General features: G+C 43.7%; 5 protein-coding genes across 8 annotated transcripts in view; 1 reads left to right on the plus strand and 4 right to left on the minus strand.

The window, feature by feature from the left end:
- Positions 1–1,065: 1,065 nt before the first annotated feature.
- Positions 1,066–27,719, minus strand: EEF2 (eukaryotic translation elongation factor 2). Its single transcript, XM_060786172.2, has 15 exons — positions 27,569–27,719; positions 23,552–23,766; positions 23,086–23,267; positions 22,080–22,291; positions 15,039–15,217; positions 13,734–13,839; positions 11,319–11,432; positions 10,021–10,159; positions 8,920–9,115; positions 7,299–7,557; positions 6,220–6,327; positions 4,663–5,016; positions 3,102–3,284; positions 2,876–3,008; positions 1,066–1,361 (listed from the first exon to the last, which is right to left on the minus strand). Exons 1-15 carry the CDS (start codon positions 27,569–27,571, stop codon positions 1,168–1,170), a joined length of 2,577 nt encoding a protein of 858 aa, XP_060642155.1. The 5' UTR covers positions 27,572–27,719; the 3' UTR covers positions 1,066–1,167.
- Positions 27,720–31,380: 3,661 nt separating this feature from the next.
- On the minus strand, positions 31,381–58,425 carry PIAS4 (protein inhibitor of activated STAT 4). 2 transcript variants are annotated; one of them, XM_060786170.2, is made up of 11 exons: positions 58,336–58,425; positions 49,838–50,309; positions 41,349–41,433; positions 40,844–40,885; positions 40,653–40,743; positions 39,646–39,774; positions 39,139–39,244; positions 38,958–39,031; positions 36,949–37,109; positions 36,039–36,181; positions 31,381–33,973 (listed from the first exon to the last, which is right to left on the minus strand). In XM_060786170.2, exons 1-11 carry the CDS (start codon positions 58,375–58,377, stop codon positions 33,771–33,773), a joined length of 1,548 nt encoding a protein of 515 aa, XP_060642153.2. In that variant the 5' UTR covers positions 58,378–58,425; the 3' UTR covers positions 31,381–33,770. The 2 variants fall into 2 exon arrangements, with proteins under 2 accessions (XP_060642153.2, XP_060642154.2); XM_060786171.2 differs by having other exon boundaries at positions 58,332–58,387.
- Positions 58,426–63,787: 5,362 nt separating this feature from the next.
- On the plus strand, positions 63,788–72,783 carry LOC132781745 (forkhead box protein D1-like). Its single transcript, XM_060786169.2, has 3 exons — positions 63,788–64,204; positions 68,320–68,492; positions 71,580–72,783. The coding sequence occupies exons 1-3, from the start codon at positions 63,920–63,922 to the stop codon at positions 71,773–71,775; spliced, it is 654 nt and encodes a 217-aa protein (XP_060642152.1). The 5' UTR covers positions 63,788–63,919; the 3' UTR covers positions 71,776–72,783.
- Positions 72,784–75,577: 2,794 nt separating this feature from the next.
- Positions 75,578–117,349, minus strand: ZBTB7A (zinc finger and BTB domain containing 7A). Of its 3 annotated transcripts, XR_010910487.1 has the most exons (4): positions 117,138–117,349; positions 89,245–90,443; positions 77,601–86,928; positions 75,578–77,497 (listed from the first exon to the last, which is right to left on the minus strand). XR_010910487.1 is itself a non-coding variant. In XM_060786167.2 (3 exons), exons 2-3 carry the CDS (start codon positions 90,426–90,428, stop codon positions 86,469–86,471), a joined length of 1,644 nt encoding a protein of 547 aa, XP_060642150.2. In that variant the 5' UTR covers positions 90,429–90,443; positions 117,138–117,349; the 3' UTR covers positions 75,578–86,468. The 3 variants fall into 3 exon arrangements, 2 of the variants coding, with proteins under 2 accessions (XP_060642150.2, XP_060642151.2); XM_060786167.2 differs by having other exon boundaries at positions 75,578–86,928; XM_060786168.2 differs by lacking the exon at positions 117,138–117,349 and adding an exon at positions 115,314–115,672 and having other exon boundaries at positions 75,578–86,928.
- Positions 117,350–121,747: 4,398 nt separating this feature from the next.
- Positions 121,748–144,179, minus strand: part of MAP2K2 (mitogen-activated protein kinase kinase 2) — a 25,241-nt gene continuing 2,809 nt past the window's right edge. Inside the window, exons 2-11 of the mRNA XM_060786165.2 lie at positions 140,011–140,221; positions 139,364–139,510; positions 135,924–136,001; positions 135,051–135,102; positions 134,011–134,135; positions 130,040–130,253; positions 127,649–127,713; positions 127,398–127,459; positions 127,203–127,248; positions 121,748–124,286 (exon numbers count right to left, since the gene is read on the minus strand). Coding sequence (XP_060642148.1) covers positions 124,176–124,286; positions 127,203–127,248; positions 127,398–127,459; positions 127,649–127,713; positions 130,040–130,253; positions 134,011–134,135; positions 135,051–135,102; positions 135,924–136,001; positions 139,364–139,510; positions 140,011–140,221 — 1,111 coding nt within the window. The 3' untranslated portion in view covers positions 121,748–124,175. The remainder of the gene's footprint in view (positions 124,287–127,202; positions 127,249–127,397; positions 127,460–127,648; positions 127,714–130,039; positions 130,254–134,010; positions 134,136–135,050; positions 135,103–135,923; positions 136,002–139,363; positions 139,511–140,010; positions 140,222–144,179) is intronic.

Genomic DNA, 144,179 nt, shown 5'->3' on the forward strand with positions numbered 1-144,179 from the left:
CATACTTAAAGTTTTGTTTTACGTAGTTTTGAAGATCAAATTAGGTAGGTGACGTCATGCATTCTCCATACACTGAGTAAACTGATTTCTGGCGTTTGTCATGACTCTTGCCAGCATAGCAGGCATTATGTTGGCAACTTCTTCCTGGATGTTGGTCTTCAAATCTTGTAGGGTCCTTGGACGGTTCACATAAACACAGGATTTCAAAAAAACCCCATAGAAAAAAATCACAAGGGGCCAAATCTGAAGAGTGGGCCAGCCACTCCAAATCTGCTCGAAAAGTAGGCCTCAACGGCAAAAACATGCTCCTCACTGTTCCAATGCATGATGGCAACTGAACTGTGTCAGGACAAAACTTTATACTCCTGCTCTCAAACGAGACCTCTAGCGCTCCGCTACGTCTTCAACCGACAGAATGGCACGCATTTTAAAAAAGGAAGTTATGCTGCCTCTCTCCACTTGCCTCACTTCCAACAGACCTCACAACCTGAGGATGCCTGCCATAGATGTAGGTGAAACATCAGGAGAGAATGCTTCTGGAATGGCCAGACAGCCCAGAAAACTCACAGCAACCCAAATATTATTAAACACAAAGCTGACATAGAACGTATAAGAAGAGGTCTGATTTGGAAGTGGAATTCCAGAGAACTTTAGAGTTCGGCCAAAATGATAGGAAAAGACCGCCAGACCCAACGAAGGCGTGGGAATAGAAATAGCCCGCTCACTCTTCTCACTGCATTTATTATAATGATTATTATTATTTTTCCAGTGGTATCAAGCAATACAATTGGTTTCCACAACTCTCCTCCCAACTCTCCACAGCCTTGTCCCTTCCAGTTTTTAAAGCAAAACTAAACCCCTTTTTCGCCCAAGAAACTGGCCGGCTCATCAACGGCAAAGGCAACTGATTGAATGGTATGAAATGAAAAGCGGACTCAGAAAGGAAGAAGAGACAATCCCGCTGGAAAGAGAGATAGAGCCTTTCCAGTCTGCGGTCAGCTTAGAAATACACATTTCAGGATGCAAACCCCCCGCGCAAAGGGAATGTGAAGTCCCACAAATGAATTGTTTCTTTTCCAAATTTATTTCAATTTTTCCCCAAGACCTTTGTGTTGATAAAGATGATGACAATGATTATTCTTCTGTCATGTGGGTTCTGCACGTTGCCTACAGCTTGTCCAGGAAGTTGTCCAAGGCGGGGATGCCCTCCTTGAGGCCCTTGCGCTTGCGGGTCTCGGCCACCACCTGGAAGGGGCGGCTGGTGGCGTCGTAAGGGTCGCCCGGCAGAATCTGCCAGTGGTCGAAGACACACTGTGGGAAGGCTTGCCCGCCCGTGTTGGAGCGCAGGTCAGCCGTGAAGCCTGCCAGGGAGGGAGGGAAGGAGATAGGAAACACTTTATTAGTAAGGATAACCAGCAAGCTCGTTTCAGGAAAGGCAAAAGCTAAACATCACAAGTGTTGAACCTGACTCAGCACATAGAAGATGTTTTTGCAAGGCAGCAGGTTACAAGAGTAGTCTTCAAAGACCTGTCGGCAGCTTATGATACTGTAAATTATCACCTCCTCCTGAGAAAATTGTATAATATCACAAAGGACTACCACATCACCCGCTTCATAGGAAATCTGCTACAAAACAGGAGCTTTTTTGTTGAGTTCCAGGGCCACAGAAGCAGATGGCGAAAACAGAAGAACGGCCTGCCTCATGGGAGCGTGCTTGCTCCATCCATGTTTAATATTTACACAAAGGATCAGCCACTGTCAGAAGGGACAGCGCATTTCATCTATACCAACAATCGTGCCATCACCACCCAAGCAGGGAGCTTTGAAATGGTCAAATAAAAGCTCTCCGAAGCTTTAGGTGCTCTTACTGCCTATTACTGGGAAAAACAGCTGATTCCTAATCCATCTAAAATGCAGAAGTGTGCTTTCCATCTTAAGAAGAAACAAGCTCTGAGGATTACCTGGGAAGGAATCCCACTGGAGCATTGCAGCACACCAAAATACCCAGGAGTTACCCTGGACCATGTTCTGACTTACAAGAAGCACTGATTGTCTATCAATCAAAAAGTGGGTGCCAGAAATAACATCATACGCAAGCTGACTGGTACAACCTCAACCTGGGGATCACAACCAGGCACAGTGAAGACATCTGCCCTTGAACTTTGCTACTCTACTGCTGAATACACATGTCCAGTGTGGAATATGTTTCACCATGTTAAAACAGTGGATGTGACTCTTAATGAGACAAGCTGAATTATCACAAGATGTCTACACCCCACACTACTGGAGAAATTATACCATTTAGCCAGTATTACACCACCTGACATCCACCAGGAAGTAGCAGCCTGTAATGAAAAGGCATTGACATCTCCGGCCCATCCTCTCTTCAGATATCAACCAGCATGCCAATGCCTTAAAGCAAGAAATAGCTTCCTAAAATCTACAGAGATGCTCCCAGGAACACCTCAGCAAGTGAGAGCCCAAAAGTGGCAGGCTAAAACCCAGAACCTCAATTCATGGCTGAGACTGGATGAGAGACTCCCTTCCGGGAACAAACAAGACTGGGCGCTGAACAGGCTGAGCTCTGGCACCATGAGATGCAGAATCAACTTTAAGAAATGAATCCACAAAGTGGAGTCTGTGACATGTGCGCGTGGAGGACACAGGCCACTTACTACAATGCGGTCTGAGCCCTGCCACGTGCACAATGGAGGACCTTCTCATAGCCACACCAGAGGCACTCCAAGTGGTCAAAATAAATTTAGTATTTAGTTCAACCTCTCAAGTGCAAAAATATATGGAAGTGGCTATTGTTCCCTACTTGCCTCCTTGCAAAAAGACACTTGCTCAACTTCAAATAGACACGCTCCCTTACCGAAAGACTCATTAACCGGGAGGTAGGCCTTGACCACGAACATGGGGGTGCCGGCCACCTGGGACTCCTCAAAGACGTGGCCTCGCTTCCGGTTCAACACACCATAGATGCCGCCCACCACTTGTTCAGGGCACTGGAAGAGAGAGAGCAGAAGAAGGAAAGGAGTTACACTGAGCAGAAAGCAAAGAAGAAGGATGGAGGGGGGCCTCAGGGATTGTTGACTCACCTGGATCTCCACCAGATAGATGGGCTCCATGAGGCGGGGCTGGGCGGTCAGCATGCAGGCATAGAGGCAGCGCCGGGCTGTGGGAATGATCTGGCCACCACCCCGGTGGATGGCGTCGGCGTGCAGGGTCACATCGTGGACATCGAAGCGCACACCACGCAGGTTCTCCTCGCACAAGGCGCCCTGCAGGGGGAGGGAGCCCAAAAGAAATGAGTTGAACAAAATCACAAGCTCCATTGCACTGAAGAATCAAACTCAAGAACCGAACGTAGCCCTTTGTGACACAGAATCATAGTTGAAAGAGACAATAGAAGCCATCTAGTCCACCCCCTGCCATTATTATTATAATAGTACAAATACACACACACACACATATATACGAATGTATATACGGGGAGCCCCCGGTAGCGCAGTGGGTTAAAGCACTGAGCTGCTGAGCTTGTTGATCGAAAGGTCACAGGTTCGATTCCGGGGAGCGGCGTGAGCTTCCGCTGTCAGCTCTAGCTTCTGCCAACCTAGCAGTTCGAAAACATGCAAATGTGAGTAGATCAATAGGTACCGCTCCGGCGGGAAGGTAACAGCGCTCCATGCAGTCATGCCGGCCACATGAACTTGGAAGTGTCTACGGACAACGCTGGCTCTTCGGCTTAGAAATGGAGATGAGCACCACACCCCAGAGTCAGACATGACTGGACTTAATGTCAGGGGACTACCTTTACCTTTATATACGGGCAATAAAATAATATTATAATATGTATAATAAAAATGAAAATGTGTTTGTATGTCCAGACAGTCTTCAAGTTACGAATAACAGAGGTTTTGTAGGTTTGTTCTTAAGTTGAATGTGTTTATAAGTTGAGACAGGTACATTTTTGAAGTGCAATAATCCCTATAATCTTTGGATGGCCTAGGGAAGGGTGAACACTGTCAGAAAGATTAAAAATTAACTAGGTATTTTTAATTACAAAAATGCGAGTCAAGCACTGAAAGAATTAATAGGCTGAAGCCTGTTAAGAGATGGCGTGCCAAAGCTAGCATTGCACTGAGGAGAGCGAGTAAGCCAAAGCCTGTTAATGTTAGTTTGCCTCAGTGAGGGAACTGCTCAGTCTGTGTGAGGAGGCTTCTCTGTGAGGTAGGTAGGTCTCACAGTATGAGGAAAGCCTTATATGAGAAGGCCTGGTGTTGAGAAGCGTCATGTGTAAACCTCCAGTATATGTTCGTTGTGAGAGGCTCTGTGAGAGCTGTTTATCTGCATGAGGAAGAAGCCCAGAGTGGAAGCAACAAAGTACTACTTTATTTGTGCTATAGAAACCTTGTTCTTGTAAATAGTGCACCCATATTATTTTAATACAAAGAAAAGCCGTAACATTAGTGCACAACCTTGTGACATTTCCTTTGCTGCTTGTGCAAAGGAGTCGATTTCACTCCCTTCCGACAGGCAGATTTCTCTCCTAAGTAGGAGTTGCTTGCAAGTTGGGTGCTTGTAACTCAGGGACCACCTGTCTATGTGTGTGTGTAGACTTCTCTCTCTCTCGAGGCAGCAGCTGCTGCGAATGCCTACCTCTTTGGTGGCCCATTGGAAGCCAGCCACCACGCTGTCCTTGATCTCGTTGAGGTACTGGACGCCCTTGGTGATGTCAGTGAGGATGTTGGGACCAGTGCCGTCGGGGCCGAAACACCAGATCTTGCGGGCCTCTGCCACGTCCCACTCGTACTTCTCGGCCAGGTAGCGGGCCCGCTGTTTCAGCTCTTGCCGGGCCGCCACATCCCCCTTGTCGATGTCCTCGGCCAGCCCATCCGGGAAGGGTCGGGCCTTCATGTACAGCCGGTTGTGCTTGTTGGGTGACTTGGAGAGGCACAGCACGCCCGACTCTTCGCTCACCGTCTCCCGGTAGGACACCACCGGGTCCGATTTCTGAAAAAGACAAAGAACAACACGCAAGGTCGCTAAGGGATTTCCTTTTGGGGCAATTTGCAGCTGAGGACCAGCTGACTGCCTGATTCCAAGTGCTGCTTACTGTTGGAATGCAACCATGTAGAATGAATAACTTGATTCTCCGCCATAGTCTCTGTGAAATCGCACAAATGGCATCAAGATGTTTCTGATAATGTTTTGTAGATTGTTTTGCACTATGTTTTGTAAATTGCACTTGTTTTTCATGTTGTACACCGCAATGAGTCGCCCTTGGGCTGAGAATTGCGGTATATAAGCGTAGTAAATAAATAAATAAATAAATCAATCAATCAATCAACTACCATATGTGCGAATTTCGCAGATGACCACTCGAAGATACTCGAAAATACACGGTTACAGGTAAGCAACCATCATTTGCCATTGTACATCATACAATGATACCAGGACTTAAGAATAATGATAAAAATATAGATTATTGATGCAATCCCAGGCGACAGAAGTATTGATGAGAAGCAACTAGAAATGTTTACACGATATGAGGATTTGAAGATCGAACTGCAGACTCTAACACAAGCCAGTCAAGGGAGTCCATGTGGTGATCAGCACACTGGGTACAGTGCCTAAAAACAATTGGCGCTGACAAAATCACCACCTGTCAGCTGCAAAAGGCCACTCTACTCCAATCTGCACGCATTATTCGCCGATATCTCACACAGTCCTAGACACTTGGGAAGTGTGATCAAATACAAAAGCCAGCAAAGTGATCTTGTCTGCTGTGTAGTAATCTTGTGTATAAAATATTAATAGTAATAGTAATACTAATAGTAATAATAATAATAATTTTATTTCTTACCCGTCTCTCCTCATGACTCGAGGCAGATTACAAAACAATCAAAATACATAAGCATAGCACACACACACTAAAATGTTATCATCATCGTTATTAAAGGTGGGTAGTAAAATTATCATTATCATTATCATCATCACCATTAGGGTGCTGTGTGGCCAAGGTATTCTAGAATTCTAGTAGAATTTTCCTCCTGGTGTTTCGCCTGCATCTGTGGCTGGCATCTTCAGAGACGTCAGGTGAAAATGCTGCTAGAACACACTGGGTATAAAACCCAGAAACCACATAACCCCCAGTGATTCTGACCTTGAAAGCCTTCAACAATACATTATTGTCATGATGATTTTTATCCCTACCTTGATGGGAATGCAGGCGTGGTCCTCCTCGAGGTCCTTGAGGCAGATCTCCAGGTGCAGCTCCCCAGCGCCAGCAATGATGTGCTCCCCAGACTCCTCAATGATGCACTGAAAGGGAAGAAGAGCAGGTGGGTCAGGACGAGGCTGCAGCGCCACCACAAAGCCTTCTTTCCGAGGGTCACGGGCCCAGCACCAGCCCCACTTTGTGTGTGATGGATAAACATGATGTATAATTTGAATGGAATTGTGCGAAAGGAGTATGATTGGGGCCTAATTGGGCCGAAGACACAATTCTAAACTATTGAGGCATGGAAAACAACTATGCTCTGGAACTGTAATTAAAAGTTGCTGATGAGAACGGTGACAATGATTGAAAAGGAAAACCAATTCTCAGTTAAGGAAAGATAACATCTGTTCGGAACTGTGGGAATCGACAAGTTTTAGGCTAGAAGAGAGCTTCATCTATGCCGACAATCGAGCCATCACCACTCAAGCAGGGTGCTTTGAAATGGTTGAACAGAAGGTCTTCAAAGCTTTAGGTGCTCTTACTGCCTATTACAGGGAAAACCAGCTGATTCCTAATCCATCTAAAATGGAGACATGTGCTTTTCACCTTAAGAAAAGATAAGTATCGCGAGTTCTGAGGATTACCTGGGAAGGAATCCCACTGGACCATTGCAGCACACCAAAATACCTGAGAGTTATTCTGGACCATGCTCTGACTTACAAGAAGCACCGCTTGATTATCATGTAAAATGTGGGTGCTAGAAATAACATCATATGAAAGCTGACTGGCACAACCTTGGGATCAAACCAGACACAGTGAAGACATCTGCCCTTGAGCTTTGCAACTCTGCTGCTGAATATGCATGCCTAGCGTGGAACACATCTAACTACGACAGAACAGTGGATGTGGCTCTTAATGAGACAGGCCAATAATTTATTTGTGTATCCAATAGAGTTATATAGTCTGTTTTGTTTAATGTTGTTCTTTGTGTAAAAGTGTAAACATTGCTCTGATCTATCCCCTCAACCTGAAATGGCAATAGAAAGACCCTTTGTTTACAAATTCTCCTCACCTGCACCATGGGGTCAGACTTGGCCAGGCGCTTGAGGCCTTCCACCAGCTTGGGCAGGTCGGCCGGGTTCTTGGCCTCCACGGCCACCCGCACCACGGGGCTGACGCTGAACTTCATCACGCGCATGTTGTGGGCGTGCTCAAAGGTGGTGATGGTGCCTGTCTTGACCAGGAACTGGTCCACACCCACCAGGCCAACGATGTTGCCACACGGCACGTCCTCAATGGGCTCTACGTAGCGGCCCATCATCAGGATGGTCCTGCGGGAGAGACATGGGTGTCGGGAGAATTAACAAACGCATGGGCTTTCTCTCTTTTTGCTTTACCATGAGGAAATACTGTTTTAGGTCTCTACTGACACAGACAAGCCTCCACAAACAGCGATAGCTCCCACCACTCAGGAGACACCAAAGGCCCTCCCCTCCAATGACATTGCAGGTTATAGTGAGCACCATGAATAGGTTGAAGAGCCTGCCAATATCCTTCATAAAGACCACACTGCCCACCACCCATGTGAAGGCTTTAATATGGGGACAATTTCATCCTAGATTTTATGTGTTTCCTCCACCACAGACATCCCAGTGTTTTTTTCTCTCTCCACTAGAATTTGCATGACCCCGCCCACTGCCTCTCCCTCAACCCTTTCCTATTATTTTAATGGCACACAGTCAACACAGGAATGGATGATTATAATATAGTGTATATATTATATGCAAATATAATTATACTGTATATTATACACACATATATATGAATGTATATACAGGCAATAAAATAATATAACACTATAATATGTATAATAAAAGTGAAAATGTGTTTGTATGCACTGAACATACTAGAGAGGTTTGGAGTGAATTCACCATGATTTATAGGAGTTGTAGGTACTGGGATGTATAGTTCACCTGCAATCCATGGGCCTGGAAGTGACATGGCACACAGAAACCCCATGACCCAACAAAACACACTGAAGATCTTTGGATCTCCAGAGCGCACTATGAACGCAAACAATGATGGATCTGGACAAAACTTGGCATGCATACTCAATACGCCCAAATTTCAATACTGGTGGGTTTTGAGGAGATTTGGCCTGGCCATTTTGGAGTTGTAGGCACTGGGATGTATAGTTCAGCTGCAATCAGGGAGCACTCTGAACTCCACCAAAGCTGGAACTGGACAAAACTTGGCACACAGAACCCCTATGACCAGCAAAAAATAATAGAGTTGGGAAAAAATTCACCTTGATTTGGAGGGGTTGTAATTCACCTACATCGAGATAGCACTGTGATCCCAAACACCGATGGATCTGGATCAAACGTGGCACACATACCCCCATGACTAACTCAACCTACTGGAGGGGTTTGAGGAGACTGACTCACTATAGTGGGAGTTGTAGTTTACCCTACAGAGAGCACACTGAACCCCACCGATGATGCATCTACAGCAAACTTCCCCAACATGACAAATTTTAAGGACTAATGGAGTTTTTCGGTGTTCACCTGATATGCGAGTTGTAGTTCACCCACAACCTTATGCATTTTGTACAATTTTTTTAAATGACTTTTTCAAATAATCTCAGCAACGCTGAGCACTCAAACTAGTTTTTAAAAAAGGGAAAGACGCACCTCTGGATGGGCTTGAGGTAGAGGTCTTCCTTCTTGCCCGGTGTGTAGTTTGGCCCCATGATCCTGCACTTGAGGCCGGTGGAGACCACGCCGGAGAAGACGCGGCCAAAGGCGTAGAAGCGCCCTTTGTCGGTAGTGGGCACCATCTTGGAGATGTACATCATCAGGGGGCCCTTGGGGTCGCAGTTCTTGATGCCTGAGCGGGCCAAGGAGGGTTGAGGAAGGGGGAAGAGAGAAGAGATTCTTACTGAAAGAGGCAGCCAGGAAGAAAGGAGACAACCTGTCTCATAGTACAACCCTTTCTCTCTGAAGTATTTATAAGGAAAAAAGAGGGGTCTGATGGGAACTGTAGTGCAAATAACTGCAAGGAGGAGATTAGGAAGGAGGAGAGTGCTGCCAGGAGTCAGCTGTAAGGTTCAGTCACACACATCCTGAAACCTTGCCTCTTATTTTGTTGGAGGAAAGCACTGAAAAATTGTAAAGCTGCAGCAATAGTTCAGCTGCTCAAAATCTTCCTGAGGACAGCATTAGAGCAAACGAGCTTCAGCAACTAGTGGAGCAGTTGCAAAAAAGTTACAAACTACTTAGAGAAGAGTTAAAGCTTAGGTTCTTTATTATTGTTATTACTGTTGTTATTATTATATTTATTATATTTATTTACACCCCAGATTTCTCTCCATGGGTTATTATTTGAATTACAATTATTATTAATAACGTATTTATTTTTACCCCAGGTTTCTCTTCATGGGGACTCAAGCCGGCTAACAATCCACAGTAGACAAGTTTAAAAAGAGCAATACAAAAAAACAAACAAAAAACAAACAATTAATAATTATCTCTCTGGAGACATCTTGCCTCACTCCATGCCCACAGGAAAAGAAAAATGGAAGACTCCAGGGAAAGAGGCATGTCCCCGAGAAACATAAATCTTACAAACAGGAGAAAATAGAGAGGGACTGGCAGAGAGGCCAATGGAGGAAGGGCTTTTCCTGCCAACTAACTTGTCTGCCTCTCTATGTTCTCGATGAGGACTAGAAACGTGTGCAGAATGGGGTTGCGCTCCAACATTTTCCCACCCCAGTACAAACGTCAGGGCCCTACCCATGGCAGCCTCATCGTCAGGGGGTCCCTCGTAGAGCAGCTCACAGCGGTACTTCTGAGCGGTGACGGGGGAAGGCAGGTGGATGGTGATCATCTGGAGGAGTGCTTCCCCAGCTGGGAGCCAGCGTCGCATCACAGCCTGCAGCCAGAAAAAGAGACCAGAAAGCAAGTGAGCCTTTACAGGAAGGTAAATTATACTCCATGCAGTCATGCTGGCCACATGACCTAAGAGGCGCCTATAGACAAATAAACACCAAAATGTATCCAAGAGCTCTATTTATGTGAATCTTCTTCTCACCTCTTGGGGCCTTCTCCTGAGAAAAATCTATAATATCACGAAGGATTACCACCTCAACCATAGGAAATCTGCTACATTAAGTAGCTTGTTTGTTGAGTCCAATGGTCAGAGAAGCAGATGGCAAAAACAGAAGAAAGGCCTGCCTCAGGGGAGCATGTTTGCTCCATCAATGTTTAACATTTACACAAATGATCAGCCACTGCCAGAAGGGACAGAGAGTTTCATCTATACCAATGATTGTGCCATCACCGCCCAAGCAAGAAACTTTGAAATGTTCGAACAGAAGCTCTCCAAATCTTTAGGTGTTCTTACTGCCTATTACAGGGAAAAACAGCTGATTCCTAATCCATCTAAAATGCAGAGATGTGCTTTCCATCTTAAGAAGAAACAAGCTCTGAGGATTACCTGGGAAGGAATCCCACTGGAGCATTGCAGCACACCAAAATACCCAGGAGTTACTCTGGACCGTGCTCTGCTACTTCTCGATATTCGTCGAGAAGTAACAGCCAATAATGAATGGACCAAGGCAGGAGCGCCTCTTTGAGAGACCTCATCTCTAATTCAATGGCCAGGTCTCAATGCTATGCGATACTGGGATTTGTAGTTTGGGGAGGCATCCACCTTCTTGGGCAGAAGAGACTCAAGGCCTTGTGCAACTGCAACTCCCACAATTCCATAGGACTGAACCAAGGCAGTTAAAAGTGGATTCATTCTACCACAAGTTTTTCTTTTCCATTGCTGCCAACTTTGGTGATCTAACACTTGTTTTTAATGTAAGAATACTAAGCAGGCAGCAACTGCAATGGCCAAATGAGAAAAAGTGCATCTTTTCGCCACTGAGCATTGCATTCAGCAGCAAATACTAGCATTTGGTTTCAGAATTTTGAAAAGGGGGGGCGCATGAAATTCAGGGGTGCATTAGGCTCTAGTCAACACAGCAAAATTCTTATAAGGCCTCCCCAAAACGCTGGGGAGCTTTGCGCTTGCTGCCCCTCCTCACCTTCAGCAAAGGCTTCCCTTCCTTGTCCTTGTCTTCCGTGTCCAGCTTGATGTCCAGTTTCTCAATCAGTTTGGCTGTTTCCTCCTTCCGGAAGTTCATGATGGCATCAAACACCTTTTGGGAAAGGATACATGCTGGGTCAGGTCCCACAAATAACCATCGCAGGCCCAATCCCACCCTCCAAAAGTGGGGCCATGAAGCCAAATCTTGTGCATTACAGTTCTGCTTATCAACGCCTAGATCAGATACCAAGCCTGTGGCCCTGCAGGTGTTTCTCATTGGGATTTGGCTCCAAGCATTCCTGGGAAACGGGCTTCTGGGAGTTAGATGGCCACATGTCTGACACCTCTGGTCATTCCCATCCATGAACAAAAAATATTGCAAATCCTCCCTTTCACATACACATACATACACAGAAGGAAAGGAGGATATCTCTGTCCCACGTGATTAATGTGCACTTTGTAGAAATGCTTTCATATATATATATTATGGAACTGCATTTTTAATATGTGTTTATAGAATTTTTATAGTATTTGTGCGTTTTTGACTACCATGACCCTCTTGAGCCATGCAGAGGCAGGTAAGAAATAAAATTATTAGTAGTTGTTGTCGCTAGTTTACTATAGGCTTTTCCTAAGGAATAACAAGAGTCAGAACCAGTTTCTTACTGTGGGGTTTCAACCTCACACTGCCCAAGTCCTCAATGAGGAACAGTTTTGTTAGCTTAGTGTATAGACTAAGGGTTTCTCTTCCCCCGTTTCTCCTGAAAGACAGTTGGGAATATATCTTTTTCTTCTCTCCTTTCTGTTTCTGCTCTCATTCTAATTGGTTGTTTAAAATTGATATAATGCAAGCCTTTTGGACTCTGACTTCTTACACTCTAGTATGGAAAATATGTGCTGTGTGCTTTGAGATCTCTATCTGCTTGTGTGTGAGGAGATATGTAGTAATTTAGTTTTTCCCTTTCTTGAAACCTTAGAAGAGATGGGTGTTAGCTCAGACTCAGTTCTTTGCCATGAAGAAATGCAGTCAAGTTTTTTTTTTATTATTGTAAATAAACCTTTTGTAATTTTAAAGATTAGACCCTGCACGTTTGCCTCCTAAGTTCTGAATTCTTTACAGCCACATCACATGGCACTTGACACACTTCTTGCTAATGAGCTGATGCTCAACTTTTGTATCCTGTTTGTTTTTGGATGCTCTGCCTTATGTTATGGTAGTTTTTCCTAACAGCTACTTCAGTAGAGCAGCTGTTAGGGGCTAGCTGGGCGTGTTATCATTAAACTGTATAAAGGAGTATACTGGACCAAACTTGGCACGCATATTGGATATGCTCAAATTTGGTTACTGGAGGAGTTTGGGGAGAATTGACTGTCCTTTCTGGGAATTGTCGTTCACCCATAACCAAAGAAACTGAAATCCACGGATGATGGACCTGGACCAAACTCAGCACACAGAATCCCCATGACTAACTCAACCTACTGGAAGGGTTTGAGGGAACTGACTCACCACAGTGGGAGTTGTAGTCTACCCTGCAGCCAGAGAGCACACTGAACCCCACCAATGATGCATCCAGAGCAAACTTGCCCAACATCACGAACTTTAACTACTGATGGAATTTCTCAGGATTAACCTGACATGAAGTGAGTTGTAGTTCACCCACAACCTTATGCATTTGTACAATTAAAAAACTGACTTTGACAAATAACCCAGGCAACACTGGGTACCCAAGCTAGTGTATCATGATTTTTGTTCCTGGGTTATGTCATTTCCTAATTGACTCTATCATAAAAAAAAACCATGGGAAAACTTTATTAAACTGCAAAAAATCTTTGTTTTTGCAGGACATCTTGCAGCACATTCTGTTCTAGTTTTTCAAATCAATGTCTCCTAGAGTCTCAACTGATTCAATCTACTTTGTGGCAGCTAGAAAAACAAAGTGTCCGGAGTAGAACTTTCAAAGCAAGGACCACATAATTAACAGGAAGTAACACAGGAGATTTTTCCAATTTTGTTCCATGTTGTTATTATTTAGAGCATGCCTTCTATCCATCACAGCTGTAGGCATAGTATGAAGACAACGACACGCAGTCAAAGCTTGCCTAACGTTTGGAAAGGAAAGCTTTTCCAAGTAAACAGTCCTGATAGTCAAATTTATATCAGGGACTGATTGCAGACTGTCTCCCAAGCAGAGTGATGCTATGATACTATAGTATCAGAGTATAGTATGATGCCATAGATCGTATCATGCCGAATGATACAGCCACCAAACTCTCTGCATCAGATCTTTTGAAAAAATTTCTTCAGGCACCAAGGCATTCAGGTCAAAGTGAAGAAATGTTTTCCATCATCATACGCAGAAAACCACCCAAAACTCTTTAAGGAAAAAATGCCAGACAGATACGGGCACCTTACCTTGAAGATGGGGTCCAGGATGAGCTGGCAGAATGTCCTGGGCAACTTCTTTCCATCTGGGCTATTGGCGGACTTGCTGAACTTGCCAGTGGCGGGGTCAAAATACCTGGAAGAAGAGAGAAGCATGGAGTTTGCACAGAGTTGGGTGAGATCCCAAAAGCCATCCGCTCCAACCCCAATCTGCCATGCAGAACAAGCACAATCAAAGTCCCCCTCCCCACAGATGGCCATCCAGCCTGTTTCAAAGCCTCCACCAGACTCCAAGGCAGATAACTCCACTGCTGAACAGTCAGGAAGTTCTTCCTAATGTTCAGTATACGTGTGTGTGTGTATATATATATTGCATGGAAAACAACTCTTGTTTCACATGTTGTTAAGTACTGGACTGTGAAGGCTCTCATCAGATTGGGGTTCCAACACAGTCTGCCTCCCGCCTGGATCCACAGCTGTTTCAATACATTGCAATGTTTTGGTGCTAAATTCATAAATACAGTAATTACTACATAACGTTACTGTGTACTGAACTGCTTTTTCTGCCGATTTGTTGTAAAATATGATGTTTTGGTGGTTAATTTGTAAAATCATAACATAATTTAACATTTAATAGGCTTTTCCTTAATTCCTCTTTATTATCCAACATTTTTGCTTTGACTCTGCCATCCTGTTTATGTTGGATAAGCAAAACTCTACTGTAATGAGAATATATTAGAGTTGGAAGGGATCCCAAAGGGTCATCCAGTCCAGTCCCTTTCTGCTAGGAAACCAATCCCTCTTGGCAGATGGCCATCCAGCCTCGGCTTTATAATAGAATCCTAGAGTTGGAAGGGACCCCTAAAGGCCACCCAGTCCAACCCCCTTCTATCAGGCAGAAAAACACAATCCAATGCCACACGACAAATTGCCAAAAGCCTCCAGAGAAGGAAGGAGACCCCATCACACTCCCAAGTATAGTGGCATGTTCCACTACAGTCAGAGCCATCTAGTTCAACCCCATTCTGCAGAAAAAGCAAAATCAAAGCCCCCCAGACAGATGACCATTCAGCCTGTTTCAAAGCCTCCAAGGAAGGAGTTTTCAACACATTCCAAGGCAGAGAGTTCCACTGCTGAACAACAATTCTCACCATCAGGACGTTCTTCCTAATGATCAGGTGGAATCTCCTTGCCTGCCATTTGGGCCCATGGTTCCATGGAGTTCTACTGTAGTCTCCATTTGAGCCCATGGAGAGCTGCAGAAAGGAAGCCTGCTCCCTCTTCCTGAATACATCCTTTCAGTAACTTAAACAAATGGCCGATAGCCAGACCCACCTGTCCCCCCACAGCTTCTTCATCATGTCCTCCACTTTCTTGGCCCGGTCGGCTGCGTTCAGCTGCCCCTCGCCTTTGGCCGTGAACTTGGCCACGTACATCTCGGCAAACTGCTTTAGGGTGAAGGCCCAGCCATGGAGGCCAGAGCCAAAGCCCACCGTCCCCAGGACTGGGTCGATCTGAAGGGAAGAAAGGGGGAGCACAGGGTTGGAGCTTTGGGTTATGCCGTGCTCTTGAGGTTTTACTCCACACAAAAGGATAACATTCATACTCCCAAGATTCCCCTTAACACAGGGCTATCATACTCATTTCCATCAAGGGCCATATCCACTTTAGGATTGCCTTCTAAGAGTAATTGATTCTATGGACAGAAAATCCACAGCCTGAGGTCAACTATATATTTTAAGCTGGTTAGTTTTTATCCAATTTGGATCCTAAAATGCGACAGAATAACAACTCCAGTCTCTTATTATTATGCAGCATGCAAATTGGGGATAATGGGGATTGCAACCCAGCTGGCCTCAACAGAAGAAACTGGAGCTGTCCAGATGGGACAGTACACCAATTTCCATCAGGTCCAGTCACAAAGAAGACAGGAGTTGTATTTATTTAATTTATTTACAATATTTATATTCTGCCCGTGTCACCCCAAAGGAGACTCAGAGAGGATCACAGAACACATATATGGCAAACATTCAACGCTGTTATACACTGACAAGACAGATAACTGTACATAGATAGAGATATATATACGTATATAGGCTCCCCCCCCCCCAGTCGTCTGCATCTTGGAGACTGCTCGGTTTCGGTCACCGGGGGGGGCGGGGGCTGTCACTCCATCTTCCCTGCTGAAGAGCTTTTGTTCATAAGCTTCCTCCTATTCAATTGAATCGCCGGCATTTTCCAGATGGGTGCTTAAATATCTCCCCACTTTTTTAAAGGCAGTGCCTATTTATCTACTCACACTTGCTGTTTTCAATCTGCTAGGTCGGCAGGAGCTGGGCTGAAGGCCAGGAGCTCACTCTGACCCTGGCTTTGAACAGCCAAGTAGCAAGATTTCAGCTAGCAAGATTTACGGCAGCTTGTAGTTAACCTGCTGTGCTAAAGCCTGGCCCTTGGAGGAGGGTTGCATAAAATAGCACGCAAACCTTGTTTGACCCATGTGCCTTAAAACATCCCTGGGCAACAGAAGTTAGCATAGTGGTTAGGCCAGAGTTAGCACAGCGGGTTAAACTACCAGCTACAGAAAATCTTGCCGACTGCAAGGTTGGCAGTTCAAGCTGCTGAGGTGATCTCCCGCAGTCAGCCCCAGCTTCTGCTCAGCTAGCAGTTCGAAAACAGCAATGTGCGAAGATAAATAGGTACTAGGCCTGGGCAATGCATTGCTCTAAATGATTCTAAAGTACTTACAAAAACTTTGGTTGCTTACCTGTAACAGTGTTTCCTCTAGTGGTACCTGTGAAATCCACATATATGAGTTTTCTGTGCCTCCGCAGACAGTTTTGGAATCTTCTGGAATTTTAAAAGATACTTTTTTGGCGGTAGCATCGCCCATTCTCTCCTGATAGTATAAATAGCCAGTAGGCAGGGCTGCCAGTCAGTTCCTCAGCCGCAGGAAAGCAGCCCAGGATACCGGAGAATGACCTCCAGCAGGGAGGATGGGCGGGTTGTGTGGATTTCACAGGTACCACTAGAGGAAACTCGATTACAGGTAAGCAAACAAAGTTTCCTCTGCGTGGTCCTGTGAAATGCGCACATATGGGTGACTAGCAAGCTACTAACCTTGGGGGTGGGCGTCATGCCACACACGAAAACAGCACTGCTCTCCCAAAGGCAGCGTCTCTTCTGGATAGGGCATCCACCTTGTAGTAGCTGACAAAGGTGGAAGGATTCACCTAGGTAGCCGCACGGCAGATGTTCTCCAGAGGCACTCCTTTGAGGAACGGCTGTGACATGGCCAAGGATCTTGTGGAGTGAGCTTTCAGGATAGGAGGGTCACGGCCTGGCAATTGATATGTCAGTTGGATGGTGGCTACAATCCACGAAGACAGCCTCTGGGGAGTAACCGGTGTACCGAGGATGTCATTCCTGTACTTGAGGAACAGTCATGGAGACTTCCTATGAGGTCAGGTTCGATCGACATAGAAGGCCAGTGCCCTCCTGACATCTAACATATGCAATGTCCTTTTAAGTGGGGTTGACAGGTTTTGGAAGAAGGCCGGCAAAACAATGTCCTGAGAAAGGTGGAACTTCGAGACCACCTTAGGTAAAAATGAGATGTCTGGAAGAACAGCTTTATCAGCATGAAAACTCAAGTAAGGTGCGTCCACTCAGAGCACAGATCTCACTCGCTCTCCTTGCAGAGGTTATAACAATGAGAAAAGCCATCTTCCATGACAGATATTGGAGATCAGTTGATGCTAAAGGCTCGAATGGTTGTTTGGAAAGCTGTGACAAGACCAGGTCCAGGCTCCATGCAGGTATCGGAGGGTGCACCGGGGGAAACATGTTGTTATGCCCCCCCAAAAACAATTTAATGAGGGGTTGCTCAAAACAAGAAGGCAAGCCTGATTTGGAATTGGGCCCACTGCGTGTTCTCTGGTGTTGCAAAGAAGTCCACCGCCAGTGTCCCCCATAGCTCGAATATGGGGCGTAGGTATTCTGGATTTACTTGCCGCTCATTGATCTGATCAGTGTGTCCGTCAGAGAATGTCCGTCCGGCACATGAAGAGCGAGGAGGTGGATGTTCTGCGGGATGCACCAGTCCCAGATGTGCAGGGTAAGGTGGATCAACTAGCAGAACTGAGTCCCGCCCTGCTTGTTGGTGTAAAATTTGGTTGTGGTGTTGTCTGTCAGGAGGCGGTCTACATGACCAGACAGAGGGAGTTCGAACGACCTGAGAGCCTTTTGAACAGCCAGCATCTCCAGGTAATTGATGCGATGTTGAGATTCCTCTGGAGACCACTTGCCCTGCACCGTCAGGTTGTCGAGATGGGCTCCCCAGCTGGACAGGGATGCATCCATGGTAAGTGTCTTGGTTGGGTGCTGCTGATGAAATGGCATCCCTTCTCTGGGTATTGTGTCTGTGCGTCCACCAGGAGAGTGATGCTTAGACATGTGGAGGAACCATCAGGAGCTTCCCCGGTGAGTCCCTTAGTACGTCGAACACTTGAAGGAACCACATCTGCAGAGGGCACATTCGAAGTCTCACGAATGGTGTCACGGCCGTGGTGGAAGCAAAGTGACCCAAAAGTGACTGTATTTGTCTGGTGCGTGCGGACGACTTGAATGAGGGACCTTAAGGCCCTGAAGTGGTCTTCTGGCACCAATAAACTCGATGGATTAGGTAGGCTCCAAATGGGATTGGTCCCAATTTACTACTAGTCCAAGATCCTGAAGAAGAGACAAAGTAGTGTTGACGTCAGTCAGAAATCACCATCGAGAGCTAGAAACAATCAGCCAATCATCAACGTAAGGGTAAATAACGCCAACCTGGCGGAGATGTGCGGCAACAACTGCCATGCATTTAGTAAAAACTCTGGGGGCAATACACAAGCCAACGGAAGTGTATTGAAACAGTAGTACTGGTGTCCAACCTGAAAACTAAGGAATCTGCGATGAGATCGTCTTATTCCGATGTGGAAGTAAGCATCTTTAAGATCCCCCGTGGCAAACCAAGCCCCTCTGCCAATTAGGGCCAAAATCATCATCAATGTAACCATTCGGAATTTGCGGAGTTTAATGTGCCAGTTCAGGCCTCGTAGATCTAGGATGGGCCGCAAGCCCCCACCCCTCTTGGGGACTAGGAAGTATCTAGAGAAAAAGCATTGATGGATTTCCCCAGGTTTCAAACGGCTTATGGCCCCTTTCTGGAGAAGAATCTGGATCTCTTCGATGGGGGGGGGGGGGTTAACCTACAGTGTCTCACCAGAGGTAAAAATGTAAACTCGATTGCAAAACCTCTCTCCACAGTGTTGAAAACCCACTAGTCCATAGCTATTTGGCACTAGGTATCGATGTAGGACGCGAGATGGTCTGTGAAGGTAGGTTGTGGTAGAGAAACATCGCAGGTTGGGGAAGTCATGGGATAATCAACTTGGACAGGTTGGAGGATAGTAGAACTTGGATGGGGATAACTGCTGTTACGTCGTGGTAGAGTGCTATACTCGGCGCCTCGGGGCATAGGGTTGTCTGCCCCTACCTTGCTGGCGGTTCCTGGTCGGAGGTGGAGGTGGTCTCCTAGTAGAAGGAGGTTGGGTAGCCAGTCTCGCACGTGGTCCTGCCGAAGTTGGATTAGGACGTCTCCGATAGTATGGAGTGAAAGTTGGCCAACGTTGTCTAGGTTGGTTAGAAAACAACGACGGAAGGCCAAACCTGTGGGCCGTCTGACACATCTTGTGCGTGCGTTCCAGGTTGGTATCGGTATCAGGGTTAAACAACCCCGCCTCATGCATTGGGAGGTCTTCTATTGTCGCTTGTGTAGACTGGGATAAGCCTGAAGAGCGTAGCCATGAGTAATGGTGAGGGCTACTGCAGCAGCAAACAGCTTGCCTGATGTATTGGCAGTGTGTTTAGCCAGATCTTTCTGCAGGCCTGCCAATTGCATAGCCTTTTGCTTGTAGGTTTTAGCCAGTCTGAGCTCCTCAGAAGGAAGGTGATAGAGTAGTGGGGCAATTTTGTCCCAGATGAAGCAGTGATAACCTCCCATGTAGGCACCATAGTGTGCCATCCTTGCAAAAAGTCCAGCAGCAGTGTATATTTTGCGACCCATGCCATCCAATTTCTTGCCCTCTTTGTCTGCTGGGGTGTTGTGAGAGTGCTGTGCTGGGCGTGGTTGGGAGACGTCCACAACCACTGAATTCGGCTTAGGGTGTTTACCTAGCCACTTTGCTGAAGTCATATCCAGCCGGTAGAGATTTTTGGCCTTTCTGCTGGTGGGTGGGACCGAAGAGGGAGCCACTCCAGGTGCCTTAATTAGCTGAAGTAGGTAAGGTAAAAGAGGCAGCGGGGCCGCTGCTGGTGACTGTTGCTGGTCATGAGAGAAAACAGGATCATCCACAGGTGTCACCACTTGTGGAGTTTGAAGTTTCAGCTCCTTCGCCAAGCGATTAATGAGGGAGAAGGTACTCAACTCCTCAGGAGAAGTAGGGTCATCCTCAACTGTCCCTTCAGGGAGGGGAGCAACCATAGCATTGCCATCTGAATCCGAGCCGGCCTCGGTACCAAGGGTAATGGTTTGAGCCCTGCTGAACTGGTGTTTTCTCTGGGAGGGGCTCCGTCCCTTGAGCAGCCATGGTAGGGGGCTGCGTTGGAACCGAGGCGACCGGGTGCAGCTGAGGCGCTGATAAGGAGGCCTGTGGCTGTTGTCGCGGCTCCTGAGGAGGAGGGGCACTCCGGTATGGAGATTGGGGGGCCCAGCCTGGGTGGTGGTGGTAATAGTATGGGCTATAATAGCCCCTGGGGGAACGGCCTTCTGTATGGAAATAATGAGGTGGTGAGCCCAGTGAATACAAGGCCTCACGCGTGCTGCTTCAGGAGCGGCTCCGCAAAAGAGCTCCAAGAGCGCAAAGAAAAGGAACAGTGCCTCGTGCTGCGTGGCGTCGTCCACGCAAGCGGCAGTGGTGTGGCTTCCAGGATCGAGAGTGTCCCCGAGATGGGGGTTTTGGGCTTCTGGGTCCAAGCTGCGTTTCAGCATTTGACCCCGTCGACAATTCAGGGGGGGGGGGGGGGGCGATGTTGAGGGCTCTTCTAGCAATCGGATCTTCTCTTGCCAGTGAAGCTTCCCTCTCCAGGGAAGGGGTAGGAGGGGTCAGCTGGTGCATGTCTTCCGCTACAAATGGAGCATGCGTGCATTGCATGGCTCTCCCCCAAGCATAGCAGGCAGACAGGGTGGGCGTCCGTGTCTGGGTATTTCCCCCCACATTGGGAACACTTTTTGAAGATGGCCGTCATTTTAGTTAGGAGAGAGAAGGCAAGTACAGGCCTGAGAGCAGTCAAAACGATCTGTAGTCAGCCAGCAGGAGCAAACAGAGTCCAAATCGGTAGGCAAGAATAGTCAAAGTCCAGTCAGGAGTAGTTAAAGTCCAGTCAAAGGTCAAATCACGTAAGAAGAAAGAACGAGCTAGTCACTGATAGAGAGGTTCTCTAACTGCTGCTTCTTGCAGCGGAAAGAAGGAACTGGCTGGCAGCCCCACCTACTGGCTATTTATACTATCAGGGGAGAATGGGCGGTGCTACCGCCAAAAAGTATCTTTTAAAATTCCAGAAGGTTCTGAAACTGTCTGCGCAGGCGCCAAAACCCATATGTGTGCATTTCACAGGACCATGCAGAGGAACTAAAGTTCTGGTGGTGAAAATTTCAGAACTCTAGCAAAACTTTCAAAATTTAATTATTATTTCATTATTGGCGATTTTTATGACAGAACCAATTAGGAACTGCCATTTATAATGAAATTTCGAGAGTTTTTTCACCACCAGAATTTTAGTTTTGTAAGTACTTTAGAACCATTTAGAACCATGCATTGCCCAGGCCTAATAGGTATCTCTGTGGCAGGGCGATAAAGGTGCCCCTGAAGACATGCCAGCAATTCAATCAGGAAGGTGTCCATGGACAAAAAGCTCCTTAGCGTGGAAAAATGGAACAACAGAACCTCCCTGTGGCTGAGTCAAGCACAGCGTCCAGATGCTGGATATGAAAAACAGGGAAGCCTTGCCTCTGTCTACATATTGTCTGTCTTTGTTAATGGTATAACAGCATTGAATGTTTGCCATATATGTATTCTGTAACCCGCCGAGTCCCCTCGGGAGATAGACCAAAATATAAAGTATATTACAATCATTTATTATATTTGGGGGGGGGGGGGGGGGGCTTACAGGAGACATCTCACCCAGAAAAAAAGATTAAGTTACTATTTCTGCTCAGGGGAATATTTCCAGATTTTTGTGGCCTCACAAATGAAAACACTTGATAAAGAGAGGCACATTCAATTATATGGGAGCCCTTTCAAGCTTCTCGGGGTCCCCGTTGGGCCTTGGCCTTACCATGATGTTGCCCATGGGCCCCGTCTCGCCCTCGCCATAAGTAGAGATGATGACGTTGACATTCTCCACGATGCGCTGGAAGGTCTGGTAGAGCTCCTCGCACTTCAGCTGCAGCTCAAGCAAGGCTCGGTCCATCTTGTTCATCATCAGGACAGGCTTGATGCGCTCGGCAATGGCCTGGCGCAGGACCGTCTCTGTCTGGACACAGACCCCTGAGAGGTAGGAAAAGGAGGAAGAGGGAGGCTTATTATTGTTATTACTGTATTTACTCCAATCTAATGCTCACGTTTTTGCTTCCAGCAATGAAAAAGAAAATCATGGGGTGCATCTATGCTGTGGTGTTTAATGAATCTACTTTTAACTGCCTTGGTTCAATGCTATGGAATCAGGAGGGCTGTACTGTCACAAGGTCTTGAGCCTTCTCTGCCAGAGTGCAGAAACCTCATTCAACTACAAATCCCAGGATTGCATAGGTATGCCTGAAGCAGCTTCCCCTTTTGGCTTTGGCTCACCACTACGATTGCCATATTATGTGAATTGAATGTGCAAGATAATTTAGACTCAAGTCAATACCATATGATTATCATCCTCATCTAGTCCTAATTGCTGTCATCTCTCACCCACGAGTACAGTGGCTAGGGATGATGGGAGCTGTGAGAATGACAATGGCCTCTTTGCAAGCATCCTCACGGTCCCTTCAGGCCTCCTGACTATGTGAGATGATGGTCACATGTTTAAGACTTGCCTAACCAATTTCTGTATTCGGTTGACACCCAACCTTTGTGCCAATAAGGCACCTTCAACACCTGCTATCATGGAAGAGTTGTTAAGAAAATAAAGCAAGGAAAAGAGAAGTACTGCAGCAAAGTAGAGGTCAAAAGCGACAAAGAGGTCATAAAAAGATGATTCAGCTGATGATTCAGGGTGGGTGAGGTGCTAAACCCTACCAGATCTCTCTCTCACGTCCACACATACATGCAGCTCCAAAATAAGGTAAACATCTCACCCGAAACGCAGTCTACAACCACCAAGGCACCATCGGTGACGCGCAGGGCGGCCGTGACCTCCGAGGAGAAGTCCACGTGGCCCGGGGAGTCAATGAGATTGATGAGGAAGCCAGTGCCATCTTTGCTTTGCTTGATGAAGGCCAAGTCGTTCTCCGAAAGCTCATAGAAGAGGGAGATTGCCCTGGAGGAGGAAAAGAGGAATCAAAGCGTAGGCCCTTAACTGCTCACCTATGGCTACTTTTAAGCAGAAATATCCTTTCTCACCCCAATCTTGGGGAAGCCTATGGGTTCTAAAACTATGACTGATGAGTTCCTCAGGGTTAACCTGGCATTAGCTTGGTCAACACAGGGCACCTAAACTAATATAACAACATATGAGTACCATCCCTCAATTTAAGGGATTCTGCCCATCTTCTGGGCTTAGGAGGAGAAACAGGGTGATCTTGAGGCCCGGGGAGGACTTACGTGGACTTGATGGTGATGCAGCGTTCCTGCTCATCTTTCCGGGTGTCGGTGAAGCGGGTTTCACCTGCCCGCGCAGAGGCAATGATGCCGGCCTTGCAAACCAGCGAGTCCGTCAGCGTAGACTTCCCGTGGTCTACGTGTGCGATCACAGACATGTTCCGGATGTTGGCCTTCTTGTCCATGATGGCCCGGATCTGGTCAACTGTGAAGTTCACCTGCCAAACGAAGCATGCAAGAGAGAAAAGGTTAATCACCAAAAGCAACAAAGCCATCAACCCCAGCACTTCCTTCATCAATGGGTGCTGGATTATGACTCTAGAGAGGAGGATTCACAACCCGCTCAGACCTCTAGTAAGGGAAGTCACACTTTCACAGCTTCAGAATAAGTCAAGATCAATCCACCTCTGAGTCACTTCTAATATAAACCGCTTTTACCCCCCTTTTTAGAAGGAAAAAGCGAGATACCCAGCCAATCTTCAAGCATGAATTTTAAATGTATGTCCTTTGTTTAAGCTGTTTTGTGTATTTTAACATGTATTTTATAGAAATATGTTTTAATATGTAACTTTTATAGATATACATTTTAATATGCATATTGTAGTATATATATTTTTTGCAATGCTTATGTGTTTAATGTATTATCGAAGGCTTTCATGGCCAGAATCACTGAGTTGTTGTGTGTTTTCCAGGCTGCATGGCCATATTCCAGAAGTATTCCCTCCTGACATTTCGCCTGCATCTATGGCAGACATCCTCAGAGGTTGTGAGGTCTGTTGTAAACTAGGAAAACATTTAAATTATTGTGTCACCCACCTTGAGCCACGAGAAGCAGGTAAGAAATAAAATTATTAATTATTATATAAGTTAACATACATAATTAACATACGGATACATTTATAGTAGTTTAAAATTAATATTATTTGTGTTAAATTTATATCCTTTTTCTCTCCACAAAGAAGACTCAAAGTAGCTTATTATTAAAAGCATTTCAATAATAATAATCTGGCCTCTCCAGTTCTTTGGGATGTTGGAAATGCTGGCTAAGAATTCTGGGAACTATAGTCCCAAACACCTGGAGGGCCTGAAAGGCTCTCTTCCCTTCAAAGAATGGAGAAGTCATTGGGAGCAAACAATGATGTGGGCAAGCAGTCCAAGACATACTTTCCACCTCATTACACTGGAGGGTCTCTATCCACTTTCAATCCAGGGGCTTCTTTCTAAAGAATGATGGGGTTTGTAGTTGAGGGAGGGGTCTTTAAATTGATCAGCCTTGTGAAAACTACAAATCCCAGCATTCTGCAAGGAGGAGGCAGCCATAAGATTAAAAGGGAATGCACACTCCAGTGGGATGAGGTCATGAAAGCCTCACAAAATAATATTCTATATACATAATAAAAGTGAAAATATGTATGTGTGTGGCTGGGGTGCCCACTTTCACAAACAGCTAAACTATGATCCCCACCAATGAGTACCCACTACAGGCCTTCCCTCCAATGACATTGCAGGTTATAGCGAGCGCCGTGAACATTTACAACACATGCCAATGTCTTCACAAACTCAAGACTGCCCACCACCCAAGTGAAGGCTTTCATACAGGGACAATATCATCCTTGCTTTTATATGTTTCCTCCACCACAGACATCCCAGTGTTTCTGACTCTTTCCATTGGTGCAGAATTTGCATGATCTTTCATAACCCTTTCCTACTCTTTTCTATGGCGCACAGCAAACAGAGGAATTGATCGGCAACTAAAAATACCGGAGGGGGTTGGGGGACTGACTTAACATGATGGAAGTTGTAATTCACTATGATCCTGAACAATGATGGATCTGGAACTGGGAGGAATTGGCCTGGACTTTTGGGAGTTGTAGGTAATGGGATTTATAGTTCACCTGCAATCAATGAGCCCTCTGAACTCCACCAAAGATGGTATTGGACCAAACTTGGCTCATAGAGCCCCCATGACCAGCAAAAAATACTGGAGATCTTTGGGGAAAATTCAAGTTGATTTGGGAGAGTTGTAGTTCACCTACATCCAGAGAGCACTGTGAACACAAACACCGATGGATATGGATCAAACTAAGCACACATACCTGATATGCCAAAATTTAATTAGTGGAGGGGTTTCGGGGGAACTGACCTTCCTTTCTGGGAGTTGTAGTTCACCCACAACCAGTGACCTCCACCGATGGACCTGGACCAAACTTGGCACACAGAACACCCATGACTAACTCAATCTACTGGAGGGGTTTGAGGGAACTGACTCACCATAGTGGAAGTTTACCCCACAGCTAGAGAGCACATTGAACCCCACCCATGATGCATATAGAGAAAACTTGCCAACATCACAAACTTTAAGTACTAATGGAGTTTCTCAGGGTTAACCTGGCATGATGCGAGTTGAAGTTAATCCACAACCTTATGCATTTTGTACAAAAAAAGTTTTTTTTCAAATAACCCAGGCAACACCAGGCACCCAAGCTAGTAATAATATGACATTATAATTCTTTTTAAACTAATTCTCTTCTTGAAGAAAATAATATGTATAAAAGGCATATGCAGAATTATATGGGATTATGATTTTTGGTATCAGAAAACACAAAATGCCACACTCAGATACTAGTAACAATACTCCCCTCTTTCACCTCTGAATGGAAGCCTAAGCCTGTTTCCTTTATGGATAAAGAGTTGTTCTTAGGCCACCAGGTTGGCAAACAACCCAATTTTTTTGGGCATAAAAAGGGTGGACCACAAGAGCGAAGGTCACACCAAGCTGCGATGCGGCAAGACTGCAGGGTTACATAAGGCGCCTCTCAGAAGGCACAGCTCCCTTTGGACAAGAGAAAGCTGGCACAGCTCCCCTCCCTCTTTGCCACGTCATTTTCATATTATCGCTGATACATGATTCCCCCCCCCCCCCAAGTCTCTAAAACACAGAAGGGTTTGTCTCAAACTCGAACCCAAAACCTGTGTCATGGCTGTCCCTTTCCTCCCTTAAAATGGCTCGGGTTCACCCAGAAAAACAAGGAAATGAAGACCATGGTTTAAAGACCAGGTAACATCCTGCAATATATGTATCAGGATGTTACTCTTGCTCCTTGCTCTCCCTGGGTAACACCCTGCAATAATGCAGATCTATCTAGCTACACAAACACACATATTAAAACGGAACACCTGCAATAACTCACTTTATACACACACACACATATATATAACATGGAACCTCATTGTTCCTCCAATTAACTCTGCAATAATTCAGTGTTATATATATATATATACACACACACACACACACTAGTTATCAGCATTATATGTATATACAATATATATTATTAGCAGAGCACAATATTAGCATTTTATATTACATTGTATTACACTATACTGAAATATTATGAGTAATATTACATGTACTATATAGTATGATTATACTCTTTTATTATATCACAATATATAATACACTACCAGTTTATTATACTATAAGTATTATATATTACTATATTGTACTATACCACTATACTGCTGTATGAGTAATATTACATAAAATACATAACAGTACTATATTGTACCACTAAATAATACACTACCAGTCTATTATACTATTCGTAGTATATATATTGCACTATATCATAAGTTGTGTGTGTGTGTGTATATATATATATATATATATTACAACATTCACATTATATAAATTAATATATACAATGTTATAGTACTGAAGCTACTGGCTTCCAACAAGGCTCCAAGCTCTTGGGAGGGACACCATTCTACTTTTCCTCACTCCTTGCCTAGCAATGGGCTCTTAAATCCACCAACCGCCCCTCCCTTCCCTTCCCTTCTTAAGGGCCTGCCAGGCTTCTTGAGTCCTAAGTGTCTCTTCAGGGCTTTCAGGGGGCTTTGAGGCCTAGCCATCGCCGGGCTCGCCTGGCCTTCGGGCAGGACCGGGCCCATACCCGACCCGCGGGAGAGCCCCGCCTTGCCAGCTCTCCTTCCAACCCCGTGAAGCCCCGGATGGCTCACCATGGCGGCGGATGGCGGCGGATTCTCCGCAGGGAGAATAAAGGAAGACAGAGAAAAGAAAGGCCGGCAACAATGGCGTCGTCGGCTGCTCCAGCGGCCCTGTCTTGCTGGCAGGCGCCGAGTGGGCGAAAGAGGGCGCTGACGTCAACTGATGGCCTTTATATACACAGGCGCCGACGAGGGGCAGGGCCACGATGGCGGGCTTCAAAGCGCATGCGTGCCTCCTCTCCCGGCTCGACTTCCTCTTCTCACGGAGGGCAACTCGAGAGTCTGCTTGCGCACGCGCAGTGTGGCTTGCCCGAACCCGGAAGCTAAGCAGAGCACTACACGTGACAAGCTTTTGGCGCAGATAGGGATCTAGATTGGAAGTAGTGATGGGGAAAATAGTGACCCTTGAATTGTTGAATAATAATTAAATGAAGCATCCCTGATGGATTGCACCCTTTTTGGTTGGAAAACAAAGGCATCACATGGTTATAGCTGGGGATGAATTATTATATTATTACATTATATTATTAGTAAATTATTACATTATTAAATATTAAATTATTATTACTACATTATATTAGTAAATTATTAGTATTATATTTGTATCCCAACTTTCTCCCTATAGGGACACAAGAGGGCTTATTATTATTTACATTATTTCTCACCTGCCTCTCTTCCCATAGGGAATCAAGGTGAAGAACATCAACTTATTAAAGAATTGTTAATATCATCATCAAGGAGGCTAATAATAGCATTGTTGTTGTTATCATTATCTTTATTTCTATCCCATCTTTTTCCCCATAGGGAACTCAAGGTGATTAACAATAACATAATTATTACAAAATTATTAAATTATTACCATCATTATTATTTTTATTTCATCCTTTTCCCCATAGGGACCCATGGGAACTGACAGTACCATTAATATCATTGTTGTTATTAAATTGTTATTATCACCATAAAGGTTGCTAACAATTATTATTATTATTTGAAACACAAGATGAGTCCACAGCACACAAGATCACTCTGCTAACTGTTTTGGATCACACATCAGACACTTTCCAAGTGTCTAGGACTGTGTGATGTTTCAGCGAATAATGCATGCAGATGGCCTTCTGCAGCTGGCAATTTTGTCAGCGCTGATTGTGTTTAAGTGCAGGCCAAGGTCTTTAGGCACTGTATCCAGTGTGCTGATCACCACTAGGACCACCTTTACCGGCTTGTGCCAGTCGTCGTCGTCTCCTCCTCCTCCTTCCTCCTACCCACCTTTCTTCACATAGGGACTCAAGACAACTAACAATAACATTATCATCATTATTATAAAATTATTATTCAGTTATTAAATTATATTCATCATAAAGGCAGCTAACTATTATTATTTCTATCACACCTTTCTCTCCATAGGGACTCAAGGCTGCTAAGAACAGCAATAGCATTATTATTTCTACCCCACCTTTGTCTCCATAGAGAATCAAGGTGGCTCACAAGAAAAATTTAATAAGAATTAAATAAGAATAAGAGTAATAAATAAATAAATAATACATATACACATAATTCAGGGGGCCCCCGGTGGCGCAGTGGGTTAAAGCACTGAGCTGCTGAGCTTGTTGATCGAAAGGTCGCAGGTTCGATTCCGGGGAGCGGCGTGAGCTTCCGCTGTTAGCCCTAGCTTCTGCCAACCTAGCAGTTCGAAAACATGCAAATGTGAGTAGATCAATAGGTACCACTCCGGTGGGAAGGTAACGGCGCTCCATACAGTCATGCCGGCCACATGACCTTGGAGGTGTCTACGGACAACGCTGGCTCTTCGGCTTAGAAATGGAGATGAGCACCACACCCCAGAGTCAGACATGACTGGACTTAATGTCAGGGGACTACCTTTACCTTTACCTTACACATAATTCAAGTGAAACTATGTATATGTGTGGCTGGGGCGTCCACTTACATAGACAGGCTCCTGCCTCCACAAACGGCTATAGCTCCTACTACTCAGGAGACACCAACGGCCCTCCCTCCAATGACACTGCAGGTTATAGTTGGCACTATGAACATGTCCAAGAGCCCTATCAATGTCCTCCACAAACACCATACCACCCACCACCCAAGTGAAGGGTTTCACACCAGGGCAATTTCATACTAGATTTTATGTGTTTCCTCCACCACAGACATCTCAGCATTTCTTTCTCTCTCAATTGGTGTGGAATTTGCATGACCCCGTCCAATGCCCAATGCCTCTCCCTTAACCCTTTCCTACTAATTTCTACGGTGCACAGCAAACAAGAGGAATTGATCTCAACTGAACATACTAGAGAGGTTTGGGGAGAATTCGGAGTGCTCTTTGATTGTGGGTGAGCTATAAATTCCAGCAAGTACAACATGGAGCTCCCAGTGGTGCAATGGGTTAAACCAGGGGTCCACAAATTTTTTAAACAGAGGGCCAGGTCACAGTCCCTCAAACTGTTGAAGGGCCGGATTATAATTTGAAAAAAAACCATGAATTCCTATGCACGCTGCACATATCTTATTTGTAGTGTAAAAAACACTTAAAAACAATACAATAATTAAAATGAGGAACAATGTTAACAAATATAAACTTATTAGTATTTTAATAGGAAATTTGGGCCTGCTTTTGGCTGATGAGATAGGATTGTTGTTGTTGTTGTTATGTACTTTCAAGTTGTTAGGTTGACCCTGACCAAGGGCCAGGTAAATGACCTTGGAGGGCTGCATCTGGCCCCTGGGCCTTAGTTTGAGGACCCCTGGGTTAAACCCTTGTGATGGCAGGACTGAAGACTGACAGGTCGGAGGTTTGAATCCAGGGAGAGCACAGATGAGCTCCCTCTGTCAGCTCCAACTCCCCATGCGGGGACATGAGAAACCTCCCACAAGGATGATAAAACATCAAAACATCCGGGCGTCCCCTGGGCAACATCCTTGCAGATGGCCAATTCTCTCACACCAGGAGCGACTTCAGTTTCTTAAATCGCTGCTGACACGAAAAAAAGGGGTTGTAGGTTCTAGGGGTTGTAGGTTCTAGGATGTATAGTTGACCTGCAATCTAAGAGCACTCTGAACTCCACCAATGATGGACCTGAAACTAACTTGGCACACAGAACACCCCTGACCAACAAAAAAAATACTGGAAGTCTTTGAAGGGATTCAGAGGAGTTGTAGTTCACCGACATCCAGGGCGCACTATCAACCCAAACAATGATGGATCTGGACCAAACTTAGAACGCATACCTGATATGCCCACATTTGAATACTGGTGGGTTTTGAGGGCGATTGGCCTGGGCATTTTGGAGTTGCAGGTTCTGGGATGTATAGTTCACCTGCAATCAATGAGCACTCTGAACTCCACCACAGATGGAATTGGACCAAACTTGGCACACTGAGCCCTCATGATTAGCAAAAAAATAATGAAGGTTTTTTTTTTGGGGGGGGGGCGGATTCACCTTGATTTGGGGGAGATGTTTACTTACATCCAGAGAGCACTGTGAACCCAAACACTAATGCATGTGGATCAAACTTGGCACACATACCCCCATGACTAACTCTACCTACAACCGACTCACCACAGTGTGAGTTGTAGTTTACCCCACAGCCAGAGAGAACACTGAACCCCACCAAAAATGCAGCTAGAGCAAACTTGCCCAACATGACAAACTTTAAGTACTGATGGAGTTTCAGGGAGTTAACCTGGTATGATGCGAGTTGTAGTTCACCCACAACCTTTTGCATTTTGGACAATTCAAACAACCCGGGTGACGCTGGGTACCAAGCTAGTACATAATAATAATAATAATAACAACAACAACAACACATTTGTACAGAGCAGGTGTTATAACAAGGATTTAATCACAACAATGTGATTTGTATGTCAGGTACAAGGAGAAAAGGAACGTCTTAAAGTTGAAATATGTCCTTTTTATTTCATTTAACAAACACTATAGTTCTCGAATTTCTGAAGAATGTGTATCGAACGAAAGAAAAATAATTTGTTTTCTTTACAAAAAAAGGAGAGGAAGGGAGGGAGGGAGGGAGGGAGGAAGGAAGAGAGGAAGAGAAAGAAAGAAAGAAAGAAAGAAAGAAAGAAAGAAAGGGAAGGGAAGGGAAGGGAAGGGAAGGGAAGGGAAGGGAAGGGAAGGGAAGGGAAGGGAAGGGAAGGGAAGGGAAGGGAAGGGAAGGGAAGGGAAGGGAAGGGAAGGGAAGGGAAAGGAAAAGAAAGGAAAGGAAAGGAAAGGAAAGGAAAGGAAAGGAAAGGAAAGGAAAGGAAAGGAAAGGAGGGGAATTCAAGGAAAGCGTTATATACAGAATGGGAAACTGAGGCGAGAAACACACAATTAAATAAGGATACAGACATTAAAAGGAATAAAGGAAGTGGGACCCGAAAGAAAGAACAGCTCTAAAATGCTTCCGAAAAGTGTGCAGATTGTGGTTTTGTTTTATTTTAAATTGAAAATGTATTGCTTAATATATATTCAAAACGTTTGATGGGTGGAGAAAAGGGTTAAGTTAATGGGATGCAATGGGGAAAAACAAGATTCAAGGGGCATTTTGGGAGGAGAAATGGGGCGTTTTGGACAATACAATCCTCCTGAAATGGGTTTTTAGTTTGAAATCCATCACTGTTTTAATTTTGATCACTGATACTTTAAAATTCATCGCAATGTTAATGTTGATAACCAATAAGCAGATTTAGATTCATTGCTGTGTTAATTTTCACTTGGCCGTAGCCTCACTGGCAGAGGAAAAGGGCAGGAAAAGAAAGAACGAAAAACACAAGAAAGGAATAGATGGGGACGAAGGGTTTTAAAGATTGGCAAGGAAGGGGGGGGGGGAGAGAATGTGTGCAGACTGCTTTCAGCCTCAAGGGGGGAAAATGTGAAGCCTCAAGGGGGGACACCGCCACCTTTCGGGAGGCAAAGTTCAAAAGAAAGAAGGAAGGAAGGAGAAAGCAGACAAGAAAAAACGATTTTAGAGGAAAGGGGGTTGTATTTTACAAGGATCCACAGAAACATACAAGGATATGGAGACACCGAAGCAGTTTGAAGGCCCAAAGTGGGGAGGGGGGGGAAGACAGCCATTCGCTTGCCGCCTCCGCGCTGCTCTCGTTGACGGACCTGAATTCTTATATATTCGTTCCTTTGAAACCGAGGTAGTTGGCTAGAAACCGAGAAGGGAAAACGACACAAAGAGTTCCTCCATTTCTTGCTCCGGAAGGCCCATCATCCCCCAAAAGAAGCCCCAACCCCAACAAAGAGCACACAGGCTCCTGTTCCTGTCTTCCTCAAAACACACAACAAAGTTATTGCACTTCAAAGGAAAGAAAAGGAAAAAAATAATAATGACAGATCGATGGTTAGAGCCCTTCCCCTTTTCCTGACATCCCACCCAAATAATAATAATAAATCTCCCACCCTTCGCCCTGCAATGGCTTCTGTTCAACTTCCGATAAAGATCGTGACGCGGGGAGTCACGAGACTATCATCTGCATTATCTTCGAGAAGAGGCAACAAAAAAGAAGAGCAAGTTTCAATCTTTGCTTCTTCTCTTGTGTGTATTCCTTGTCCTTTTTTCACATGTGGTTGGAGGCCGTAAAGGGCAGCCTTGAAAAACAAGTGAGGCTTGCTTCGTTCCTGCCTCCATCCCCAAAGCGACCACAAAAAGAGCAACGGTTCTTCAGCAAGTAAGAAAGGATGGGAAGAAAGGAGGAAGAGTCAAGGAATGGTTGCCGAACGAGGTAAATGTTCCCCCCCCCCCCAAAATTAAAATGACGCACAAGACCATTGGAAAGTTTGCAGGGTTTGGCTGAGCTCTGACCAGCCAGCGTCAAGTTGTTTCCCCCACTCTTTCACCCCCTCCCAAATATAAGCAAGTTGGGGTCAAGACAAGCAAGGAAATGGGGTGGAGAAGGGAAACGACCCCTGCAACTGTTTCGGAGCACAGTTCCAAAGGCAACGGAGCTGAGCGGGAAATAACGCGATCCGACTCCCATCCTCTCCAGAGCAGGATGTTCCAGACATGCAGCAGCTTCCTTACAGTCTTGGCTTAGAACCAGGGAGGAATCGGGATCAGATAGAAGAGTGGCAAAAGGCAGAGGGGAAGCGAGGGGTGGGAAGACCCCTCTTCCAGTATCGGAGTTAAGCACCAAGGTATTCAAGCTTGTTTTATTCCAATGCGGATGTTTCTAATAGGGCCTTTCCCCCTCGGGTCAGCAAGCAGAGGCCAGGCCATTCTTGTAGGCGCGCCGCACCTTCTGTTTAGGCTCCCCGTCTTCATCCTCCTCCTCGTCTTCTTCCTCCTCACCCTCCGATGATGAGCTGTCCAGCGTCAAGTCCACCACGTCGGCCGGGGCCTTGCCATTTTCCACGCTGGGGGCCTGGGGAGGCCCCCCATTGATGTCTGAAGTGGCCTCTGGAAACACCAGGAGGAAGAAGAAGGAGGAGGGGATGAGGGAAGGCAAAGGTAACAGAGAGTCTTTAAGGGCAAGCTTACAACTACTATATTTCAGCACATAAGTCGCCACTGCATCAAAGTTGCAACCCCCTTTTTGGATGCCAAAAATGCTATTTTTGCTTTCCTCACATAATAGTCGCACTCCCATTTGAAGCTGATTATGACTTCCTTCCTGCTTCAAAGGCCTTAAGGCTGTTTAAAAACTAAAAACATTTGGTCTCTGACCTAGACCTGAGTTCCAAAGGCTTAGACTTGAGTACCAAACACCTAGATATGTGTCCCAAATTCTTGGACCCATTTCCCAAAGGCTGAGACCTGAGTTCCCAAGGCTTTGATGAGTCCCAAGTGCCTAGACTTGAGACCCAAGGGCCTACTCTCAAGTCCCAAAAGCTTAGATTGTCCTTTAGAACATGGACCGGAGATGGGGGAAATGACCAAAGCGGGGAGGGGGTGGGTCCTGGGTGGGGGGGCCCCATTGAGGTGATGACTGGTAGAGGAAGATGCGGGAAAGGGAGACCCAATTTATCAATGCGGCCTAATATTAGTGATAGATCTAAATTACCAATTCGGCCAAAAATTTGTGAAAGAACTCTTACAAATTTAAACCGGGCTCCCAACAAAGTTAAGCTGAGTACCCAGGATGGCGGTCCCTCCAGGTTGAGAGTGGTGCTGCTCAATGCCAGGTCAGTTAATGGAAAAACATCAATTATCCAGGACCTAATCCTCGAAGAACAGGCTGACCTGGCTTGTATAATGAGACCTGGTTGGATGAGCCGGGGGGGGGGGGGGTAATCTCTCCCAGCTTTGTCCACCAGGTTACTCCATACAGCACCAAGCGAGATCTGGAGGGCGGGGAGGGGGAGTCGCAATTGTCTATAAGGATTCCATCCCCCTGACCAGGTGCCCCATCTTGCAGTCTGCCACGTTTGAGTGTGTTGGCCTGGATAGGGATTCTGTTAGAATCTATTAGTGTACAGGATTCTGTTAGTGGACAGGATAGGGATTCTGTTAGTGTACCGACCACCCCGCTGCACTACAGTCTCCCTACCTGAGTTAGCTGGAGTGGTCTCAGGCCAGGCATTGGAGTCTCAACGGCTCATTGTGCTGGGGGACTTCAATGTTCATGCCGAGACCACTCTGTCAGGAGCGGTTCAGGACTTCATGGCCACCATGGCAACCATGCGCCTATCCCAATTAGTATCAGGTCCTACCCGCACGCTGGATCTGGTTTTCTGTCAGGGATGGGAAGAAGGCGGCAGGGTGGAGGAGCTAACAATTGCTCCGTTGCCATGGACCGACCACCACCTGATCAGGTTTAGACTTATTGCGCCTTCCTACCTCTGCAGGGGTGGTGGACCCATTAAAATGGTCTGCCCCAGGAGACTTATGGATCCAAATGGTTTTCTGACGGCTCTTGGGGATTTTCCTGCCTCCTCGGTAAGTGACCCTGTCAAGGCTCTGGTCTCTTTCTGGGATAGGGAGATGACCACGGCTATAGACACGATCACTCCAGAACGCCCCCTCTCGAGTAACCAAGCTAAACCGGCTCCTTGGTTCACTGAGGAGCTGGCAGCGATGAAGCGAAAGAAGAGGTGGCTAGAGTGTGTGTGGAAGCGTAGTGGGTCAGTCCAAGCACATCTAGTTTCTTTTTTAAGGAGCTATGACGTGGCAATAAAGGCTGCACAAAAAACATTCTTTGCAGCCAATATTACGTCTGCTAAGAACCGTCCGGCTGAGCTATTCCAAGTTGTCAGAGGACTTTTAAATCCACCTCAGAGCGAGATCCCTGACAACTCAGCAGATCGCTGTGAAGCATTTGCTTGGTTCTTTGCAGACAAAGTTGCACTGATCCGTTCCGACTTTGACGCCACGTTAACAGCAGTATCTGAGGATGTAACACGAGCACCTGCTTTTCCAGTTTTAATGGATTCTTTTCAATTGGTTCAGCTCGAGGATGCGGACAAGATCCTTGGAGAAGCGAGGCCCAAAGGCCTAGACCCAGGTCCCAAGGGAATGGACCCACCTGCTGAGCCTCCCACGACCAGGATGGGGCACTGCGGGCTGTAGCTCCTTTCCTTCTCGGCTTTGATGGGGCACCAGGAGCCATCCACTAAATACTCGATCTCGTCAGCGTCCTCGCATTCCGTCAGGATTTTTGAAAGGAGCCTAGATGAGAGGGACAAGATGAAAACATGGGTGTCCATTCAAGCTACAGAACCAAGGCAATATCCTGACTTCAAACGGGGGATGATGAGCGCTAACAGCCACCCGAATGCTGGATTACGAGTCAGGGAGACCAGGGTTTGAATCTCTGCTCCGAATGAGTCAGGCATTCTCAGCCTCAGAGGGAGGCAAACCATCTGTGAATAAATCCTGCCCATGACAGCTTTCTCCCAGGTTGAAAAACACCTGAAGGCATGCAGCAAGTAAAATCAGACTGCCCATAAAATCAATGGGCAACCTGAAGCAGCCCACAGTCCAATTTTGGACCCTTGAAATGGGATGCACCAGGCCCGGAAAAGTCCACTTCCAACTGTTTTTTTAATAATGGCCTTTAAAGTGGTGAGTTCTGAGAGTAAGAATAGGGATATCTGATTTCAACTTGCCTGCCAACTTTATGGTGACCCCATGCATTTCAGAGGGTTTTTTTAAGGCACTCAGAGGTCAGCACCACATAATAGCATGCCAAAAAATGGTATTTTTGTTTTCCTCACATAATAGTCACACTCCCGTTTAAGGCTATTTTCCCTTCCTTCCTGCTTCAACTGCCTTAAGGCCGTTTGAAAACTACAAAATAGAGGTCTCCAGCACTCCATTCATCTCCTTCCTCTGAAATATGATTGAAAGTTCCTAGGATTCCAGGCTTTGCATTCCCACCTCCTCGGGAAGCTTCTGGAAGTGAGCAGAAGAATGGAGGCGGCCTTCTCACTTACCCATCGATCATGAGCTGGTCATACGTGGCTGGCTTGTCGCAGACAGGGCACATCCACGTGGGCTTCTTCTCGTTCATCTGCAAGTAGAACACGGCATCGAAGCACTGGAGGTGGGCGCAGGTTTCGGCCCGACACGGGACAGACAAGCGCATCTTCACCAGCTTTTCAGGGGGAAAATATAAAACAAAGGACAAAGAAGTCCATGGTTAAGACGTCTGATGACGCAGAACACATGAAAAGATTGTTTTCTGCGCAGAAAAGGCTTCTTTGTACAGGTTTTGTGCAGAACACATGTTGGAACTCACACCACATTTTGCACAAGCTTGTATTCCTCATCAAGGACTTAAGATAGGCAGAGAAAAGCCCTTCCCCAATTGGCCTCTAGGTCTGCCTGTCAATCTATTATCTCCTCCTATTGGTTTGCTAGAGATATTTCTCAGGGACACGCCTCTTTTTCTGAGCACAAGGCAAGCCTGAGTCCTCCTTTTTTTCTTGTGAGCATGGAGAGTGACAAGATGTCTGCTGTGGATTTATTAGATAGTTAGATATGTGATTCCACAGCAAGCTGGTTTCAGGAAAGGGAAAAGTTGCACATCACAAGGGCTGAACCTGACTCAGAACATAGAAGATGGTTTTGAAAGGCGACAGATCACAGGAGCTGTCTTCATAGATCTGTCAGCAGCTTATGATACTGTAAATCATCGCCTTCTCCTGAGAAAAGCTTATAACATCACGAAAGACTACCACCTCACCTGCTTCACAGGAAATCTGCTACAACACAGAAGCTTTTTTGTTGGGTTCCAGGGTCAGAGAAGCAGATAATGAAAACAGAAGAATGGGGAGTGTGCTCAATCCATCCATGTTCAATATTTACAGAAATGATCAGCCACTGCCAGAGGGGACAAAGACTTTCATCTATGCTGATGATTGTGCTAGCACTGCTCAACCAGGGAGCTTTGAAATGCTTGAACAGCTCTCCAAAGCTTTCGGTGCTCTTACTGCCTATTACAGGAGAAACCAATTTATTCCTAATCCATCTAAAACACAGACATGTGCTTTTCACCTTAAGAACAGGTAAGCATCTTGAGCTCTGAGGATTATATGGGAAGAAATCCCCTGGAGAATTGCAGTACACCAAAATACCTGGGAGTCCCCCTGGACCGTGTTCTGACTTATATGAAACACTGCTTGACTATCAAGCAAAAAGTGGTTGCTAAAAATATCATACGAAAGCTGACTGGCACAACCTGGGGATCACAACCAGACACAGTGTCCTTGCGCTTTGCTATTCTGCTGCTGAATGTGCGTGCCCAGTGTGGAATACATCTGACCATGTTAAAACAGTGAATGTGACTCTTAGTGATACTTGCCACATTATCACAGAATCTCTACACCCTAGACCGCTGGAGAAATTATACTGTTTAGCTGGTGTCACAGCATCTGACATCTGTTGGGAAGTATACTCTCCGGTCCATCCTCTGTTTGAATATCAGCCAGCACACCAACACTTTAAATCAAGAAATAGCTTCCTAAAATCTACAGAGATGCTCCCAGAGTACCTAAGCAAGCGAGAGCCCAAAAGTGGCAGGCGAAAACCCAGAACCTCAGTCAGTGGCTGAGACCGGATAAGAAACTCCCTCCAGGTCACACAAAAGACTGGGCAACTTGAAAGGCACTTAACAGGCTGTGCTCTGGCACCATGAGATGCAGAGCCAACTTAAGAAAAGGGGCCACAAAGTGGAATTCGTGACATGTGAGTGTGGAGAAGAACAAACCACAGACCACTGATTACAATGTGGTCTGAGCCCTGCCACATGGCGTACCTTCTCACAGCGACACCAGAGGCACTCCAAAGTGGCCAGCTTCTGGTCAAAGGACATTTAGTATAATGCCAAGTTTTTAAAATGTGTTTGTGTTTTAAAATACATTACAACTGTACCCACAATTTGCTTCTGACGTGATAAATAAATAGCCAGCAGCCCACCTCATGCAAAATATGGAAAACTTACCGGACATATTAAAGAGACCCGGACCCCGGTAGTGGCAATTTCACTTTCTGGATCCAGGCGCAGCTTCTCTTTCACTGTGATTTCAAGAAGGACAAAGAAAGAAAAGATGGGTAGATGTCGATAAGCAGCTTCCTCCCATCTAAACCATAAACAAGCAGCAAAAGAGAAAAATGGGGCTCACCAAGTGCCTTGCATAGCTCCGGATGTTTGATCCCGATGTTTTTCAACCTCTGCAGCAACTCTGCTGACGTCATTTGCCGCACGAGGAAGAGGCCCACAGAATAACTCTGATGTTGGGATGCAGGGAGAGGGAGAAAACAAGAAGTTGATCATGGCAATGATGGGGAGACCACATCTACACAGCCACATGATCCCATCGTCCCCTCTACCTATACAACCAGGCTTCCAGAGGATTGTTTATTATTATAATTAATTCAGGCAGAAACCCCCCAAATGATAACTACTCCAATGCAGCCACCCTGACAAATGTAAGGAATGAACAGGAAAGATCATCCCTATTTCAGCGTGACTCGCTCTTGACCTCTGCCAGAGCAGGAAGGAGGTAGGGGCGCAAGGGAGGGAAGAGTGTGGGTCTGCTCCCATTTAAGTACAGAGCAAGTAAGGTCAAAGGGTTTTTATTTAGAGCGTAAGAAGGGATCGCTTGGCGTGTACCCCATTGGCTGCGCACCTTTCCGTAGTTGCCCCAAATGACTGTGATGCGGTTGGTCGCGGAAGTCATGAACATCAGGTGCGTGAGGTTGATGGGGCGGCACGGCCTCTTGGGCTCCACCCCAGGTTTGTTGGAAGGGTAATAGCCCTAGGGAGAGAGAGAAAAAGAGACAAAGGAACAGAGACGGAGAGATGGAGAGAGAATGAGGGAGAGACAGAAAGAGAGGGAGGAAGGGAGGAAGAAGAGAGAGGGAGAAAGAAAGGGAAAGCGAAAGAGAGAAATAAAAGGAGAGAAAGAGAACAGGAGAGAATGAGAGGAAGAAAGGGGAAGGAGAGAGAAAGAAGAAAGAGGGAGAAAGGAAGAGAATGAGAGGGGGGGGAAGTGAAAGAAATAGAGTGTCAGAAAAAGAGGGAGAAAGAAAAAGAAAAGTAGAGAAAGAGAATCGGAGAAAGAAGAAGAAAGAGAGGGAGGGGAGAGAAAGAAAAGAGAGGAAGAAAACAAGAGAATAGAGAGAGAATGAGAGAAAGGAAGAAAGAGGGGAAGGGAGAGAGAAAGAAGAGAGTGAGAAAAAGAGAATGAGAGAGATGGAGAAAGGGAGAGAGAGAGAGAGGGCAGAAGAAAGAGAAAGAAAAAGGGAAAGAGAAAGAGAGAAAAGGAGAGAATAAGAGAGGGGGAGAAAGAGGAAGAGAAAGGAAAAGAAAGTGGTAAAGAGAAAGAATAAGGAAGAACAAGAGAGTGAGAGAGAGGGGGAGAAAGAAGGAGGTGAGTAAGAAAGGCAAAAAGAGAATGAGAAAGAAAAAGGAGAGAAAGAGAATGAGAGAGAGGGAAAGAGAGTGAGAGGGGGAAAAAGAGAGAGAGAGAGAGAGAGAGAGAGAGAGAGAGAGAGAGGGAAAGAGAGGAAAAGGTTAATTCTGATTAGGAGACCACGCTCCAAGACTCAGAGAGGTGCTTTTGGCTGTACTAGCCAGCAAAAATCCCCTCTGCCAGTGGGTTTAGCTCAAAAATAGATGCCGGCATCAACTTACGGGGACGGAACAGTAGTTGTGGTTGACTTTGACAGCGATGTGGGGGGGATACTGGTCTTCCTGAGGGCAACTGGTGTCGGTGTAGCAGATTCTGGAAACCAAGGCAGGATTCAGAGTCACTCAAACTGGCTTGAGAGCCTGCGGCCGAACCCGCCCTTGCCAGCAAACCATCTATCAAGAAGGAGGCTTACCTGAGGACGACCTGCACCGACCGCACACCTGGCTGCAACTCCCTGTCAAATGGAAGGAGAAAGGAAAGACCAAAATGCAGGATTAAGCATCCACTTTAAAGAGAGGACAAGAAAACACTCATTGAAATCTATGAGAGATCATTTGATTTCAAAAAACTCTTTAGTAAAAGTAGCAATATTAATAATAGTATTTATTATTATTATTATTATTCGTAGTAGTAGTAGTATTTTAAAAACAATGAACAAGGTTGGCCCACTAATATCATTTTGGCTGCAAAAGAAATGGCGGTTTGTTTGACTTCAGGACTAGAGCAACAAACCGTGGCTAATTGCAGAGTTTGGGATCACACAGAGCTCCTTAGGCAGCAACTTCCAGAAACTCCCAGATGGCATAATAATAAGTGTTGGGAGCTACAGTCGAAACGTGGTTTGGGAGGCATACGCGCGTGACATGATAATACAGCTGCTGCTGTACGCAAATCTGAATTGACACACAGGCGGATACCTCGAACTCCGGATCAGGTCCACTTGCCGCGGCGTCAGGGCAAAGACACAAGGGCTCTCCTGCAGCTTCTCGCTGTTCTGTGGGACTGGGTAGGGAGGTGTAAAAAAAGGAGAGAAGGCTTTTCAAAGACAGGTTGGCAAATAGGAAACATCACCCTGCTTCTTTCCCCAGCTGTTTAGGCCCTTCTGCCTCCAACATAAAAAAAGGCCCCAAAGGGAGGCTGAGACAATTGTTCACACTATGGAGCATTCCGAGGAAATGCATCTCCCAACTGCATGGCTGTGTATGAGGCATGGCCAGTCCAATCCTATCAGTGCTTATCGAAATACATTCAATAAAACATATAAAACCAATGCCTTCATTGTTAGTCCCATTGTACATAAATCGTCATCTGAGCTGTTCCAATGTTCACTTTCGACTAGTATCGTGTTTGAATGTTGCATTAGATTCTGAAGGCTTGTTCAAATAGCCATGTTTTCACTTTTTTCCTGAAGGTCGAAGGGAGAGGGCTGATCTAATATTCCGGGGGAGGGCGTTCCACAACCAAGGGGCCATCACTGAGAAGGCCCTGTCTCTTGTCCCCGCCAGTCGCACCTGCGAAGAAGGAGGGACTGAGAGCAGGTCCTCCCCAGATGATCTTAAACTCTTAGATGGTTCATAGGAAGAGATACGTTTGGACAGGTAAGCTGGGCCAGAACCGCTTAGAACTTTATAGGCTAAAGCCAGCACTTTTACTATTGTTGTTGTTATTATTTTATTTCTATCCCCCCACAGGAACTTAAGGCACTTATAATACATTGTTAAATCATCATCAGTAGCATCATCTTTATTTCTATCCCACCATTCTCCCCATTGGGACTCAGGGCAGCTTACAATAACATCATCATCGTTATTTATTTATTTATTTATTTATTTATTTATTTATTTATTTACTGTCCTTGTATACCGCCGTTTCTCAGCCTAATTGGCGACTCAACGCGGTTTACAACAAAATATACAGTGCACAGTATACAATTAAAACCATAAAAAACATATACACAATATTACACGAAATCACAATCCAATACATCTCCTAACTAAAATCGTGGTCCAATTGCATCATCCATATTACCAATCCGTAATCAACACATTCATTGCACCGAATTAGCCAAATGCCTGCTTGAACATCCAAGTTTTTAGTCTTCTTCGGAATACCATCAGCGAGGAGGCTGATCTTACCTCCATGGGAAGGGCGTTCCAGAGCCGAGGGGCCACCACAGAAAAGGCCCTGTCTCTCGTTCCCGCCAGCCGCACCTGTGAAGCAGGCGGGATAGAGAGCAAGGCCTCCCCAGAAGATCTTAGGGTCCTGGTGGGCTGATAGGCCGAGATACGTTCGGATAGGTAGGTTGGGCCAGAACCGTTTAGGGCTTTAAAGGCCAACGCCAGCACTTTGAATTGAGCCCGGTAGCAAATCGGCAGCCAGTGGAGCTGGTGCAGCAGAGGAGTTGTGTGCTCCCTGCGCTCCGCTCCAGTTAGTATCATGGCTGCCGACCATTGGACTAATTGGAGCTTCCGAGCCGTCTTCAAAGGCAACCCCACGTAGAGAGCGTTGCAGTAGTCTAAAGTTATTATTATTGTTGTTGTTGTTGTTGTTATTATTATTATTATTATTATGTATCCACTTTCTCCACAAACCCTTCCTTTACCTGTTCTATTATTATTATTATTATTATTATTATTATTATTATTAGTATTACTTCTATCCACCTTTCTCCCCACAGGGACTTAAGGCAGCTTACAATATTACTACTACTATTATTACTATATAAGGTAAAGGTTTCCCCTGACATTAAGTCTAGACATGTTGACTCTGGGGGGTGGTGCTCAACTCAATTTCTAAGCCGAAGAGCCAGCGTTGTCCATGGACACCTCCAAGGTCATGTGGCCAGCATGACTGCAGAAGTTCTACCTATTGATCTACTCACATTTGCATGTTTTCAAACTGCTAGGTTGGCAGAAGCTTTTGGTCAGCAAGTTCAGCAGCTCAGCAGTTTAACCCACTGTGCCACCAGGGGGCCATATATACTCGAAGATAAATTGAGTTTTTCAGTCCTTTTTTTTTGGCTGAAAAAGCCTTTCACAGCTTATAATGGGATCAAGCCGGCAAAGCCTGGAGGCCATTGTTTGCAATATATGATATAGTTCTCTCTCCTCCTTTAACAGTGTGTTTTCTTTTCCAAAACCTCCCTCACTCGCTCAAGAAGGAGAGAAGCCCTTGCAAGTCAGGAATATCCATTAATCTTATAAAAGCATGAAAGCATTTTCCCCTGAAATCTCTGCTACAGATATATAGGCATTTCCCCCCGTAAGCCTTTGCCATCCCTATGTACCGTTATTTCTGTATCTTTCTATATATATATATATACACATATACATACACACACATTAATTTTATAAATGAATGTTCCCCTCATATTTTTTCAGGTTGTTTCAAATCCTGTATGTATACAGATATCTAGAGATTTCCATGTTCCTGTGTATCTGTAGCTGTATCTATATGTATACATTATTTTCATATAGGAATTTTCCCCTCACATGTTTGCAAGTCTTTGCAAATCCTATATAGATATAATTATCTATATAGAGGTGGCTAGATAGATATATATGAATATAGATATATAGGGCTTGCAAATATTAGAGGGGGGAAATGCACACACAAATATATATTGGTATGTCGAGATAGTTATGAATAAAGGTATATACAGCTTGCAAATATTGCAGAGGAAACGTAGAGAGAGATGTCTAGATAGATATAAACATAGAGATATAGGGCTTGCAAATATTGTAGGAGGGAAATGAACATACAGAGAGGATTTGCAAACGTTTCAGGGGAAAATGCATATGTGAAATTAGTATATATAATTACAGATCTATATCTAGCTCTGCACTGTTTATATAGGCATTGAATGTTTGCCTGTTGTTATTGTTATAACGTTATTATTGATACCATATTGTTTTTGTTTACTCTACTTTTCCACTTAACAGAGCTAGTTTACTGTTTTTCTTTGAAATACGGTAAATAATCAAAAACATTTAACCTACTGATGCCTCAGTTAATTTAATTTTATTGATATCTATTTTTATTTTGAAATTTACCAGTAGCTGCTGCATTTCCCACCCTCGACTTATATTCAAGACAGTATATTTTCCCAGGAAGTTTTTGGTAAAATTAGGTGCTTTGGCTTATATTTGGGTCAGTTTATACTCTAGTATATATGGGTTTTATCTTTATTTTTATTCTGCCTTTTCCTCCAAAGAAACTCAAGATAGCTTACGATAACATAATTATTAATAAATAATAATATCTTTATTTCTATCCCACCTTTCTCTGCATAGGGCAGGGGTCCTCAAACTTTTTAAACAGAGGGCCAAGTCACGGTCCCTCAAACTGTTGGGAGGACCGGATTATAATTTGAAAAAAACATGAATGAATTCCTCTGTACACGGCACATATCTTATTTATAGTGCAAAAGACACTTAAAAACAATACAATGATTAAAATGAAGAACAATTTTAACAAATATAAACTTATTAGTATTTCAATGGGAAGTGTGGGCCTACTTTTGGCTGATGAGATAGGATTGTTGTTTTTGTGTGCTTTCAAGTCATTTCAGACTTAAGTTGACCCTGAGCGAGGGCCGGGTAAATGACCTTGGAGGGCCGCATCCGGCCCCCGGGCCTTAGTTTGAGGACCCCTGGCAGAGGGATTCAAGGAAGCTTACAATAACCTTATCATCATTATAATTTACTTTATTTCTATCCACCTTTCTCCCCATAGGGGCTTAAGGAGGCTTACAATGTTGTTGTTGTTGTTGTTGTTATTTTCACCCAAAGAAACTCAAGACAGCTCACAATAACATTATTATTATTATTATTATTATTATTTATGATGATGATGATGATGATGAAATCGTTATTTCTATCCACCTTTCTCCCCATAGGGATTTAAGCAGGTTTACAATATTATTATTGTTATTATTATTCTGCCTTTTCCCTCCAAGAAACTCAAGACAGCTTACAATAACATAATAATAATAATAATAATAATAATAATAACTATGATTGATAATATCTTTATTTCTATCTCATCTTTCTCCCATAGGAATTCAAGGAAGTTTACATTATCATTTTTATAATTTAGTTTATTTTTATTCTGCATTTCCCTCCATAGGGAGTTAAGAAGGCTTACAATATTATTGTTGTTGTTGTTTTTATTCTGTCTTTTCCCCCAAAGAAACTCAAGACAGCTTACAATAATAACATCAACATCATCATCATCATCATTGATATTATCTTTATTTCTATCCCACCTTTCTCTCCATAGGGATTCAAGGAAACATACAATAACTTTATCATCATTATAATTTACGTTATTTCTATTAGCCATTCTCCCCATATGGACTTAAGGAGGCTTACAATATTTTTGATGTTACTGTCATTGTTTATTTATTTATTTATTTATTTATTTACTTTGCTTATATACCGCTGTATCTCAAGCCCGAAGGCGACTCACAGCGGTTCACAAACAATAAAACAGTAGAAACAGCAGTGGTTCCATACAACATACAACAATTGACTCAACACATTATCCATAAATTAACAATAAGCAATTACAATGCACAATTATTACAAAAAACAACCGTACCCAATCTTCTCATCATCCAAGCGTAGTCCAGGTTCGTCGTCCATTGTTCCATACCTATGTTCCATTACCAGATTGCACTAAATTACTCAAACGCCTGCACAAACATCCAGGTCTTCACCTTTTTGCGGAATACCATTAGAGATGGTGCTAGTCTAATGTCCGTAGGAAGGGCGTTCCACAGCCGAGGAGCCACCACCGAGAAGGCCCTATCTCTCGTCCCCGCCAGCCGAGCTTGAGAAGCAGGCGGGATCGAGAGCAGGGTCTCCCCGGAAGATCTCAAAGTCCTGGTGGGTTCATAGGCAGAGATGCGGTCAGATAGGTAGCTTGGGCCAGAACCGTTTAGGGCTTTAAAGGCCAACGCCAGCACTTTGAATTCAGCCCGGTAGCAGATCGGTAGCCAGTGGAGTTGGCGCAACAGGGGGGTTGTGTGCTCCCTGCGCTCCGCTCCTGTTAAAATCATGGCTGCCGAGCGTTGGGACTAGTTGGAGCTTCCGAACTGTCTTCAAGGCAACCCCACGTAGAGAGCGTTGCAGTAGTCTAAACGGGATGTAACCAGAGCGTGGACTACCGTGGCCAAGTCAGATTTCCCAAGGTACGGGCGCAGCTGGCGCACAAGCTTTAGCTGTGCAAATGCTTCCCTGGTCACTGCCGAAACCTGGGGTTCCAGGCTCAGCGATGAGTCCAGGGTCACACCCAAGCTGCGAACCTGCGTCTTCAGGGGGAGTGCGGCCCCATCCAACACAGGCTGTAACCCTATGCCCTGTTCGGCCTTGCGACTGACCAGGAGTACCTCTGTCTTGTCTGGATTCAATTTCAATTTGTTCGCCCTCATCCAGACCGTCACAGCGGCCAAGCACCGGTTCAGGACCTGGACAGCCTCCTTAGTAGCAGGTGGAAAGGAGTGATAGAGTTGGACATCATCCGCGTACAGATGACACCGTACCCCGAAACTCCGGATGATCTCCCCCAGCGGCTTCATGTAGATGTTGAACAACATGGGAGACAATATTGAGCCCTGAGGAACCCCACAAGACAATGGTTGTGGGGTTGAACATGTGTCCCCCAACAACACCTTCTGAGATCGACCCTCCAGGAATGATCGGAGCCACTGCAAAACAGTACCTCCAAGACCCATCCCTGCGAGGCGTCCCAGAAGGATACCGTGGTCGACGGTATCGAAGGCCGCTGAGAGGTCCAGCAGCACCAACAGGGACACACTCCCCCTGTCGAGCTCCCGGCGCAGATTATCCACTAAGGCGACCAAGGCTGTCTCGGTACCATGTCCCGGCCTAAAGCCAGACTGTGCCGGGTCTAGATAATCCGTGTCTACCAAGAATACCTGGAGTTGTGAGGCCACCACACGTTCCAAGACTTTGCCCAAGAAGGGGAGATAGGAAACTGGCCGATAGTTGTCGAATTTAGTGGGGTCCAGTGATGGTTTCTTCAACAGCGGTTTTATTATAGCTTGTTTTAAGCTCGCTGGAATCTTGCCTTCCCGAAGGGAAGCATTAACCACCACCTTAACCCACTCAGCCAATCCCCCTCTGGCCTCTGGCCTACTTTAGAAGCCAGGATGGGCAGGGGTCCAGGATGCATGTGGTTGGCCTTATTCCTCCAAGTATCTTGTCCACATCCTTGGGTTTCACCAATTGAAATGAATCCATCAAAACTGGACAAGCAGGTGGTCGTGTTACATCCTCAGAGACTGCCATTAACATGGTATCCAGACCAGAACGGATCAAAGCGACTTTGTCTGCAAAGAACTGAGCAAAACCTTCACAGCGAGAAGTCGAATCGTCAGGGTTCCCACCTTGAGTGGTGGGATTTAAAAGGCCTCTGACAATTCGGAACAGCTCAGCCGGACGGTTCTTTGCAGGCGCAATAGTGGCCGCAAAGAAGGCCTTCTTTGCGGCTTTTATTGCCGCGGCATATGCCCTTAAAAAGGACACAAACCGTGTTCGATTTGGCTCACTCGGATCCGAACGCCACACACTCTCTAGTTCCCTCTTCCTTCGCTTCATCGCTGTCAACTCCTCGGTGAACCAGGGAGCTGGTTTAGCTCGGCTGCTTGAGAGGGGACGTTCCGGAGCGATCGTGTCAATTGCCCTAGTCATCTCCCCATTCCAGAGAGTGACCAGGGCCTCGACAGGATCACCTACCGAGGCAGCGGGAAACTCCCCAAGAGCCATCAGGAATCCATCCGGATCCATAAGCCTCCTGGGGCAGACCAACTTAATGGGTCCTCCACCTCTGCAGAGGTTAGGGGACGCAGTGAGCCTAAATCTGACCAGGAAGTGGTCGGTCCATGGCAACAATTGTTGTTGTTATTCTGCCTTTCCCCCCAAAGAAACTCAAAACAGCTTACAATATTATTATTATTATTATTATTACTACTACTATTATCATCTTTATTTTTATTCTGCCTTTCCCCCATAGAAACTCAAGACAGTTTACATTATTATTATTATTATTATTATCTTTTATCTTTATTTTTATCCCATCTTTCTCCCACAGGGATTCAAGGAAGCTTACATTATCATTTTGATAATTTAGTTTATTTTTATCCCGCATTTCTCCCCATAGGGATTCAAGGTGGCTAACAATAACAGGACACAACCCAATAGAATTTAAAAACAATACAAAAATTAAAATGGGAAAACACGGTCCTTGAGACAGTCTGGATCTCAGCTCCAATTTGTGTGTATATGTGCGTCAGAGAATGGCACTGTACTTCTATCTTATGCACTATGCTTAAAATATGCTACAAATAGTATCATACGAAAGCTGACTAGCACAACCTGGGGATCACAACCAGAGACAGTGAAGACATTTGCCCTTGCACTTTGCTACTCTGCTGCTGAATTTGCATGCCCAGTGTAGAATAGATCTCACCATGTTAAAACAGTGGATGTGGCTCTTAATGAGGCATGCCGCATTATCACTGGATGTCTACAACCTACACCGCTGAAGAAATTACACTGTTTAGCCGGTATCGCACCACCTGACTTCCACAAGGAAATAGCACCCAGTAAAGAAAAGACCAAGACAGTGACATCTCTGGCCCATCCCCTGTTTGGATATCAGCCACCATGCCATTGCCATAAATCAACAAACAGCTTTCTAAGATCTACAGAGATACTTTCAGGAACACCTCAGAAAGTGAGAGCCCAAAAGTAGCAGGCTAAAACCCGGAACCTCAATCAGCGTCTGATACCAGACGAGAGACTCCCTCCCGGGCACACAGAAGATTGAGAGGCTTGGAAGGCGCTGAACAGACTGCGCTCTGGCACAATGAGATGCACCTTAAGAAATGGAGTCTCAAAGTGGAGTTCACGACATGCGAGTGTGGAGAAAAGCAAACCACAGTCCACTTACTACAATGCAGCTTGAGCCCTGTCACATGCACAATGGAGGACCTTCTCAAAGCGACACCAGAGGCACTCCAAGTCGCCAGCTTCTGATCAAAGGAAATTTAGTATAATGCCAAGTTTCTAACTTTGCTTGTGGTTTTTTATACATTACAACTGTATTCTCAATTCACTCCTGACACGATAAATAAAATGCTATGCTTAAACCTGCAGCCCCCTAGCTGTTTGGGCCTCCAATTCCCAGAGGCCCTAATTGCTAGCTTGTTCAATGGTCAGGATTCCTGGGAAATGGAGGCCCAAACAGCGGGTTTGAGGAGGCTTTGTGGAAAGGGAGTTTTGAAGCGGATGGCTTATTTTGTGGAGTCCTGTGAATTTGCATCAGGTTGCAAAGGAATCTAGAAGTAGCCCCTTTGGGAGACACAGAAAGGTGAACTCACCAAGTTCAGTGGGCTTCAGCAGCTCGTCCAAGACGGTGTAGAAAGGCAGCTTCACCAGCCGCACCTCTGGCTTGACCGGCTTGACAGGCAAGCGCCCCAGTCCGTTGAGATACTTCCCATAGAGGGAGGGATAGTCAATGTTGGTGGAGGAGAGGGCAGTCCGGGGTACAGCAGTGTTGTTGTTTCCGCTGCGGTCAAAGGAGGCGTGGAGGGGCATTCCGTCTGGGGCCGTCGGGGGCTGCGTGGGGGCTGTCGGGGAGACTTGCGGCTTGGGGGCCCCCGGGGGCTCTGAGAGCTTGGCATAGCGCGTCTCGTAGATCTCCTTGATCTTCTTGAAGAGCTCTGGGCTGCAGTCGAACTGGACCAGCTGCAAGGCCCGCGTGACCAGCTCATGCTTCAGACCGCTCTTGCTCCTCCCCACAAAGCCCAGCAACATCTGCAGGTCCGAGACCCGGAAGCTCATCACCATGTTCTGGAGAAAGAGGAAAGGCAGGGCATCAATACTACTACTACTACTAATAATAATAATAATTATAATTATAATTAAGAAGAAAAAGAACATGTATTGTATAATTCTGAGTGTTGGCCGCTTTGAGTTTCCTTTGGGAGAGAAAAAGCAGGATATAAATACACATAATAATAAGGATATAATTTATATATGTCTCCTCTGGAAAAGAAAAACATGAGATATACTACTACAACTAATAATAATAATAATAATAATAATAATAATAATACAAATTGTATGATTTTTTTAGAGTTAGCCATTTTGAGTAGCTTTTGAGAGAGAAATGGTGTGATGATGATGATGATGATGATGATGATAATAATAATAATAATAATGTGTATTGTATGATTCTGAGTGTTCACTGCTTTGAGTCTCCTTTAGGAAAGCAGGATATAAATACCCATATATACTTGAGTATAAGCCAACCCAAAAATAAGCTGAGGCACCTAATTTTACCACAAAAAGCTAGGAAAACTTATTGACTTGAGTATAAGCCGAGGGTGGGAAATGGAGCAGCTACTGGTAAATTTCAAAATAGAAATAGATACCAATAAAATTACATTAATTGAGGCATCGGTAGGTGAAATGTTTTTGAATATTTACATAAAATGTATTTTAAGATAAGACTGTCCAACTGTGATTAAATCATTAGTCTAACTTTCTTCAATGTAAATGTGCTGACGTATCCTTCCAATAATCACCATGGTTTATTTTAACTATACATTTTGAATAAGGAAAAGTGGGAAAGACTGGCACAGAGAGGAGAGGAAGGTGGGTGCTTGTGTGGAGAGGTAAGCATTCTGGTAGGAAGGCGTGGGGCATATACTCACCCAAGTATAAGTTGAGGGGGGCTTTTTCAGCGTAAAAAAACTAGGCTTATACTCGAATACATACAGTATACATAATAATAATAATAATAATAATAATAATAATAATACATACATACATACATATTGTTTTGCTGTCAGGGCTATTGATATCTCCTCCAAAAAGTAACTTTTTAAAATTTTACTTTATTTATTTATTTCCCACTTTATTTCTCCCTAGAGAGACTCAAAGCAGCTCCCAATCAAAAACATTACAACTTAAAATACACAAATATACAATAAAATAGTATATCATTCTATATTATTATATATTATCTGTAGTATTATATTTAAAATATTAGTATTACTATATTACAATATTATTATTATATTTTATATTTATTTATTTACTCTATTTATATCCCACCTTTTTCAACCCCGAAGGGGACTCATGGTGGCTTACACATAGGCAATTATTCAATGCCTTACAGCAACACAAAATTCCAATAAACATTACAATTAATACATATTAAATATTTAAAAACATTACATTCAATATCAAAACCACACCATCATTACTAACTGTGTGTACTAACTGTGTAATAGATTAGGGTATTAACTGTTTTATATTGGTGCATTGAATTTTGCTGTGTCATGTGTCTTGTGAACCGCTGTGAGTCGCCTCTGGGCTGAGAACAGCGGTATAGAAGTAAAGTAAATAAATAAATAAATAAATAAATATTGTAGTCCAGGACTGTCCCAATAGTAATTGCACATATTCCATATCTGTTATTGCACTGCACTATTCTCCGAAGGCTTGATCCCAAAGCCATGTTTTCACGTTCCTTCTGAAAGCCAGGAGGGAGGAGGTAGATCTAATGTCACTGGGGAGGGAGTTCCACAGCCGAGGGGCCACCAATGAGAAGGCCCTGTCTCTCATCCCCTCCAATCGCACCTGCAAAGGCGGCAGGACCCAGAGCAGGGACTCCCTTGCAGATCTCAATGTTCTAACTGGTTCATAGGGAGAGATACATTTGGACAGGTAAGCTGGGCCAGAATCATTTAGGGCTTTAAAGGCTAAAGCCAGCACTCTGAATTGTGCTTGGTACTGGTAGCAGACTGGCAGCCAGTAGAGCTGGCACAACAGAAGGGATGTCCTATCTCTGTACGCAACTCTGGTGAGCAACCTGACTGCTGCCTGTTGGAACAATCGAATATTCCGAACAGTTTTCAAAGGCAACCTCACGTAGAATGCATTGCAGTAGTCTATACAGAATGTAATAAGAGCATTTACTACCATGGCCAAGTCTGGCTTCCCAAGGTACGGTAGCAACTGGCCTTAATTGTGCAAAAGCTCCCCGACCACAGCTAAGACCTGGAGGTTCCAGGCTCAGCAAAGAATCCAGGAGAACTCCCAAGCTGCGAAGCTGTGTCTTCAAGGAGAGTGTAACCCCCGTCCAACACCGGCTGTAATCCTATGCACTCTTCGGCATAATAATAATTGCATTATTAGTAAAGGTAAGGTTTCCCTTTACAGTATTCAAATTTGGGCATATCAGGTATGCGTGCCAAGTTTGGTCCAGATCCATCGGTCTTTGGGTTCACACTGCTCTCTGGATGTAGGCATATTACAACTCCTATAAATCCCTCCAAAGACTCAGTACTTTTTGTTGGTCACGGGGGTTCTGTGTGCCAAGTGAGTTCCAGGTCCATCGTTGGTGGAGTTCAGAGTGCTCTTAGATTACAGGTGAACTATACATCCCAGTACCTCAAAGGTAAAGGTTTCCACTGACATTAAATCTAGTCATGTGAGACTCTGGGGGGTGGTGCTCATCTCCATTTCTGAGCTGAAGAACCACCATGACTGAATGGAGCGCCATTACCTTTCCGCAGAAGTGGTACCTATTGATCTACTCATACTTGCATGTTTTTGAACTGTTAGGTTGGTAGAAGCTGAGTCAGCTCCCCAGACTCGAACCACCGACCTTTTGATCAGCAAGTTCAGCAGCTCGGTGCTTTAATAATAATAATAATAATAATAAAATACTAATGACTGTATTGTTACATTATAATATTATCAATGTTATATTATATACAATATATTATTAGCAAAGCAATACGCCTGGGTCCACATATGTGGGACTGATTGGGGTAAATTGTAGGGGGGAACAGGAAGTTGGATATTTATTTATTTATATTATTTGCATAGCACAATATTAGTATTATATGTTACTATATTGTACTATGCCACTATACTGCAATATTATTAGTAATATTACATGTAATATATAATATAAAATTATTATATTATGATATAGTATTATATTATTAGTATTACATCGTGCTACATGATTATTATCAATATGATATGTTCATGCAATATAGTATATTAGAATAGCACAATGTTAGCATTATGAGTTGCCAGATGTTCAAGCTGGGTTTAGAAAAGGTAGAGGAACGAGAGACCAGATTGCCAATATCCGCTGGATAATGGAGAAAGGCAGGGAGTTTCAGAAAAACATCTACTTCTGCTTCATTGACTATTCTAAAGCCTTTGACTGTGTGGATCATAATAAATTGTGGCAAGTTCTTAGTGGGATGGGCATCCCAAGCCACCTTGTCTCTCTCCTGAGGAATCTGTACAAGGACCAAGGAGCAACAGTCAGAACTGACCACGGAACAACAGACTGGTTCAAGATTGGGAAAGGCGTACGGCAAGGCTGCATACTCTCACCCAACCTTTTTAACTTGTATGCAGAACACATCATGCGATGTGCGGGGCTGGATGAATGCAAAGCTGGGGTGAAAATTGCTGGAAGAAACATTAACAACCTCAGATATGCAGATGACACCACTCTGATGGCCAAAATCGAGGAGGAGCTGAGGAGCCTTCTAATCAAGGTGAAAGAAGAAAGCGCAAAAGCCGGGTTGCAGCTAAACGTCAAAAAAACCAAGATTATGGCAACAAGAATGATTGACAACTGGAAAATAGAGGGAGAAAATGTGGAGGCCGTGACAGATTTTGTATTTCTAGGTGCAAAGATTACTGCAGATGCAGACTGTAGCCAGGAAATCAGAAGACGCTTACTTCTTGGGAGGAGAGCAATGTCCAATCTCGATAAAATAGTAAAGAGTAGAGACATCAGACTGGCAACAAAGATCCGCCTAGTCAAAGCCATGGTATTCCCTGTAGTAACCTACGGATGTGAGAGCTGGACCTTAGGGAAGGCTGAGCGAAGGAAGATCGATGCTTTTGAGCTGTGGTGTTGGAGGAAAGTTCTGAGAGTGCCTTGGACTGCGAGAAGATCCAACCAGTCCATCCTCCAGGAAATAAAACCCGACAGCTCACTGGAGGGAAAGATACTAGAGACAAAGTTGAAGTACTTTGGCCACATCATGAGGAGACAGGAAAGCCTAGAGAAGACAATTATGCTGGGGAAAGTGGAAGGCAAAAGGAAGAGGGGCCGACCAAGGGCAAGATGGATGGATGGCATCCTTGAAGTGACTGGACTGACCTTGAGGGAGCTGGGGGTAGTAACGGCCGACAGGGAGCTCTGGCGTGGGCTGGTCCATGAGGTCACGAAGAGTCGGAGACGACTGAACGAATGAACAACAACAAAACCTGTCTTGATAAAATAGCGAAGGAAGACAGACGCTTTTGAACTGTGGTGCTGGAGGAAAATTCTGAGAGTGCCTTGGACCCCGAGAAGATCCAACCAGTCCATACTTCAGGAAATAAAGCCGACTGCTCATTGGAGGGAAGGATATTAAAGGCAAAGATTATTATTATTATTATTATTATTAAACTTTATTTGTACCCCGCTAGCATCTCCCAAAGGACTTGATGCGGCTTACAAAGGCCAAGGCCTCAAAACAGCACAACAATACAACACCAAAGCAAATTAAAAACAGTTAAAGCAATATTACAATAAACAATACATCAAGACACTATAAAACTGGGCCGGGCCAGAGTAATGGGTACAGGGTTAAAAGTGCTGATGTGAAAGGTGATATGTTCAGATTCTAGGGTAAGTGCAGTGTGCAGCAATCTCAGTTCTAATAAAGTGCTTCTGGGACTTGTTATTGGAGATTACTATTCTGGAAAGGCACATCGGAACAGCCAGGTCTTCAAGTTCTTTCTAAAGACTGCCAATGTAGGGGCCTGTCCAAGATCTTTGGGGAGGGTATTCCAGAGTCGGGGGGCCACCACAGAAAAGGCCCTGTCACGCATCCCCACCAAACGCGCCTGCAACACAGGTGGAATCACGAGCAGGGCCTCTCCGGATGACCGAAGGGACCGTGTGGGTTCGTAGATGGAGATGCGGTCACGCAGGTAGGATGGTCCCAAACCGTTTAGGGCTTTGTAGGTAAGCACCTGCACCTTGAATTGGGCTCGGAAAATAAACGGCAGCCAGTGGAGCTCCTTGAACAGGAGGGTTGACCTCTCTCTGTAAGGGGCCCCAGTTAACATCCTGGCTGCTGCCCTTTGGACCAGTTGAAATTTCCGAGCCATTTTCAAGGGCAGCCCCACGTAGAGCGCATTACAAGAGTCCAATCTAGAGGTGCCCAAGGCATGCACCACCCCGGCCAGATCAGCCTTCGCGAGGTACGGTCACAGTTGGCGCACAAGTCTCAATTGTGCAAAAGCCCTCCCTTATGATGTACTTTGGCCACATCATAAGAAAGCAGAAAAGATTAAAGAAGACAATGATGCTGGGGAAAATGGAAGGAAAAAGAGAGAGGGCCGACCAAGGGCAAGACGGATGGATGGAATCCTTGAAGTGACTAGCTTGACTCTGAAGGAGCTGGGAGTGGTGACGGCCGACAGGGAGCTCTGGCATGGGCTGGTCCATTAGGTCACGAAGAGTCAGAAGTGATTGAATGAATAAACAAAAACAAACCTTCACCTGTTTGTTTCAGCTTGTTTGGCCTGATGACGCGGACAAGATTCTTGGAGTGGTGAGAGCGACCACCTGTGTGCTTTAGATCCTTGCCCTTCCTGGCTTATCAAACTTGCTGGTGAGGGATTGGCTGAGTGGTTCTCGTGGATCATCAATGCCTCGTTGGAGCAGTGAAAATACCATCTAGCTTTAAAAAAGCAATTGTAAAACCAATTCTAAAAAGTCGTTCCTGGACTCCTCTATACTAAATAACTACCGGCCTATTTCTAATTTCCCTTTTTTGGGCAAGGTTCTAGAGCAGGTGGTGGCCTCTCAACTCCAGGGATTCTTGGATGAAACCGATTATCTTGATTCATCACAGTTTGGCTTTAGGCCTGGTCACAGAACTGAGACAGCTTTGGTCACCTTGGTGGATGACCTCCGCAGAGAGGGGGAGTATGCCCCTGCTGGTTCTCCTGGTCATCTCAGTGGCTTTCGATACAATTGACCATGGTATCCTTCTTGGTTGGCTCTCTGGAATTGGTCTTGAGGCACTGCTTTGCTGTGGCGCCATTCCTTCCTGGGGGATCATTCCCACATGGTGATGCTGGGGGACACCTGCTCAGACCCCTGGCCATTGATCTGCGGGGTCCCGCAAGATTCCATTCTCCCCCTCGTGCTTTTCAATATCTACATGAAACCACTGGGTGAGGTCATCCGGAGTTTTGAAGTTGAGTGTCATTTCTACACAGATGACACACAACTCTATTACGCCTTTCCACTGAATTCTAATTAAGCTCCATGGATCCTGAACAAGTACGTGGCAGCTGTGATGGACTGGATGAGGGCTAACAAGCTGAAGCTTAATCCAAACAAGACAGAGGTCCTCCTGGTCAGTCGCAAGGCTGATTGGGGTATAGGATGGCAACCGGTGCTTGACAGGGTTACAATCCCCTTGAGGACACAGATCTGCAGTCTGGGGGTCCTCCTGGACTCAGCGCTGACACTGGATGCTGAGGTGTCAGCAGTGGCTGGAAGGGCCTTTGCACTGTTAAAACTTGTGCACCAGCTGCGACCGAACCTCAAGAGGCCTGACTTGGCCACAGTGGTCCATGCCTTAGTTACATCTAGAATGGACTTTTGCAATGTGCTCTACATGGGGCTACCTTTGAAGGCAGTTCGGAAACTGCAGTTAGTGCAAAGGTCAACTGCCAGATTACTAACTGGGGCTAGCTAGAGGGAACATACCATGCCCCTACTAAAACAGCTCCACTGGCTTCCAGCAAGTTTCCAGTCTCAATTCAAGGTCCAGGTTATTACCTATAAAGCACTATACGCTTCGATCCATCCTATCTTCGAGACTGCCTTTCCTTCTATGAACAGGTGTGGGCTTTGAGACTGGCAGGGGAGGCCCTTATCTCGGTCCCACCACCATCTGAAGCGTGGTTGGTGGGGACGAGAGAGAGGGCCTTCTCTTTGGTGGCTCCCTGGTACTGGAATACCAGGGAGCCAGGTACTCCCTGGTACTGGAATAGAGATTAGGTTAGCCCCCACTCTTGAATCCTTTCGATCCAGCCTATAAACATGGATTTTTAAGCAGGCTTTTGGCCCACATGAGGTTGACACTCTGGCACTTTAGCTGTGACAGCTAGTTTTAACTACAGATGGTCTGCATTTTTAAAACTGTATTATCTTATTTTATGTGTCCTGATAGCTGTTTTTTTTACACTTTTTATGTGATATTGTTTTATTTATACCATTTATGTTATGCTGCACATTGGACTGCCTTGTAAGCCGCCCCGAGTCCCTTTTGGGGGATGGCGGCGGGATATAAAGTTTATTATTATTATTACAACTATACCAATACACATTATTAGTAATATTGCAGTATACTACTAATAATAAAATTATTATTAGTAGTAATAACACTAATGTAATTATTAGTAGTATTATTAGTATTGGTTCTGAGGATGTAACAAGGTCTATATAATTCTCTTGTAATGCTTACATGATTTCTAATCCCAATGAGAGGGGCATTGGAGGAGTCCCTCCCTTTGGAGCAGTGGGCGGGCTTGTGGCTGCAGGAGGCCACGCCCCTTGCCTAGCCACGCCCCTTCCCAGGCCACGCCTCTTTCCCTCAGACACTAACTCCCCCCTCCCCACAGAAATACCTTCATGCCTAATATCTATATCTATAGATATAGATATGTGTGAATGGGCTTATTTGCGGAAGCCGGGCAAAAAGCCCTCCCCCCTCCTCCTCCTCCTCCTCCTCCGCCGCCGCCGCTTCTTTCACTCACTCACTTTCGCCTCCACCAGCTCCGCCGCCATCTTGGCTTCCAGCATCCAACGCGCTAGGGACAGGTGGGAAGGCCAAAGCCAGCGCCAGCCAATCGGATCTCGCGCCGCCGCCACGTGACGGGGAAGGCTGATCAATCCAGAGCGAGCGCTCGTTAGGAGTTTTTCTCTCTCCCTCCGCTCCTGTGTCTCGACGGCGCATGCTCGGCCCGGCAAGTCGTTCTCAACCCACGCCCCCCCCGCGAGCCCTGAGGGTTAGAACGCATGCGCAAAGAAGCGCGAAGCTCAACGCGCAGGTGCGATAAAAACAACGAGGGGCTGCTTTTGCCTTCTTCTGTGGCCACGCCCACCTCCTTTTGCCTTCCCTCCTCCCTCTCGACTCTTAAAGGGACAGCAACCTTTGGTTCATAGGAAGCAGGGATTTGGGGAAAATCTCATCAAATAACATTATTATCATGATCATTGGAGAGGCAGATCATAAATAAATAACATTATTTATTATTATTATCAGTAGAAACCAGGGTCGTTTTTTATTTATTTATTTATTTATTTCGCATATTTGTATCCCGCCCTTCTTCCCCCTGGGGGGACTCAGGCCGGCTTCACAATAGCCATCCATTCAATGGCAACAACAGTAATAAATGATAAAATCAATTAAAACATTGTTTAAATCAGGCAAATTGGGTCTCATTCTAAATTGCTGCCTCTATTGTTCGAACACTTGGTCCCATAACCAGGTTTTTAGTTTCATTCTAAAGGACAAGAGGGAGGGGTCCAATCCAATGTCACTGGGTAGAGAGTTCCCATGGGGGAGGGCCCACCACTGAGAAGGCCCTGTCTTTCATCTCCACCAGTCACGCTTGCAAGGATGGTGGGACCGAGAGCAGGGCCTCTCCCGTCCATCTTAGACCTCACGATGGTTCATAGCAGGAGACACATTAAGACAGGCCAGAACCATTCAGGGCTTTATAGGCTAAAGCCAGAACTTTGAATTATCCTTGGTTGCAGATTGGCAACCAGTAGATCTGGCGTAGCAGAGGGGTTGTATGCTATCTGTATGCCACTCCAGTGAGCAACCTGGGTGCTGTCTGTTGGACTAGTTCGAGCTTCCAAACAGTTTTCAAAGGCAATCCCACATCGAGTGTTTCAGTAATCTATTCAGGATGTAACAAGAGCGTGGACCACCGTGGCTAAGTCTGACTTCCCAAGGTACGGGCGCAACTGGCGCACAAGTTTTAATTGTGCAAAAGCTTCCCTGGCCAGCACTGAGACCTGGGGTTCCAGGCTCAGCAATGAATCCAGGATCACCCTCAAGCTGCGAATCTGTGTCTTCAGAGGGAGTGTGACCCTGTCCAGCACAGGCTATAACTCTATACCCTGTTCAGCCTTGCAACTGACCAGGAGGATCTCTGTCTTGTCTGGATTCAATTTAATTTGTCCAACCTCATCCAGACCGTCACAGCTGCCAAGCACTGGTTCAGGACCTGGACAGCCTACTTCGTAACCGGTAGGAAGGAGTGATAGAGTTGAACATCATCTGCGTACAAATGACATTTCACTCCAAAACTCAGGATAATCTCTCGCAGTGGCTTCATGTAAATTTTAAACAACATACCTTTACATTTTGTCTCAGGAACATTGCTAGTTTTTGGAGTGTCAGAATGAACATGTTAGGAAATACATAGGGATGTGGGTGAACTACAACTCCCATCATCACCTCTCATTGTTCCCAAACCCAACCAGCATTAAAAGTTGGGCATATTGGGTCTGTGTGCCAAGGTTAGGCCAGATCCATTGTCATTTGGGTTTGCAGTGTTCTTTGATGTCTGGTAAGCTATAATTCCCAAAACACAATGTCAATTCCTTCCAAACCCCATCAATATTCAAAGATGGCCTTGTTGGGTCTGTGTCTAGTTGGTCCAGATCCATCATTGTTTGGGTTCACAGTGCTCTCTGGATGCAGGTGAACTACAACTCCCAGAATCCAAGGTCAATTCAGATATAGTATCATAGCATTGGAAGGGTCCCCAAAGGCCATCTAGTCCAGCCCTGTTCTTAACTGTGAGTCGATTGTAAGTCGGATGTCTGTAATTCAGGGACAGCTTGTGTATGTGTGTGTGTATATATGAGAGATAGGTACAGTACCCTAGGTTTATTTTATTTATTTATTTACCCTATTTACCCCCGCCTTTCTCTATCCCAAAAGGGACTCAAGGCGGCTTACATATAGGTAATTATGCAATGCCTTAAAACACATATAATTCCAGTAACATTAAAATTAAATTAATACATATTAAGATTTTAAAATGTTCAAAAACATTATATTCAATATAAATCATGCCATCCATAATCATAGTCCAAAGATGTTTCATAGTCATTGCACAAATTCTAAATCTGTTATTGCACTGCACTATCCTCCAAAAGCCAAGTTTTAACTTTCCTTCTTAAGACTAGGATCTAATGTCGCGGTGGAGGGAGTTCCATAGGCGGGGCCCACCACTGAGAAGGCTCTGTCTCTCGTCCTCACCAATCATGTTTGTATAGATCGAAAGGGGCACCCAAAGGCCATCCAGTCCAGCCCTGTTCTTAACTAGGAGTCGTTTACAGGTCGAATGTCTGTAATTCAGGAACAGTTTGTGTGTGTGTGTGTGTGTGTGTGTGTGTATGAGAGATAGATATAGTATCGTAGATTTGGAAGGGACTCCCAAAGGCCATCCAGCCCAGCCCTGTTCTTAACTAGGAGTCATTTATACATTGGATATCTGTACCACAGGGACAACCTGTGTATGTGTGCGTATATATATATATATATATATATATAATCAGATAGATATAATATTCAGGTTTGTTGTAAATCAGGTGTCTATAACTCAGTAATATATATATATATATATATATATATATATATATAATGTCAGGAGCAAACCAAAACAGTTGTATTGCTTTTTTAAAACAAAAAACAAAACACAACTTGGTATTCTATTAAATGTCCTTTGACCAGTAGCTGGCCACTTGGAGTGCCTCTGGTGTTGCCGCAAGATGGTTCTCCATTGTGCATGTGGCTCAGGTTGCACTGTAGTAGGTGGTCAGTGGTTTGCTCTTCTCTACACTCGCATGTCATGGATTCCACTTTGTAGCCTCATTTCTTAAGGTTGGCTCTGCATCTTGTGGTGAGAGAGAGCTATAGTATTGTAGGTTTGGAAGCAACCCCCAAAGGCCTTCCAGTCCAGCCCTGTTCTTAACTGTGAGTCGGATGTCTGTAACTCAGGAACAGCCTTTATATATATACTAGTGTGGAGACCCAGCGGTGCCTAGGTTATTAGAAGAAGGCATTGGGTTTTTTGGGATGTTAGGTAATATCAGTTAAGTTTGGTTTACATCCGTCGTTGGCTGGGTTCAGTGCTCTCTGGATAAGGGCGAACTACAACTCCCATATGTCAAGGACAATCACCTCCAAACCCTGTCTGTATGCACAGTTGGCCATGTTGGGTCTATGTGCCAAGTTTGGGCCAGATCTGACATCGGCTGGGTTCAGTGCTTTCTGGATGCAGGTGAACTACAACTCCCAAAACCAAGGTCAATTTCCAGAAACCCCTGCAGTATGTTCAGTTGGTCATGGGGCTTCTCTGTGCCAAGTTGGATCCTGGCCCATTGTCAGTGAGAGTCACTGTTTCTCTGGACGCAGGTAAACTAAAACTCCTGTCAATCAAAGTAAATGTCCCCCAAACATCTCCAGTATGTTCTGTCGGCCATGGGGAGTCTGTGTGCCAAGTTTGTTGCAGGTCCGTCATTTGTGGGGGTCTCAGTGGTCTGTTAAAGTTAGAGCTGAATCGGGTGAAGGTACTGCAAATCCCATCATCCATGGTCCGTCCTCCTACCAACTGCACCAGGGTGTAAAGTGGGTCACGGGAGGTCTGATACAGATCCATCGGTGTTTGGGTTCACAGTGCTCCCTGGATGTAGGTAAACCACAACTCTTCCAAATCAAGGTGAATTTTCCCCAAAGACTTCCAGTATTTTTTGCTGATCATGGGGGCTCTGTGTGCCAAATTTGGTCCAATTCCATCTTTGGAGGTGTTCAGAATGTAGTTCTTAGATTGCAGGTGAACTATACATCCCAGGACATACAACTCCGATAAATCATGATGAATTCTCCCCAAACATCTCTAGTATGTTTAGTGGCTGATCAATTCTGCTCTGTTTGCTGTGTGCCATAGAAAAGAATTGGAAAGGGTTAAGGAAGGGCCAGTGGGCAAAGTCATGCAAATTCCACACCAAATTGAAAGAGTCAGAAACACTGGGATGTCTGTGGTGGAGGAAAAACATGAAATCTAGGGTGTAATGGTCCCTGAATGAAAGCCTTCACTTGGGTGGTGGGCAGTATGGTGTTTGTGGAGGTCATTGGCAGGGCCCTTGGACATGTTAATGTCGCTCACTATAACCTGCAATGTCATTGAAAGGAGGTCCACTGGTGTCTCCTGAGTGGTGGAAGTTACAGCTGTTTGTGGAAGTAGGAGCCTGTCTGTGGAAGCAGACACCCAAGCCACATACACACATACATATTTTCACATTTATTATGTGTATAGAAGGTGAGTATATATATATATGAGAGACAGATATAGTATCCTAGGTTTGGAAGAGGCCCCCAAAGGCCATTCAGTCTAACCTCATCCTTAAATGTGAGTCGTCTGTAAGTTGGATGTCTGTATCTCGGAGATAACTTGTATATCAGTGGCTCCCAACCAGTGTTTTGACCAGGGACCAATTGACCTGGGACCACTTTGACCAGGCATCACTTTGACCAAGGACCACTTAACCAGAGACCACTTGGTCAACTTTAGATTCGGTTTGGTTATTTGGGGTGCTGATTCAGAAAACTGAAATGAGTAGACCACATCAGCTCTATTTCTGATACAGAACATATGCCATCCAGTAGTCCCCATCTGCTCACCCACAGAAAACCAAATTTAATAAGCCTCAGCACTATAAGAGGGTTTAATGAGACCATTTGCTCTCGTTGCAACAGTGAAATAACAGGGAGGCCACTGACCATATTTTAGTTCTTGCGGACCACTGGTGATCCATGGACCACAGGTTGGTAACCATTGCTGTATATAGGTCAGGCGTTGGTCAACTGGCTGTTAGGAATTGTGGGAGTTGGAGTCCAAAACACCTGGAGGGCTGAAGTTAGCTCATGCCTGATATAGATAGATAGATAGATAGATAGAGTATCATAGGTTTGGAAGAAGTCCCCAAAGGCCATCCAGCCCAACCCAGTCCCTGTGAGTCATTTGGAAGTTGGATGTCTGTAACTCGGGGACGACCTGTATATATAATTGCAAATCCCGCGCCTCCCGCTGTGGCTGGCAACCTGTTGCCGAACCCGGCTGAGCATTCCTCCACCCCGAAGAGTGGATTAATCAACGTATTTGTGAGGCTTAGGGGCCCAAATCCCGCCAAAGCCGCGACTTTGCCAGATAAACAGGCCGCTTTGTGAAGGCGGCCCGTTTGTGAAAACACAATTAAGGGGGGGAAGCCTGATAATCCCTGCTAATGAGGAGGAGACGGGCGGCGGCTGCATCCCGTCTGGATGGATGTCCGTCCGTCCGGGGATTCAGCGATGGACGGTCCCAAGCGTCCCAGTGGAGGAGCCTCCTTCACCATTGACTATCTGCTTTTTGACCAAGGGAAGAAGGCGCCCCAAAAGGAGACCGGGCCGGATACGGATCGGACAGTGCCGGACCTTTCGGACAAGCCCAACCAGTCCTACATCGCCCTCATCTCCACCGCCATCCTCTCCTCACCCGAGAAGAAGCTCTTGCTTTCAGACATCTACCAGTGGATCATGGACAAGTACCCCTACTTTAAGAACAAGGTGAGTCTGCATCCGCTCCATGCAAATTTTCCCCCAAAATAAGCCCTAGCTCAATGCCAGTCAGTAGTCTTTATTTTGGTCAACAAACAAACCTTCGACTGAAGTCAAATAAGGATAGAATAGTAAAATACAGCATTTGAATCTTGTATAACATTGAATCTGGCTCACAGTTTAATGATAATAAATATCTCCATTCTCTACTGGTTTTATGACTATTTTTATATTTTAGGTTTAGTTTGGTAATAAGTCACCTAGGCGCTCTCTGTTTCACTCTCGACAATTGCAAATTACCAATTGTTTGTGATGCACTTGTGGCTTTTGGCCCCTTGCTCTGTCACCCTTCTGTCAAGATCAGGCAGTAGATAGTAAAGGTACCAGTTTGAAGTCCTTCCTGGCCTCCTGGTGAGTAAAGGGGATATTAACCTCAGTCATCGATTGTGCAGGTAAAAAGCACATGCATTATCATCTCAACTTTTCTCTCCCAGCAAGGGCATCCTCTGTGTTTACATTCCGTCCTTTTGAATCTACCCTCTAGCATGGCTGATTCAATTGCATTAAATCTAGCCCAGTGAAAAGCTAGGTGAAATTTTAAGTTATTTAAGTTTTCCAGATATTTAGCAGCTCCCAGAGAGTTAAAACCTGGACCTAAACTCAATGGGGAGCATATGGAACGCACCAGAGTCACATTGAGGCCTCTTTGTCTAAAACACTAATTTGTTCTGCTAGGATCTTCATTGTTTTTTTATACTCAAAAACTCTCAATATCATTGGTTGTGATCACAATAATCATATACTCTAGGTCTTGAGCAGGTCCTGGCTCAGTGCTTGTTGGACAATCCTGAGCCACATTAGTATTATCGGTTGAGATAACAATAATAATATACTCTTGGTCTTGAACAGTTCCTGGCCCAGTGCTCGTCGGACAAGCCTGAGCCACATTAGTATTATTGGTTGAGATCATAATAATAATATACTCTAGGTCTTGAGCAGATCCTGGCCTAATGCTCATCAGACAAGCCTGAGCTCCAATTGTATTATCGATTGAGATCGCAATAATAACATACTCTAGGTCTAAAGCAGGTTGTGTCCCAATGCTCGTCGGACAAGCCTGAACCACATTAGTAGTATCGGTTGAGATCACAATAATAATATACTCTAGATCTTGAGCAGGTCCTAGCCCAATGCTCGTTGGACACGCCTGAGCCCAAATTGTATTATATTTTTTTCTGAGCGGGTCTTCATCCAATCTGTGCAAATCCCCCCTCCCCCAAATAAGACCTAACTGGAGAATAAGCCCTAGCTCATCGTATACCCCAAATGATGATGATGGCGATGATGATGATGATGATAACTATAATGTGAGATAATAATAATATACCTTTTCTGAGCAAGTCTTTACCCACTCTGTGCAAATCCACCCCCTGCAAAATAAGATCTAATCAGAAAATAAGTCCTAGCCCAATGCTCATTGTATACCTCAAATGATGATGATGATGATGATAACAATAATGTTGGATAACAATATACCTAATAACAACAACAACAACAACAATAATGTGAGATAACAACAACAACAATATACCTTTTCTGAGCAGGTCTTCATTCACTCTGTGTAAATTTCCCCACAAAATAAAACCTAATTGGACAATAAACCCTATGCTCGTTGTATAATCTTACAATGCTCGTTGTATAATCTTTATCACCAGATGATGATGATGATAATGTGAGTATGTCTATTGCAACACACCAATAAGTCTATAACAGGGGTCCTCAAACTTTTTAAACAGAGGGCCAGGTCCTTCAAACTTTTGGAGGGCCGGAATATAATTTGAAAAAAACAAAACATGAATGAATTCCTATTGCACACATCTTATTTGTAGTGCAAAAAGCACTTAAAAACAATACAATAATTAAAATGAAGAACAATTTTAACAAATATAAACTTATTAGTATTTCAATGGGAAGCACGGGCCTGCTTTTGGCTGTTGAAATAGGATTGTTGTTGTTGTTGCTGTTGTTGTTGTTGTGTGCTTTCAAATCATTTCAGACTTTGGTTGACCCTGAGCAAGGCCCAGGTAAATGACCTTGGAGGGCCGTATCCGGCCCCCAGGCCTTAGTTTGAGGACGCCTGGTCTATAATCTATCTCTTTTAACATTATCTATGTTATTATCTATATCAATATCATGATGTAACATGATTTTTATTATTGCTATTGAGCTAAGACTGGCCCAGGGGATGATCTTATTCTTATTGCAATTGGGCTAAGATTGACCTAAGTTTGTTTATTTGTTGTTGTTGTTGTTGTTGTTAGTATTATTGGTATTGTGCTAGAACTGGCCCAGGGGATTATACAGGGTTAGTCAAAATGCATAGGCCAATAAGCCATTCAATTGAATGGCTTATTGGCCTATGCATTTTGACTAACCCTGTATTATTATTATTGACACAAAAACACAGTATGACACAGCAAACGAGATATACTGTATATGCTGGATTTCGTTTCACAAAATAACAAGTTGAATACTTCCCAAGTATTTCGGACTGTGTAATGTATTTTCGAATGATGCAAACAGATCCAAACAAGGTGGCCTCTTGCAGTTGACAGATCGTAATTTTATCAATGTTTATTGTTTATTGCATTATTATTATTATTATTATTATTATTATTATTATTTGAAACACAACAAGATGAGTCCACAACAGACAAGTTCACTCTGCTGGATGTTGTATTGGATCACGCGTCAGCACTTCCCAAGTGTCTAGGACTGTGTGATGTATTGGCGAATAATGCATGCAGATCCCAGTAAGGTGGCCTTCTACAGTTGGCAGATGGCAATTTTGGCAGCGCTGATTGTGTTTAAGTGCAGGCCAAGGTCTTTAGACGCTGCACCCAGTGTGCCGATCACTACTGGGACCACCTTTACTGGCTTGTGCCAGAGTCTTTGCAGTTCAATCTTTAAATCCTCATATCATGTCAGCTTTTCCAATTGTTTCTCTTTAATTCTGCTCTCACCGGGGATTGCAACATGGACGATCCATACTTTGTCTTTTAATTATTATTATTATTGGTATTGGGCTAGGATTGTCCCAGGGGATTATATTATTATTATTACTATTATTATTGTTTCAATTGGGCTAAAACTATTATTATTATTATTATTATTATTATTATTATTATTATTATTATTATTGGTATTATTGGAATTGAGCTAGGACTGGTACAGAGGGTTATTATTATTATTATTATTATTATTATTATTATTATTATTGCAATTGGACTAAGACTGGCCTAGGGATGATGATGATGAGGAGAAGGATGATGATGATTATTATTATTACTAGCTGTACCCGCCATGCATTGCTGTGACCAACCTTCCCTCTTTCTCTCTTTCTTTCCCTCCTTCCTTCACTCCCTCTTTCCTTCCTTGCCATCTTTCCTTCTCTTCTTCCTTCCTTCTCTATCTCTTTCCTTCCTTCCCCCTTTTTCTTTCTCTTCTGCTCTTTTCTTCCTTCTCTCTTTCCTTCGCTCCCTCTTTCTCTACATCTTCCCTCCCTTTCCTTCCTTCTTTTCCTTTTTTCTTTCCTTCTCTCCTTCCTTCCTCTGTAACTTTGCTTCCTTCCCCTTTTTCTTTCCCTTGCTCTTTCTCTCCTTTCTTCCTTCTCTACCTCTTTCCTTCCTTCCTTCTCTCTTTGCTTCCATGCTTCCTTCTCCCTTTCCTTCTTTCTTTCCCTCCCTCTTTCTTTTCTTTCTTTTTTCCCTTTCTTTTCTCCCCTTCCCTCCCTCTTTCTTCCTTTTTTTCTGTATTGTCATTTAGCTTTCCGTCATTTAGCTTTGGGGCTTTTTAAGTCCCTTCTGCTGCGTTTTGCTGTGTTTTCATGAGTGAAGGACATACATTGGGTTGTTAAGTGTATTGTGTCCAAATTTGGTGTCAATTCCCCCAGTGGTTTTTGAGTTCTGTTAATCCCACAAACGAACATTACATTTTTATTTAATATAGATTATTGGTATTGAGTTAGGACTGGCCTAGGGGCTTCCATTGGGATGGGAACCCAGATCTCCCAGAGCCCTGCTGCCATACTGAGATCATTTTCCTCCCATGGCTTTTGGTTGCAGGAGAAGAGCTGGCGCAACAGTGTCCGCCACAACCTCTCCCTAAACGAGTGCTTCGTCAAGGCTGGGCGCAGCGAGAATGGCAAGGGCCACTTCTGGGCCATCCACCCGGCCAACCTGGAGGACTTCTCCAAGGGTGACTACCACCGGCGCAGGGCCAGGCGCCGAATACGCAGGTAAGGAAGCAGGATGCGGGCAAATGAAGCCACTTCCATGTGTTGTCAAAGGAAGGCTTTCCTGGCCAGAATCACTGGGTGGCTGTGAGTTTTCTGAGCCGTATGGCCATGTTCCAGAAGCGTTCTCTCCTGATGTTTCCCCTGCATCTGTGGCTAATGGCATCTTCATGGGATCTGACATGAGTCAAGCAAGTAAAGTGTACATTATATATCTGTGGAATGATGCCCAAGGTGGGAGAAAGAACCCATGTCTGTTTGAAGCAAGTGTGAATGTTGCAATGAGCCAGCTTCAATAGCATTGGAGTAACCATGAAGCTGCAAAGTCAATCAGTGAGGGTATCTGCATAGAGGTAGTGAAGCAAGTGGAGGGTATATATCCCTGTGGAATGATGTCCCGGGTGGGAGAAAGAATGCTTGTCTGTTTGAAGAAAGTGTGAATGTTGCTATTAGCAAACTTGAATAGTATTGGAGTAACAATGAAGCTGCAAAGTCAATCAGCGAGGCTGTCTGCATACAGGTAGTGAAGCAAGTGGAATGTGTGTGTGTCTATCTACCTACCCGTGGAATAATGTCCAGGGTGGGAGAAAGAACCCTGGTCTGTTTGAAGCAAGTGTGGATGTTGCAGTAAGCAAGTTTGAATAGCATTGAGTAGCCTTGCAGCTGCAAAGTCCATCACTGAGGGTCTTTGCACCAAGGTAGCCTGGCCTTTGTTGTCTGAAATCTAATACACCCTCAAATTTTGGCAAGGCCATTTAGCCCCAAAAGGTGAGCCTTTGACTCGAGTCAATAGGGAGAATCTCTCCCCCGCAACTGCTTATCTCACAGTTGTGCCATATGCGGCCTCCACCTGGCCTCCTCCTATCCTTTAATGGGCTCTATTAGCCCAAGTGAAGAGGAGGAGGAGAAAGAAAAGGCTCCTTCTCGGTCAAGAACTGACCTGTTTGATCTCTCTGGACCGGAATGAGTGTCCCCCCCCCCCCCATTTCTGCTTTCACTCTCTGGGTCTCGGTGGCCATGGAGGGCACCCTAATACCTTTGTTTCCTCCTGTATTCTCTGGAGATTTTGAAGCACAGACTGGGTGACCATCTGTCGGGAGGGATCAGACTGTGTCATCCTGTATTACAGGGAGGTTGAACTTAATGAGGTCTCTCTCAGTGCTAGGATTCTAGCATCTAAGGGAGTAAGATCAGATGGTATTTCGGGTCTCTCCCAACTCTAGGATTCTAGCATCTATCTATCTATCTATCTATCTATCTATCTATCTATCTATCTACCTACCCATCCATCCATCCATCTATTCTTCCATCTGTTTATTGATCTCTCTCTCTCTCTCACTCACTCACTCTGTCTCACTATCCCTATCTATCTGTTTATCTCTCTCTCTATATATGTGTCTATCTATTTCTCTCCCTATCTATCTCTCTATATAGGTCTATTTTTCTATCTCCCTCTGTCTCGCTATCTATCGCTATTTGTCTCTCTCTCTCTCTCTCTCTCCTTATCTATCTATATTTATATCTTTCTGTCTTTATCATCCCTCTCTATCTCACTATCTCGATTTCTATTTATATATATATTTCTGTTTATATATCTCTCTCTCTCTCTCTATACATATATGTATCTATCTATCTCTATCTATCTCTATATATCTATCTATCCAGCTATCTCTATCTCTCTTTCTCTTTAGGATTCTGTCATCTCTCTCTCTCTCTTCTTCCATCTATTTATTGATCTCTTTCTCTCCCTCCCTACACTTTCTCCCCCCCACACACACTTCTCTCTCACTCTATGTCTCTCTGTCTCACTATCACAATCTATCTGTTTCTCTCTCTCTCTCTCTCTCTCTATATATATATATATATATGTCTCTCTCTCTATATATATAGGTCTATTTTCTATCTCTGTTTCACTATTTATCTCTCTCTTTCATTATCTATATTTATATCTCTTTCTATCTCTCTATTTCTATTCTCTTTCACTATCTCACTATATATATATTCTCTCTTTCTATACATATATGTATCTATCTATCTCTATTTATCTCTATCTCTATATATATCTATCCAGCTATCTCTCTCTATTTAGAATTTTGTCATCAATCAATCAATCAATCAATCAATCAATCAATCAATCTATCTATCTATCACCTATCAATCTGTCTCTGTCTCTATGTTAGGGGATTGGACTGGATGGCATTTGGAGTCTCTCCCAACTAGGATTCTAGCATCTATCTATCTATCTATCTATCATCTACCTACCTACCTACCTACCTACCTACCTCTATCTCTTGCTCTCTCTCTCTCACCTATCTATCATATGTCAACCATTTGGGGTCTCTCCCAACTAGGATTCTAGCATCTATCTATCTATCTATCTATCTATCTATCTATCTATCTATCTATCTATCATCTACCTACCTACCTCTTTCTCTTGCTCTCTCTCTCTCTCTCACCTATCTATCATATATCAACCATTTGGGGTCTCTCCCAACTCTAGGGTTATATGATTCAACCATCTATCTATATCTATATTGATTTATCATAGGCGATTGGACTGGGTGGCCGTTGGGGTCTCTTCCAGGATTTTATGATTTTATTATTTGTCTGTCTATCTGTCTATCCATCTATCTATCATCTATCTATCTATCTCTATTTCAAGTCTGGAATCTATATCTAATTATATCTAAGGGGTTGGACTGGATGGCCTTTCGGGTCTCTTCCAACTCTAAAGAATCTATGATCTATCTGTCTATCAGTGTCTGTCTACCTACCTACCTACCTACCTACCTACCTCTATCTCCAGTCTCTAATTGCTATCCATCTCTATCTCAGGGGATTGGACTGGATGGCCTTTGGGGTCTCTTCCAATGCTAGGATTCTATTCTATCTATCTATATCAGGCATGGGAAAACTTCGGCCCTACCTCCAGGTGTTTTGGATTTCAACTCCCACAATTCCTAACATCTCTATAATCTCCATCTATCTCTGTCTCGGGGGCCGGGCTGGATGGCCTTTGGGGTCTCTCGCTTCCAATGCTCTGATTCCACTTGCCGTTCTAATGGGCCATTCTGCTTCCTTCCCTTGCAGGATGGCGGTCAACTTGGGCTACTTTCCTCCGTGTGCCCTGCTGGGCCTGGGCTGCTGCCCCCCAGTGCGGCTGGGCCTGTGCTGCCCACCTTATGGCCCCCCCATGGCTGCTACAGCCCTACGTCCCCCTTGCTGCCCGCCAGCCCTCCCTCCACTGCTCCTGCCCTCCTGGCCGCAGCCCCATGCCACCCTCTGACCACCTCTGGGGTCAACAGGGGGCCACACCAATGAAGGCCGAAGCTTGGCACAGACAGAGACGAAAGACTGCTTTGCAGGTTTGCGAGCCGTTTCTGGACCACCATTTCCCAGGGATTCAAAGTCTGGACCACCTCCATTCTCACCAGACTCCATGGCTCTATGCCTGCTGCTGTGCCAGGCCAGACTTCGGAGTCATTCCGGAATTAGAAGACATCAGAGAGTGTCTACGTTTTCTTGGGACACTCTATTTTGATCCATCCCTGTAAGCATCTCAACTTCATCAATGGGAAGTGGGTGGGACCAGGACCCAATGAGGGTGGGGTTATGCAAAGCAGCTCCCAAGTGGGTGGGGTCTGTCCAGGGCCAAACTTAGACCCAGTTTCTGAAAAAAAAGTTCCTATTTCCTCTTAGCTATGTAATAAATGTTGTCCTGATTGATTGTTCTAATATTGCTACAAATTATTATTATTATTATTATTATTATTATTATTATTATTATTAGATACACAAGATTAGTATACCGCAAACAAGATCACTGTGCTGGCTTTTGTATTTGATCACGTCAGACACTTCCCAAATGTCTAGGACTGTGTGATGTATCGGCGAAATAATACATGCAGATCCAAGTAGGGTGGCCTTTTGCAGCTGACAGATGGCAATATTGTCAGCGCCAATTGTTTTTAAATACAGGCCAAGGACTTTAGGCATTGCACCCAGTGTGCCGATCACCACTGGGACCATCTTTACTGGCTTGTGCCAGAGTCTTTGCAGTTCTATCTTTAAATCCTCATATCATGTAAGCTTTTCCAGTTGCTTATTGCTGTTGCTGTTGTTGTTGTTATTATTATTATTATTATTGGAAGCCTTGAAAGGTCTTTCCCCATCTCGATGGGACTTGCGGTGTTCAGTCTAATATTACTGCATACATTGTTATTATGCACCGTTCCAAAATCGATGTGCTCCATGAGCTAATCCTGCCTTTTGTGTTTAAACTTGCTTGGCCTAATTGTTTGCCTGCTAATTGTTCCTGATGATGCCCTTAATGACCACCGCCAATCCAGGCCACTAAGTGGCATTAAAAGGGGGGGGGGGGGAAGAGAGATAACCTGTGCTGTTAATCCCAGGAGATAAGCCCCCCGAAAGCCCATCGCGGCCTTGAAAAATAGGAGGCTTATGACACAAAGCTAAGCTGCTCAGTGTGTGGCTGCGCTCTGCTGCGTCCTGAGGAAGGTGCCAAGCAAATGCAACCCACACCAGCAGCAGGGCAGGATAGAGAGAGAGATAGCTATGGCTGAGACAATCATAGTGTTGGATGTGACTCCCTGTCAGACAGAAGCGGGTTGGACTGGATGGCCCTTGGGGGTCCCTTCCAACCCTAGGATCCTATGATATAAGTATCATATCTATCTATCTATCTATCTATCTATCTATCTATCTATCTATCTATCTATCTCAATTATGACCATCCATCAGGAGGGCTTTGATGGTGTCCTTTCTGGCAGAAAAGGACTGAACTGAATGGCCTATGGGGTCCCCACCCCCCTCTCTATATATATTCTATCTATTTAAATGATGTCCATGGCTGGATGGCCATCCATGAGGAGGGCTTTGATGGTATCCTTCCTGGCAGAAAGGAGCTGGACTAATGACCTTTGGGGTTCCCTTCCTCCACCCCTCTCTCTACACACACACACACACACACACACACATGAAATATCTATCTATCCCTATTTCTAAATGAACCCACTAATGTCTCTGAGGTTGGGCGGCCATCTGTTAGGTGTGATTGGATGGTGCTCTCCTGCCTGGCAGAAGAGGGTGGACTGGATGGCCATTGGGGGTCCCTTCCAACTATATGATTCTACAATTTATCTGTCATTCACTCACACACACACACATATTTTTAATATCTATGAATAGATGGCTATCTGTTGGGAGGGTTTGGATGATGCCCTTTTGTCTGGCAGAAGGGGGTTGGACAAGATGGCCCTTGGGGGTCCTTTCCAACTCTAGGACTCTACAATCAGGGATCGGATGGTGCCTTCCTGGTCTGGATGGCCCTTGGGGGTCCCTTCCAACTCTAAGATTCTATGATATACCTATCATCCATCCATCCATCCATCCATCGATCTCAATCGTATCTATAGCTGGATGTCGATCTGTTAGGAGGGATCGAATGGTGCCTTCTTTTATGGCAGAAGTGGTCTGGATGGCTCTTGAGGGTCCCTTCCAACTCTAGGATTCTACAATATACCTATCATATATAGGATGGCACCACCCAATCCCCCCCAACAGGTGGCCATCCAGCCATAGAAATGACAGATCTACTGTTCTGTCATTTCTATGGCTGGATGGCCACCTGTTGGGGGGGGATTGGGTGGTGCCATCCTTTATGGCAGAAGGGGGCTGGTCCGGATGTCCCTTGGGGGTCCCTTCACCCCCCCCCCCACTGGCCATCTGCCCCTTGACAGCTTGGCCAGGGGCTAATAGCCGCCTCCTGAGCCGCCTTGGAGGCCCGCATTAGCTGAGATGCCTGGTCTGTAATCAATGGGGAGAAAGAGGCCGATTAGGCGGATAGGCCTCCAATCCGGCATCAAGGGGCAGGAGAGCGGATTAGGGCCGGGATGACCTACGGGTGGGTGGACGGGGAAAGATCCTCCTCTAAGCCCCCCCCCCCCCACACACACACACAACACGCACATGGCAGGGACACAGGCATCTACATTGTTGAATTAACTCAGTTTAGTCCCACTTCCAACTGTCCTGGCTCAATGCTATGGGGATCCTTGGGAGTATTAGAAAAAAGGAAAGGAATACAGTATATATCCATTCAAATAACACAATAATCCACCTTAGGGGGGGGGGGTGCTGCTGTGTCTACACTGTCGAATTAACCCAGTTGGGTCCCACTTCCTACTGCCATGCCTCAATGTTATGGGAGTATTAGAATTGATGGAAGGAGTACATTGTATCTCCACTCAAATAACGCAATCATCCACCTTTGGAGCGCTGAATGATTTCTCTTTAAGTGCTTCTACACTGTAAAATTAACCCAGTTTGGTCCCACTTGAACTTCTCCCGTTCAATGATAGGTAACCCTTGAGGGTATTAGAATCAATGGCACCTTAGAATGGAAGGAATACAGTATATCTCCACTCAAATAACATAATCATCCACCTCTGGGGTACTGGTGCATCTACACTGCCGAATTAACCCAGTTTGGTCCCACTTCCAACTGCCCTGGCTCAATGCTATGGAGATCCTTGGGAGTATTAGAATCAATGGAAGGAGTACAGTATACGTATCTCCATTCAAATAACACAAATATACCTTTGGGTTGCTGATGCATCTACACTGTCGAATTAACCCAGTTTGGTCCCACCTGGCTCAATGGTAAGCAATCATAGGGAGTATTAGAATCAGTGGAAGGAATACAGTATATCTCTGTTCAAAAATAATAAAATCATCCACCTTTGTAGTGCTGATGCATCTACACTGTTGAATTAACCCAGTTTGGTCCCACTTCCAACTGCCATAGAATGATAGGCAACCCTTGGGAGCATTAGGATCGATGGCATCTTACAATGGAAGGAATACATGTGGAATGAAAGGAATACATCCACCTTTGGGCTACTTAATGATTTCCCAACTCTATGAGTGCGTCTACATTGTCGACTTAACCCAGTTTGGTGCCACTTGAGCTATCCTGGATCAATGCTATGGGAACCCATGCTTCACCCCTTCCCCCCCTCCCCCCCCCCCACACAATAAAACACAGAGAAGTAAATGGAGACGAGGCAGAGAGAAAAAGAAATCTATTAGTGCAAAAAATTAACAGTTCTCTATTACAGTACAATATATGGAAGGAAGGAAGGAAGAAAAAAAGAAAATAAAAGAACATACAACTGATTCAATTTTAGTCCACAACCAATCCTGAACAACAGAAGGAAATCGAAGTAGCTTTTGCTGCTTTAAGAATAATCATATTGTTGTGTTTTAAAAAAGAACAATTCTTCTGTTTCAACAAATGCAAGAATATCCCAGGGAAGAGAGAAAGGAGAAGCGTGTTGGCCTCTTTCCTCTCGCCCCAGAGTCTGAAAAGTTTGCCTACGAACAAAACCCAGAAAGTTATTGTTTTCCCCATAAAGAGAATCCCAAAAAGCATCCCCAAAAGCCCCCAAATTCCTAACCCTGAATTAAACTTTGTTCAAAGGAAACAGGATGTTAAGAAACGGCCGGGAAATTATTCATCGCTACGAAGAAAGAACAAACGAACGAACGAAAGAGACGTGGAAATTTATTTCCCAGCCGCAAAGAGAGAACCTGATCCATCCTATCCATCACCATCTTGGGATAAAATGGCTTTTTCGAGAGAGAGATAAAGAGAAAAATAAAAGTATTTGGGAAGAAGTGAGCATCGGGCTGGGCTTTAGCACAGTGGGTTAACTGCCAGCTGTAGAAAATCTTGCTGATTGAAAGGTTGGCAGTTAAAGCTCGGGTCGGGGTGAGCTCCCGCCATCAGCCCAGCTTCTACCCACCTAGCAGATTGAAAACTGCAATGTGAGTCGATAAATAGGCACCGCATTAAGCGGGGAGGTAATAAAAGGCGCCCATAAGGACATGCCGGTAATTCAATTGGGAAGACGGACAAGAAAGCTCCTCTGCATGGAAGATGGAGCAATAGCACCTCCCTGTGGCCGGAGTTGAGCACAGCCTCCAGATGCCAGAGATGGAAAAAAAAAACGGGAAAGCCTATACCTCTGTTTATGTATCGCCTGTCCTTGTTAATTGTATAATGGCATTCAATGTCTGCCGTTTATGTGTTCTGTAATCCGTCCTGAGTCCCCTTGGGGAGATAGAGTGGAATATAAAGTATATTATTATTATTATTATTACTATTATTATTGAAGGAATACAGAAAACAGTGGGATTAAATGTCTGAAAAGGGTGAATTCGGTTTCGAAAGAAGTTCCTGCTGAGTTTGGCCAAGAAACCCATTCAATTTGGGGCAACAATAATAAGAGAAAGTCCTAAGGCTCTTTTTGGACAAAAAAATACAAAGTCTATTTCTCCTTTTGGGAGACAGTGAGACTCATTCGTTTCTGGTTCGGAGGTCAGGATGCGTTTGGTAAGAAGGGAGATTCTCCTATTAAAGGGAGAAATAAAATTGTTGTATTTTAGTAAATAAGGGAATTCTCCTATTAAATCCCAGATTAATTCAGAATTGCAGGAGGGAATTGTCCTGTATTGATCTGTACCATCCGATCTCCGACGCAAAGGCACCATTGAGAATCGGTTCTCTCTCGGGAAAGAAACACATACAGACAAGGAGAGCCGTTCTCGTTTCTGCAATTTTTTTTTATCAAAACACCCTGAAGATATATATTTGTAGCTTTTGGGGGGGGGGGGGGGAGGTGTGAAGGTGCAGGAAGTTTGGGGTTTCCAGATGGGAACTCATTCAGTTCCCGTATAAACAAATCATCAAAAGGGAGCGAGTCAGAGTGACGAGGCACAGTGGGTTTTTTTAAAGGGGGAAAAACATGGCTTCCTTCTTCCTGTTTGCGCTCCCTGGGCAGGGACAGGAAAAACCTCATGGCTTGGTTCAGGTTTCAGAAACAATTATGTCCGATATAAGGGCAGCTCGTTTTCATCCTTTTTGGAAGACCGAAAGAAGAGAGAGATGGCTGACACGAGAAATCACTATGAATGGTGACCAGTCCCTTTGAATACATTATTTGTAAAGAGAAATCGGTATGAATGGTGACTGGTCCTTTGGATAGATTTATTCCTTAAAGCGGGGTCAATATGAATAATGATCAGTACCTTTGGATACATTATTTTGAAAGGAATCAGTATGACTGATGACTGGTCCTTCAGATAGAGTTATTTTTCAAAGAAAAATCAATATGAACGGTGACCGGTCCCTTGGAAAAGACTATTTCTAAAAGAGGGGTCAATGTGAATAATGACAGGTTCCTTTGGATGGATTATTTTGTAAAGAAGGGGAAGTAGCACACAATACTTCCCGAGGGGCCGGGCTTATCACAGCAGGCTAAACCGCTATGCTGCAGAAACATCCTGCCGATCGGAAGATCAGCAGTTCAAGCCCGGGTTGGGGTGAGCACCCACCATTAGCCCCAGCTCACTTGCCCACCTAGCAGGTCGAAAACAGAAATGCGAGTAGATAAAATAAGGTACTGCTTTTAGGGGGTAGATAATAAAGGCGCCCTTAAGGACATCGATCGGAAGAAAGCTCTTCGGCATGGAAGATGGAGCGACAGCACACACACCCCACCCCCAGCCCGGTGGTTGGAATCAAGTACAGCCTTCAAGATGCTAGAAATAAGAGTGGAAAAATTGCATTCACCTCTGTTTGTGTTGTCTGTCCTTGTTAATTATATAATCAGCATTGAATGTTTGTTGTATGTGTGTTCTGTAAAGCTGCTCTGAATCCCCTTCAGGATGAGAGGGGTGGGGTATAAATACTATAAATAAATATATATCTCTTTTTGGGTCAGGAAGGATCGCATTTAGCACCAAATGGGAGGGTTGAACCAAAAAGCAACGAGTCTAAAGAAGGGCCGAATCACGTATTACGAGTGGTTAGCGACCCCTTTTCCTGGGTCATTTTGAAATGAAACGACAGAATGGACCCGCCTTAAAGAGATGATGTTGGGAAAAGGAGGGGAAAACAACCTCAGTCTAGAAGGAGAATATGGGATCCTGAAAGAAGAGTCAACCTCATAGAAACGTCAGCGAATAGGCGAGTCAACACATCACTGTACACTTATTCTAGTTGAGATTAACAACAAGATTCGGGTCTGGAAAAATCAATCGATAACGATTCAAAAAATAAAATCCCATTCTCCTCCGAAATAGTGCTTTGGATCCTAGCCGTTTTGCATTGTGTCCTCTCTTTCAAAAAAAAAAAAAAAAAAAAAACGAAAGAAAAAGGAAAGGAAAGAAAAACCAACCAAACCAAACAAGATTTAAGAAAAAAGGAAAAAATAAACGATGCTATCAAACATTAGGATTTTTTTTAAAAAGAGGGTCTTATATACAAGAATGAGAGAGGAATTCCATCATTCTATTGTTTTAATATATATATATATTCATTTTAAGCCCCCTCCCCGCAAAAAAGTGCATTTTATATATTTATATATATATATTCTAATATCGTCTGTACTTATCTCCCAACTTCTTTTATTTAATGAATCCCCCACAATAAAGAATTATTATCAAACATACAATCTATGGAATGTCTCATCTGTGCTTTCCTCGTCACCTGAATAAACAGTAAATCAGCCATTTAAGGTTTTTGCTCGTTTTCAAAGAAGAATGGATTTCTTTTTAGAGTGCTCTGGATAAGGTTATATCCTTGTTTTATTTTTTTATTATTAATAAAATAAAGAACAACACTAAGAGTAGCAATAATAGTCATTATCATCATGTAAGAAGAAAAAATGGCCCCCATCTGATAAAAAAATCTCTTATTCTTCCTTGACCGATTTGGTTTCTGGGACAAGAATAAAGTATTATTTCTATCTATATATATATACCTATACCTATATCTTAGAAAAACAGCATCAATACGGCATCTTAATTAATATATTCTCCATAGGATTAAAAAGGGGAGACCGAACTAGAAGGACCTCATCTCACATGGGACAAAACTAGAACAGAACGCTCCTTTTTAAAAAATATATATAGCGAGAAGAGAGATATATATTTATATTCTTTTTTTTGTTTCAAAAATAAAATCCCAACGACAATCGCTTTTAAAGTGTTTCTCTGAACTTAAATAAAATTCCCGCTGAAAAAAATATATATAAATAGATCTATAGTTTCTTTTGTCTTTAAATAGGAAAGTCGGACCGAGGAGGAAAGAAGGCTGACCGTGTACGGGTCGCAAGATAGAAATCAGAACGAACGAAGAAGAAAGGGTTAAAAATCGCATTTGGGGTTAACATAAATTTGAGCCGCGGCGCACCTGGTTTTCTTGGGAAATTCCCATCCGGGAAAAGATACGGAGAACCTAACGCTTCGCTCGAGCTCGGCCTGAATCGGGGCCCTTCCTTCCGCACCAAGGCTGCATGCAAACAAAAGCCAATCACTTCCATTATTATTCCGCACAGAACGGTCTCTTCCCCCCCACAAAAAAACCCCATAATAAAGGTCCCTGAAAAGCCGTCCCTTATTACTATATAAGGGTCTCTTCTTCTCCTCGAAAGCTTTCTCTCTTTTAACAAAGTGCAACACAATCTCAGCATTAGTGCAAAGAAGGAAAAAAATCCTTAGCGGTTTTGAGATTTTCTCTATTAAAAGAAAATGCTTAAGGCGTTTTTGGGGGTGATAAATGGTCCTGATTTGTAATAGTTAAAGCAAGGCCATTTTGCTTCTGTGAGAAGCAGGGGAAATGGCTAATTATATATATAAGAACATGGTATATATGTATATATATATATATATGGGTCAATGCGGAAATATAGATAATGTTGATTTCTTTACTGATTTGGGTTGTGCTATTAGAGGGCTAACACTACTCTGTGTGACAAACACCCACGTCTTCCCCATCCTTTTCCTAACCATTAAGAGATTTTTCAGACATATACTTCCCCCAAAACAATGGAATTTGTCCTAGATTTTTCAGAAATATACTTCCTCAAAAATAACGGAATTCATCCTAGATTTTTCAGAAATATACTTTCCTTTAACCAATGGAATTTGTCCTAGATTTTTCAGAAATATACTTCCCCAAAACAACGGAATTCATCCTAAATATTTGAGGAGAACAGAGATCCCCCAAAAGGGGGGATATTTAATTTAAAAAGGAACGAGATGAAGGGGAAATGCAAAAATGACACAATTGTCTGCCGTTGTTTTCGGTCTGTGCTGGTCAGTGACAGTAATAAAGTTTTCTATTGTATTGTATTGTTTTCTGTTCGGGACGAAATTCGTTCTATTAAGATCTACAGAATTAATCCAAATTGACCCTTATAACCTGACATCTTCTGCCCTTTTTCAACATTCAAAATGAGGCCAAGATGGAATCGCAAACACAAGGAAGGGAAAAGGAATGAGTACAAAAAGTGAGCGGGACAGAGATGGCGTTTCCGCCACAGGTTCAAAGACAACGCAGCAGGGTTTGTGTGTCCTTCTGAATCTCCACATTCTTACATCAAAACATTCTCCTTCCCTGATTAATCCCAAAGATTTTAGATGGACATTCTTGGGTTTTATTACCATGATTATTATCGTTATCCTTCACTCCAGCAATTTCAGAGATATTATTTTGAGCAAAACCCTGAATGTTTCCCAAACTATCAGTGGACGTCAATGGTGGAATGAGCAATGGTGGAACGAGAATGAAACCGCCCCAACCTTTTTCCCCTTCCAAAAAAAATATTATATTTAGAAGAAAGAGAAGACACACAAACCCTGAAAAATACAGGTTCAACTACTGGACTTGAAATTACATTGAGAACGATCATCATTTTAAACAAAAAACAAAAACAAGAGATGTCTTTTGAGGAGTTGAGCCTCTTCTTTTTCCTGAAATGCAGTAGAAGTCGACAATTTCTTTGGCAACACTTTATCACAACCTGCATAATTTGTTTTTGAAAAATAAAATAATTTTCTTTTAAAAAAATCAAATGTCATATATATATCTATAAACATATATAATTAGCTGATTTGCGAATGGGAAAAAACCTGCGTGCAAAGAGAACCGGGTCTCTTTCATTCAGCGGCCATCGCTCGGACAAAAGTGCGGAAATCACGGAGGTTAAGGCATCACAAATACACATAAAATCTCTGGTTTCATTTTTTTTAGTGCAAACGCATCCAAGGCTTGTGTTAAAAGTGTTGCCATCACCCCACAGATTCCCCATAGAAACATACATACATCCGCATTGCAATAAGGTGCACTGCTATCCCTGCTCAAAGGGGGGAAAAGGAAGGAACACAATGGCAATGGAGGGAGGAATGGAAGGACAGCGGAAGAAGAGATCTGCACTGCGAAATATTCCACTTTCGGACCAGTTTTGGCTTCCCTGAACAAACCCCGGATGTTGGGAGTTTGAGGCGGGCCTTGTGTTTCCCTCCTTTAATAAATTCTAATAAGGTTGCCCCGAAAATAAAACCTTGGTTCCTGCAGAGAGTGAGAAATTGGGGGAAGGCATCTCAAAAGGGACAAATGGAAACAAGCAGATCCTAAGACAAACCCAAGTAGTGGGAAAACAAAATGGGGAAAAAGGGATACATTCTATAAAACAGTCTGCCTCACCTCTGTCTCCGATCCTTTTACATCTGCAAAAAGAGCTGAGAAAGTGGCGTATTTGGGGGCAACTCCTACGGGGTCTGGAGAGGATCACTAGAAAATGGTGTAATCCCGGCCATATCATCTTTTGCTGGGATATGTGTGTGTGTGTGTGTGTGTGTGTGTGTGTGAGAGAAGGGATTCCTTCTGTATTAAAAGGATGTCAAGAAGTCACCTAGGGAAAAGTTTAAAATCGAAATCCCTGAACTCTAGAAGGGGATAAAAACGATCCAAAAAAGGGAGAGGAATATTTCTTGTGCCATACATATGTTATCTGGAAGCGAGCGAGATGGGGAGAAAGAAGGAAAGAGCAAGATAAAGAAAGAAAGAAAGAAAAAGGAGAGGAATGCACACAAAACATGAACGGAGGGGAGAGATACCACAACTCTTCAGATCACGAAAAAAGAACCTCATGTCACTACCCTATTTACATCGAAGTCTAATGGTGTTGTTTTGCATATGCAATCGGTTTGTTTTAAAGTCAGTGCTAAGCTGAGGATCTTTGCAGGAAGAAGGAGGGAAACTGCGCCGCATCCACATGGAAGTAAGTGCTGGGACCTCCTTCGCAATTCCTCCGGGTGAGAAAAAGGGGCAATCTGGGGAAGCGGGACAAAATAATATTTCTCCATCTTATCATTCTGTATTTCGTCAGGGACACATTGATCTTTATCCCTTTTGTTGACCAAAATGGAAGGCTTTTAGAAAAATACGGAAATTGCTGGGAAATGTCGTTTTTCCCTTGAATTTATCCTATTGTTCTGGATAAAGAAATGTCTGCCTTTATCCTGTTTATTTATTTCCTCCAAACGTCTAAAAACAGATTTTTTAAAAGGTAAGAAAACTGCAAAATTGCAAAAGTAGATCTTAGCTGGGAAAGATTGTTTCTCCTTTGAATGCGTCCAATTGCTTTGGATAAAGAAACGCCCTTTATCCCTTTCATTGACCAAAACTGAAGAAAAATACAGAAATTGTGGTTATAGATCTTGGCTGGGAAAGTGGGATGGAAAGATAAATCTCTTTTTATCCTGTTGAGTTATTTCCTCCAAACGATTAGAGATTATTTTTTTTTAAAAAAAAAATATCACAGAACTGCAAAACTGCAACCATAGAGAAATTGGGACAAAAAGTTTGTTTCTCCATTGAAGGCAGAGTGCTATCATTTTGGATTTGCTTAGGCAAAACAGCTTATTCCTTTTACTAACCAAAATGGAGCTTTGAAAAAGGTGTGGAAATTGCTCAGAGCTTGGCCAGGCTCCAAATTAGGGAGAAAATGCTTGTCTTTGGCTATGTTTTCTGCAATTGCAAGATTTCACACCTTCTTTTACCTCCTCAAATATAAGACTCTTCACAATTGTCCACAGAGCATCAGCACCGGAATTACAATATTCAAATTCATAAAAGACTCTTCGCAACTGTCCTCATAGGATCAACACCGGGATTACTATATTTGAGTCCATAAAAGACTCTTTGCAGTTGTCTGCAGTGGAAGCAAACTGACTGAACAGCGTCCGAATTAGAGGGAGGGGGAATGAGGATAATGCATATGATCGCAAAAGCAGACGGAAACTATGCTGAAAACCATATTTTACGGGAGGAGTGCCAATGCAAACGGATGGATTCCCCGTTTATCCAAAAACTTGCAGGAAGCCCAAGAAGTCCGAAACAACAACGGAAGGAGGTCCCAAGACTTAGCAGCTGAGGATGACGGGAAAACCAATGAGAACGCACACAGGTCAGCACTGGCTATATATAAGACATATTTTCTCTTTTAAAAGAACATAAAAAGAGGGAAAATAAACCATACACAAAAACAAAACCCCATGATTCCTGCTTAAAAATTCAAGCTTCCATTGTGTACATTTTTTCTCCCCCCGAAGTGCGAATCACTTCCGAGGGTTGCTTTTTTTGTCTTTTAATGTAGATAGATATTTCTAAATTTCACTGTGTCACAGAATCTAATTAACTCAGATCCTCCCATTTTTGTCTCTTTCACTCTCTCTTTGTTCCAAATATATATTGAGAGAGATTGACAAACATATTTGTGGGGGCTTTTTTTTTGTCTTCTTCTCTCTTACAAAAATAAATTCAAATTCTAGGAATTATCATTATTATTTTTGAATAATAAAAACCATAAACAATAATACACATTTCTTTCCAGTAGCAGAAGAGGGTTTCCAACGTGTAAACAATAGGCGCTTTCTGTCTTTCTTTTTTTAATATATATATATATATATCTTTTAAATTAAGATAAAGTGATTTCAAAGTACCCGTTCCGTTTCAAAGTGCTAAGACTTGTTTGTTTGTTTCTGATCTTATTTTTTGTGTTTTTTATTGCTTTTTCTTCTTCTGTATTAAATAAAAACACCCAAAACATCCCTGACAAACTTTGTCTGCAAACACACGACTCCCTGCCTCCATTACATTCCACCAAGAGGTTCATCTTTTGCAAAATCTTCAAATTATGCAAAAAAAATCTAAAAAGTGCTTGGGAAAAAACAGAAAAATACTAAAATCTTTCTCTCTCTCTCTTATTTTTATATTTTAAAAATGCTGTCTAAAAATGTGTCCTTGGGTTTTTTAAGCGTTGAAACCTGATATATCCTGCTAACTTTCACTCTATTTAATCTGTTTAGAAATGTGGGAAAAGGAGCGTCAGAATCCCAAAAGATCACCATTTGATGTGGGAAAAATCTCAAGGATTAAGAAAAGCAAAGAACTCAGCGAAAGGAAAGAAAGAACAGGTTTTCTTACAGATACAATGGTCATAAAACATGGGGATATTGAGATGTTTATATTTCACCAAACTTGGGAAATTAGAAAAAATACAGAGAGTTGAATAGGGTTATGGGCCTAGCAGATAAATACGGAGACCCTAATAGGTTTATGGGTCCAGCAGAAATACGGACAATCCAATAAAGGTTATGGGTCCAGCACATTTCCTTTCTCCTAATTTCTCCCAAAAGGACCATAGAACAAATCATAAAATGTATTGAATGTGGAACCATTTTGCTTTCATGGGAATGAAACCGTAAACCGTTTTCATTTCCAAAAAGAAGGTCTAGGAAGGTTTACAATGCTTTTCCAACACAATTTATGCATTTAAAAGGTTTGTAAGGGAAAGGTGAGTATGAGCGTGTGTAAATAATAATATAAGTTTTTCTTTGTGTCAATTTTGGTGATCAAGTTATTTCCCCTTTTTCTACAGAGTTCCCAGGGTCCTAAAATAGGGATGGAAGAGGACCAAATGGCTCTCTTCACAACTACCTTGAAAATAAGGGGTTTTACTACTACTACTACTACTACTACTACTACTAATAATAATAATAATAATAGTAATAGTAATAACAACAACAACAACAACAACAACTATTACTACTATTATTACTATTATTATTTTGAGAAGGGTTTGCACACAGGTAGCAAATGCAAGAAACCCTCTCTGAACTTCATATCTTTATGGAAAGTATTTAAATTACAAATCAAGGAAAGGGAGAAGTGGGATTGGAAAATAAACACCTTAGGCTGGTGGTGAAGGAAACAAGAAATGAAGAAAAAATGATGGAAGGAAGACAGGAAGGAAAGAAGAAAGGGAGGAAGACAGGAAGGAAGGAAAGAAGATGGGAATGAAAAACAGGAAACAAGGAAGAAAGGATGGAAGAAAGGAGGCAGAAAAGAATGAAGGAAGGAAAAAGAAAGAAACGAAGAGAAAGAAAGAAAGAAAGAAAGAAAGAAAGAAAGAAGGCAGGCAGGCAGGCAGGCAAGAAGGAAGGAAGGAAGGAAGGAAGGAAGGAGGAAGAAAGGAAGAAAGGAAGAAAGAAAGAAAGAAAGAAAGAGAAAAAATATCTTCCCTAAGCTTCTTTACAATTTAAAGCACACTGCCCTCTCCTGTCTGGTATCCCTTTGGAACTGTCTTAAGTACTAAAATAGATAAAAAATCTCCGTTATAACATTTATATGTGTGTAAATATATATATATATATATATACATATACATAATATAGCTTTTAAACTCTGAACAAACAACAATTCTGGATGCTTCGTATCATGTTCTATCACTATTTTTTCTTGACCCGCTTTCTCGAACTCTTTTCGACCAGAGGCCCTTATATAGCAGAAACATATGGGGTGGGAGGGCAATGCGGGGAAGAAGGGCCACACCAAGAGATAGATAGCTAGATATATGATAGACCTATAAGGCTAATTCTGTACGTTCCTTTTCCTCTTTCCCCCCACCAATAGGGCAAAAAGGAAACCATATATATTTATATATACGTGTGTGTATGTAAATTTTTGTTGTTTCTCTCTCTTTCTCTGGAGGAAAGTGAATAACTAGATTTTGTGACACTCTATTTGTTTTGTTTTGACTTTTTGGTTTAGGAGAGTCCCGGTGCGTTCCCCTCAGACGAACCCCCCGCTACATTCAGGCTTCTGGAGCCGTCGCCGCCATTGTCGTCGTCGACAAAGTGCTGTTCGAGGCCGTCCTGCGGCGGCAAGGCGGCCTCTGGATACTCCTCCTCGGCCTCCTCGTTGTCGTCATTTCCATCGGGATTCGAAGCCGCTCCAGGCGTGACGAGGGCCGCCTCCCGCGCCCGGGGTTTCCGGCCCCTGCGGGAGGGGATGCCGTTGCAGCCGTCTTTCTTAAGGTGCCGGTGCAAGTGGTCGGAGCGGACGAACGTCTTGAAGCAGCTCTCGCACTGGTAGGGGCGCAGGCCGGTGTGGACGCGCATGTGGTTCTTCAGGTCATAGTTGTGGGCAAAGGCCGCCCCGCACTGCTGGCACAGGTACGGCTTCTCGCCCGTGTGCTTCCGCATGTGGACCTTCAGCTTGTCCTGCCTGTGGGAACAAAACAGCGAGAAGAGAGGGAAAAAAGAAGCATGTCATCGCCATAAGTCAGGCATGGGCCAATTACCGTATTATTATTATTATTATTATTATTATTATTATTATTATTATTATAAGTTGCTGTGAGTTTTTTAGGCTGTATGGCCATGTTCCAGTAGCATTCTCTCCTGATGTTTCACTTGCATCTGTGGCTGGCATCTTAAGAGAGTCTGTTGGCAGTGAGGGAAGTGGAGTGTATATATCACCTGTGGAATGATGTCCAGGGTGGGAGAAAGAACCCTTGTCTGTTTCAAGCAAGTACAAATGTTGCAATGTGCAAGTTTGAATAGCATTGAATTGCCATGAAGATGCAAAATCAATCAGTGAGGGTCTCTGCTTAGAGGTGGTGAAGCAAGTGGAGTGTATATATCCCTGTGGAATGATGTCCAGGGGGGAAGATAGAACCTCTGTCTGTTGCAACTGGCAAGCTTGAATAGCTATGAATTCAATCAGTGAGGATATCTGCATAGAGGTAACCTGGCCTCTGTTGCCTAGAGGCACCCTCTGTTTGAGAGGAGTTAACTGGCACTTGATGGTTTGCTGTCTGGAGTTTTCCTGATTGGTGTTCCTTATTTACTGTCTTGATTCTGTAAACCGGGGAATTCCAGACAGCAAACAATCAAGTGCCAATTAACACCTCACAGAGGATGACTCCAGGCAACAACAACCACACTAACTCTATGCAGAGAGCCTCACTGATTGACTTTGCAAACTTCATGGCTACTCAAATGCTAATTCAAGATTACTCATTGCAACATTCACATTTGCTTTAAACAGATAAGAGTTCTTTTCCCCACTCTGGACAGACCTCTGAAGATGCCATTAGCCACAGTTATTATTTATTTATTTATTTATTTAAAACTTTTGTACCCCGATCTTCTCTACCTCCTTAGAGGGACTCAGACCGGCTAACAACATAAGTTCAATACACAAATACAACTAAAACATCATAAAATCATAATAAGTTAAAATACAAACAGAATAAATACATATAAGCCAAAACGCCAGGATAGAATCAAGTTCATCTCAATCCGCCAGTGTGGTCAGTAGTTATTAGGTTATAGCTGAACTCAACCAATTATTCTGGGAATGCTATGCCCCAGAGCCAGGATTTCACTAGCTTTCTGAACGTCAGGAGGGAAGGGGCAGATCTGATCTCCATCAGGAGAGAGTTCCACAGCCGAGGGGCCACCACCGAGAAGGCCCTGTCTCTCATCCCCACCAGACGTGATTGCGAATGTGGTGGGACCGAGAGCAGGGCCCCTCCAGAAGATCTTAACAGCCTTGATGGTTCATAGGGGAGAATCTGTTTGGACAGGTAAAGTGGGCTGGAACAGTTTAGGGTTTTGTAGGTTAACACCAGCACTCTGAATTATGCTCGGAAGCTAATTGGCAGCCAATGGAGCTGACGCAACAAAGGAGTTGTGTGCTCCCTGTACCCTGCTCCTGTCAGTAATCTGTCAGTTGCAGGTGAAACGTCAAGAGACAATGCTACTGGAACATGACCATATTATTATTTTATGTGATTAATGTCCACCTAAAAGTCTGAGCCAAGTTCACATCAATCACACAAAATTATCATCATTAGTATGTGCTTAATGTTCACCTAAAAATTTGAGCAAGTTCATATCAATCACACATCAACATCATCATCATCATCATCATCATCATCATCATCATCATCATCATCAATTAATGGCTGCCTAAAAGTCCAAGCCAAGTTCACATCAATCACATAAAATTATTACTGTTGTTGTTGAACTCCATGATTTTGCACTGAAGTGGCATTGGCAGCTGTGTCGTGGTGGTGGGAGTGTGGAAGGATGGGTGTGTTGTTTTGTGGTGTGTGCTGAGGAAGGCATTGCATTTTGTTGTACAATGCACAATGACAGTAAAGCTATTCTATTCTACTCTACTCTATTCTATTCTTTTCTATTCTATTTATTCGTGTATATACTCGGTGTTGCTTGAGTGTCATTGGGACCACTGCCTGCCTACTTTCTCTCTTCTCTAGCTTTGAGAATGAAGACCTTCCTTACAATGTCTTATTATTGCCACCTAGCAGGCGGTATAGGATGACAAAGGCAAGGACAAAAAGACTGAGAGATAGCTTTTATCCTAAAGCTAAGGAAGTGCTGGGGAAGGCACTTAATTTAATTGTACAATGTACGACGACAATAAACTTATTCTATTCTTAGGTGAGTGGGAACGTGCCCCATTGTGCATGTCCCTCCTCCTGCCCCTCCCACCCGCAGGTCAACCCCTCACCTGGTGAACCGGACCTTGCAAATGTTACATTCGTAGGGCTTCTCGCCGGTGTGGGTCCGGATGTGGCGGGGCAGCTTCCCAGCCCCCTGGATCACCTTCTCGCAGATGGGGCACTTCTGGAATGCTTTTGCCCGGATCTTCTTCTCCCCCTTCTGCGACCACGGGGAGTACTCCCGGCCCTCCTGGGAAGTGCTAAAGTATTTCAAGTAATAATCCATGACCCCATCGACGTCCTCCTTGCGCTCCTCCTCGCCGCCTTGTTGCTGCTGCTGGCGACCCACAGAGTTCATCATCTGCTGGAGGAGGGCGCTGGCAGCCAGGCCATCCACCTCGCGGGCCAGGTCAGCCTCCTCCTCCTTGAGGCCAAAGGCCGGGGAGTCGCCTGTGTCTGGCGCGTCTGGCGGGACAGGTGGTGGGGGCCCCTCGTCCTGTCCGTTTTGGGAGGGCGGGAACAGGGATGGCTTCTCCTCCTCCCGGTCCAGCCACAGGCCATGGTTGCTGTCGGGGTTGCACTCACTGGGCTTTGGTCTGTCGCTGAGGGCTGCAGCGGAGGCCTGGGAGTAGAAGTCCATGCCATTGGAGTCCGGCTCGTCCTCTGTCGCCGTCCCGTCAGGCCCCCGGAAGCCGAGCCGCTGCAGGTCGCGCAGGTCTTGGTTGGTCCACGAGAAAGCACCCGCTGGCTGGCCGTTGATGGGGTTGCTTTGGAAGAACTCAAGGTACTCTTTCGCTCGGAGGTGGTTGCGTTGATCAATTTGATCTACTGTGTCCATCTGGTCATGATTTTTGGCCAGAATCTTCCTCTCCAGGAGGTCAGTGCAGACCTCCCGGACGGCCTGGATCTCAAGCAGCGTAGCGGCGTCCAGGATCTCGCCCACATTGGAGGTGCTGACAGTCAGCGTGGCAGTGTAGGCGAACTCCAGCAGCGCCGACAGGGCCTCGGCCGTCACAAAGTCGATCTCGTACACGTTCTGCTGGTCGACCACCAGGCCTGAGGTGAAGAGCTTCTTGAAGTACTCGCTGCAGGCTGCCAGCACCGAGCGGTGGGTGGGGAACTCCTGCCCATCCACCAGGATGACGACGTCGCACAGCAGGCCATGGTTGCGCTGCTCGTTTAGGCTGCTCAGGATGTCGCTGCTATGGTCTGGGAAGGGGATCCCGATGGGGCCATCCACACCGCCCTCCATGCCGGAACCAGTGGGCTGGAGGAAGAGGAGATAAGAGAGGAACAGTCAGCTCGGGGTTAGCCCATACAACAGAGTATGGAGGAGGAGGAGGTGGTGGTGGTGGAGAGAAGAAGAGGAGGAGAGAAGATGGTCAGCTAATGGTCAGCCAGTACAATATGACTGAGGAGGAGAGAAGAAAGGAGAAGAAGAGGAGAGAAGGAAAACAATCAGCTAATGATCTGCTCGTACAATAAGACTAAGGAGGAGGAGAGGAGGAAGAAGAGGAGGAAGAAACATTCAATAAGACTAAGGAAGAGAAGGAGAGTAGGAGGAGAAAAGAAGGAATAGGAGAAGGCGGAGAGAAGGAAGAGTAAGGGGAAAGGGGAGAAGGAAGAAAAGAACGAAGAACAGGAGAAGGGGAAGGAGAAGGATAGGAGGAGGAGGAAGAGGAAGCAGAGAAGGAGGATAAAAGGGAAAGTAGCAGTACTAGATACCCTAAACACATATCCCCTCCAAGTTCTCAGACCCCCGCTGGAAGAGGAGTCTAGGACCCGTAGTTCCAAAAGGAACTTCCCCAAAGGGGCCCACATCAGGTAAGCCAGGCCGCTTCCTCCCTTCCCTCCCCAAGCCCACTTCCTTCCCTCTGAGGCCCATCGGAGAAGGCGGCGGCGGCTGGCCTAAGAAGACCTCTGCGAAAGCAAACACCCAACGCTCATCAACATGGCTTGGGGGGACAGAAAGAAGGGGATTCCAGGGGAGGGCAGGAACGCACCCAAAAGCACGGCCACCAGTCACGGGATGCAGGCCTTCCTTTGCAATGGCCTGGGGACTGAGACCTTGCACGGCACCCGCACAAGAGACCCCTTGTGCAACCAAAGGGTGTTGACATCCAAGCACCCACTTCCCTTCGGCCAAGTGGTGTTTTGAAAGCCCCCATCAAAAGCCATGTCATTCCCACTCCCCAAAAAGCTGGTCGAAAGAGAAAGACACAACAAAGAAAAGGGCAGAATCCTCGAAGGGGAAAAGTAGCTGCAGCTCAGGAGCAAAACGGCCGGCACGAAGCCAGAGTCTTGGCTGCTTTTTGCACATCATGTTCAGCATAAATGCTTGTTTTGCTTTCAGGGCTCTGCAAATGGAAGGGCGATGGCGTACGAGGCTTGAGTCCATGTATTACACCCCTCCCCTTTGGGTTTCCCTCTCTCCTCTTTGGCAAGCCATGGCTTCACCTGTGTGCGCAAGACCCCACAAACCTGTTTTCCTAATGTGCAAAAAAGAAAAAAGAAAAAAGAGTATGTTCATAATTGTCTAAGGAGCAGAATGCACAGTCTTTGGGGAGCTGCCATAGAAACCATATTGGAAAGCAGAATGAGAGAAGCATCTGTGTCTCGTGCCTCCTTTTCTACACCACGAAAAGGCCCTCTGTCAGGAGGGTTTGGATTGTGTCTTCCTATCTGGGAATAATAGGGTTTTACTTATTCTTCTAGAAAATTACAACAACAAAAATACTACTATTACTTCTACTACTAATATTATGTAACACAATAATTTTTGTTCCTGGGTTATCAATGTCATTTCCGAATTGGTTCTATCATAAAACTTGGGAAAAATGTATTAATATATATTTATATTCATGTATATATAGCAATAATAGTAGTAATAATCTAATAATCTAATAATATAAAAGAACAGTAAAACATAATAATGATAATGGAAAATAATAAAAATATAAATAATAACAATAGCAATAATAACATAATAATAATAATAATAATAATAGAAACACAGTGGAATTCTCAAGATAGGGATACATCATAGAATAATAATAAATATAATAATAACAATAATATAAATAATAACAATAATATAAATAATAAAATATAATATAACGAAATAATAAAATATAATACTATGATTATAAAATATTATAATAAAATAATAAAAAATAAAATTATACTATGAATGTTATAAAATACAATGTTAAATAATAATACATTATAATATAATAATAATATAAATATAATTAAATATAATACTAATAATAATATAAAATACTAGCCGTCCTTGCCACGCATTGCTGTGGCCCAGTTTGTGTATATGTGTTTTGTGTGTGTATATATTTGTGTATATATGTGGTTTTGTGCATCCACTGCAATGTATTTTTTATTTTTTGGCTTTTCCCATACATTGCAATGTATTTTTTTTTGCTTTTTAAGTCTCTTCTGCTATGTTTCTCAGTGTTTTTATGAGTGATGGTCACTTGTTGGCCTGATTGATATATTGTGTCCAAATTTGGTGTCAATTCGTCCAGTGGTTTTTAAGTTATGTTAATCCCACAAACAAACATTACATTTTTATTTATATAGACTAGCCGTCCCCTGCCACGCGTTGCTGGGTTCAGAATGCTCTGTGATTGTAGGTGAACTACAAATCCCAGCAACTGCAACTCCCAAATGTCAGGATTCTATTTTCCTCAAACTCCACCAGTGTTCACATTTGGGCATATTGAGTTTGATCCAGATCCATCATTGTTTGAGTGCACAGTGATCTCTGGATGGAGGTGAACTACAATTCCAAAACTCAAGGTCAATGCCCACCAAACCCTTCCAGTATTTTCTGTTGGTCATGGGAGAACTGTGCGCCAAGTTTGATTGAATTCCATTGTTGGTGGGGTTCAGAATGCTCTTTGATTGTAGGTGAACTATAAATTCCAGCAACTACAACTCCCAAATGACAAAATCAATTTGAGTGAAGGACATACATTGGATTGTTAGGAGTCTTGTGTCCAAATTTGGTGTCAATTCGTCCAGTGGGTTTTGAGTTCTGTTAATCCCACAAACGAACATTATATTTTTATTTATATAGATAATAAAATAATATAAAATAATGACATAAGATATAATAAATCAATTATAACATAAACTAAAAGTAATAATAAATATTATAATATATTTATAATTATATTTATTATAACGTTATAATATATATAAATATAATTAGAATATATATGCACACATATATTATAACACTATACAACATGATTTTTGTTCCTGGGTTATCAATGTCCTATCCTACTTGGTTCTATCATTAAAAAATTAGGAAAGTGTATTAAACTGCCAAATTTTGTTCGGATGTCCTGCTATAGCACAAATTTGCTATAATTTTTCAATGAGCATCTCATGGAGTCTCGACCTATTCAACATAGTTTGACCCACAAAAACGAAGTTTCTGGAGTATAACAACAACTTTCATAGTAAAGACCACACAATTAAACAGGAAATAACACTTTCAAAGCAGGAACAGAAATTTTATTTCAAATTTTATTCACTCAAAAACTAGAGCAAAATGTGCTGCAGGATGTCCAAACAAAAACAAAGTGTTTGCAGTTTAATAAACTTTCCCCATATTCTTATGATGGGACCAATTAGGAAAGGACATTGATAATCCAGGAACAAAAATTGTGCTACATAGTGTAACATAATATAATATAAATATATCTATACTCATAAAAGTGAAAATCTGTATGTATGTGTGTGCGTGTGTGTGGCTGGGGTGTCCATTTACACAGACAGCCTCCTACCTCCACAAACAGCTATAGCTCCCACTCCTCAAGAGACAACAATGGCTCTCCTTCCAATGACCTTGTAGGTTATAGTGAGCACCATGAACACGTACATAACCCTGCCAATTTCTTCCACAAACATAATACTGCTCACCACCCAAGTGAAGGCTTTCATACAGGAACAATTTCATCCTAGATTTTATGTGTTTCCTCCACCACAGGTATCCCAGTGTTCCTTACTCTCTCAATTGGTGAGGAATTTGCATGACACTGCCCACTGCCTCCTCCCTCAACCCTTTCCTATTATTTTCTCTGGCACACAGCAAACAGAGAGGAGATCCCAGTGGCACAGTGGTTTAAACCCTTGTGCTGGAAAGATCGGTCAACGGTTCCAATCTAAGGAAAGTGGATTAAGCTCCCTCTGTCAGCTCTAGCTTCCATGCGGGGACATGAGAGAAGCCTCCCACAAGGATGGTAAAACATCAAACATCCGGGCGTCCCCTGGGCAATGTCCTTACAGACTGCCAATTCTCTCACACCAGAAGAGACTTGTAGTTTCTCAAGTCACTCCTGACACCAAAAAAAAAGCAAAACAGAGGAACTGCTCACCAACGGAACATAATAGAAAGGTTTGGGAAGAAATCACCATGATTTATATGAGTTGTATGTACTGGGATGCATAGTTCACCTACAACCTAAGAGTACCTTTGTAGGGATTTAAAACTTGTGCGTCAGCTGCGCCCGTACCTTGGGAAGCCTGACTTGGCCACGGTAGTCCACGCTCTTGTCACATCCCGCCTAGACTACTGCAACGCTCTCTACGTGGGGCTGCCCTTGAAGACGGCCCAGAAGCTTCAATTAGTCCAACGTGCGGCAGCCATGATTCTAACAGGAGCGGAGTGCAGGGAGCACACAACCCCCCTGTTGCGCCAGCTCCATTGGCTGCCGATTTGCTACCGGGCTCAATTCAAGGTGTTGGCATTGGCCTATAAAGCCCTAAACAGTTCCGGCCCAAGATACCTTTCCGACCGCATCTCAGCCTATGAACCCACCAGGACTTTGAGATCTTCCGCGGAGGCCCTGCTCTCGATCCCGCCGGCTTCTCAAACATGGTTGGCGGGGACGAGAGATAGGGCCTTCTTGGCGGTGGCTCCTCGGCTGTGGAACGCCCTTCCTACAGACATTAGGCTGGCGCCATCTCTCATGGCATTCCGAAGAAAGTTGAAGACCTGCATGTTTGTGCAGGCGTTTGAGTAATTTAGTGCAATCTGGTAATGGAACATAGGAATGGAACAATGGACGACGAACCTGGACTACGCTTGGATGATGAGAAGATTGGGTACGGTTGTTTTTTGTAATAATTGTGCATTGTAATTGCTTATTGGTAATTTATGGATAATGTGTTAAGTCAATTGTTATATGTTGTATGGAACCACTGCTGTTTCTACTGTTTTTACTGTTTGTGAACCGTTGTGAGTCGCCTTCGGGCTTGAGATACAGCGGTATATAAGCAAAGCAAAATAAATAAATACATCCAGAGTGCATTAAGAACCCAAACAATGAAGGATCTGGACCAAACTTAGCATGCATACCCGATATGCCCAAATTTAACTACTGGTGGATTTTGAGGGGAATTGGTCTGGATATTTGGGAGTTGTAGGTACTTGGGATTGAAAGTTCACCAGCAATCAATGAGTTGTAGTTCACCTATATCCAGAGAGCACTATGAATCCAAACATCAATGGATCTGGGCCAAACTAGGCACACAGTCCTGATATGCCAAAATTTGATTACTGGAGGGGTTTGGAGGGAACTGACCTTCCTTTCTGGGAGTTGTACTTCACCCACAACCAGGGAAACTGTGACCTCCACTGATGATGGACCTGGACCAAATTTGGCATACAGAACCCCCAATACTATCACAACCTACTGGAGGGGTTTGAGGGGACTGACTCACCATAGTGGGGGAGTTGTAGTTTACCCTATAGCCAGAGAGCAACTGAACCCCATCAATGATACATCTAGAGATGGATTTAACTTATTTAATGCTTTTATTCCAGCAAGAGCAGGTATTTTTTGATGTTGATGTTATGTTCTTATATGTTTTCAGTAATTGCAAAGGTTCTATTTTAAGTTCTGTTATTTTGACCTATGTATTATTTGTTTGTTATTCTTTTAACTGTTACTTGCTGTAAGCCTCCCTGAGTCCTTCAGGAAAGGGGATGGGGTAGAAATAAATTATTATTGTTGTTGTTGTTGTTGTTGTTGTTATTAAGGGATAGGGAAATATGATGTATATCAGTTTTATCACACTTATTATTTAACTTATTACATAGAGTTTTATTAAGTTGTTTGGTTTGGTATGGTGATATGGCCAAAGGGCTAATTCATAAAATTTATTTATTTATTTATTAACAAGGAGAAAGAGAAGAAGAGGAAGAGGAAAAGAAGAAGAAGAGGAGAAAGAAGAAGAAGAAGAAGAGAAGGATAAGGAGAAGAAAGAGAAGAGGAAGGAGAAGAGGAATAAGGGGAGAAGAAGGAGTAGAGGGGGAGGAAGAAGAAAAAGGAGAAGAAGAAAGAGAAAGAGAAAGAAGAAAAGGAGGAAGAAGAGGAAGAAGACAATGAAGGAAAAAGAGAAGAATAAGAAAGGGAAGAAGAGGAAAAAGGAGAAAGAAGAAGTAGAGGAAGGAGAAAGAAAAGGAGGAGGAGAAGAGGAAGGAGGAGGAGAAAGAGATTAAGGAGGAGGAGAAAGAGAAGAAGGGGGAAAAGGGAGGGGGCAAAAGTGGCCTACAGGTTTTACCCGACTCCACCGATGGCACAGGGCTTGATGCCAAGGAAAAGCCGGTCAGGCCGGCCGATCCGCTCCCCGCAAAGGCCCTTCTTTCTTTCTTTTTTACCTTCCTTCCTTCCTTCCCGGTGCCAGGAGGGAGGCGGAGAAGTGGGTTCAGGTCCTGCCACAGTTGGTGTCGCAATGCAATGGGGAGCCAAACTGGTTTCACTTGGCCCCGCGGCCTCCCTCCCTGCCATCGCCCAGGAATGTGGGGAGTCCCTGCCAGACACCCTTTCATCCCAGGCAGGAGAACGAGGCAAATATGCAATGCAGCAGCGGCAAAGACCAACGCCATTCATTCCAGGCTGCATCTGTAGCAAGAGAGGTCCTCAATGGATGGAAGTCACAGTGGATATGGATAGGGAAGACCTGGCTAGATGCTAGATCCATGGGACCTAGAAGTCTTAGAAGATCCCAAGTGGAATATGAGGCAAGAGTGTGATGCGGTAGCGCAAAAAACCAATGCGATTCTAGACTGCATCCATAGGAGGATAGTGTCCAGATTGAAGGAAGTCACAGTCCTGCTCTATTCTGCTTTGGTCAGACCTGACCTGGAATGACCCTGGATATCACAGTTCAAGGACACGGACAAGACAGAAGGGGTACAGGGAAAGGCCACCAAGAGGGTCCAAGGCCTGGAAACTACAAATCCCTCTGGAGTTGGGGGTGTTTAGTTTGGATAAGAGAGCCATATTTACATATTTGAAAGGAGGGGGCAAGTGATGGAGCCTCTTTCTTAGGAGGCTGGATTATATGCAGTGGTTCGGATCCTTCCTCACGGACCAGTACCAGAAGGTGGCCTACGGGGAATCCTGCTCGACTTCATGGCTGGTGGGCCATGGGGTCCCACAGAGCTTATCATTATCCCCGATGTTAATCAATATCTACCTGAAGCTACCAAGGAAACTCCCCGAGTCCTGAACCTCTGCCTGGCAGCTGTGACGGGTTGGATGAGGGCTGACAAACTGAAGCTAAATCCAGACAAGACAGAGGTCCTCCTGGTCAGTCATGGTAACCTGTGCTGGGTGGGGTCCCACTCCCCTTGAAGACACAGGTCCAGAGACTGGGGCTCCTCCTGGACTCATCGTTGATGCTTGAAGCTCAGGTGTCGGTGGTGGCTGGGAGGGCCTTTACACAGCTAAAACCTGTGCGCCAGCTGCAACCATACCCCAAAAAGCATGACTTGGCCACCATGGTCCATGCCTTAGTTACATCTCACATGGATTACTGAAATGCACTCTACATGGGGCTGCTTATGAAGACAGTTCGGAAGCTTCGATTAGCACAAAGATCCACATCCAGACTGCTGACTAGGGTGGATTGTAGGGAACATACTACCTGGCTGCTGGTTTGCTTCCAGGCCCAATTCAAAGTGCAGGTTATTACCTACAAAGCCCTATATGGCTCAGGTCCTACCTATTTATGTGACAGCATCTCTCCCTATGAACCTGTGCAAACTTTAAGATCAGTCGGCAAGGCCCTCCTCTCGATCCCACCTCCCTCACAGGCGCAGTTGGTGGGGACGAGAGAGAGAGCCTTCGCGGTAGTGCCCCCCCACCCCAGCTTTGGAAAGCTCTCCCCAGGGAAATTAGGCAAGCACCCATCTTCATAACTTTCAGGAAGGAGTTGAAAACCTGGCTGTTTAAGCAGGCTTTTAATAATGGCTAAAAGTATCAACCACCCTATTGGACAGGATTCTTAATTGTTATTAGAACAATGATTTTTTAGCCTGTATACTCTGATCATAGGAATGGCTGGTTTTAAAGGGCGTTACATATTTCTCAATCTGGGAGTCAAGACCCCGGGGGGGGGGGGGGGGGTTGTGAGGGGTTTCAGAGGGGTTGCCAAAGACCATCAGAAAACATATATTTCTGATGGTCTTACGAACCCCTTTGGCAGAAAAGGCTGAAGATCTCTCTGTAGTGAATGAAAATACATCTTGCATATCAGATATTCATAACAGTAGCAAAATCACAATTATGAAGTAGCAACGAAAATAATTTTATGGTTGGGGGTCACCACAACATGAGGAACTGTATTAAGGGATCGCAGCATTCGGAAGGTGGAGAAACACTGATTTAGAGGGCCTTATTGGCTTTTAAATTGTTTATTTATTTGTGTTTACATTATTGGGCTATTTTTTATGAACTGATATGTGATTATTGCCTGTGTTATATTATTTATTGTATTTGTTTTGTTGTAATCTGCCTTGAGTCCCTCTGGGGAGAGGGGGCGGGATATAAATAAAGCTTTTTCTCCTCCTCCTCCTCCTTCTTCAGCCTCTAGGAGAAATCATCCAGAGTTTGGTATCACTAATACGCAGATGATGCTCAACTCTATGCTCCTTTTCACCTGCCACCAAGGAAGTGGTCCTACCCTTGAACTATTGTCTGAAAAGCAGTGATGGACTGGGTGAGGGTGAACAAGTTGAAGCTTAATCCAGACAAGACAGAGGCACTACTGTTGTCTTGGAGGAGGGATCTGGGAGTGGCATTCCAACCTCAGCTGGATGGGGTCGCACTCCCCTTGAAACCTCAGGTGTGCAGTTTGGGCATCATCTGATACTCCACAAATTTTAACTGTTGGAATGTGTATGCTTTTATGTTGAAAGCTGCCTTGAGTTTGCACGTGGAGAAAGGCAGGGAAGAAATATTCTAAAATAAATAGATCAATAAATATAGGCCTTATCCTTGCTCCATCGTGGCAAAACAGGGGACCCCCACCACCACCTTTCATGATTCCACAACTTTAAATTCCCAACAATTTCATTTTTAACTTTCACAAGCTTAAAATTACAATGCGAGTTGGGCCTCTGAAGAAATTCCAAGGAACTCTGCCCTGTTATTAGGCGTCCCGTGCCTCCGCTCGCTTTCCTGAAAGGCAAAATCTGGGAAATCCAGCTTGGAATTATACATCTTTTTGAATGAAAAAGGAGTCTGTGCTTGTTGGGATAGAAATGGTCAAAACAAGAGAGATAACACTACATAACACCATTTTTGTTCCTGGGTGATGAATGTCATTTCCTAATTGGGTCTACTATAAAAACACAGGGAAAGTTTATTGAATTGTGCGGGAGACACATCATCCTGCAGCGCATTTTGCTCTCATTCTCCAATGGATCTCTTATCTAGTCTCAACCAGTTCAATATAGTTTGTGGCACCAAAACGAAATGACTACCTCAAGTCTCAACGCATTTGACGTCGTTTAGGGCACCAAAACAAAAGTTTCTGGAGTAGAAGAATTCCTTTCAAAGTAAGGAAATGTCCTCTAGTTTTCATAGAATCTGACCCAAATCTCTGTATATTTATGGACTGCAACGCACCCCATCCTTTAATGCAGGCTTGGTCCAACTCCGGTCCTCCAGACTTCAACTCCCATAATTTCCTAAGTGGGGAAAAGAGAAGCCGTCCCCTTTAAACCCCTGTTTGCTGCCACAGTTTCAATTGAACCTTTCTGATGCTATAACCACCTGCGGAGGCATGCCTTTCCTGTCAAGGGTCAGACTGGATGGCCTCTGGGTCCCGCCCCCCACCCGTCTCATGATCCCAAGCGCAGGCATGGGAACCTCGCCTGACCTCTCCAAGCAACCACATGATGACAGGGGGAGGAGGAGGAGGAGGAGGAGGATGCTACAGGCAGATGCATTTACTCCACATAAAGTTTTCCAAACTTTCCACATTGGCAACGCTCGCAAACCAACTGGAGGCGAAACCAAACTCCTTAGAAGACTGGCATACAATTATGCCAGCCACTGGGCTTCAATTAATGATGATAATATAATAATAATAATAATAATAATAATAATAATTGTGCAGCTTTATAAGAAAGAACCATCGGAACCCCACCACAAGTCCCATAGGGATGGTTAAGGACCATTTGAGATTCCATTATTATCATTATCATAATTATTAACAATAATAATTAGCTTGGGTCCCTGACGTTGCCCGGGTTATTTGAAAAAGTCGATTTTTAATTGCACAAAATCCATAAGGTTGTGGGTGAACTACAACTCACATGCCAGGTTAACCCTGAGAAACTCCATCAGTACTTAAAGTTTGTTATGTTGCGCAAGTTTGCTCTAGATGCATCATTGTAGAGGTTCAGTGTGCTCTCTGACTGTAGGATAAACTACAACTCCCACTATGGTGAGTCAGTCCCCTCCAACCACTCCAGTAGGTTGAGTTAGTCATGGGGCGTTCTGTATGCCAAGTTTGGTCCAAGTCCATCATCGGTGGACATCACTGTTGTGGCTAAACTACAACTCCCAGAAAGGGAAGTCAGTTCTCCACAAACCCCTCCAGTAATCAAATTTGGGCATGCCGAGTTTGGTCCAGATCCATCAGTGTTTGGGTTCACACTGCTCTCTGGATGTAGGTAAGCTCCAACTCCCCCAAAACAAGGTGAATTACCCCCAAAGACCTCCAGTATTTTTTGCTGGTCACGGGGCTCTGCGTGCCAAGTTTGGTCCAATTCCATCTTTGGTGGAGTTCAGAGGGCTCATAGATTGCAGGTGAACTATACACCCCAGTATCTGCAACTCCTAGAAATCATGGTGAATTCTCCCCAAACTTCTCTAGTATGTTCAGTTGCTGATCAATTCCTCTGTTTGTGGTGTGCCATAGAAAAGAATAGGAAAGGGTTAAGGGAGAGTCCGTGGGCGGGGTCATGCAAATTCCACACCAGTGGAGAGAGCCAGAAACACTGGGATGTCTATGGTGGAGGAAACACATAAAATCTAGGATGGAATCATCTCCATATTGGGTGTTGGGCAGAATTGTGTTTGTGGCGGACATTGGCAGGGCTCTTGCACACTATAATCTGCTCACTATAATCTGCAATATCACTGGAGGGAGGACCATTGGTGTCTCCTGAGAAGCAGGAGCTATAGCTGTTTGTGGAGGCAGGAGCTTGTCTGTGTAAGTGGATTTTTCACTTTTTATCTATATAGATATATTTGCAGCGATATTAGAACGATCAGCTAGGACCCCACCCAAAGAGATGGTTAAGGACTTTCTGGGGTTCATGCTAGGCTTCAATCAATCAATCAACCGATAATAATAATAATGTATGCAGCAATATTAGAATGATCAATAAGGACCCCACCACAAGCCCCATATAGATGGGGAAGGACCTTTTGAGATTTCAGCAATGCTTCCATTATTATTATCATCATCATCATCATCATCATCTTCATCATCAATATAGTGGTATTATTATTACGACTACTAATATATTTGAAGCAATACTAGAACAATCAACTGGGACCCCATCAAAACCCAATAGCAATGGGGAATGATCTTTTGGGGTTCCCACAAGGTTTCAGACAATAATAATAATAATAACAACAACAACAACAACAACAACAACAACAACAACAACAATGATATCTGCCGTGAATCCCTATGGGGAGAAAAGTGAGATAGAAAGAAAAATAATAAAGATTATGAGAATAATTTATTTATTATATATTTATTTACTGTATTTATATACCGCCGTGCATACATGTAATAATGATAATATATGTGCAGCAATATTCAAATAATTGCAAATCCCATGGTGATGGTGTAGGACCTTTTAGATTCCAGCAAGATTTCCATTAATCTATACACATGTTCATGGTGCTCACTATAACCTGCAACATCACTGGAGGGAGGACCATTGGTGTACAATTATTATTATTATTATTGTCTGAAGCCTTGTGGGAACCCCAAAAGATCATTCCCCATTGCTATTGGGTTTTGATGGGGTCCCAATTGATTACAAAGCCTAGAGAAGACAATTATGCTGGGGAAAGTGGAAGGTAAAAGGAAGAGGGGCCGACCAAGGGCAAGATGGATGGATGGCATCCTTGAAGTGACTGGACTGACCTTGAAGGAGCTGGGGGTGGTGACGGCCGACAGGGAGCTCTGGCGTGGGTTGGTCCATGGGGTCACGAAGAGTCGGAGACGACTGAACGAATGAACAACAACAACATACACAAAATAAAAGTGAAATTATTTATGTGTGTGTCTCTGGGGTTTCCACTTGCACAGACAAGCTCCTACCTCACAAACAGCTATAGCTCCCGTCACAAGTCCTAAATGGACAGAAAAGGTTCTTTTGCGGTTCCAGCAAGGCTACTACTACTACTACTACTAATAATAATAATAATAATAATAATAATAATAGGGAATGTCCTCTTTCCATTCAGTGGCAATCGGTGCAACTAAATTCAGAAACAGTGGAAATTTATACAAGAGCAGGTTGGGATGAAGCCTACTGGAGGCTGGATAGCCATTTGTCGGGAAGACTTTGATGGTGCTTGTCTGAAGGGGGTTGGACTAGATGCCTTCTGAGGATCTCTAATATAGTATGGAATGTCTGATGGAGTCTGGTGGAGTTTTCATTTACCTGAAGGCTTTTTTGAACCAAGGCTGGATGGCCATCTGTTGCGGTTTCTTTTATGGTGTTTTTTGAATTGAAATGTTTTTTTTTGTTAAACCACTTTGAATTGCCTTCATGGAAAGAAAAAGCAGGTTAATAATAATAATAATTTCCTGACTGTGTGAAGGCGTTTGGACTAGATGCTCTCTAGGGACCCCTTTCAAGCAGGGTATTAATAGTAATAATAATAATAATAATAATACTGCCTGGGAGTCTGCTGGTGTCTCCTTCTCTGCCCGTTCTTGACCTGAGGCAGGGTGGTCATCAGTTGGGAGGGCTTCGATGGTGCTTTTCCTGTCTGGCTGAAGGAAGTTGGACTAGATCCCCTCTGGGGACCCCTTGCAACTCGAGTGAAGCATAGAGTACTCAGGAGTCTGCTGGCGTCTCCCTTCTCTGGAGGAGGTTAATGGTAATAGTAATAATAATTAATATTTGGCACTTAAAGATAATTATAATATTCATAGTAATTTAAATACTAACGATGTCCAATCCTGTTTTAATATTTGTATATTTTAAATTGTATTGCAATGCTTTTAATGTTTGCCGCTTTGGGTCTCCTTATTGAGAGAAAAAGCAGGATAATAATAATAACAACAACAACAACAACAACAACAATAATAATAGGCAGGATTGAGGAGAAACAACTTGAAAAGCTGACACAACACAAGGATTTAAAGATTGAACGGCAAAGACTCTGGCACAAGCCAGTCAACGTGGTCCCAGTAGTGATCGGCACACTGGATGCAGTCCCTTAAGACCTTGGCCTGCACTTAAACACAATCAGCACTGACAAAATTACCATCTGTCAGCTGCAAAAGGCCACCCTACTGGGATCTGCACGCATTATTTGCCAATACATTACATAGTCCTAGATACTTGGGAAGTGTCCGACGTGTGATCCAATACAACAACCAGCATAGTAATCTTGTTTGATGTGTACTAATCGTGTTATGTTTCAAATAATAACTGGCTCCTGAAGACAATAATATTAATAGTAATTATTATTATTATTTGGCGCCTAAAGAGGATGATGATTGTGATTATTATTAGTATTATAATAAAGAGGATGATCATATTAATAGTTGTTGTTATTGTTATTATTATTAGGCTCCTAATGAGGATTATAATATTAATGGTAATGTATTATTATTTGGCCCCTAAAGAGGACAATGATAATATTAATACGAGTAATTTATTATTAGGCTCCTAAAGAGGATACAGAAAATATGAATAGGAATGTATCATTATTAGGTTCCTATAGAGTATCATAATATTAATAATTGTTATTCTTTGGCTCCTAAAGAGGGTAATAAATAATATCTTATAACTCGAGCAGACTCCCAGGCCATCTACACTTTGCTGGAGTTGGAATGGACCCCCAAAGGGCATCTAGTCCAACCTCCTTCAGCCAGAAAGCGGAAGCACCATCAAAGCCCTTACAAAAGACGTCCATTCGAACTCAGTTGAAGACTCTCCAGAGAAGCAGACACCAGCAGACCCCCAGGCCATCTACGCTTTGCTAGAGTTAGACTGGACCCCCAGACAGCATCTAGTCCAACCTCCTACAGCCAGGAAGCAGAAGTACCATCAAAGATGGTCCCGGATGAAGAAACTCCAGAGAAGAAGACGCCAGCAGACTCCTAGGTTGTCTATGCTTCACTCAAGTTGGAAGGGGTCCCCAGAGGGCATGTAGTCCAACCTCCTTCAGAGAATTGGGGGTTTGGAGCGGCCTCCTCCCTCTCGCCTTGGCCTGGATGCCAAAGCGTTCAGTGAGAGAGAGAGAGAGGGAGGGGGGGAGAGGCCCAACCAGGACACATTTGCATGGCCCCCTCCCTGCTTGCTTCTCTTTCTCCTTTCTGCGCCAGGAAGTGGGCAAAACGCCCACCTCTGTTCCTCTCTCCACTTGCTTTCCCAACCTCTTCAGGGCTTTTCCAGGCAAACAAGCGGGACCCCACCCAGCAGAAGGAGGAGAAGCAGCAGCAGTGGCGGGCAAGACGGGGCACATTCCCCCTTTGCCACCAAAGCAGCCTCCCTTCTCCTCGACTCACCTGCCCCTGCCCCCCCTCCCACTTCAGCTTCGAACCCTTTAAGAGTGAGGAAAAAGGGCACTCACTGGCCTGGCATTGGAGCAATCAATTATTTATTACTGTTTCTCTATCATACAAGGGTTCGACTGCTTCTCCTGGAAGTTTCCAAGACTTATGGTTTAATAGGAATGAGAGGGTTCTAGAGCCAAAGGGGACCACAAAGGTCATGTAGACAGGGAACACCCCACAACTAAACCACTCCTGAAAGAGGCACATCCAAACTCCGAAGGAGAGTCCACCCTTCTCCAAGGCAGTCCTCTTTTGAACTGTCCTTGCAATCAAGTTCTTCCTTGTATTTAATTGCAATCACTCTTCTTGTGAGTATGCAGGATTTTTAGGCAAACTCTCTGCTTGGAACTATATAAGATTCAATCTTCTAGGCCAGGCATGGGACAACTTTGGCCCTCCCTCTAGGTGTTTTGGACTTCAACTCCCACAATTTCTAACAGACGGTAATAATAATATAATAAAATAATAATATATAATATAATATAAAGATAAAGATAATAAAACAATATATAATATGTAATAATTTAACATATATGCACCGGTGGCGCAATGCGTTAAACCACTGAGCTGCTAAACATTTTGACCGAAAGGTCACAGGTTCGAATCCAAGGAGCGGATTGAGCTTCCACCGTCACCCCAGCTTCTGCCAACCTAGCAGTTCGAAAACATGCAAATGTGAGTAGATCAATAGGTAACAGAGCTCCATGCAGTCATGCTGGCCACATGACCTTTGAGGTGTCTATGGACAACACCAGCTTTTCAGCTTAAAAATGGAGATGAGCACCAACCCCTAGAGGCAGACACGAGTGGACTTAATGTCAGGGGAAAACCTTTACTTATAATATAATAATATTAAAATAATATAATATAATAATATAAAATAATGATATAATGATATAATATCGGCTGTTAGGAATTGTAGGAATTGTAGGAGTTGAAGTTCAAAACACCTGGAGGACCCAAGTTTTCCCATGCCTGCTTTGGACCGAATACGACATTTAAAATCACCCCACCTAGGCCTAGAACACCATACGTTTCAATTAGGTTCTTTCTCGTGTTTTGTTGCAATCTCCCTTCTTGAGACTATTTAAGATTCTTCTTGCAACTATATTGGGTTCAATCTTTTAGACGAAACATATCTAACTCCCTAAGTCACAATAAGAACAAGACCTGATTTTCTAAGTCACAATAATAGTAACAACAAGATTAACTATCTTGGTCAACTACGTATTTTACTTTCCCAACATGCTGGTCTTAACCTATAAAGCCCTAAACGTCTCCGGCCCAGTTTACCTGTCCAAATGTATTCTCCCCCTATGAACCATCTAGGTTGTTAAGATCGTCTGGAGGGCCCCTGCTCTCGGTCCCACCGGCCTCTCAAGCGCGTCTGGTGGGGACGAGGGACAGGGCCTTCTCGGTGGTGGCCCCTCGACTCTGGAACTCTCTCCCACTGGAGATCAGAACTGCCCCCTCCATTCTGTCGTTCAGAAAATGGGTGAAAACCTGGCTATGGGGTTTGGCTTTCGACGAGTGAATCAATATTTCTGTGATCGGATGGATGATGATGAATGACGGACAACGAATTCACTATGACGACTGACCATTGTTATTATGCTGTTTTAACGTTTTAATTGAATATGTTATATGATGTTTTGAATGATTGTTTTGTGATATTATTGTTGGAAACCGGCCCGAGTCCCCCGATAGAGGAGAGAAGACCGGTATAAATAAAATAAATAAATTCTTCTTGAACACAATTATTTCAAAGCAGGGCCCATCTTCCCTCCCTCTGTACACAACCCAGAACTGTAAAGCATCACAATCAATTGACTTTCAAAAGCAATACTGAGGTTCCAGTTTGGCCCATAAGTCATCCTTCATAAACAGAACATCTTGGTTTGGGCTTTGGCCACAAGTAGGGCACCATACATTTCTTTTGAGTCTCTTTTTTAAAGAGAAAAACCAGGATACGACCATCTATCTATACACATAATAAAAGTGAAAATATGTATTGTGTGTGGCTGGGGCCCCCACTAACACAGAAATTATTATTAGTAGTAGTAAGTAGCTTGGGTCCCTAGCATTGCCTGGGTTATTTGGAAATGTCATTTTTAAAAATTGTACAAAATGCCTAAGGTTGTGGGTGAACTACAACTCACATCATGCTAGGTTAACCCCAAGAAACTCCATCAGTACTTAAGGTTTGTTATGTTGGGCAAGTTTGCTCTAGATGCATCATCAGTGAGGTTCAGTGTGCTCTCTGTTTGCAGGGTAAACTACAACTCCCATTATGGTGTTAGTCCCCTCAAACCCCTCGAGTAAGTTGAGTTAGTCATGGGCGTTCTGTGTGCCAAGTTTGGTCCAGGTCCATCATCGGTGGAGGGCACCGTTTCTCTGGCTGTGGGTGAACTACAACTACCAGAAAGGGGTTCCCCCCACCCCAGTAATCAAATTTCGGCATATCAAGTATGTGTCTCTAGTTTGGTGCTAGTTGGGTGTAATGAACCACAACTCCTATAAATCCCTCCAAAGACTTCCAGGATGTTTTGTTAATCATGGGAGTTCTGTGTGCCAAGCTAGTTCCAGGTCCATCGTTGGTGGAGTTCAGAATGCTCTTAGACTGCGAGTGAACTATACATCCCAAGATGTACAACTCCTATAAATCATGGTAAATTCTCCCCAAACGTCTCTAGTATGTTCAGTTGCTGATCCAATTCCTCTGTTTGCTGTGTGCCATAGAAAAGAATAGGAAAGGGTTAAGGGAGAGTCCGTGGGTGGGGTCATGCAAATTCCAGACCAGTGGAGAGAGCCAGAAACACTGGGATGTCTGTGGTGGAGGAAACACATAAAATCTAGGATGAAATTGTCTCCGTATGAAAGCCTTCACTTGGGTGGTGGGCAGTGTGGTGTTTGTGGAGGACATTTGCAGGGCTCTTGGACATATTCATGGCCTCACTATAACTTGCAATGTCATTGGAGGGAGGGCCATTGGCATCTCCTGAGTAGTGGGAGCTATAGCTGTTTGTGGAGGCAGGAGCTTACCATATTTCCTCGAGTATAACATACCACTCAATTTTGGCTACATAATTCAGCTCAAAGAAGGTGTGCACGAGACTTGAGCAAATATGGCAATCCTTCAAGCATAGAGCAAATACGGTATATTAGAAATTCCAGATGTCTGGTTGACAACATGAACAGGACGCTTGCGACTCAGAGGCATTTTCAGAGGTCCACACTTCAAATGAATTTAACAAGACAATGCAATCATTACCATATTTACTCGATTCCTTCTTTAAAACACAAAAGTGTTGGAACACCAACGTTTCCAGCGGCGGAAAGGAAAAGCTTGCGGTAGAATGAACTGCCTTGGTTCGATGCTGTAGTTTGACAAGGCCTTGAGGCTTCTCTGCCAAAGGATGCAGAGGTCTCAACAAACAGCAAATCCCAGCATTGCGTAGCACTGAGCCATGGTAATGATATTAGAGACGGGGTCTCCAGAGGCTCCTGAAGCAGCTTCCCCTTTGGCTTGGGCTCACCATATGACACAAAATCTAATGCGCACTCTAATTTCGGCAAGGTCACTTAGCCCCAAAAGGTGAGCATGAGATTGGAGCAAACAAGATATTGCAAGCTCTTTGACTTTTTAAAGTCACCACTGAACGGTGCTTGGGCATTTCCCGGATGAAATCCTGGGCTCTGGGTGGAGTTTCCCACTATAGGGCCCCTCTTTTCAAAGATGGGCCAGGCCTGTGGCTGTGTGGTGGCCCCGTCCGCCAACAACAACTCCAAGAACCCGTAAAGCCGGAACTGTTCCCCACTCGCCTGGTTTTCCCCAATGCTCTCTGCCTACGGAGGGCTCTTGCCTCACCCAACAAGAGGAGTAGGCGGATGGCTTTGCTAAGTCGAGCTCCAACCTCAAGGCTGGCTATTTATGCCTCCACTCTCGAGCTCTCATAAAGACAAGGAAGGAAGGAAGGAAGGAAGGAAGGAAGGAAGGAAGGAAGGAAGGAAGGAAGGGAAGGGGCTTTGAACCTGGTGCCAAGCACACAGCACTGAACCTTGCTGCCTTTCGTTGCCCTTCCATCCTTTCCAGGAAGGGAGAGTCGGTGCTACAGATATTGTAGATCTTGCTTCCCAAGAAGCCTCCTTGACCTAAGCCACATCATCAGCCAGTTCTGGGTTTCTTCGTGACACTCAAAAACTAACATTTCACAAGAAGCCTCCTCTCCATCGGAGCCTTTCGGTGTTCTTGTTTCACCGCAAAAGCAGCAGCAAGTTCCGGGTTCCACAAACCAAAGAAGGCACTGCGAACTAATCCAACCAGGGATGTTAACTATAGCAGAACACTTGGTGAACCTGGACACAGAATATTACTGAAGAAGACAAAAATGCTGGAACACTCTAACAACCACCATGTCAGACTACACAGAGAAGCCATTGAATTCCACAAGTAGAATCATAGAATCATAGAGTTGGAAGAGACCTCATGGGCCATCCAGTCCAACCCCCTGCCAAAAAGCAGGAAAACTGCATTCAAAGAATCCCCGACAGAAGGCCATCCAGCCTCTTTTTAAAAGCTTCCAAAGAAGGTTCAGAGAGTTCCACTGCTGAGTATCTCTCACAGTCAGGAAGTTCTTCCTAATGTTCAGATGCAATCTCCTTTGTCCAAGTATGTGGACAATTCCAACAAAAGGGGGGAAATCATGAAAATGAACAAAATTTGGTTACCAGTATTACAAATCAACAGAATCAAGATAGTAAATAAAGACCACCACTAAGAAATAGGAGAACGCCAGACAGCAAGGAATCAAATTGCCTGTAAACACCTCCCAAACAGAGGGTGCCTCCAGGCAACAACAGCCAGGCTACCTCTATGCAGAGACACTCAGTGATTGACTTTCCAAACTTCATGGCTACTCAATGCTATTCAAGCTTGCTAATTGCAACATTCACACTTGCTTCAAACAGACAAGGGTTCTCTCTCCCATCCTGGATGCTATTTCACAGAGATATATACATTTCACTTGCTTTACTACCTCTATGCAGATACAGTCACTGGTTGATTTTGCAGCTTCAAGGCTACTCAAAGCTATCCAAGTTTGCTCACTGCAACATCCACACTTGCTTCAAACAGACAAGGATTCTTCCTCCCACCCTGGAAATTATTCTACAGGTATATACACTCCACTTGCTTCACTATTTCTAAGCAGTGGCACAGTGGGTTAAAGTGCTGAGCTGCTGAGCTTGTTGACCGAAAGGTCGCAGGTTCGATTCCGGGGAGCGGTGTGAGCTTCCACTCTCAGCCCTAGCTTCTGCCAACCTAGCAGTTCAAAAACATGCAAATGTGAGTAGATCTCTAGGTACCACTCTGGCGGGAAGGTAACGGTGCTCCATGCCTGCCATAGCATTGCATTTAATTCCTGGGCCCCCTAGAATTTTTGGGCTTGCACAAATCTTGGCCCGGTCTTGTAATTTTTTTAAAAATTGCCTTGAACAGGCAGGATTACATTTAATATATGTGTGTTATGGCGACAATTTTTATGCATATTTTGTTTTGTTAATCTTATGGTTATGTTGTTTTTACTTTGTATGTTCTGTGATTTTTACCTGGGAACTGCTCTGAGTCCCCTCGGGGAGATAGAGTTGTATATAAATAAAGTATTATTATTATTATTATTATTATTATTATTATATTTTAATCTGTTTGATTGATATGTGTTTTAATTGCTTATATGTTGAGATTATTTTATATTTTGATGATATGTGTTTTATTGTTTACTTGTGCGACATTGAATTTTTGCCAGATTTGTAAACTGCCTCGAGTCCCCTTCGGGGTCGAAAACGGCGGAGTAGAAATGAAGTAAAAATAAATAAATAAACAATCAAGTTTGCTAATTGCAACATTCGCATTTCCTTTAAACAGACAAGGGTTCTTTCTCCCACCCCGGACATTATTCCAAAGGGGGATATATACACACACATACATAAACACGCACACACTCCACTTGCTTCACTAGCAACAGATCCTTACATGATGCCAGCCATATATGCAGGTGAAACATCAGAAGAGAGTAATGCTGGAACATGGCCATATAGCCCAAAAAACTCAAAGCAACCCAGTGATTCCAGCCATGAAAGCCTTCAACAACACAAGTTCCAGGTTTCTTCCCATGTTTTGAGTCCTTCCAAGTCCCCATCCTTTTGATGATCTATCACCACAAGAGATCCCACATTGGCTCTGGAAAAAACACTGTCGTTCCAAGAAGACAAGGGACCAAACCTTTATCTGAACCGTAAGGTTTATCTTAGGGGGAAAGATGTACAATGGAAGGCTGTGGCTTCAAGCTGGGAAAGAGCTCTTGCTGGTCAGTGAAAATAATCATTATTTGAGGCTTTCACAGTATTTACATTTTGAGCCAAAGCTGCTCCTTGACTCCACAACGATTCTCAAAGATAGACCAAATTGTGAGAGACAGACATAAAACTGCACAGCTTAGTCGGACTAGCAATGTGATCCCCATGAAGAGTCTTGTCTCATCGCCAAGAACTACTTTTCACATAAACAGCGTTTCCAAAGGACGCAGAGTCCCCGCTTTTATGCAAACCTTGGCCACACTATTCCTTCAAGGTAGGCCAGCATTCCTGCATACCCATTGCATAGACTTACAGCCACCTTCATCTAAGAGTGTTCACGTCCAATGTCTGATCGCAGCAAGTACAGGCCAACTGAGGTCACCCAAACTCAAGGCTTTCCTGGTCAGCATTTAAACAATCCGCCTTTGGGAAGAGCTAGATAAGGATAGTAGGGTAGGGAAAATGCATTATTATTATTTAAATTCACAAAAGTACAACTTCAGAGCCAACGTCATTCTCTTACCACATTTGCCCCTAAAGAGTCTTTGCTCGATCTTTTACCAGATCCTAAAAACATTTGGCCTTTTGAAAACTTCTACAGCCTCAAATCCCAAACAAATAAAGATAATCATAAAGCAAATGCGGCAACTGGAGACATTCCGAATGGATCGCCAACAGCTATAATCTATACACATAATAAAAGTGAAAATATGTGTTTGTATATGACTAGAGTGTCCAGCTTACACAGACGGGCTCCTGCTTCCACAAATAATATAGCTTCCACTACGCAGGAAACACCAATGGCCCTCCCTCCAATGACATTGCAGGTTATTGTGAGTGCCATGAACATATCCAAGAGCCCCACCAATGTCCTCTACAAACGCAAGTGAAGGCTTTCACATTGAGACAATGTCATCTTAGATTTTATGTGTTTCCTCCACCACAGACACCCCAGTGTTTCTGACTCTCTCCATTGGTGTGGAAATTGTATGATCCCACCCACTGCCTCTCCCTTAACCCATTCCTACATTTTTCTATGGTATACAACAAGCAAAGCAGAATTGATCAGCAACTGAACATACTGGAAGGGTTTGGGGGACTGACTCAAAATGATGGGAAGTTGCAGTTCACCCTGCATCAAGACAGAGCACTGTGACTCCCACAGCAATGGACCTGGACCATATTTGGCACACAAAACCCCTATGATCAACAAAACATACAGGAAGGCTTTGGGGGAAATTCATTTTGATGTATAGGAATTATAGTTTACCTACATCGGGAGAACACTGTGAACACAAACAACGATGGATCTGCACCAATTTTGGCACACATACCCAATATGCCAAAATTTGAATACTGGTGGGTTTGGAGTGGAATTGGCCTTGACATTTGTTACTTGTAGGTACGGCATTTAAAGTTCACCTATAATCAAAGAGCACCCTGAACCCCACCAAAGATGGACCTGGACTACATGACCAACATAAAATACTAGAGGGCTTTGGGGGGAATTCACCTAGATGTAGGGGAATTGTAGTTCACCTACATTCAGAGGGGACCGTGAACTCAAATAATGATGCACACATGCCTGATAAGCGCAAATTTGATTACTGGAGGGGTTTGGTGGGAACTGAACTTCCTTTCTGGGAGTTTGGAGCTCACTGACATCCAGAGACACTGTGACCATCATTGATGATGGATTTGGACCAAACTTGGCACACAGAACCCCAATGATCAACTGAACATACCAGAGGGAATTGAGGACGACTGACCCACCATGGTGGGAGAGCTGTACTTCATCCTGCAGCCAGAGAGCACAATGAACCCCATCAATGAAGCATCTAGAGCAAACTTGCCCAACATGACAAATTTTAATTACTGATGGAGTTTATCAGGGTTAACCTGGCATGATGTGAGTTGGACTTAATCCACAACCTCATGCATTTTGTAAAATAAAACAAATGACTTTTTCAAATAACCCGGGCAACACCAGGTACCCAAAAGACAATATGCAGACAGCGCTACTAAAGTTGACTATTCCTTATCCAAAATGCTTGGATATCGCATCATAAGAGATGGGACCAAGATTTAAATATAAAATTCACTTATGCTTTGTATGAACCTGATACACAAAGACCAAACGTCATTTCCTACACAATATTTTAAATCGCTTTGTGCATGAAATAAAATTGATTTACACTGATGCATCAGAAAGCAAAAGGGTCAATCTTTAGTTTTAACTCTGTGTTTGAATGGTTTTTAATTGTGAATTTTTAAGTATGTTTATATCTAATCATGTTTATATTTGTATATTTTAAATTGTGTACTCATACTTTTATGTCAAGCCACTTTGAGTCCCCTTTGGGAGAGATAAAGCAAAGTATAAAGAATAATAATAGTAATAATTATAATAATAATAATAAAGTAATAAATACATAGTCGCTTTGAGTCCCCTTTGGGAGAGATAAAGTGGGGTATAAATAAATATAAGAAATATAATAACAATATAATTAAAATTGTATGCTGATCCTTTTATGTTACGCTGCTTTGAATCCCCTTCAGGAAATCTAAAGCAGGGTAGTAGTAGTAGTAATAATAATAATAATAATAATAATAACAGGTTCCTAAAGAGGACGATGATGATGATGGTTATTATCATTATTATATTATAAAGAGGATGACAATATTAATAGTTATAGTAATTTCTCCCTTGTTAGGCCAACTCTGCTGGCTGCCAGTCTGCTACTGAGCACAATTCAAAGTGCTGGCTTTAAACAATAAAGCCCAAACAGTTCCAGCCCAGCTTATTTGGCCGAACATATCTCCTTCTATGATCCACCTCGAAGATTAAGATCTTCTGGAGAGGCCCTGCTCTCAATTCCACCTCCCTCGAAAGCACAACTGGTGGGGCCAGGAGACAGGGCCTTCTCAGTGGTGGCCCCTCAGCTGTGGAACTCCCTCCCTAGTGAAATTAGAGCAGCCCCCTCCCTACTTATATTTAGGAAGAAAGTAAAATGTGGTTATGTGACCAAGCTTTCAGACAGCAAAGCTCATAGTACAATAAGATAATAAGGAATCGTGTACAGACCAATGGAATGACTATGGACTTGATTTTGAATGGTGTGATTTTAATAACTGTTTTTAAATCGTGCTGTTTATCGGTGGGTTTTAAAATAAATGTTATTGTATTATTGATGTTTAATTTATGTTTATGTTTTCATTTGGTTAGGTTTATAGTTATCTGTTATTGTCTTGCTATTATCTTTTGCTTTTCACATGTATGTACAGCATTGAATATTGCCTTTATAATGTTGGAAACCGCTTTGAGTTCCCTCAAGGGGAGAAAAACGGTGTATAAATATCGCAAATAAATAAATAAATAAATAAATATAATTTGGCTCCTAAAGAGGACAATGCTAATATTAGTACTAATTTATTATTACTTGGCTCCTAAAGAGGATAAATAGTAATTTTCATTACTATCCGGCTCCTAAAGAGGACAATGATAATACTAATAGCCAGTTATTATTATTATTATTATTATTATTGGGCTCATTTCCTACTTCTTTCCTCCATTCCATAAGCTTTCTGCTCCGCTTTCCTGCTAATTTTCCACTTTCCCCTATTATTCTTTATTATAGGATACCTTCTATTGTTATTCGATGAAATGGTGGGCTTCACTTTCGGAGAGGAAGCAGACTGTAGAGAGGAAACTGTCCTGGTTTGGCTGCTTCTGAGTATGGGCTTTCACTCCCATGGAAGGCCCATTCACAATCCCGGCTCCAAAGGGCCTCGAGGGTCTCCAGCCGGCTTCGGCTGTCGTTGACAGGACCCCATGGCCTGGCTGAGAGTCCAGGCAAGGCCTGCCTGGGCCCCGCCCGGGCCTTGCACTAGGCCTCGCATCCCCGGCCTTTCCTAAACGGCCGCGCCCGGGGACCCCACCTCTCCCCCGGGGGAAGCCCCGCTCGCACCCTCCTCAACAGCCTCGCCTGCCCTTCTCTGACTCCTCCTGCCCCCTCTAAGCACAGCCATTGGCCTACGGAGGCACGCCGGCTCGCCATTGGCCCGCGCCGGCGCCTGTCAGCGACACCTCCCCGCCGCGGTGCACCTCGGGAGAGGTAGTCCCGCCTCCACTGCACCTGCAGGCCAAGCCGCACCGCGGGGACTACAACTCCCAGAAATGCCTTCTCTTTTTTCCCCCCACCCTTGATAACACACAGCCAGGACAACGTAGGCACGCAGCAAGGAGGCAGCAGCCTCTTAGGCCCCTTCCCCAACAAGGAGAATAATAATATAACTCAATAATAATGATAATAATAATAATAATAATAATGATGAAATATAAAAAGGACCCTTGACATCCATGTATCTCAGGCTCCTGTCAATAGGAATGTCAAGCCTCCCAAGGCATGGGACTCGATGCCAGTAAAATAAATCAATATAATAATAATAATAATAATAATAATAATAATAAAACCTAAAATAAATTGAAACAATAATAATAAATATAGTAATAATATATTATAGCAAAATAAAACCTAAAAATATAATAATAATATAACTAAAATAAAACAAAATAATAAATATAATAATATAATATAATTAAATTAACTAAAATTAAACCTAAACATAAAAAATAATAAAATAAAACAAATTAATAAAATAAAACCTATAGAATAATATGATATAATAAAAATATAAAATAAAATAAAGAATAAAATCTAAAAATATAATCTGAAAATAAAACCTAAAGATATAATCATATACTGAAAATATAACAAAATTAATAGTAATACAACGAACTTTAAAAATAATATAAAATCTAAGAACAAGAATTATAAAATATAATAAAACATAATTTAATAAAAATAAAACAAAATTAATAAGAATAGAATACATTATAAATAAAATAGTAAAAGTAAAACAAAATCAATAATATAAAACACTAAAATAAAATAAAATATATAATAAGTAATAAATAAAAGATAAAAGATAAAAATATAATGTAAATAAAAGGTAACTATTAATAAAATAATAAAAACAACAAGATCAATCGCCCGCCCACCTCCTTTCACCCCCTTCCACCTTAAAGAGGCAGCAAGCCCATTGGGAGACTCAGTCCTCCCAGGAACCTAGATCTAACAATAATAATAATATTAAATGTATTAAATAGAATAAAAACACCAAGATCCACCTCCTTTCACCTTCACCAATCCCTCCCTCCTTAAAGGAGAAGCAGCAAAGCGTACACATTGGGAGACTCAGTCCTCTTTAAGACCCATCACTAATAATAATGATGATGATGATGATGATGATGATGGTGATAATAATAATAATAATAATAATAATAATAATAATAAGGCAAAGTTAGGAAGCTGCCCATGTCCTGGACTGAAGCTAAAGAAGAGATCACATCCTGGCGGAAAGAGAGCAAGAAAAAGGAAGAGGAAGGAAATTGAAAGGTTCTTACCTGGTTGGTTTCGGGAGGGGGGGTAGGAAGGGAAAAAGGGGGGGCTGGAGTTTGGGGAGTCAGTTCTTCTTCCTCTTCCTCTTCTTCCTCCTCTTCCCTCCTTCCTCCTTTCCTTCCTTCCTACTGTAACAGTAGATGCAAAGCCCCGTATGCTGCTTGCTGTGAACTCCCCTTCCTGGTTCCAACTCTCGGGGTAAGGAAAGAGGGAGGGGACAAAAAAGGGGAGGGGGCCCACTTCGCTCTCTCTCTCCCTCCCTCCTCTTAAAGGGCCAGGCGCCCCAAAGCCACCCACAGCCCAAGCCAACCCAAAGGCATCGCTTGGATCCCCTTTCTTCGCTGGCGAAGCATATAATAGACTGATCTCTTTGGGCTGGGAAAAGGGGCGCTAGGCAGCAGCCAATGGGAAGGGGGCTTTGTAGAAAAAGAAGTAGTAGTGTTCTAAAAGGGGTCAAAGAGCATTCAAGGCCAGACTCAGCCCCCTCCTGCTGGGTTTTATGGGATGCCACGTTGGAGCCAAGCAGAGGGTCTTGTTATCTAACTCCAGGCAGGACTAATAATAATAGAGCAGGTAAAGGAAGGGCTGATGGAGAAAGTGGGCACCAATCATCACCACCATCCTAGTGATCTGGCAGGTAAAGGAAGGGCACACACATTAGTAATAATAATAACAACAACAATAATAATAATGTGGCAGGTAAAGAGAGGGCACACATAATATTAGTAGTAGTAGTAATAATAATAATAATAATAATAATAATAATAATAATAATGGGTTGTGTTAGTTTTCTGAGCTGTCTGGCCATGTTCCAGAAGCATTCTCTCCTGATGTTTCGCCCACATCTATGGCAGGCATCCTCAGAGGTTGTGAGGTCTGTTGGAAACTAGGCAAGTGGGGTTTATATGCCTGTAGAATAATGTCCAGGGTGGGAGAAAGACCTGTCTGTTGGTGGCAAGTGCGAATATTGTCATTGGGCAGCTTGATCAGCATTGAGTGGCTTTACAGCTTCAAAGTCTGGCTGCTTCCTGCCTGGGGGAATCCTTTGTTAAGAAGTGTTAGCTGGCCCTGATTGAGTCCTGTCTGGAAAATCCCGTTTTTTGAGTGTTGCTCTTTATTTACTATCCTGATTTTAGAGTTTTTCAATACTGGTAGCCAGATTGTGTTTGTTTTCATGGTTTCCTCCTTTCTGTTGAAATTGTCCACATGATTCTTGTAGATTTCAATGGCTTCTCTGTGTAGTCTCACATGGTGGTTCTCCAAGTGGTCCAGCATTTCCGCATTCTCAAATAAAACAAGGGAATTCCAGACAGAAAACAATCAGGGCCAGTTTACTTTGCTTACTTAGGTGGTCCCTCCTCCTCCCGACAAAGGTTTCTCTTAGGAAGCAGTCAGACTTTTAAGCTGCAAGGCCATTAAATGCAATTCAAAGTAGCCAATTGCAACATTCCCACTTGCCTCAAGCAGAAAAGAGTCCATTCTCCCACTCTGGATTCCACAGACATATAAACCCCACTTGCCTGGTTTCCAACAGACTTCACAACCTCTGAAGATGCCTGCCATAGATGTGGGTGAAATGTCAGGAGAGAATGCATCTGGAACATGGCCAGACAGCCTGGAAAACTCACAGCAACCCAATAATAATAATAATAATAATAATAATAATAATAATAGAACAGGTAAAGGAAGGGTTTATGGAGAAAGTGGACACATAATAATAATAATAATAATAATAATAATAGTGTTTATGGTGAAAGCTGCAATGCTAATAATAGGGCAGGCAAGAGGAAGGTTTATGGAGCAAGTGGGCACACACAATAATAATAATAATAATAATAATAATAATAATAATAATAATAATATAGGGCAGGTAAAGGGAGGGTTTATGGAGAACGTAAGTAATAATAATAAAAATACTGCAATAATGGAAGAGTATATGGAGAAGGTGGGTACACATAAATTCTTATTATTATTATTATTATTATTATTAATTTATGGGGAAAGTAGACACACATAATGTTTTTAAGGCAAGTGAGTACTAGTCCGGCCCCATTCTGCCACAAAGGCAGACTCAACTGAAAGCATTCCTAAGAGATGGTCATCCAACCTCACTGCTATTTTGATGTATTGCTCATTACAAATGGCTTTTGGGTACCATACTGTATCAACTCTTGTGCAAAGGCTTCTATAAGCCTTCCATTGCCAGAAAAACCAGTTGGACATGTTGAAATGCAGAACCAGAATACCTTTCCCAAGACCGGCATCCTTCCCAATAACGCCAGATGGGGGAAAGATGGCTTTGCAAGCCCGTTTCACCTTCCAAGACGAATCCAGTCACGGATGTGCAACCAGAGCGAGGAATCCTGGAAATCATTCCCGACGATTGTATTTTAATACGTGTATTTTGCAGAGAGGTTTTCCTATATACATTTTATTGAATGTTTCAATAATGGATTTGATTTGCACCCCCTTGCAAGCCATGCAACAAATTATATCATTATTATATTTTTGTTTTTCTTATAATTTCAATCCCACAAGTTATTTGTGGACTATGTATTTTATAGAAATGTGTTTTCAAATATGTATTTCAAACTGTATTATTATTATTATTATTATTATTATTATTATTTCAACTCCACAAGCTATTCTTAGAGCTATGTATTTCATACTGTACAAAATGCATAAGGTTGTGGGCAAACTACAACTGACATGCCAGGTTAACCCCCTGAAACTCCATCAGTACTTAAAAGTTTGTTATGTTGGGCAAACTTGCTCTAGATGCCTCATTGGTGGGGTTCAGTGTGCTCTCTGGTTGTAGGGTAAACTACAACTCCCACTATGGTGAGTCAGTCCCCTCAAACCCTTCCAATAGGGTCAAGTTAGTCATGAGGGTCAGTCATGAGGGTCCAGGTCCATCATTGGTGGAGATCAGTTTTCCTGGCTGTGGCGAACTACAACTCCCAGAAATGTAGGTCAGTTCCCCCCAACCTCCCCCCCCCCCGGCAAGTAATCAAATTTTGCCATATCAGGTATGTGTGCCAAATTTGGTCCAGATCCATCAGTGTTTGGGTTCACTGTGCTCTCTGGGTGAATTTTTCCCCAAAGACCTCCAGTATTTTTTGCTAGTCATGGGGGCTGTGTGCCAAGTATGCTCCAATTTCATTTCCATCTTACAACATTCCTACAACTCCCATAAATAATTGTGAATTCTCCCCAAACCTCTCTAGTATATTCAGTTGCCAATCATTTTCTCTGTTTGCAGTGTGTCAAAGAAAAGAATCGGAAAGGGTTAAGGGAGAGGCAGGGGCGGGCTCATGAAAATTCCACACCAATGGAGAGAGTCAGAAACACTGGGATGTCTGTGGTGGAGGAAACACATGAAATCTAGGATGAAACTGTCCCTGTATGAAAGCATTCACTTGGGCAGTGAGCAGTATGGCATTTGTGGAGGGCATTGGACATGTTCATGGCACTCCTTATAACCTGCCATGCCACTGGAGGGAGGGCCTTTGGTGTCTCCTGAGCAGGGGGAGCTAGAGCTGTTTGTGGAGCCAGGAGCTTGTCTGTGTAAGTGGACAGCCCAACCACACACACATATACATATTTTCACTTTTATAGTAATTATATTTGGTCATCATATATAATATATTATTAAAATGATTATAAATATTATCAGATTTAATATTATAATTGTATTATATATAATCATACATTTATATTGTTACTAGCTGTCCCCTGCCACGCGCTGCTGTGGCCCAGTTTGTGGATCTGGAAAATAAAGTAATGAGAAAGTGTTGGTTTCTAATATACGTAATTTCTTTATGCTTGTGGGTAAACAATATTTCTTGCTGTTTGTCAGTGTTGATGTGGAGAGTGTCTGGTTTGCCACATGATACTATATCTCTCTGTGTGTGAATCATATCTATCTATCTATCTACCTATCCATCCATCCATATCTATGGCTGGATGGCTCTTTGTCAGGACTTTGATTACGTCTTCTTGCCCTGATGAAGGGAGCTGGGTTGGATGGCCTTAAGTATTTTCTGTTGGTCATGGGGATTCTGTGTTCATGGGGTTCAGAATGCTCTTTGAATGTAGGTGAACTGTGAATCCCAGTGACTACAACTCCCAAATGTCAAGGTTTATTTCCCCCAAACTCCATCTGTATTCATATTTGGGCATATTGAGTGCTTTTGCCAAGTTTGGTCCAGATCCATCATTGTTTGTGTCCACAGTGCTCTCTGGATGTAGGTGAACTACAACTCCCAAATTCAAGGTCAATGCCCACCAAACACTTCCAATATTTTCTGTTGGTCATGGGAGTTCTGTGTGCCAAGTTTGGTTCAATTCTATTGTTGATGGAGTTCAGAATGCTCTCTGATTACTCCCAAATAACAAAATCATAATTTTTTGAGTGATGGTCACTCCTTGTGTAGTGAGACGTTTTGTTGCCAAATTTGGTGTGATTTCGTTCATTGGTTCTTTTGTTTGTAAGGTACTCATTATGCACAGGGCATTTATATATATATAGATTGTTATTATACTCTATGCACTTCTATGGGATTTGGAATCGGCCTTGCAAAACGAAAAAGAATCCTAGAGAAGGAAACACAGGTTTCTCTTAATGTAAAGTGCCATTTATTTTATCTCCCCGTGATGAAAATATTGAGTTTCTTAAAATAAAATTAAAAAAGGAAAAAATAAATTGCACTGTCAAAATACTCAAGACATTCTCCTGAAAACACTCCCCAAAATAATAACCGAAGCTGAAAGAAAGAGCACACAAATCCAAAAGAGAGAAAGGACCCCTCTTAACAGTAGAACATCATACTAAATATTATTTTTTCCTTTTCAAAATTTAAATAGAGGCAAAGAAAACATACTTTCTTCCCCCGACCTCCCAACCCCAGCACATACATACACACCTGCAAAAGCCTCATTGTCCAGAGGGGAAAAAAAAGTACACAGAAGCACATTGGGGTCAGGCAATCTCTATGGAATTGTGGACAACTTACATATATATATTTGCTGTTATTGTTAAAAAGCCTTCGGAAATACACCAGATATCATGTTTTATACATTCAGATTGCAAAGAGTTTGCTTGCTCCCCATTCGGGGTTATGACGGTTGGGCAGTGGGGAGGAAACTATTGGAAAGGAAGGAAGATGTGGGAAAACCAGAGTTTGCAACAGATAACGGGGCCCAAACACGTGTTCTCTTGATGCAAAAAGGCGTGAAAACCCATCGTCCTTTTCTCCTCCGTAAAGAAAACCTCCAAGTCGTTGGAAGGACAAAAAGGGAGAATGGACCCAAAACAACTCAGCGAAGGGAGTCCGAAATGCATCCGTCAAATAAGTTAAAGGGCATTTTAAGATAAAGACCATTCCATTGAGGGTTTAATCTGAAAGCTTAAGCCATTGTGAGATATATATACCCCAATTGAAGGGATTTGAACCCCAGTCAACAGCATTTAACGGGCGGACGGAATGCAATGGTACAAGGGAGCGGTGAAATTCGGCCAAAGACGTACCATAGTGACGCCTTTGACTGCAAAGGGATGGCAAGGCAAAGCCAGCCCTAAGATCCAACCATCCTTTAATTATTCTTGGGTTTTAATGGATAGTATTAGCTCTCACTTTCGGGTCAGACTTAGTCAAACACAAACCTTATGGCAAGGCAAAGCCAGGCCTAAGACCCAGCCATTCCTTACTTTATTCTTCTTTCTTTTTAAATATTACTTGGGTCAAACTTGAAGGCCATAGGGTCCTTTCAAGTCAATCACTCAGAGGGCACCGCAGAGCTAGGCCTACGGTGCTCGACACAATAGTCTTTTGCTTTATTCTTGTCTCAAGTCATCGAATCACTCAAAAACCAGCTAAGGGAAGGAAATCATCGGCAAAAAGGGAATTGAGCGGTTGGATGGTTGTGGGGAAGACAGTGGCATATTTAGGGGGACCTGAGGGAAATCCCGGAGCTGGACAACAGCTCCAGAAAAGGTCCTCCTTCAGCTTGAAAGAGGGGCTCGTCCTTTGCCACAGAGAGCATTGGGTGCAGAGGCAAAGCATCATGACGCCTCTTGGGACAAAGGGAAGAGCTTAACAAGATGGGAAGGAAGGAAGGAAAGCCCGGTTTCCGAAGCTGTGGGATCATTAGATCATGGCCCAGCGTGGTCATGGCTGCCACGGCTACTTACTGGCAACCATATCCCTTTTGCAGAAGAACCAAGTGGAGATGCCGCTGAAGGAGCTGTTCTGGGAAGCAGCCCGCTCGTGCCCCTTCTCTCAAGTCTGGGAGAGAGGGGCATGCGGGGTTTTCGAAGTCATAGTGCTCTGCAGAGCAAAGGGAAACCCCTTGCAAAAGCAGGAGGAGAATTGAGGACCGAGGTCCAACTCTGTGTGTTAAGTGCATAGACAGTGGCCTTGTCGTTTTGGGAGACTTTGATGGGAATGGGAAACAGGGAGCGAGATTCGAGGAGAGCAGGAAGGGAGTTTGTGGCTGCCTTCCTCAACCTCGCAGCTCGCTCTCTCCCCCCGATCCTGACGGGTTTGTTGGAAGTGTATGGGCCCTGACCACACCTGCTGCGACCCCTAGATAAGGCCTCGCTCTGCTACAAGCCGTTCTGTAAGTGCATCAAGGAAAAAGGAAGCAAGGAAGGAAGGAAGATGTGCTCCTTTGGTGAGAAGTCAGCCCTTTCTTTTCCTCTCCCGCCCTACTCAGGAGAAAAGGAAACGGAACGAAACAGGAACATCACAAAGAGAAAGAGAGAAGTAAAAGCTGGCGTCTTGCTGTAGGATGACAGGGTGATTTCCCCGCAAAAGGCGCTGTGCCTTTTTTGGAGCGAAGGGAGGAAGGGGAGAATAGAGGAAGGGCAGGACAAGCACAGTGGTAACCGAGAAAGGAAGGAAAGAGGGACGGAAGGAAGGAAGGAAGGGCCGCCAATGGCAGCAGGCAAGCAGGTGCACAAAGAAAGAAGAAAGTGTGTCTGTGTCTGTGGGGGATACAAGAAGAAGAAGAAGAAGTAGAAGGCAGTTTGCGCTTGGCGTTCACATGGCGGTGCGGGTGGGAGTGCTGGGCTGGTTCAGGCGCAGCGTCTTGCAGAGCCAGCCCGCGAAGTCCACCTCTTCCACCTCCGAGCGTTTGATAAAGGCATGGTTCTGGACAGAGGGGAAAGAACAAGAGAGGGGGAGAAAGAGTGCGGTCAGTCGGGGCAACATCTCCAAAGTGCGGATGGGGACGAAGCATTGGGAGGCAAGCGAGAAACAGGAACAGCGGGTCTGCCAACTCTTAGCTACAGCTTCCTTTCAATGACCATGAGTGACTCCTGGTCAAAGGTGTCAACCTCAAGGCTTGTGGGCCGAATCCAGCCCTGTGTCATTCTAGGGGGCCTTCCTCCAGACACCAGACTCCCAACTCCTGTCTTTCTCATCCTTAGACATTGCAACTCGAGCTGATGAGAGTTGGGAGTCACAATTGTGTTAGTGCTGGTGTGTTGCAACTCCCATTACCTCAGGTAATCAGAAGTGAGGGGAGTTGCCATTCAATTACATTTGGGGACCTAAATTGGGTAAAAACTCAAAACCATGGACCATTATGTCAAAATATTACAGTTGGTCCTCTGTCTCCACAGATGGCATGGATCCAACGGCCCTTTGAAGGCAGCCATAACAAGGTCATTTTGGCCCTCAATGGAACGAGTCTGATATCCCTATTCTAGACGCTAGTTTTTTATTTAGTTCTCTAAGCCGGAAACTCACATTGACCAAATCGGAACAGATTGGTTCTGCCAGCACAGATCGGCACAGAAGGGCATCTGTTTGAATAATCTATCCAAACGACAGAGCTCTTGTGGCAAATAGGCAGGGGCCTCGCCACACACAAGAGACCCGCGGAGGCAAAGCAGACAAAAATACACTTAGGGATGGAAGAGCAAGGCTCCTTGAGCTCAGCAGCATGCAGCCAAAGCCCAAAGCAAAACCCTTCCACTGAAAACTCAACGCTCGGTTTCTTGCTCCAATTTGCAAACCATCCCTGAAAATAAGCCTTAGTCTGATGCTAACAAACGTAAGCTCTACCCCACAAAAGAAGCCCAAGACAAGCATCAGTCTCATGGATGCCCCTTCTTTGGAGGCTTTGAAATAGAGACTGGATGGACATCTGTTGAGAGAGCTTTGATGGTGTCTTCCTTTATGGCAGAATGGGGGTGAACCGGAGAGCCTTTGGGGGTCCCTTCCAACTAGGACTCTACCATATATCTGTATCTACATAGCCGTCTTGAGTCTCCTTCGGGAGAGATAAAATAGGTTATAAAATAGGCTGGGCTTTAGCCCAGCAGGTTAACCAACCGAAAGATTGACAGTTCGAAGCCCGGATCACGGTGAGCTCCTGACCTTTAGACCAGCTTCTGCTTACCTACCAGTTCAAAAACAAATGTGAGTAGATGAATAGGTACCGTGTTAAAGCGGGGAGGTATTCAGGCATGGCATATCGATCAGAAAAAGGAGGAATTTTACGAACAAAGAAACCTCTTCGGCAGGGAGATGGAGTGACAGCAGCCACCCCCCCCCCCCCCCTCGGTGGCCAGAACCGAGCACCACCTCCAAGATGCTGAATGATGGGAAAGCCTATATATACCTCTATCTGTTATCTGTCTTCTCATTGTATAATCAGCATTGAATGTTTGCCATGTATGTGTTCTGTGATCCGCCCTGAGTCCCCTTCGGGGTTTTTTTTTTGTCGTGTCAGGAGCGACTTGAGAAATTGCAAGTCGCTTCTGGTGTGAGAGAATTGGCCGTCTGCAAGGACGTTGCCCAGGGGACGCCTGGATGAATTGATGTTTTTATCATCCTTGTGGGAGGCTTCTCTTATGTCCCCCCATGAGGAGCTGGAGCTGATAGAGGGAGCTCATCCGCCTCTCCCCGGATTTGAACCTGTGACCTGTCGGTCTTCAGTCCTGCCGGCACAGGGGTTTAACCCACTGTGCCACCGGGGGATCTTCCCTTCGGGGTGAGAAGGGCGGAATATAAGTACTGTAAGTAAGTAAGTAAATAAATATCTATGTCTATCTCGGGGAGATGAACTAGAGGGCCTTTGGGGGGGGGGGGGTCCCCTCCAACTAGGATTCTGTATCTTCGATTTATATCTATATAGCCACTTTGAGTCTCCTTTGGGAGAGATAAAGCGGGGGTATAAATGATAATAATAATAAATTAATAATTAAAATTAATAATATCTATATAGCCACTTTGAGTTTCCTTCAGGAGAGATAAAGTGGGGTATTAATAATAATAAAATATCTATGTCTATCTCAGAGAAATGGACTGGAGGGCTGGTGGGGTCCCCCCAACTAGGATTCTATGATTCTATCATCTATCTACCTCTATACAGCCGCTTCAAGGCTCCTTTGGGAAAGACAGATAAATATATAAATATTTATAAATAAATAAGAGATAAATAAATATATAAATATTTATAAATATTATACACACACACACACACACAAACTAGAGATAAATATATAAATATAAATGAAAATAACAATAACATTAATATGTCTATCTAAAGGAGATGGACTGGAGGGCCTTTTGGGGGTCCCTTCCAACTAGGATTCTATGACTCTATCATCTATCTCTATACAACTGCTCTATACAACTGCTTTGAGTCTTCTTCAGGAGAGATAAAGCAGGGTAGAAATACATAAATAAATATAATAATAATACTAATATCTATATCTATTTCAAGGAGGGCCTTGGAATCCAGCGCGAGGATTCTACAGCCCTATTTCTCCATGAATCTGCCAATGTCTACGGGGCTGGATGGCCATCTGTCAGGGGTGCTTTGATGGTGCCTTTCCTGCAAGTAAATCATGGCAGGAAGGACGAATAACCAATCGAAGGCACAATTCTGTGACAGATTGGCTGCCAAGCGGAGCACCGTCTTCACATCATTGGTTTGTTTTGACAGCCCGGATTTGAATGGAAGAGCTTTTGCAACCCTTCTGGGAGAAGGAAGAGGCTGAAGCAGGCGGGCGCATGCAAAGGGAATGGGACACGAAAACCAGAAGACCCACTTACCATCAGCATCTTGAGATCTGCCCGTTCTGCGGGGTTTTTAATTAAGCTGGAAGAGAAAAAAGGGAGAGACAAGCATGAAAGTGGATATGCTTTGGTTCAATTTGCTACCCCTTCAAGCCCAGGCAGTCTGGGCTCCATCCCGCTTTATGAGGCTCAGCCCCATGCCACCTTAGGGAAATAAAGGCACACCCTTACCATTTATTCACGAACTCTTGAAAGTCCTGCGTGAAAACCCCGGGCGGCAGCTTCGGCGGCGGCTGAAACGAGAGGGAGACGGGACATTCAGACTTAGAAAAGAAGAACAAATGAGACAGGAAGCAGAAGGAAGGCCGGGAAAGACACAAGGCCTGGCAAAGCGATACAAGAAAACCAAGACTGCCCCTCCCACCTATGCGTTCAAATTTTTATCCGCCTTGAATGTTTGAAAGTCCATTCGGACTGCCTACCTCGTTCACAATGTAGTCCAGCAATTCAAAGATGGCCATAGCAGGGCGGCTGTCCATCCCGTGGCCTGCAGCATCAAATGGGATAATTTATTTATTATTTATTTACAGTTTTTATATTCCGCCCTTCTCACCCCGTAAGGGACTCAGGGCGGATTACAGTATACACATATATGGCAAACATTCAATGCCAGTTTGACAAACAACATATACAGACAATACACAGGCTATTTAACTTTTTTCTGGCCGCCAGGGGAGCTGCTGCTTTCATCGTCTACCAGCAACACCAATGAAGTACTTCCGCATTCCACATTCCCCGGAATCTTTTCTTTATGGCCTCATAAATTAGTTAATTTAGCCTCCCACACAAGGTGGTACCTTATTTTCCTACTTGACAGATGCAACTGTCTTTCGGGTTGCAAAGGTCGACAACAGGCTACACAATGGCTGGACACCCACTCCAACCCGAGCTGGCTTCGAACTCATGACCTTTTGGTCAGAGTGATCTTAATGCAGCTGACACTCAGCCAGCTGCGCCACAATCCCGGTGCAAGAGGGATAAGAGGGACCGTGAGAAGGAGTGCTCTTGCAACATGATACATATTAATGCAAATTTAAAAAATATTATTAATAATAATAACAAAACACAATATGAGGATTTAAAGATCGAATTGCAAAGACTCTGGCACAAGCCAGTAAAAGTGGTTCCAGTAGTGATCGGCACACTGAGTACAACAAAGCTCCTTGAGATGGAAGATGGAGCTACAGCACCTCTCCATGGCCGGAGTCGAGCACAGCCTCTAGATGCTGGAGATGGAAAAGATGGGAAAGCCTTTGCCTCTGTTTATGTACTGTCTGTCCTTGATAATTGTATAACGGCATTGAATGTTTGTCGTATATATGTGTTCTGTAATCCACCCTGAGCCCCCTTGGGGAGACAGGGCGAAATATAAATAAAGTATATTATTTTTAAAGTAATAATAGTTAAAGGGACAACAGGGAGCACAAGAAGCAGTGGGCTTACCACACATTAAAATTAATCTAATATGTGAAAATATTATTAATAGTAACAAAGTAATAATAATAGTAATAATTAAGGGGGCAGCAGGGAGCACGAGAAGCAGTGTGCTTACAACACATTAGGATGATTTAAAATGTGTAAATAATAAGAGCAATAAATAATAATAATAATAATAATAATAATAATGAAAGGGACAACAGGGAGCGTGAGAAGCAGTGCGCTTACAGTACTTTGAACATAATCTAAAATTTGATAATAACAATAACATTAGTAATAAATTATAATAACAACAACAGTGAACATAATCTAAAATTTGAAAATAATAATATTCAAATCAAATTAAATCAATAATATTAGTAATAAATAATAATAATAGGAATAATAGTAATAGGAAGTAGTACACTTACAACAAGTTCTTATTAATAACTAGCTGTATCCGCCATGCGTTGCTGTGGCCAACCTTCCCTCCCTCTTTCTCTCCCTCCTTTGCTTCCTCTTTCCTTCCTTCCCTCTTTTTCTTTCCCTTCTTCTTTCTTCCTTCTCTACCTGTTTCTTTTCTCGCTTCCTTTGCTCTTTGGTTCCATCCTTCCTTGTTTCTTTCCTTCCTTCCTTCCTTCCCTTCCTCCCTCTCTCTCTTTCATTCCTTCTCTCCTTCCTTCCCTCTTTCATGTATTTCATTCCCTCCCTCCTTCTCTACCCTTCTTTATTTCCTTTCTTCTTCCCCCCTTCTCTCCTTCCTTCCTTCTCTACCCTTCTTTCTTTTCTTCTTTATCTCCTTCCCTCTTTCTCTCCCTCCTTTTCTCCTTCCTTCCTTCTCTACCCTTTTCTCCTTCCTTCCTCCCTCCTTTCTGTTATGTGTGTTTGTGTGTGTATATGCATATATGTGTGTATATACGTGTGTTTGTGTATATATGTGGTTTTGCACGTACGTTGTAATGTATTTCTTTTTGCTTTTTAAGTCCTTTCTGCTGTGTTTTTCAGTGTTTTTATGAGTGATGGTCACTCGTTGGCCTGAGAGGTGCATTGTGTCCAAATTTAGTGTCAATTCATCCAGTGGTTTTTGAGTTATGTTAATCCCACAAACGAATATTACATTTTTATTTATATAGATAACAGTAATAATAATAGTAATAGTAAAAGGGACAACACGGAGCCTGAAAGGCAGTGTGCTTACAACACATTACAATATAATCTAAAGTGTGAAAATAATAATAAAAAATAATAATACGGTAATAATAAATGATGTCACAGGATAGCACTGAAACCTATCTCCTTGCTCCAGCTCTCCAAGGAGAGAGTTGTAAGCCTGAGAGCAGCCATGAGGAAGGGCTCCTGGAACTTAGCAACCGACATCCCCACCCAGAGTCGCCTACCGCTGATGGGACGCCCAGGAGGGCGGGGCCGGGGCGAGATGCTGTGGTATTCTGCTTCGGCCCCGTCGAGCACAGGCCGCCCAAAGATGACCTCCAGCTCCTTGCCATCTGGCGGAGGGATGGGGTACCTCCCGATGGAGAGCTCCACCAGAGAGAGGCCCATGCTCCAGATGTCCGACTGGACCGAGTAGTGAGTGCCTTGGAGGCGCTCAGGCTGCGGGGGGCAAAAACAGGAGAGTTAATACAAACAAAATGTCTTGTTGAACGCTTTTGTGGCTGGAATCACTGGACAGTTGTGCTGTTTCCAAGCTGTATGGTCAATGTGTTCTCCTTTTTTGTTTGCATCTTCAGAGGACCTCATGGTGGTCAAGCATGTGGAGTCTATAATATACCTTTGGAATAATGTCCAGGGTGGAAGAGAGAACCACTTGCTATTAACCAAGTCTAAAGGGTGCAATGAGCAAGCCTGATTTGCAAGCGTTTAAGTGAGATCCCTACATTAGCATGTGAGTAACTGAGAATATTGCATAGTCCATAGTGAGGAGGACATCTGCCTGGAAGTAGCCAGGCCTTTGTTCCCTTGGAGTGTTTACTGCCTAGAGACATCCTTGGCCTGGATGGTCCTCACTAGCCCTTTATTGTTTGCTGCCATGAGAGGACATAATAATAATAATAATAATAATAATAATAATAAGAAGAAGAAGAAGAAGAAGAAGAAGAAGAAGAAAGCAGAATTGACAAAAGTAACTGGAAAAGGTGACCCAATATGAGGATTGCAAGATAGAACTGCAAAGACTCTGGCCCAAGCCAGTCAAGGGGGTTCCAGTGGTGCCTAAAGAACTTGGCCTGCAGTTAAAAACTATCAGCGCTGACAAAATTACCACCTGTCAGCTGCAAAAGGCTACCCTACTCGGATCTGCACACATTATTTGCCAATACATCCCATGGTCCTAGACACTTGGGAAGTGTCCAACGTGTGATCAAATACGTCATCGTGATTTTGTTTTTTTGTGAACTAATCTTGTTATGTATCTAATAATAATGATGATAATGATAATGATGTAGCCTGGTCTTTGTTCCCTTGGAGTGTTTATTGCCTAGAGACATCCCTAGTCTGGGTTGTCCTCACTAGCCATAAACACTCCAAGGGAACAAAGGCTAGGCTATTATTATTATTGTTGTTATTATTATTACTACTAGCTTGGGGACCCGGCATTGTTTGTTTTGGAATGTTAGGTAATATCACTTAAGTTTGGTCTGTCGTTTGCTAGATTCAGTGCTCTCTGGATAAGGGTGAACTACAACTCCCAGATTCCCAGGGCAGTCAGTCATGTTAGGTCTGTCTGCCAAGTTTGGTCCAGATCCGTTGTCGGCTGAACCCCCTTGGGCATTCATTCTGCACCTTATCTTTCTTCTTTGGAGTATGCGTTTGGGGGTGATCTTGATAGCCATCATGGATCGAATTAACCTGTGGTCTATCCAGCAGTCATCAGCACTTGTCATGGCTCTGTGAGAAGCACGTTGTGGCGGTCTCTGTGCAATTACATAGTCTAAGAGGTGCTAATGCTTTGACCGGGGGTGCTTCCATGAGGTCTTGAGCTTGTTTTTCTGGCAGAAGAGTGTGTTGGTGATGACAAGGTTGTGTTCCGCACATTTGGTGAGAAGCAGGATGCCATTCGAGTTGCTGTTTCCAGACCTGTCTTTTGCTATAGGATAGTGTCCATCTAGTGTTGGTGCATAGGAACTTATGATGGTTGCCTATTGGTTTTTGGCAAGGTTAATTCGGAGGGTTGAAAGTTGTCCGTTAATGCCAATGGGTGCTTTGGTCAGGTGCTTCACCAGGTCATTTCTGATAGCAAAGCCAACTCCGTGTATTCTTTGTTCTTCTCCAGGCAGTCTCTCTTTTTTCTTCCTTCAGCTGTCCTTCGGCTCTCAGAGCCTCCTGAAGTGCTGCTATGTCCATGTTAAAGTCCTCCAGCTGCCTTGCAATAGCAGTCATGCATTCGGGGGGTTCACTGTCAGTGTTGTCCAACAGTGTCCGTATGATCCATGTTCCAAAGTTTTTTTTTCTTATTTTGGCTGCAGGATGGTGACCCCTCTGGATGCGGCAGTCCAGTCAGGGATAAGAGAGGCAGACTATGTTTAGGGCACCTTTTCTAGCCCCTTCCCCATGTGGGATGAGGAGAGTGCATCCTAAAAAGGGCTGCTCAGTCATGGATACAGCTGCTGGACTACTCAACTGCCTCGGACCTTGAGGTAGAACAACTGAGTCCATATTGACCGCCCACGTGCCAATCTGTGACTAAGGGCTTCCAGATTTCACAGTCCTGACCCCATCACCACTCGCTGATTGCCATGGAACTTTAGTTGGTTTTTATTTTTCTTGGAAGATGCGTGTGCATGAGTTTTTTTTAATGTGTGGAGGTGGGTGCACAGCCCATCAACACACAGTCTTCACAGAGTGAGGTCCAACCAGTGGAATGGTTAACACAATGATGGTAGCTTCTCAATCTCTTGCAGCTTTCTTCCGCCTTAACAGGCGTTGTAATATGTACCATATTATCCTCCACCTGCTGTGCCGTTGAGGTCTTTGGGTCTTCGGATTGTTCTTGGTCTGGATCCTACCCTGTGGCCTCTCCTGGGAGTGCATGACCCTGGTGGTTACGCCCGCAGGTTCACTGGAACACGCAAGCTCCCTTACCATGACAAGGTGCTAATCCATCAAGTGGGGTATAAATATTAATAACTAGCTTGGGTCCCTGGTGTTGCCCAGGTTATTTGAAAAAGTCAATTTTGTAATTGTACAAAATGCAAAAGGTTGTGGGTGAACTACAACTCACATTATGTCAGGTTAAGCCCCTGAAACTCCATCAGTACTTAAAGTTTGTTATGTTGGGCAAGTTTGCTCTAGATGCAACATCGGTGGGGTTCAGTTGCTCTCTGGCTGTAGGGTAAACTACAACTCCCACTATGGTGAGTCAGTCCCCTCAAACCCCTCCAGTAGGTTGAGTTAGTCATGGGGGTTCTATGTGCCAAGTCTGGTCTAGGTCCATCATCAGTGGAGGTCACAGTTTCCCTGGTTGTGGGTGAAGTACAACTAGAAAGGAAGGTCAGTTCCCCCAAACTCCTCCAGTAATCAAATTTCGGCATGTCAGGTACATGTGCCAAATTTGGTCCAAATCCTTCGGTGTTTAGGTTCACAGTGCTCTCTGGATGCAGGTGAACTACAACTCCCCCAAATCAAGGGGAATTTCCCCCAAAGAGCTCCAGTATTTTTTATGGGTCATTATCTATAAACATACACATAATAAAAGTGAAAATATGTCACTTTTATTATGTGTATGTTTATAGATAATAATAATAATAATAATAATAATAATAATAATAATAATAATTGTATATGTCAACTGCGGTATGATAATAATAATAATAATAATAATAATAATAATAAACTACTGCTTTTATGTTAAGCCACTTTTGAGTCCCTTTTGGGGAATTAAAGTGGGGTATAAATAAATACAGTAATAGTAATAATAATATTAATAATAATGATGTAAAATATAATAATATAATACTAATAAAAATAATATATAATAATAATATTTTAAATTGTACGCTAATGCTTTTAAGTCACTTTGAGTCCCCTTTGGGCAGATAAAACAGGCTATAAATAAATACAATAATAGTAGTAATAATAATAATCTGAAACTGTGTTGGAAATTTGTTTTGGAAAGTTGAATTTGAAATTTGAAACCTCAAGCTTTCAATGAAGCAGCCTTTGTTTTAAAACGCAGAGCACTGATGCCACCCATATCTCATGTCATGTTATATGTGCTGTCCTCGGGTCGATATGTCAAGGGACGACACACTTCCAATTCGCAATGTACTAATAGTAATAATACCAATAATACTTTTATTTGTTACGTTTTGAAAGTTACCCCCCTCCCCCCCAAAAAAGCAGAGGAACTCACAGACATATAGGAACGCGTGCCCACAAAGGAATTTGCCATGGAGTCAATGAGCTGGCCGCTGACCCCGAAATCACAGAGCTTAATCTCCCCCCGAGAATTCACTAAGATATTCGAAGGCTTCACATCTGCAAATGGGTTCAAATACAATTAAAAGAGAGAGAGGAAGGAATGGTAAAAGCAATACTAGAGTTAGCACTTCGGAGCAAGAGCAGACCCATACTTATAAGCCAGACTCAACAATGTGGGTGTCATGATAAAATATGCTGTATAGTTTGAGTGAGATTGTATGAAAGGCGTACGAATGCGGCCTAATTGGGCTGAAGATACCATTCTAAGGAATGAGGCCTGGAAACCTACAAGAAACAGGTGAAGAACTCATGGACTGTAATTAAAAATTGCTGATGAGACTTGAAACAAATGATTAACTGTTGACATTGCTGACTTGATGAACTCTTGGTGGAAAAACAACTTGTTTACATTGCCAAAGACAATGGTTCTTTTAAGTAAGGAAGTCAACACTGTGTCTTCTTACAGAAATGTTTACAAGGCTCCTTGATAAGGAAAGTCAATTAAACAAAATCAACATCTGTCCAGGAACTGATGGAATCTGTCTGTCAGTAATTTACAACTTTCAGAACCACATCAACAAAAAATACTACACAAAAGGACCCTTCTCTCTCAGAAAGAGTGTGTCAGACCAACTGAACACCATTTCTGAACACCATTATGAACAGCCGCCTCCTCTCAAGAAGCTGATCATTTTCAACAAGAATGGTAAGAATGCTTGATGAATGATGAATAAATGATTGAATGTTAGAGTATATGTGTAAATGTTGATGCAATATCCCCCTTTGTCCATGAAACCAATATAATTATTATAAAACCCAGTACTGGAGTCTGTGTCCACTTCTTTCTCTGAAAGTGCCTGATGCAACCTGTTTCACTAAAAGCAGAATAAAAAAACCTATTTAATGTTTTTTAAAAGTACTTATGACATGGGCTCTCTTGGCACAGAATCCATACTCTGTTCCCGTTCTCACCTCTGTGCATGATCTGGTGCTTCTCTCGCAAGTAGGCCAGGCCTCGCAGAACCTAGGGCAGAAAAGGGGCATTTGGTTAATGAACTACAATTCCCAGAATTGTGGACCAATCCCTCCCAAACCCCACCAGTATTTGAAGTTGGCCACATTGGTTCTATGTGTCATGCTTGGTCCAAATCCATTGCCAGCTGGGTTCAGTGCCCTCTGGATGTATGTACTACAACTCCCATAATGCAAGGTCAATCTCCCACCCCCAACTCCTCTAGTATACTCAGTGGGCCAAGTTTGGTCCCAGTCCATTGTTAGTGGTGGTCTGTTTCTCTGGATGCAGGTGAACTACAACTCCCAGAAAACACAATCAACCCCCCCCCCAAAAAAAAACACCTTTCCAGTACTTCCAGTTGATCTAGTATGTTCAGTTGCTGAGAAATTCCTGTTTGCTGTGTGCCATAGAAAATAGGGAAGAGTTAAGGGAGAGGCACTGGGAGGGATCATGTAAATTCCACACCTATGGAGAGAGTAAGAAACACTGGGATGTCTGTGGTGGAGGAAAAACAGAAAATCTAGGATGAAATTGTCCCCAAATGAAAGCCTTCACTTGAGTGGTGGGTAGTACGGTGTTTGTGGAGGACATTGGCAGGGCTCTTGGACATGTTCATTGGGCTCACTATAATCTGCAGCTTCATTGGAAGGAGGGCCATTGGCATCTCCTGAGTAGTGGGAGCTATAGCTGTTTGTAGAGGCAGGAGCCTGTCTGTGTGAGTGGACACCCCAGCCACAAACACATACATATTTTCACTTTTATTATGTGTATAGAAGATAGATTGCAAAGGCTCACAACAGACCCGAACAAAACCCAACAGCTGGACTCACTGCAATGCTGACTTTCCCCAGGATTTCTTCGGGGATCCTCTTGGCTTCCTTCAGGACTTGATCGAGGGAGCCTCCATCCTAAAAACAGAGGAGACATTTGGTAAGAAGAGCGAGCCCTTCTTCTTTCACCAGACCCGGCTGACTACTACAGAAGCTTTGATGGGATCTATATGCCCAACAAGTGCAGGCCTCTGAGTCCCAGAAATCGCCATTGCCATCTTGCTCAATGGCCAGGGATGCTGAGAACTGGAGTCCAAAACCGGTTGGAGAGGCTTGAAATAGGCATTCATTGTGACTAAGCAGAGAAAGCAATGCTGGAATAATAGAGGGTCTTGGGAGGAAAATCCAACTCCCACCCAGAACAAATCCCACATTGTGCAACATAACATTTCAGATTCTCTACTCCCTGTTGTCTCAGATAATGTCTGACGTTATGCTTAGTTTAGATGCCTTATTGTCGAGACAAAGACTTTCATCACTGTATGGTAACATCAAGTCACCAGATGGCAGCATCTCTCTATCGAGGGGGGAAGTATTCTTTTTGCTGCCAGATCCTCCTCTAGATATAGCTTCGATTACACAATGTCACACAATTTTTGTTCCTGGGTCAATGTAATTTCCTAATTGGTTCTATCATAAAAACATCGGGAAGGTTTATTAAAGAGCAAACACTCTGTCTTTGCAGGGGGGACCTCATGCAGCACATTTTGCTATAGTTTCTCTATGATTATCTGATCAGAATCTCAACTAATTGAACCTAGCTTTTAGCGTCCAGAAAAACAAAGTCTCTGGAGTATAGCAATTACTTTCAAAGTAAGGACGGCACAATTAAACAGGAAATAACACTTTCAAACCAAGTACACTGTTCAAATTTTGTTACAAAATGTTATTCTCAAGACGCTAACAACAACAGGAGCCCTCTTTTAATACACTGTGCATTCTACTATCTATATAAGTAAAAATGTAATGTTCGTTTGTGGGATTAACAGAACTCAAAAACGACTGGACGAACTGACCTCAAATTTGGCAGCAAAACATGGTCTAATCCAATCTATGTCTTTCAAACAAAAAAACTGTAAAAAAAATTGAAGGGGAAATAACTTAAAACTCCCCAAAAAGAAAAATGCCTTACAGAGCATATGCAAAAGCCCCTCTCCCCATTGCACGAGAAGAATGAATCACCAACCATTGTGAGGGAAGAGAAGTCTCGCCATGGAGTCCCTTTCCATGCAAGAAGGCAGAGTCCTTTTTCTTTTGGGGAGGGGAGGGATTGAGTAAAGGAAAGAGGGAAGGAAGGAAAAGGCCTGGCCCAAGGGAGGGGAGGGGGCTTGGCGAGGCAAGCCCTGGCAGCAGCTGGAGCCACCACAGCAGCTCCATGAGGGCCACGTGGCTACCAGGCAACTCTTCCCCCAAGACCAGAGGATTGCAAGGCAAGCCTGACTGCAGGAGAGAGGCTGCACCCCACCCCCCTCCCCCCTTGGGTGAAGGGAGGATGCAAACCATGAGAAGACCAGCAACTCTCACACTTGGGCTCCACATCCCCCCTTCCCCCCCCCCCCCAAATACTTTAAAAACCCTTACAAACTGTCCCGGAGGAAGGAGGGGAAAGAAAGGGAAAGGAGAGAAGAAAGGAAGGAAGGGATTGGTGAAGAGAAGAGAAGATTATGAATTGAAGGAAAGGTAGAAGGAAAGAAAGAGGAAGGACTGGACTATGCTGTGACTTAAAAGAAGCACTGCTTGACTATCAAGCAAAAAGTGGGTGCTAGAAATAACATCATATGAAAGCTGACTGGCACAACCTGAAGATCACAACCAGACACAGTGAAGACATCTGTCCTTGCTCTTTGCTACTCTGCTGCTGAGTACACATGCTCAGTGTGGAACACATCTCACCACATTAAAACAGTGGATGCGGCTCTTAATGAAACATGCCACATTTTATCACAGGATGTCTATGACAAACACCATAGGGGAAACTATACTGTTTAGCTGGTATTGCACCACCTGACATCCATCGGGAAGCAGCAGCCAGCAATGAAATGACCAAGGTAGTGACATCTCCAGCCCATCCTCTATTCAGATATCAGCCAGCATGCCAATACATTAAATCAAGAAATAGCATCCTAAGATCTACAGAAATACTCGCAGGAACACCTCAACAAGTGAGAGGCCCAAAGTGGCAGACTCAAACCTGGAAACTCAATCAGCGGTTGAGACCGATGAGACACTCCCTCCTAGGCACACAAAAGACTGGGCCACTTGGAAGGCACTGAAAAGGCTGCACTCTGGCACCACGTGATGCAGAGCCAACCTTAAGAAATGGGACTGCAAAGTAGAGTCTGTGACATGCAACTGTGGAGAAGAACAAACCACAGACCACCTACTACAATGCAGTCTGAATAATAATAATAATAATAATAATAATAATAATAATAATAATACTTTATTTGTATCCCATCCCATGTCCCCACCAGGGACTTGGAACAGTTCACAGCAAAAATGGCAGCCATTCGATGCCAGAAGTACACAATAAATAAAACAAATAATACAATACACATTACATATGTATCCCAGACATCATTGCATGTCCTGGGCATTCAGAAAAGTTACAGTCCCAAACTATTGTCCACTTTCACCTAATCACCTGGGACCTGAAGACGTTGTAACAAGCATATTCTAAGTCTGGACCGGGGGCCAATTGCCACTGGCCAACAGCCTCTGTCAAAAAATTTTATAATATGCATCCCGTGTATGGTTTTTTTTTTTTTTTTTTACAACTGACAATCAAATTAGGTCTTGCAAAACCAACAAATTAATCTTAAAATCAAATTTTGTCCAGTAACCCCCTTTTCCATTTTGTATCTTTGATCAGAGTCTAAAATTTGAAACAATGAAAAACATGGCATTTTTTTGTTTTGTTTTTGATAAACGATTCAAAATCAAATTACATATTTTCATTTTTTTATTTTGGATGGTCAATTGAAAAATGAAAGAATGAGTGATACACGGATTCGTATGGCCCTCAATGTTTTGTACTTCTGAATAAGATAAACTATTAGTGTTATTACCCTGTTCACTTTTTGAATTTAGAAGTTTACAGTGAGCATTGAACAGTGAATGATACGGAATGTTTCAAATGAACAGAGCTATGTTTAATCTCCCCAAAAGGTTTTTTCCCTCCAGACAAGACTTCTTCTTTGTTCTATGTAGTCTTCAAATATGAAAGTCAGAGTGATTTTGGTAAAAACTTGTTTAGATTTATTTGTGTTGTGTGTGAAGAATAGAAAAGTATGCCATTTGCAATAAATGGTTCATTTGCATGTAATGTTAATTATTCAAAGGATGCCATTTTCATCTCACGAAATCTGGCCCTCTTTGCAAAAAATTTGGACACTCCTGTGTTATAATTTTGGGAAGCAGAAGAGGGAATGTGGCCTCACCATGTGCTCCATACAGATGCTGATCTCCCCATCGCTGTAGAAAGCGCCATAGAAGCCCACGATGTATGGGGAGTTGCATTCATGAAGCACCTGGAGCTCGCGGATGATCTGGTTCCGGATGGCAGGCTTGATCTCCAAGTGAATCAACTTCAAGAAAAGAAGGAGAGAAACGCAACGGTGAGGAACAAGCCCAAGAACCCTTTAACTGTTGCTTCCCAAGGGCACCAAACAGAACGCAATCAATGAAAAAAAGCTTCAATACTGTTACAAAATTAGGGGGTGGGGGGGGGGGTCGTTTCTAAAGTGTTTCCGAAACTGGACAGGGTCCATATCGTAACCATAACGAGTTAAATACTTTTTCTTTAAGGAATTGTGCCAATGGGGAAACTTCAGAGGCTCCTTTCTCCCTTGTTGTTTGTATTTATAAAACTTACAAATTAGATACAACTTACGACTTAAAAATGAAGATTTGCATACCCTTCAAAGCAATAAGAACCCTATGCCTCCAATAGAATTTATTCCTGAAAGATTGTCCCTGTCAGCAAGACTACATCTTTTTATGCAATCGGTCAAGAACAGCACAGCGTCAATAAGGGTCTGATCACTGCAGGGGTCAAGCCAGAGCATTTTGGGGGCCCCGCCCTCACCTTCCGTGCCATGATTAGCCCTGAAGGTTTGTGCTGTACTTTGGTGACCACCCCGCCGTTGCCGGCTCCCAGCTCTGAAATCCTCTCAAAGTCGTCATCTTTCAGCTCTCCAACTTTGGCCTTCTGTGTGAGGAAGGCCTCCAGCCGCTTCTTCTGCTGCTCGTCCAGCTCCAGCTCTTCCAGCTTCTTCTGGAGGTCAACAAGATGAGCTCTGAGGAAGGAGAAGAGGGAGAACAATTGGGGTCCCATGAATCCCCTCTCTATACGCCAGGCATGGGCAAACTTCAGCCCTCCCTCCAGGTGTTTTGGACTGCAACTCCGACGACGTGTGTATGCAGATGATCCCTTGATTGGCTTAAGTGCCCGGTTCAAAGAGGACAAAGGCATGGGCCAACTTTGTCCCTCCCTCCAGGTGTTTTGGATTCCAACTCTCACAATTCCTAACAGCTGGTAGGCTGTTTGGAATTGTGGGAGTTGAAGTCCAAAACACCTAGAAAGGGGGGGGGGTGAAATTTGCTCATGCCTGCAAAATGGTTGAAAATGTGACTATTCACTAGCTATAGACTTCAGCCAGTGTGCTGGCAAATGCATCATCAAGAGAAACCACTTGAGGTTGCCATGGATCCCTAAAATCCCGGTGCTGAAAATATCCAAGGGATAGGAAGCTATTTCCAGCCCTAAAATGAGACACTTTCAGCCAATTTTAATGACATTTTAGCAGGGTGGGCCAAAGGAGGGTGTTGTTATTCAGGAAAGCCGATGTACATGTCGCTTTTCCTAAGAATCAACTCTCTCTGAACAATACATCCAAGCCTCAAGCTTCCTAAATTGAGGACTTCATGCCTTCTTTTCCATTCCTGGGACAAGAGAACTAGCATGGCATAATATTAATATTCTTCATCACTAGGATACTACATCTTGTTGATGGGAAGCTTCCCACCAGAGTGGAAATCATCTACCAGACAGATGGCAAACTATTTAACCTCAGCAGACTGAAAGCCAAACCAATGTCACAACAACATATTTTATAGAATCCAATATGCCGATGACAACGTAGTCTGTGCGCATTCAGGTGACCTACAAGCCATTCTAAACACCTTTGCAGAAGCATACGAGAAGCTCAGCCTCTCGCTGAACATTGAGAAAACCAAAGTGCTCTTCCAGCAGTCACCAGCCAATCCCTCTGCAATGCCAGATATACAGCTTAATTGTGTGACATTAAAAATGTTGACCATTTCAGCTACCTTGGCTGCCACCTCTTCACAAAAGTCAACATTGACACTGAAATACAACATCACCTGAGCTCTGCGAGTGAAGCATTTTTCCCAAATGAAGCAGAGACCAAGGCTTGTTTACAGTTCTTGTCCTCCCAACCCTGCAAAAGGCCTGCAAAACATGGACTGTCACCAGACGTCACACTCAAGTCCTGGAATGATTCCATCCTGCAAATCTCTTGGGAAAACAGGCGGACAAATGTCAGCGTGTTGGAAGAAGAAGCGAAGACCACCAGCATTGAAGCGATGCTCCTACACCATCAACTCCGCTGGACTGAAGGCCACGTTGTTCGAATGCCTAAAGATCTCCCTCTCTCAAACAGTTACTCTACTCCCAACTCAAAAACGGAAAACAGAATGTTGGTGGGCAGGAAAAGAGAATGAAATATGGGCTTAAAAACTGTGGCATAGACATTGAGAGGGAACTGGAAAGCCCTGGCCCTTGAGTGAAGCACAGCTGTGACCAGCAGTGCTGCGGAATTTGAAGAGGCACGAATGGAGGGCAAAAGGGAGAAACATGCCATGAGAAAGGAGGCACATCAAGCCAACCCTGAGCAGGACCGCCTTCCACTTGGAAACCGATGCTCTCAATGTGGAAGAACATGCGGGTGAAGAATTGGGCTCTACAGTCATCTACGCATCCACTGACAAGACACGACAATTGGAAGGCCATCATACTCAGACAACAAGGGACCGCCTAAGAGAATAACAATAACTTTATTGTCATTGTACACTGTACAACAAAATTAGCTTTCCCCAGCACACATCACAAAACAACACACCCATCCGTCCACACAGCCCCCAATGCCACATCAATGCAAAGCCATGGAGTTCAATATAGTTCCAGCTCTAGGATAAAAGCTGACTCTCAGTCTGTCTGTCCTTGCCTTTGTTGCCCTGTACCGTCTGTCAGATGGTAGAGATAGAGGCATCCAGATACAGGCATCCAACTGGAAGCCAGGGTTTCAAATCCCTACCATGGAAATCCACTGGGTGATCTTGGGCAAGTTACACTCTCTCGGCCCCAAAGCCAAGAGATCAACCGCTCTCCGAGCAAATCTCTCCAAGAAAACCTTGCTATTGGGTTGACATAAGAAAGGAACAATACAGTGACACGCAACCAAGGATCCCTTGTAAAAGTCTTGTGCAGGCCTATAACCAAAATCTGCCTGCTTCGCATAATTCGGGGCTTGGAAGTGTTTCCTAATGCTAGCTCATTTGCCAGACAAGTAATGGCAATGGGTCCTTGGAATCGGCCTGAGCAGCGAGCAGGAAGCCGAACCCAGCTTCCCAGGACCGGGTCCCAAAACAGCACTCTGCAAAATGAATGAACGAATCAAAGTGATACTCTGCCTCTCCACAACGTGACAGAGCCAATTCGCTGTAGCAGCAAGTCAACAATCTATTGTGATATAAGAAACCCTTATCATCACGTCCATGTCCCTTCCATTCCAAAGCCTGTATCTACCCATTTAAATGCCTCTCCTGGGCCCCTCTTCTCCGCCTTTCTGCACCAAGCTTCACTGTGTCTCATAGACAAAGGTATTCTCGCATTCTGATTCTCCCATAATCAGCCTCCCATCCATTCCATCTGCTTCCCGAGACCCCCTAGTTTATCCATGCAAGGAATTCCCTCTGATCCCCTTCAAAGACCCCCCTCATTCTCTTTCAGCTGCCTTCTTCCCCCAGACGCTACACAACACACTAGGGTTTCTCCATCACACCACAGCTGCCATTATTACTATTAATAACATACATTATTTCAGCCCCATTACTAGCTGCCTAATACTAGCTGCCTAAAACACAGTCATCTTCCTGATCTGGGGCCTGATGAACTCATTGCTGAACACCAAGGATTAAAAGGGGAAAAAAACCCAAAGCATCTCAATGGGTCTAGCTAGGACCAGTACAATCAAAATGTTATCTATAATAATAATACTGGCAATACGACTTGCAGCAACACTGGTAACATTGCCTATATAATCAGCAGCAAAGTTGATGAGAGTATGAGCAAAAACACCAGCAAAATGAACAGTAGTACCAGCAATATTAATATGCTAGTAACATTGTTCATATAAATGATCGTTGTCAGCATATTAACAGAGGAGGCAACATGATCACCAGCAGCAACCTCTGCATTGCCAATATTATTACTAATATCTATGGGGAGAGGTAGGCAATTAACAACAACAACAACAACATCCTGGTTATCAGTGGCAACACACCAACATTGGTAATATTGGCAGGAATATCAGGAATATCAGGAATATCCTCACAAATATGGCTTCCTCATTCGCCCAGTCTCTCCTTCTTTAAAATATTACATTTCCCATTATTATCTCTGATATGATGATGGGGATTATAAGTAGATGGTAATAAATGAAGAACATTATCAGCAGCAACATTTGCAAATGATTAAGAGGATTGTTTCTATGGGCAATTGATCTCATCAGCCTTGGCAAAAATAGCAGGAATATGAGGAATATCATTAGGAATGCTCACGGATTATATTAGCAGTACTATTAATAATGTTCACCGATAGTATTAGGAATTATTAGGAATGCCCACAGACATGAGCAATATTATTATTAATGCTATTAAGCGAGGTTACTAAAAAATTTCAGATACACATTAGTGCAGGTTGAGCATCCTTTATTCAGAAATCACTCAAAATCTGAGAGTGATCCTGACACAAAATTTAAACATGGTGCGTATCATGCATAATTGCAAAGGTTATACTCATCACCCATTAATAATAATAATAATAATAATGAAAATACAGTTTGAGACCTGGATGTAGACTCGAGTCCCATTGTCAATTTCAAAGTATATTACTATTATTATTATTATTATTATTATGCAAATACAGGTTTAAGACCCAAGTGTAGACTCGGG

The sequence above is a fragment of the Anolis sagrei genome, chromosome X, assembly GCF_037176765.1.
Source record: "Anolis sagrei isolate rAnoSag1 chromosome X, rAnoSag1.mat, whole genome shotgun sequence".
Taxonomy (NCBI): Eukaryota; Metazoa; Chordata; class Lepidosauria; order Squamata; family Dactyloidae; genus Anolis; species Anolis sagrei.

Excerpts from the sequence above, each read along its gene's own strand:
- ZBTB7A (XM_060786167.2), bottom strand. The coding sequence starts at position 90,428 with ATGGAGGGCGGTGTGGATGGCCCCATCGGGATCCCCTTCCCAGACCAT. Across the intron at positions 86,929-89,244 it reads TGCAAGGTCCGGTTCACCAG|GCAGGACAAGCTGAAGGTCC; the intron begins GTGAGGGGTTGA and ends TTGTTCCCACAG.
- PIAS4 (XM_060786170.2), bottom strand. The coding sequence starts at position 58,377 with ATGCTGGAAGCCAAGATGGCGGCGGAGCTGGTGGAGGCGAAA. Across the intron at positions 40,886-41,348 it reads GACCTGATCCGGAGTTCGAG|GGAGTTGCAGCCAGGTGTGC; the intron begins GTATCCGCCTGT and ends TCCATTTGACAG. Across the intron at positions 39,032-39,138 it reads GGAGCTATGCAAGGCACTTG|TGAAAGAGAAGCTGCGCCTG; the intron begins GTGAGCCCCATT and ends TTGAAATCACAG.
- EEF2 (XM_060786172.2), bottom strand. Across the intron at positions 9,116-10,020 it reads TGACGATGAGGCTGCCATGG|GCATCAAGAACTGCGACCCC; the intron begins GTAGGGCCCTGA and ends TGGCCCGCTCAG. Across the intron at positions 1,362-2,875 it reads CCCGGTTAATGAGTCTTTCG|GCTTCACGGCTGACCTGCGC; the intron begins GTAAGGGAGCGT and ends CCTCCCTGGCAG.
- LOC132781745 (XM_060786169.2), top strand. The coding sequence starts at position 63,920 with ATGGATGTCCGTCCGTCCGGGGATTCAGCGATGGACGGTCCCAAGCGT. Across the intron at positions 64,205-68,319 it reads ACCCCTACTTTAAGAACAAG|GAGAAGAGCTGGCGCAACAG; the intron begins GTGAGTCTGCAT and ends TTTTGGTTGCAG. Across the intron at positions 68,493-71,579 it reads GCCAGGCGCCGAATACGCAG|GATGGCGGTCAACTTGGGCT; the intron begins GTAAGGAAGCAG and ends CTTCCCTTGCAG.